Here is a 107,599-nt window from a genome sequence, read left to right as displayed (position 1 = left end):
GGCAGCTGGGTGTCCAAGCAAAGTGGGGAGGGAGGAGAGCTTCCTTCAGCAAAGAGGTTGCTGGCTGACTGCGGGTGGGTGAGGAGAATGCTCCAGTTTTCGCCCATCAGTTTAACCCTTCGATCACTTTCTCCCTCAAGCTAAAGTGCAGCATATGTGATGAGGGCAGAGCAGCTTTCAATTATGATGGAAGCAGCATAAGAGCCCAGCTGGCAGAGGCTGCCTGGGCAAGTCACTGAAGCTGTACCTCCCCCAGCCACCCTGCTCTTAGGTTTTAAGGCCAGAAGGAACCGTTCTGATCACCTAGTCTGACATCCTACATAACACAGACCAGAGACCGTCACCCAGAAAGTCTTGCAGGGGAGAGAACTCCCTAGTGTGCCCCTGACACTGTCAGGCCCAGAGACTAGAAATAGACATCCAATCTCAGTTTAGACACTCCAGGTGGTGATAAATGTATCTTTTCTTTTGGTAATGTTACAAGGTTTCATCTTATTTCCAATTTGAATTTGAACTTGAATTTTTGTTCCACATCAGCCTTTCAATTAATATTTCCAGGATTCATGTCAGACTTACTGGCCTATAAACACTCATCCTATTTACCATTTCTAAATATTGGCAGAATGTTGGCTTTTGTCTAGTCATCTGCAATTTTCTCCATTTTTCAAGTTATTCAGAGTTAACATAAAAGATTCATAGATTCCAAAACCAGAAGGGACCATTATGATCATCTAGTCTGACCTCCTGTATAACACAGACCATAGAATTTCCCTAACCTAATTTCTAGAGCAGATCTTTTCTCAAACATCTAATATTGTTTTAAAAATTTCCATTGATGGAGAATCCACCATGACTCTTGGTAAATTGTTCCGATTATTAATTATCTTCACTCTTAAAAATTTATGCCATATTTCTGGTTTGAATTTGTCCAGCTTCAACTTCAAGCCATTGGATCATGTTATACCTTTCTCTACTAGACTGAAGAGATCATTATCAGATATTTTTTGCCCATATAGGTAATTATAGACTGTCATCAAGTCAACCCTTAACCTTTTTTTTGTTAAGCTAAATAAATTGATCTCCTTGAGTCCATCACTATAAGGCATGTTTCTAACCCTTTAAAAACATCAATTGACCAGAGAGTTTCTCAACCAACTCCTTTAGAACTCAGGTGCAATTACCTGTTTTTTTAAAAATCTTTAATTTTAGTAGTTGCTGTTTATCATCCTCCATAGTTACTGTTAAAATAGAGCGTGTATGAGTGTTCCCGGAAAGTGAATTTTAAATTTGCTTTTTGTGAATATTTCAGTGTGCCATAAATGCTGATTCTAGCAAAAACATAGCTGAAATAAACTCAATTAAAAATCTGAATGAATATTTGCCAAATATTTTTGCAATATTTCCGAGCTGTCATGTATGCATATGTGCTTGAGGGTATAATAGACAACTGCTTTAATATTCTTAGTATATAACCAGGGGTGAGAAAATTAATTCAGGCAAATTAAGAATTGGGCTTACTGTTTCCCCATTTCCTGAAACAGACTTAAATTTCCATTGAAAATGGAAGTTTCTCTAATTTGGCAGTCTCTCTTGATCCCCTGCAGCTCCTTTCATTGTTTGGTTCCCCGGGCCTTTGCTATTTAGGTAGATAAAGTCGTATTTTAAATTGTTTGGGGCTATCTTTTAGTTATATATGTGTTCAGTACCAAGCACAGTCGGGTCCTAGTCCCTGATTGGTGCCTTAGGTGCTACTACAACACACACAATAAATAAGAATACAAGTTAAAGACATGATCTTGCAAACACTTTGGCATGTACTTTACTTTACATATACGAGCAGTTCCACTGAAGTCATGTGAAGTTGGATGTGAAGTTACTGCATATGTGCTTGCAGGTGTGGGGCCTTAACCATGAACCAAAATGCACCACATACCCCTGAAGCCAAGGAAATATTCAAATTTTGTGTGGTGCTGCTGCTGCTGCATACAGAGGTTTTTCCCTATCCCACAGCGAAGTACTGAGTGCTCATTTGGAGCGCTACGTCAAGTTTTGGGCACCATGCGTTAGGAAAGATTGGACAAACTGAAGAGAGTCCAGAGGAGAGCAACAAAAATGATAGAATGTTTAGAAAACGTGATATATGCGAAAAGTTAAAAAACTCGACATGTTTAGCCTTGAGAAAAGAAGACTGTGAGGGGACCTGATAAAAGTCTTCAAATACGTTATGTGCTGTTATAAAGAGGATGGTGATCAATTGTTCTCATGTCCACTGAAGGTAGGACAAGAGTACTGGGCCTACTCTGCAGCAAGGGAGATTTAGATTAGATATTAGGAAAAGCTTTCTAGCTATAAGAGCAGTTAAGTTCTGGAATAGGATTCTGAAATGGTTGGAGAATCCTCATCACTGGAGGCTTTTAAGAACAGGCTGGACAGGGCTGGTCTAAGTTTACTTGGTCCTGCCTCAGAGCATTTCTATGATGATATGAAAGTATATATAATTTGCTGTCCATAATCATCCTTTGGTCTCTTTTTGCATTAACGCCTCCCAAACATCTCCCTCCTGTTGAATATCTGTGTTTTGAATTCTTTTTCTCCAGGCCCCACATTTTTCAAAGTGGCTACCTAAAGTTAGAATGGCCACATTTTCAAAGGTGCAGAAGACACTGAATTCAACGGGACTCGTGAAACTCAGGCCACTTTTATTTAGATTCCTTCACAGAGATTCAGAAGTCTAATTTTAGGCACGTGGATCTGACAATTTTGGCCAAATGTATCAATGCGTGTTTGCCTTTTGAATCCCCTTTTGTCCTTTCCCACCCATACTATTAACCTAAGTCAGCCTCTCAGGACTGCCACAAAAATTTACCAACTCAGATAAAATATGCATTAGCCCACCTTTCCTGCTCGGTCCTCCTCCATCACCATCTTCCTTTGCCCCAGTGTTGGGAAGAGAGGGATGCTATCTGGTAGTTCCCATTTTGCACCTGTCCCCTATCTTCTGTGTTTGTGTGCTGATGTGCCACTCGTAGTGGCAGGTTACTAATGGGTGCAAGACACTGCTTCCTTTAACACAGCAAGGGGACGCACCATTTGTTTCAGGACTCTGCCTAGTGCCCTGGTCCAAAGACAATTGCTGAAATCTCTGCTTTGTGTGCTTGCAAGCAAGCTGTAATTCCTGGTGATAAGTGACACAAACCTGGGCAGAAGACGATTCCCTTGGTTTATTATGACTGTCTGTATTATCTGTTCTTTACAAAAGGTTAAGTCCTTCCACTCACAGTGCCACCTTCTACTTCCAGAACAAGGGACTTCATAACCTCAGACTCAGACTTAGAAAAAACAAGAAATACTCCATTAAGGTCCCTGCCCTCACGCATAGCCCTGACCACTAATGTTCCAAGAAAAAACTAAGTGCAAACTTACACAAGGAAGACAGGAACTTAAGGATTGCCAGACTCTATCAGAGCTGAGGTTCATTTAGTCCAGTATCCTGGCTCTGACAGTGGTCGGCACCAGATGTTTCAGAGAAAGGTGTAAGAAGCCCCTGTTAGCAGATGTGGAATAATCTGCCCCTCCCCCACCACACATAGGTCTCATCTTAGTCTCTAATAGTTAAGAGATTGCCTTAAAACCGGAAGCACAAGCTTACATACCCCTTCCAAAAATTGTTGTTCTAATTAATTATGATAGCTCTGGATATTCTTGATATCCATATAAATGTCCAATGCTTTTTTGAATCTTGTTAAGTTCTTGGCCTCAGTGACTTCCTATGGCAATGAGTTCCACAGTTAATCACACATTGTGTGAAAAAGCATTTCCTTTTATCAGTTCTAAATTTCCCATGTATAATTTCATTGAATTTCTCCTTGTTCTTGTGTTATGAGACAGGGATAACAGATGCTCCTGATCTATGTTCTCTAGACAAGTAATTATTTTATAGACTTTCATCATATCCCCTTTTATTCATCTCCCTTCTATGGTAACAATCCCAATCTCTTCAGTTGCTCTTCATGTGAGAGTTGTTCCTGCTTCTTGATCATTCCTGTTGCTCTTCTCTGAATCACCTCTAGCTATAGTATATCCACTTTGACTTGGGGTGTCCAGTATTGCACACAGATGAGGCCACACCATTGATTTATATAAAAACTAGGAAACCAGGAAATCAGAAAAACCATTAAGGGGCTGTTTCACACATAGCACCAACCGTATAACCGTAACTCTCCCCACTGTGAGATGTCAGCTTCTTGTTCTTTTGGGAATCGGGAATATTTGCCTAAAATGCAGGAACCTAATAACAGGGAATCCTATAAACCATCAATAGCTTCTTTAATTGAGACTGTGCAGTTGGAAACAAGGAGGAAAGGGTAGCTCAGTATGTCCAGTGTTATCGATATCCCTAAGTCCTAGCTGCTGCTCAGGCCACTTTGAGGGTCCTGTTGGACTGGATGAATTATATAGGCATCCTGATGTGGAGTTGTGTTGGCACAGAGAAAATGGCATTGTTTGTGAGGGAGAGGTAAGGTACTGAGATGTTCCCACTTGCTATTGTCATCCCTATGGGAGCAGAGTTAAGGTTACATGGCTGTGCTGTACCGAATGCAAACAGCCCCTTAATTGTAATTTCCTGGTTTTTGTCAATTTATGCTTTGTTGTTCTTTCTCATACTAACTTTCTCTTCAGGGATATGGGGGGGAGGGGGAGAATTCTATGGGAATTGGGTGCCTAGATAACTTGGATCATCTGGCCTTTGTCACTACCCCACAATGGGTTTACTCATGGCTGGGACAGCAGGTCTTTGCAGACAGTGTTAGACATTGCTGTGAGTCTCAGGGAGCTTGGCTCATCCCTGATACCACTGCTCCAGAGAGAGCCACGCAGACACAACAGCTCCCCCAAGAGCCACCATCTTGTCAAAGGAAAGAGCTCATCACAGTGACTAGTGGATGAGAGTCGTTCATGTTCACGTCTTTCTCTGCTCTGCTTGAGGTGGCTTTGTGCACTTCCTCTCTCACCTTATGAGTAAAGTGAGGCAAAGGTGACAGTCGCCTGGCCTGGATTGTGAAGTACAAAGAAATAATGGAACAGCGAAGAATGGAAAAGGAAAGCCTGGAGCATGTGCTTTTTGGGCTCGCGACTCAGTGATCTTTCCTCTCAGGGCAGCGCTGCACTTAACATGTAGCAGCAGCGCAGATATAGCACTTCAGTGAAGGCCCTTCCTGTGCCGACGGGGGGGCTTCTGCTCTCAGCATTGGAACGCCGCCTCCCCGAGAGGCAGTAATTATGTCGAGGGAGAATTCTCCGATTGACCTAGCGCTGTCTGTCTACACTGGGGGTTAGGCCAGTTTTCTAACTGTGTCGCTGAGGGGGGTGGGTTTTAGCGATCTAATTTCCTGGTGTAGATCTGGCTTTAGTTAATGGCATTTTAGGCAAACTGTCTTGAAAGTGTGTGTGCAGTGCTAACCGTCACCTCCTAGATGGCAGCTACCCTGTAGCTCCAGAAGCAACGTCTAATCACACTTTATGTTTCAATCGTTAGACCTCTTTTGGTAACGTATTCTAGTTCTTAGCCAGGGCTTTTCGATGATGTAAATCTCATATGCCCCCTGCCTCCTATTTGTTCCCAGCCCCAACGGGCGTGTCTCACCCAAAGAGACTGCTTCCCAAAACCAGTAACTGCCCCATCACAATAAATTATCCCCTTGTGCCTGGGAATATCAGCCTCCTCTTCCAATCCAACATAGTGTCGTCTGCCACCATGGCAATTTGCGACCCAAACTCCATCCTTGAAAATTGGTTTGTCATCCAAAAATTTGGCCCTTTAGCCTAATGCACCAGATAACAAAACCTCTGCTTGTCTGTGCCCCTGGTGCTTGCCTCCCTGCAGGACAACAGGTATATGGGGCACAGGAACCATTCCTTCCCTCCAGCCCCCTTCCCTTCACAACAGTTGTTAACTGTAGGAAAGTAACTGGCTTTTACCATCTCCTCCCCAGCACCTGTGACAAGAATGGCCTAGCTACTCCAACACCCCTGTGACAGGAATGGCTCAGCCCCTACATCTCTGTGACAGGAATGGTCCCCCGCACACACCTGTGACAGGAATGGCTCAGCCCCCCCCCAACACACCCCATGATAGGAATGGCTGAACCCCTCCCCAAACTCTCCCATATCAGAAATGTCTGTCCCCTGCCTGTTCTGTCTCTGTGTCACTGATGCAGCTTCTCCTGGATTTGTGGGATTTTCCCCGTTAGCGGCTATGAATTGTAGAAAGTTTGGCTGGGAGGGTCCCACGTTAAGGCCAAGAGCTCGTGAGCACAGTCTCGGGGTTGTTCTTTCTTGGCCTTGTCTTGTCATCCTGGCATGCCAGAACGTATCCCGCAAACCAAATCAATCATCTTCATTGTCCTGGCAAGCTGTTCTTATTTATAATTTGTGTTACGGGGGCACCTCCAGGCCCTGCCGTGGTAAGCACTCTCCAGACGTGTCATGACACACAATCTCCGCCCTAAAGAATATACATTATAAATGGACACAATAGACAAAGGGGAGGAAGAGAAACAAAGGGAAAGTGACTTCTCATCAGGGCAGTGACAGAGCTGGGACTAGACCACAGCTGTTCTGCGTCTCCCAGCACTACCTGATCCACTAGACCCCACTACCTCGCAGCAAGGGGGAAGGACCCAGCACTGAGTTCATGTTAGGAGATAGTTCAGTGCCGCAATCCCCAGGAGATGTTTTCACAGCGGGGAAATGGCTTTGCGCCCCTCTGTTCATTCACCATGGGGCTGTGTCTACAGTATTAAGCTGTGTTTTTCCTTACCAGTCCCTTGCTCTAGCCCCGAGGGCTCCACGGGAGGTAGCAATGTTGGGAGCATGACCGTCCACAAGCTGCCAGTGTTTTAATCACCTGAGCGGCTAACCCTGCTCAGAACAGGTCTAGACACAAGGGTGCTTAGAACAGCGGTGGCTGAAGTTGGCTGGTCTAGGGGTCTCCCTGGTCCCTGAAGTCCAGGTATTTGTTTTCAGACTAGGGGTGGTCTGCTGTCCCTGCGTCTCTCTCCTTCCTTTCCCCTCATGTTATGCATGGTTTGAAGTAGCTTCCTTGGACACTGCACTAGGAAATATCTCTTAGTTTTGCTCTCTCACCCCCTGGACAGCGGTTTCTTGTGTGTCAGGCACATCTCTTACCTCTGCTGCACGAGGGCAGAGGCCCTTCCACCCTTTCCTCGACTCTTTGTTCAGAGCTGGTCAATTTCTGAGCACAAAGGGTCCTCCTGTTTGCCCTATTAATGCCATCATTAGAAGGCAGTTAGTCTCCTATGGAGAGCAAACTCCGCTCAGCCAGTGCCTCCCTACAATGGACATGGATGTTTACTAGAGAGCGGTGCAGGTGCCCCTTCCTGCCTGCTCCCTTCCCTCGAGACCCCCTCATTTGGCTCTCAAAGAAGAAGAGTACACAAGTGGGCTTCCTGCTCCATACATCTTGTGTACTGGGCTAATTGCTGAAAGGCATTCAGTAGCCCAGTTTCGCACCTTGTTAGCGCAGCAATTAGCTCTCTTTACCCTTCCTGATGGCTCATTTGCATATTGGACTTAATTCCATTTCTCCCCAGTGTTATAAATGTGGTGCTGGGGAGAAGTGGGGAGTTAGGCAGGGGGACTGGAAGAGAACAGCTATGCTGAGAATCCTGCTGCTGCTGCTCCTTGCCAGACTGCAAAACTGCAGTCCCAGACCCCCCAATGGCCTTCCAGAGGATTCAGAAGACACGAGAACGGAGGCGCTGAAGAGGCTTTTGGAAGTATTTGGCATGGAAGACCCTCCGCGTTCTCCCCACCATATCAAGCAGCCTCCCCAGTACATGGTGGACCTATACAACACGGTAGCAGGGGCTGATGGCATCACCAAAGACCCTGACATCCTGGAGGGAAACACCGTCCGCAGTTTCTTGGATAAAAGTAAGAACTCTGGGCAGCCTCAGTTGCTCTGCTGGTCAGGTCTGCTAGAGTTTGGGTGTAGTTTTCCAAGGCCCTTGGTGCTTCTTTGGCCCTAGAAGTTGAGGGGAGGCCCTGAGTAAGCAGGATCCCATCTCACGTGCAGCATCAGAGTAGCGTGTTTAGAATGTGCCAGGTGATGTTCCTTTCTCGTTTGACTGAAACTGGGGTCACCAAGCTTTCTAATCTGATCCTTTGGTGCAGTTCACAGCGATCAGATGCATTTCCTGTTCGTCCTATCGAGTGTGGCTAAGAATGAGAGGATCCTGACAGCAGAACTGCATCTCTTCAGACTGCGGAGTAAGGTGGCCGAGGGACCTTTCTACAAGAGGCATCACTTCTGCCAGGTAAGGAGAGATGAGAAATGCCCGTGTCTCTGCTTTGAAAGTGCCTGGGCCATACTCTGCTCTCCAGGACACTACTTTAAATCTGGAGTGATTCCTGTACATTGACTGAGAATAGGGTTTGGCCCCTGATTTCTGTGCTGACCTCACCAAAGTTGGATCCTTACTGACTTAAGCTAAATCAAAATAAACCACTTAAATCAGTGTCAGTGTCCACACAATAAGTTGCACCAATTTAACTAAATCACTTTCTAAAAAATTGGTGCAATTTTTATGTGTAGACTGGGCCTTAGACCCCAGAGGTTTGGAACTAGGCTAATTTGCCTTTCCCCCCATCTCTTCTCCTTTCAAATATATAAGTTCAATGAGATTTTTCTCTTCCAGTGGCGCCTGGTGCTAACTGCCTTGTACTCCCTACCCCCAGGTGAGTGTCTATCAAGTCCTGGACAAAAACAAACTGGATTCCAGTGAAGGGAAGAAGCTTCTGGCAGCCAGACTGATCGCTTTGCAGGGCTCTGGCTGGGAGGTGTTTGGCATCACACAAGCTGTAAGTGTCTTCAGTCTAAGTTCAGATGTGTACAAAACCTCCCCGTCCCTCCTGTCAGCAAACTGCAGTGTCCCCCGCACTTTTAAACCTCGGCCTCCAGCTGCTTCAGCCTAGAGGGGCAGCTGCTGAGGAGGGGGAGGGAATGTTTGTCAAAGGCTTTTCTGTGCAAACATTTGAAAAAGTGATCTGGGATCCCCGTCCGTTGGCTGAGTCTGTTGGCCCAGATCCTCCACTGCAGTTGAGCTAGGGGGACCTTTTTAAATCACAGCCCGGCAGCCTGTGTTCTTGAATTGGTAGAAGTGACCTGCAGGGATTTCCACCACGGTTGTGCTAGCCAGGCCAGCCGGGTTTACAACTAATTTACGGAACTGCTTCTGCACAGGATTGATACGGCTGCTCTAGCACAATGAAAGCATCAGCGCAGATTTGGCCTTGAGTAACACAGTTGTGAGTACAGACACCAGATGTCAGCAAGGCCTTGGCTGAAAGCGTCACAGCCTGAGAAAGGGACAGAGAAGTCAGAGAATATACAGTGTGTATATTTTTAATATGAACCCTGGTGAAAAATGTCCTAACTGTCACAAAACAGTTGTACAGATCCACGTTTATTATGAAAGAAGAAGATATTTTCCAGAAATATTAACTAGTAATGTAGGCACGAATTGGGAGAGAAAAGACATCAAGGAAATGTGGCAGTCTTATATTGGTCGTCCTCTGTAAGGATCTGACAGGCAATGTGTCTCTTTGCTTACAGAGCAGAGTTGAGCCACAGCTGATGGGCAGGGGCTAAAGATGGGCTGCAAGGACTGCAGTTAGGGCTGACATCTCTTTATTTCACATGGCTATCATCACTATGGTCACATTTTATATTAATGTTCCATTTGAAATAAAGAGTCAATGTATCATGTATGATGTATGTGTAAATCTGTTGCAGATGCAAATTGCATGTGATGTGGATGCTTTCAAGCACAGCAGTAGGTGTTAGTTTGCTATAAGCAACCATTTGGCTTGCTGGACTCTCTAACCAGATTAACCATTTATTAAAACATGTATTAAGCATGTAGAAAGCCTAAGTTATGTAAACTCTTTAGAAGTGGAACCTTAATGTAAACAGTTACCTGTTATTTGTTTGTGTTACAATAGCTGCTAAAGGCCACAGTTGGGATCAGGGCCCCATTGTGCTAGGGGCTACACAAACACACAAGAAGAGACAGTTCCTGCCCCACAGAGCTTTTCACAGGCCATATTTCCAAAGCAGATGCTCAGTCCAGAGCATTACACTGTGATAAGCACAATGAGAGGCCCGTGACTGCTCAGTGAAAACCAAGTGGGAGGGACGGGGAGGAGACCACTATCCGGCATGCCAGAGGGGGTCAGGCAGACCCCTGCTTTGCTGAGTGGCTAACATGCTTACGTACTGTGGTGAGAGGCACAGCGGACTAACTTTCCATGGTCGATTGCTTGGGTCCCGGGCCTGCCACTGCCAGGTGCAGCTCACCCCTGTGTCCAGGCAGAGGCCCACTGAAAGCCAGGGTTTCCTGCATGTGGCCAGTGGCAGGGCCAAGGCCTTAGTCTGTGAGTTCTTTGCGGCAAGGACATGTGTGTGTGTGTGTGTGTGCAGCACCTTGCACAATGGGGCCCTGAGCCCTGACTAGAGCTGCTGGGGCCACCACACGTGTGGCTCTTTCTTACAGAGGGATGGGATGATCCCAGCTCTGGGCCCATGGAGAGCGGCCCAGAAATAGCCCAGGGTGAGCCATGCCGCAGGACCGGTGTTCTGTGGGGTGCTTCTATGGGGAGCTCCAGCTGGAGATCAGACCAAAGTGGAGTTGTTCTCAGGGAAGCTCAGTTCATCTCCTCTCCTGACTGCAGGCCTCAGCACAGGCGAGGGCGGGGATACATGTGCTGCCTGCACCCCCTTGCTGCATGCAGGATTCAACCTCAGGACAGGGATCATGGGGTTGATAAGCCTCCCTCCCACGGCTGTTCTCTGTTAGCCATCACCAGACAGGGCTGGCGATGGCATTTGTTGGTTGCCCCTTCCACTGGAGAGGCTGGTGGAGATTGGATTGGTCTGATACAATTTGAGGACTGCCATGTCCTCAGCAGTTTGGAAGAAGCCTGGGTAACCCCAGTATCACCTGCCCCTACCTCACATCCCTTCCTGGGTGCTGGGTCTTGTCCCTTGACAAGTGCTGGTGCCGTGCTGACCATTGTTTGGTTTTGCAGGTCCGTGACTGGACGGACGAGGACAGCAGTAACCAAGGCCTGCTGGTGACTGTCCGTGGCTTGGGGGGTGCCCTGGTGGACCCCAGCATGGTGCGATTTGCGTCAGGAAGAGATCACCACGAAAGCAAGAAGCCTATGCTGGTTCTGTTCACTGATGACGGGAGACGAGGAGCTGTTCTGCCCGTCAGCAGCCTCCCAGGTCAGGCGAACCCGCCCACGCGCCGCGGGGAAGGGCACTGAGATGTTGTGCTGATGAGGGAATGAAGTGCAGCTCTTCTCTGCAAAGGTGCTGCACCATTCAGAGTCAGGGCTGCTTGGGCTCAGATCCGCAAAGGTATTCAAGCATCTAACTTTCATCCAGTGGAGCTAGGTGCCTAAATACCCTTGAGCTCTGGGCCCTGCTGACTTGACTAAGGGTCACTGCTTTGCACGCCTCTAACCTGTGCTGCAGGAGAGGGCGCTGCACCCTACCTGGCCTCATGCTTCACCAGCTAAGTTCCAGCTGTGCTAGTTTTTGCTCATCACCGGGGCAGATGCATGAGCTAGAGAGAACCCAGTGCGGCTCTGATCCAGGCCGAGATCATTTGATGTGTAATCTGAGGAGATTCAACGTGGAGTCAGAGGCAGACTCCCTACCCTCATCCCCCGAGCCATTTGGATAAAGTCACTTCTCAGAGCAGAACTGGATTGTAATTCTCTGTCCTGTGCAGCTTCCCCTTCTGTGAAGTGGGCATGACAATTACTCCCAGCCTGCCACTGAAAAGCACCGTGAGAGCCGCAGGCGAAAGTGGTTCGGTATCTACAAAGTATAATTATTAAAGTCCCTTGTTTGTATGCTGTCCTGTGATAGAGGAACAGGAGCGGGGGGAGAATCACAGTTAAATTAGTGGCTGCAAATTTAGAACAAATGAAAAGAAATTCTTATTCCTCCAGCTTGTGGCAGTGATCAAACAGTGCAGTTTCCTGCTGTAGGATAACAACACTTGTAATTATGCAGAGATGGGCTAATTAAGTGGCTCAGGGTATCAGCTGGTCTCCAAACAGCCCCTCCTCCTCACACAGCACTGTGGAATTAGCTGGGTGTATTACAGGGGTGGCTGCCTGTAGATATTGCCCACAGTTAGAGCCAGGATACTGGACTGGGTGGACCAGTGCTCTGACCTGGTAAAGCAAATCCTGTGCTCCCAGCGTCCCAGAGCTCTGTGGCAAACAGTGAAGCATGAAGGGTTTGCGGTTCCTTTCCACAGTGAAGGGAAGGTGCAGCAGAACAAACTCATTAGAGAACTCGGCCTGAACATGGGTGCAGACTCCTAGCTATGTATCTGCCTTTCTCTCATGCTATGTCAGCTCCATTCTGGAAGCAAACCCTTTGGACCCGAGTCTCTTCTCTACAAGTCTATTCCACTGTCACTCCATGGACGTCAGGGGTGTCACTCCTGATTTAAACCCCTGAGAGTGAGAGAAGAATCAGGCTCAAAAAGTTCAATGATTCAGAGTTGGCGAGGTTGGTAGTGGGAGGGCAAAGCCTGCATTGAAGCTTCAGGAAGGGGGTACACACTCGCTATCTTGCTTTCAGTCTCACTTCAGGTTTGTCTGATCAATAAGGACATTATTCTGACCTTATTACTCTCCCCTAGATTTAAGCCCTCAGACGCCAGACCTCCCGCCTGAACCAGCGACAGCAGAAGTGAACGGAGCACGGAACGCCCGCTCAGTGGATCAGTTCCTGCCATGCCAGAGACACCTCCTCTCCGTAGACTTTGAGGAAATCGGGTGGTCAGGATGGATCATCTCCCCGAGAAGCTACAATGCATATCACTGTAAAGGGTCCTGCCCCTTCCCCCTGGGTGAGAACATGAGACCTACAAATCACGCCACAGTGCAGTCCATCATCAATGCCCTCAAACTGAGCCAGGGCGTCAGCACCCCCTGCTGCGTCCCAGACAAGCTCTTCTCCATCAATCTCCTCTACTTCGATGATGATGAGAATGTTGTCCTCAAACAATACGATGACATGGTGGCTGGGAGTTGTGGCTGCCACTGAAGCCTGAGCCCTGTCGGAAGAGCAAGATGGGCCAGGGCAACAAGGAACCTCCTTCAACTGCAAACACATCTGCTTCCAGGAACAAACCCCCCAAGAGCCACTCACCAGCGTAATCCGGTGCTATGCTGCCCCACTCAGGTCGGCAGTGCGTTTTCACCACACTTCCAAGAATCTCCATCCTGCAAGAAATCCACATCTCCAGCTGCCACCCCTTGGCTCAGTGGGGCAATTACACCAAAACTGCACCATGACAGCAAGTACCTAACTTGCTTAGAACACCTGGGAAATGCTTTGAGTAAAGAAAAGCAACCTGTGCCTGAGATTCCTTGGCGTGCCCTGGGTCTTCCTTGGCGTGGCCTTTGTCACACGGTTAAAGCCTACGAACTATTGCAGAAGCCGTGGACAGGTGCATTTAAAATACAACGGAGTGAATTAAAGTTCCCATGCCCGCTCCCGGTTCCAGTAAAGCGGAAAGCCCAGTCCCACACGGCACTGTGGAGAGAGCCCTCGGGAAGCATTGTCCAGGGAAAGGTCTCATTGCAAGGCTGTACGATATGTATATAGCAGAAGTACTAATATATGATGGACCCCTCCTGTACAGTGTGCCTGTAAATGTCTGTACATTGCTGCAAGCTGTAAAATGAATTCAGAGCAACTATTAAACATAGGACAGAAGTTCTTGGAGTGGGGTTTCCTTTCGAAAGCGGCTGTTCATGGCACTCTAGGGATGGGATGCTGAGCCATTCTTCTCCATGCCACGTGGTCCAGGCCAGCTGCCCCGATGCTGTGGGGTGCTCTGTATGGAATGAGTTGGTGGGCTGAGCCCACCCCTCACCCCCGCCCACCTGCTGTTACTCCTCCTCCCAGCTGAAATGTTGTACTCCCTCAGGGTGCCCAGGAATGAGCAAGTTTCTGCTCCCAGCCAGTAAGGAGCAGCTTTCTCTACCTGCTTCCCCCTCCCCCCTGCTGGCTTCTCGCCTGCCTTGGTCTCTGAGTGCCGCACAAGATATTAATGTGACGAGCAAGTGGCCATAATTTGTACCTCCCAAAATCCCCAAGCTCTGGGCTTCCCAAAGGAGCGAGCGGCCCCAGAAGAGGGGAAGGTGTGGCTGCCTTCCTCAGCGCCCGAGACAGCTGCAGCTGCTAAGGGTTGTTGGGTGTGGGATCAGGCTACTGATCCGACGTTGGCGCTTGCAGCCGGAGGGGGATTGAGGCTAATCTGAGCTGCAGGTTAAATCCTTGGGGTCAGTCTCTGACTCCGGTTTCCTGAGAGAGTTTCACAGTCAAAGGATCTTGGCATCTTTGTTTCCTTAAGCTGCATGCTGAGCTTGCAGAGGTGACTTTTCAGCCTGACCCCAGGCAGCGGGGTACAGTGGAGGGACCTATGAAAAGGAGGGGAGGCAAATACTGCTGTTATGGCTGAGCCCCCCCACTGAGGAAAGCCCAGTGGTTTATAACGTGCCCTACCCACACTATGTGTCAGGAGCTGCACAATCCCATGCAGCTGGGGCCCAATCACACCCAGAGGTTAATGGGAGTGATGACAATGGTTCCCATGGCAACAGGACTAGGCCCCAAACTAGGGCTTTTAAAATACACTAAGAGATGTTCTCTGTGGACGTTTTTCAAGGGCAGAGTTTTCTTGCTGACAAACAGTCTTTATTCAAAATTGAATACATTTTCCAAGTACTTAAACCCTTCACGGAGCTTTCCATTCAATGTTTTTAGCAAAAAGGCTCTGGACATGGTTATGGAATCGTGGCCTTTACCAGCAACCCACCCTTTTTGATTAAATGGGAATTTTCTATCATGGTTTCCACACACAAAAAATTCAACATAAAAAAATGGGTGGAAAAAAAAAATGGCAAAAAACAACCCCTGCGAAAGGGAAACAGCCCCAAGCGTCCCTGTGAAAGCTGGGTGTGGATTATAATCCTGATTTTACCTCCCACTGGGCCCCATTCAGTTCTGCCTCCTCCCGGACAGCTCTGCTGAGCTGCTCTTGTTCTAAGCAAAGGGAGGCAGCAGCTACCCAGAGACAACATGAGCAGGGGCCAGGGCTGGCTGCTGAATGCCTTCCACAGGGATCGGGGGAGAAGCCACAGGCTGGGCATGGATATCTCCTGGGAATTAAGAGCTTGGCCAGTCCTCAGGCTGGATGGCGGCTGGGGTGGATGCTCAGTGGGAGGAAGAAATTGGGCTGGGTGCAGTCCCTAATTAACCTATCTCTGGGCTGTAGGTGACCAGGGGGTCACAGCACCGCTCAGGTTTGGCCCAGCCCCCCCTCCATCATGACAGGGGAGCAGCCGGGCCAAATTTGAGTGAGTGGCATTGCAGCCTGGCATGCAGGGTCATGGTGTCACTCAGATTTGGGCCCCCCACAAATCCGGGCCCTAGGCACAAACCTACTTTGCATATGCATTAATCCGGCCCTGTCTGGTGCAGATACCTGTGGGAGGGCGTGCTGGGTGCTCTAGCTTGATAAATCACTAGGTGGGACTCACTGGGCTCCTTCACCTCCTTCTGGCTCTTAATGTTGTGAAAAAAGTCCGTCGGTCGCACTCTGGGCCCAGCATGTGTATGAGCCTGACACTTGGTCTCCTGGCACGGTGGGTCAGCAAAGCTAAGCCAGTTCCAATCCTCTTTCAAACACCCGTTCAAAAATAGCAGCTGCTTAACTAGGGACACAGACTCCCCCCTCACCTTCTAATCCCTGAATGCCTACCGAGAATCAGGTCTGATGACAAAACAACACAGGGTAAATCTGCACTGACCAGGAGTGTAAACTGGGTGCTGGGCCATGTCCATTTAATCAGCTGCCTGCTCTGCCCACGCAGGGACACCGGGCGCTAACCCAGCGTCGGGGCAGTTTCAGGAATGATTATAACCCTCATGCAAAATACACTCCAAGAGCAGGACCATGAAAAATACTTGGGCGTTTAAATTCATGGCCACAACCAGTGAAGATGATTTACATCAATATTCCACCCCCCTCTCCAGCTCAGACCTTCCATTAATGTCGGCCCTGATGTGTATCAAGTCCCCATGCACATTCTAGGGCAGAGTGCAGGTAGCTTGTGGATTGTGTGCAGCCATTCGTCACACGGCCGGGTTGCCATTCATTGATAGTATGAGCTGTGTGAGGATGATGCAATATTTATGTAAATTTCCTTCACTGACTATTTCCTTGCTTGCTGTATATGTGGTAGGTGGGTTACATTGCTTGGGATTCCCCTACACTGTAAGCCAGTGGTTCTCAACCAGGGGTAAATGTACTCCTGAGGTCGTCCAAGGGATACATCAGCTGAGCTAGATATTTGCCTAGTTTTACAACAGGCTATATAAAACGCACTAGCGAAGCCATTACAAACTAAAATCTCATACAATGACATGTTTATACTGTTCCATAGACTATCTGCTGAAATGTAAGTACAAGCTTTATAGTCCAATCGATTTCCTTTATAATTCTATGGTAAAAATGAGACAGTCAGCAATTGTTCAGTGACAGCGTGCTGTGACGCGTCTTTTTATGTCTGATTTTTGTAAGCAAGTCGTTTTAACGTGAGGTGAAACTTGGGGTCTGCAAGACTAATCAGCCTCCAAAAAAAGGGATACAGTCGTCTGGAAAGCGGGGGAGAAGCACTGCTGTAAGCTACCCAATGTATTGCACCACACCCATCTGTGGGGGGGTGGTGGTTGCGGGGGAACTGATGTATTTATTGCAGCTGCTTGGGCTGTGGCAAACCACACCACTAAGAGACACTAGGTGAGGCATGGCTTGGAGGCAGGCATGGGAAGTGCTTCAAGCACTAACCTTGGTGGGTCCCCATAATGACTCGGACACGTGGCTAAATGAAGAGGTTTTTTTACTAGGGTTGACGGAGAGGGGAACATAAGAAAGGCCACACTGGGTCAGACTAATGGTCCTACTAGCCCAGTGTCCTGTCTTCCAACAGTGGCCAATGCCAGGTGCTTCAGAGGGAATGAACAGAACAGGTAACCATCAAGTGATCCATTCTGTCGGCCATTCTCAGCCTCTGGCAAACAGCAATTCCTGTTATCCTGGCTAAATAGTTACTGATGGACCTACCCTCCATGAACTTATCTAGTTCTTTTTTTGAACCCCATTATAGTCTTGGCCTTCACAACATCCTCTGGCAATGAGTTCCACAGGTTGACTGTGTGTTGTGTGAAGAAATACTTCCTTTTGCTCGCTTTAAACCTGCTGCCTATTAATTTCATTTGGTGATCCCTAGTTTTTGTGTTATGAGAAGGAATAAATAACACTTCCTTATTTACTTTCTCCACACGAGTCATATTTTTATAGACCTCTATCACATTCCTCCTTAGTCATCTCATTTCCAAGCTGAAAAGTCCCAGTTTTATTAATCTCTCTTCATACGGAAGCTGTTCCATACCCCTGATCATTTTAGTTGCTCTTGGTCCCATCATTTTACATGTATAGTTGGGATTATGTTTTCCAATGTGCATTACTTTGCATTTATCAACACTGAATTTCAGCTGCCATTTTGTTGCCCAGTCACCCAGTTTTATGGGATCCCTTTCTAACGTTTCGCAATCTGCTTTGGACTTAACTATCTTGAATAGTTTTGTGTCAGCTGCAAATTTTGCCACCTCGCTGTTACCCCTTTTCCAGATCATTATGAATATGTTGAACAGCACTGGTCCCAGTACAGACCCCCTGGGGAACACCAATATTTACCTCTCTCCATTCTGAAAACTGACTATTTATTACTACCCTTTGTTTCCTATCTTTTAACCAGTTACTAATCCAGGAAAAGACCTTTCTTCTTATCCCATGACCACTTATTTTGCTTAAGAGTCTTTAGTGAGGGATCTTGTCAAAAGCTTTCTGAAAATCTAACTACATTCACTGGATCACGCTTGTTGACCCACTCTAAGAATTCTAATAGATTGGTGAGGCATGATTTCCCTTTACAAAATCTATGTTGACTCTTCCCCCAACAAATCGTATTCATCTATGGGTCTGATAATTATGTTATTTACTGTAGTTTCAGCCAATTTGCTGATGTTAGGCTTACCAGCCTGTAGTTGTTGGAATCACTTCTGGAGCCTTTTTTAAAAATTGGTGTCACATTAGCTATCCTCCAGTCATCTGGTACAGAAGCTGATTTAAATAATAGGTTATATACCACAGTTAGTAGTTCTTCAATTTCACATTTTAGTTCCTTCAGAACTCTTGGGTGGATACCATCTGGTCCTGGTGTAGCCTATAGGACTAGCCTGCTTGCTTGCATGTATATACCTTTCCCTATAGATTTAAGTATTATTGTTTTAATATAATAGAGTTATAGATTCATATTAAAGTAGTATAGTTGTAATGCAAGGTACCTTACAGGCCACATCCTGTATGAAAGCTAAGGCAGTTAGCATACATATGTTCGAGATCTTTGGCCCAGATAAGTAATGATGAGTTAAAGGATAAGACATATGTGGTTATAGCCTTTACCCTAGATAAGCCAGGAGGCATCAAGACAAGGGGGCCTGTCTCAGGTTATGCCCCAAGTAAACTTCACAGATACACCACAAAACCCACAAAAGGGCCAGAAATAACAAAGGTGAGATAAGCGAACTTCCTGGAACCATCTGGAAAGGATGTGAATATGTCATTAATATGCACGAACCTGCCAGCCTACAGAATAAGTGCACCCTAATAATTTGGGGGTTAAGGATCCAAGTTTGGACTTAGAAGGAGGACCCATATCGTTCAGGGTATAAGACGGGGCAAACCATGTTACTTGGGGCGATTGTCAGCTACTCCTTCTTGAAACTTCTTTTCATTAGTGTGTTAAGATCTTTTGTTCTTCGTTTATACTTAGTATTATTTGTAGTGTTAGTCTAAGTCTTGTAGCTCTCAGATCTCGAGCACTGCCTAACTCTCCACCCCCTACTCAAGAGCTGAGGAACTGGACATCTCTCTCTCAACCAGGTCATCAGGGAAGAGTGTGAGTATATTAATCCAAAGCATACCGTAGAAATATATATATATCACATGTGTCTTTAGAATAAGATTGTAATCCTATCCATTATCCATTTGAGTATTCATTTTCTTTTAATCAATCATTTGTCTATCATTTTCTGTTATTTTAATAAAAGCTTATAAAATTATACAGACTCGGTTATCAGTGTGAGCATTCCTGTCGTGCACCCCGGGGGTCCCCATAAAACTCTTCTGGAGCTTCTTGGAGGAAGAGACGTGATTTCTCAGTGGCGTCCACTGGGTTCTGCCTGGGGCACTAGAGAGAGAAAAACCTTTGATGTCCCATCAGCCCCTCGGTCCAGGGCAGAGCAGCCCCTGGCAGCATATCCTACTGGGCTTTGCCTCATCTAGTCGTGTCAGCAGCAATGGGGCTTCCACGCTTCCCTGCGGGGTGACCAGATCTCACCCGACACATCTGACTGCCAGGGAACATTCCTCCATTCTGCTTCCCTCCCCAGTGTCACACTAATTGCCCTGCTTCCTCTCAGAAAGGCTGCATGGCCTGGAGAGCATTCTCGTGCCCTTCCCAACTCCCTTAGTCCAGCTGGACAGTGTCAGCTCTGCCCCATTCCACCCCCCCACCCAGGTCCCTTGGTCCTTTTTGTTGTTCTTCTCTGAGCTCCTGCCCCACTGCCAGTATCTCTCTGGTACTGTGCTGGCCAGGACTTTCTAGGTCGCAGCAGAGGGTCGGTCGCCTCCCTGCTTCCTCCCCACAAGCAGGCCTGGACATTTTTGCAGCCGTATCTTGTTGCAAACTCCCGCCGGACTTGCTGCTCTAGCTCATTCGTCCCTACATCCCAGGATCTCCCTGACAGTGACTGTGCATGTTCTGCGGAGGTGAAGTGGCAGGTCAAGGAAGCAGGCAAACAATGCCAGGATGCCTACGTGGCCAGGGGAATAGCTGGATGGATGGCCTAACTGTTGGGTGGAGTAGCCACATCAGGCGGCCCAGCTGAGTGTGGATGTGTCTAGGTCAGAGGTGGGGTAGCCAGGCAGGGAGATCCGGTGACTGAGTTGATGGGTGTGTAGTCAGGTAGTCAGGTTGGGAGTTCTGTTAACCTGGTGGATGGGTGGCCAGGTTGGTGGCTATGGTATCCCGGGTGGGTGGGCTGGAATGGATGGTGGCCACGTTGGATGGCCCTGTTGGCAGGGGAGGTGTCTAGGTAGGGTAACCCAGGTGGGAGGTCAGGGGGCCCATTGGCTGGCCCAGTCAGTGGTGGGCGTGAGCGTCACCGCTGCAGCATTCAGTCAGCTTCTTCAGGGCTCTCTCCTTAAAGCGAATCTTCTTGGTGAGCTTGAGCGAGAGGCTGGTCTCGTTCTCGTGGGCTTTCAGCTTGGCGTAGTAATCGGAGAACTTGTTGTAGAGGATGGAGATGGGCATCCCGTTGAGGATGATGCCGAAGGAGATGCACCCGAACGCCACCATCCGGCCCAGCACCGTGTCAGGCACAGTGTCTCCGTAGCCCACTGTGGAAAGGCTGACCTGTAAGGGGGTTGAGAGAGGGAAATGATCAACTCCCCCAAGCTCACGTCTCAACAAGCTCGTCCGGGCCTGCTCAGCCACTGAGCCAGGCCCCTGCCCCTGAGAAACACGCCCTCTCCCCTCTTCCCCCCCCCACACAAGCAGGGCACCCCCTCCACGTGTCTCCCCTGGGCCCCAGCCTATGACCAGCTACAGTGTCTGTCCCCGCCTGGTGCCACAGACAGCCAGTACCTGCCAACAGCATGCTCAGTCCGCGTGAGCAGCTCCAGTGGTCCAGGCATCAGTCCACGTGTCACCTGCTCAGCCCTCAAAGCTGCTCCCCAATCCATGAGCTCCCCTTCTCTGACCCACATTCAGGGGAAGGGCTTCACTGCAGAGCTAGGTGGGGCCTTACCTGGAGATTGTCCCTAAACGCCCCCCTCCGCACATAAAACCGTCTCTCCCATGTTAGTGGTGCTCTCAACCCAGGCTAGGTAGCCGGGCTGGGACACCTGCCCACAGTGCCATGAGGACAAAGGCTACATCTCTCACGTGCTGATAGTGATAGAATCAGGGACCTCAGGGGCACCTAGTCCAGCTCCCTGAGCTGAGGCAGCATTGAGTAAAGCTAGACCACCCCTGACAGGTGTTGGCCCACCCTCTTCTTAAAAACCTCCATTGCCAGGGATTCCACATCCACCCCGGGTAACCTGGTCATGTGCTGAACTACTCAGAGTTAGCCAGTTTCTCCTGATTTCCAACCCAAATCTCCCTTTGCCCATTGTATTAACTGAATGGTTTATGTATTAAGATGGGTCGGGATTGGATGTAGCCACTCTAGGGGGGAGATATAACACATGTGAGACCTAAGAGTTCAACGCACAATACTGAAGATGTGCCAGACAAGACTGGATTTAGCTGTGTCCTACAGAGAGGGAGATTATTTGCTGTTACCTGTTCCCAGAGACTGGAGTTTTCTGAATCTGAGACAGTTCTGAAACTGGCACCCTGGGGAAACTCAGCTGTGGGTTTTGAAGCACTGACTCCCACCAGGGCCTGAGTTTGGAGATGTGCTTCAGAGAAAGGAATTTATGGGGGTCCTCAAGGCTACTGGTGAGGCCACGAAATTACTATAGCAACCAACCAAGATGGCATTAGAATGACAGGAAATGAACCAATGACAGGAAAGAAAGATAAATAGACTCACGGGCTTGGTTCGGATGGGGTGACATTGCCGCCACCTAGACATTTCTAGACATTGACATATCAGGGGCTCAGCTGCTGAAGCTTGGTTTGACCGGCTAGAGTGGACTTCCTGCTTCTGCCATCCATTCCCCTGGCAGCCAGCAATGGACCATCCTACCGCTGGGCCTCCTCTGTCCTAACCAAAACAGAGGTCCTGACTGGACCAGGCCAGTCAAGGCTAGAGAGTCAGATGCCACCATCACCTGTGTCAGGTGAGCTCCTGGGCTGTGGACCTGAGTTTCCTGATCACACCCATTCACTGGTGGGGAATTTTCCCACTCCCACATCTTTCCAGCTGTCTAATCTGGCCAAGGCCCCCACATGGTGGGGGGAAAGGTACAGTTTACAGTGGCCAGAGGCTGCGCCACCCCCAGCCGCGCCCTCCCCTTCCAACAAACACACAGTTGTGCAATTCCTTACACCTCCCACCCTTGATAATGTGGCCCGGACCCGAACTGCATCAAGGTCCTGTGCGACAGGCCCAGGCCAAACCTTCTGGACTGAAGCCCTATGCATGGCACTAGATGTTCCTTGGGCTGGGTGTAGCCACAGACAGGAGGCTCCAGGCAGGGACCCCATATGGGGTGGGGGAAAGGGTACAGTTTACCGGGGCCCAGAGGCCCTGGGTGGCCCGGCCCAGGCTGCACCCCCCATTACCATGAGGAAAAAATTTTCATGGCTCATGAGATTGTATGTATGGGTTTGTGTGTGGGAGGGGGCCTGTGTTACAAGTTTGTACTGGGCCCGAAAAAATTATGCTTGGGCCCTGAATTTGGCTTAGCTGGCCAGGAGAGCAGCACCTTTATAGCATGACTGTGAGCCCACGGGAAGGCCGGATCCACACATCCCTTTAGCCCAAACCTGGTTTGCCAGCTCTGAGGGAGCTAATCGGCGCATGCTCCCTCTGTAATTCTCCCCGCAGCTGAGCTGCAAGTAGCGGAGCTGAGATGTTGTCTCTGTTCTTTGTGTGTTCTTGTCTTCGAAAGAGACAAGCGTGGACTTTAGCAACAGAGAATCGTCTCTGACCAGCCTTACATCCCCACGGAAACTTCTGACACCAGCTAAAGAAAGCATGAAGCTGTGGGCTCTCCCGGAGAAAAGACCCATACTACTGGGGGGAAGGGAATGAGACAGATTACGGAGACGAAGGCCCTGCTTAACCCTTGAGTTGCCAAGGCTTTAGCTGATTCCCTTCCTTCTCTGCATGTTAATACAAAGTCAGCAGGCTTTTAATGGTGCTCGTTAGTGTGGGAGCTGCTGGCCATAACTTGGTGTGTCCCCCATGCCACACCAAGCAGCACACAAGGCTCCAGAAACACTCTATTGGGCCTGAGACAACCTCTATCAATACAGGAGTCCTTCCCGATGCCCCAGTCTGGGCCCCTCCTCCCCTACCCATGATCCAGCCAGAATGGTGCATCTCGACTCATCCCCCAGGAACCTCAGTCTGTGTCCCCCTCCCCCAGCACCAACCCCAGGCCAATCTGTTTCCCCTCCGAGACGCGTACATTTGGGTCCTGATCTGTGCATCTTCCCCTTGTGCTCCTTGAGCCCCGGGCTGAGCCATGAGTCTCCCTTTGCCTGCATGACCCCAGACAAATCCATGTGCCTCTCTCAGTCCCCAGGACCTAGGGCACGGATATGTGCATCCCCCTCATACCCAGCCCCAACCTGACTTGTGTCCCTCTCCTCATGAGCCCTGGTCCAAACCCCCTGCTCGGCTCCCTTCAAAGTTGATCTCCATGTCCTCCGTTCCCTGCCACCAGCTCTGACATTGGTCTGGGTGTTCCCTCCCTCCTGCCGGCCCCAGCTACAGCTCTCCTCTCCAGCCTGATCCCAGGCATCCATGTGTGTGTCCCTCTTGCCCCATCTCTCCCAGCGTGCGCCACACTGGAACTCCCTGCCCCTCTGCCCTAGGGAATGGGAGTCATGAGTCGCCGTCACAGCTGCTCACTGTCCCCGGATCCTGAGGGCTCAGCGCCCTGCACCAGTAACAACACCCGCTGCACGGATGGCCCCGCTCTGCCCCAGGGCCTGGGGCAGGAGTGTCCTGCACTCCCTGGAGCAAGGCTCTCTGTCCCTGGCTCACATGGGCCTGGCTGGAGGTTCAACCCTGCCAAGGGTTGAGTCTCAGCTGCAGCTCCTCACTGTCCTTGTGCTGGCTGAACTGCTGTGCCACAGAGCCAAGCCGGCCTCTCTGTCCCCACCTCAGCACCCCCTACTCTATGGCTAGCGCCCTATGCAGTCAGGACAAGCCCCCAAGCCCAGCATCTCATTCCCTGGTGCCGGGCCTGGTTCGGGACCCATTCGACTTTTAAGGGGTTCACTGCCCTGCACTGCCATACTCCAGGCACTGACTCCAGATTCCTAAGGGGACGGGGCTGACCCTGGATTCAGGCCTGAGCCCAGCGTTACTGCTTCCGTTGGGGGAGACTCAGGCGTGGTTCTGACTCCTGGCCAGAAGAGGTGGTCAAGGCGCTGCCTATCATCCTCTGGCATTGAACTCAGCCCCAGCAGAGACACCGTTGCCCCTGGGTACCCCACTCACACATTTCCCTTTCTGAGGGGTGTCTGCATCTTACCGCTGCCCACCACCAGGCATCAGGGATGCTGGTGAAGTTGGTGCCTGGGACGTCATGTTCCACAGAATGCATCAAAGCTGAGAAGGTGAAAACACCCAGGGCGATGAAGAGGAGGAGGCAGCACACCTGCTGGTAGCACTGGCGCATGGTGAAGCCGAAGGCCCGCAGGCCGGTGGAGTGGCGTGCCAACTTGAGGATGCGAAAAATCCGCATGAGTTTGATGAGTTTGAGAACTTTCCCCAGCTTGCTCACGCTCTCCATTTTGTGCAGCTCCTCATGGTAAAGTGCATCTCCTTCAGCCAGGTGCTCAAAGAGAATCTGGATGTAGAAGGGCAGGATGGTCACCAGGTCTATGGCACTGAACGCTGCCCGCAGGAACTTCTGGAAGGTGGCCGTGGATAGGAGCCGCATGAGGTACTCGGAGGTGAAGAAGATGGCACAGATGGTCTCCAGCTGCTCCATGCACGCCTTCGCCGACTTGTGCTGCATCTCCTCCACGGTGCTGAGCGTCATGCCCACGATGGAGATCAGCACAAAGAAGCTGGACATGACGGCGATGATCTTGGCAGGGATGGAGGAGAAGGGTTTTTCGATGAGGTTCCAGATGGCTTTCCGGAACTCCCCCAGAAACTTGCCCTCAAAGTGCTCTTCCTGCTCCAGGGGCTCCAGCTCCGCCTCCAGCTCCCGCTGTATTTTCAGGTACTCTTTGAGCTCGTCTTGCTTCTCCTCAAAGAGGATCCGGCAGCACTGCTGGGAGTATTTCAGGTGGATACCCCAGTACTCAATTTCCTCCACAAAGTTGGTGGGGCACAGCTCGTCCATGATCCACAGAACCCCGCTGCGGTAGAAGTGGAAGATGTAATGGAAGATCAAAGGGTCTCGGTCAAAGAAGTACTCGTTCCTCCGCACCGAATAGTCATCACAAAGTTTCAGCTTCTTCATGGGGTCCGTGGAGATGGCCAGCTTCCCGATTCTGGTGATGGGGTAACGGGCGGCCATTTTGTAAGCGATCTGGAAAGATTTCCCCCCAACGTTGATGTTGAGGAAGCATCTGCTCCGTCGGGGAGGAGCCTTGCTTTGCTCCTGGTTCCTCTCGGTCACATTGTTCAGGGAGCTCCACTGCTTCACCAGACTGTCTTGTGCAAAAGGGAAGAAGACCTCCTCTTCTTCTGGGGTCCGCCAGCACCTTTGGTGATCCCCGATTTTCAGATTGGCAGAGAGGCTTGCGCGCCTCTTCCTCCCTTGCCTCATGGTACCTGGCATTTCACACCAGAGAGCCCGAAAATGATGGCCTGAGGGTTGACAGCTTTGATTTCATGGGGAGGTTTCCATCAGGCATGTGCTGAGAAAAGCTTGCAAAGAGACTATCAAGAGCACCCCTCCCTCAGCCTCCGCGGGCACAGGCTGCATGGGCGCTCCATGCGCCGGATCCCCTGCTGGGCTCACAAAGCTGATTGCTTATCAGACTGAGCAACTGGGTTTATTCTCTGGAGGCTGGGGACAGCTCAGCTCTAGCTCCTTAAGACAATAATGAGATTGACGTTTTAACCCTTTATATAAGGAACTGTTTCCAGACACGCGTTTCTTTCATTCTTTTTCTCGCTACCTCCATTCCAGCTGGTTGTGTCTACCACCACTAGTCCACATTTAGATAGGGGCACAACCATTTATCATGTCTGTTTCTGAACCTACTGGAAGGCCACATGGCCTTACTTCATGGTCATTTAACTGCTGCTGGTGACTCAAGTGCCAAGGAGTCAACAGGAACAGAACTGGGAACTTCCATCAGCTTTAACCTCCTCGGGCACCCGCAGCTGAGATCCTGCTCTGAGATTTATTCATTCATTAAGCACCTGTGCATTAAAACAATCACCACCTCGCCATCCTGCCATCACTTTTCTGTGTCACTGAAACAAGAGACACAGTCACACACAGAATAGGGATGGAAAAGACCTATTGGCTCCTAGCCCATTCCCTGCAAGCCAGTCCAGGGCTCTCCCTATAGTATCTCTTGATGCTTTGTACAGTCCAGTCATATGAGAAGGATGGCTTTCACCACTTCCCAGAGAGCTGGTCCACAACTGAAGGCAGGATGGGATGGTCAGTGGCTAAGGCACTTTTCTGAGCCTCAGTTTCCTTATCTGTAAGATGGGAATACTGGTGCTGACCTACTTTGCAGAGAGGCTTAATTAATTAACATTTGTAGTGTTTTGAAATTCTCCGATGGAAGGGACTAGAGAAACACAACACTCTCCTCCAGTCTCTTACCCACTCCTGTGGCTCCCCTCTGAACACTCTGAAAATTGTCTATAACATTCTGGTAACTAAGTGTCCAGAGCTGCAGAGGGAGCTCCCTGCTCCATGACTTGATGCCCCTTTGCATGGAGCCCACTGCCTCTTGCTACAATAATGCATTGCGGAACCCTCAGCTAATGCACTGTGCCAAGACCACCATGCATTCTGGATTGAAGCAGCTGAGTCAAGAAGGGCGTGCGTTTGCCTGCTTAGACTTCCTCTAGACCAGTGGTCCCCAAACCTTTTTCATCATGCTCCCTCCTTACCCAGTCCACACCTTCCTGGAAACCAGAGTCAGGAGCCGGAAGCAAAGCTGCGGTCAGGACCAGGAGCCAGGGTTAGGGCTGGAGTTTGGGGACCACTGCTGTAAATGCACAGTGCCATACTCAGAGGTGGCATGTAAGTTACAGGCCCTTACATTGCACCTACTCCATCAAAGTCTAAGGGAGTCCAAATCTGATGTAACTTACAAGCCAAAGAGGCAGAAGATGTAAGGAAGTGGACCTTAAACTAGCCCTAACACTGCTTTAAATGACTCTTCCTTCTGGTAGCAGAGAATCTGTGTGTTCCTTGTGCAGTCATTCACACCAATGTATACCATTCTGATTTGGTGCATTTTATACCACCTGCACAGTGTAAATGCAAACACAGAGCAGAGCAATGGAGAACCAGAATGTAAGTTAGACCACATTAGACTTCTATACAAACATGTAGGTAGCTCCAAAGGAGTCTGAGTGAAAGGGAATTGGTATTAATACCTTACCTCTGAATTTGCCAAATATCAACTATAAAAATTTGAATGACTGTATTAACACTAAAATCCTAAAACGACAGACACCTTTTAAAATGCCTTAAATTAAATGTGAACAAATTATGGGTCTGAACAAAATTAATATACACTAGAGAGAAGCTATAATTTAAAATATCTAAGGGATTTTCAATGGGGCCTAATGGAGTTAGGGCCAGATTTTTCAAGGTATTTAAGTGTCTAAAGGGATTTTCAAAAGCACGAATCTGCATCTTCAGGTGCCAAAATACCTTAAAAACCCTCGTTTTTAGACATTCAAAATTCTATTGAATGTCAATGAGAGTCAGGCAACTAACGCTTGGAGGCTGCATGCATGATTAAAGGATAGGAAACCAGGCATTACAGTGAAAGGTTCAAGAAGAACAATGTTTATATTATCAAAGAGAAGTTTAAGGGGTGATTTGATCACAGTCTACAACTGCCTACATAGGGAACAGAAATTTGATAATAGAAGGCTCTTCAAACTAGCCAACAACGGTAGAACTAGATGGAGAGGCTGGAAATTGAAGCTAGACAAACTCAGGCACAAAGTTATTTACTTTTTAAACAGTGTTTTTTTAAACGTGTCCATCCAGATGGCCCAGTCTGGGCCCTCCCCCAAGCTCCAGCAAGAACGGTGCATCTCCACTCGTCTCCCATGAACCCAGTCTCAATCTGTGTCCCCGACCCCCAGCACAAACTCCAGGCCAATCTGTTTCCCCTCAGAGACGTGTACATTTGGGTTCTGCTCTGTGCATCTTCCCATTGTGCTCCCTGAGCCCAAGGGTTGTGATGGATTTTCCATCACTGTAAATCTTTAAATCAAAATTGGATGTTTTCCCAGAAGATCGGCTCTAGTTCAAACACAAACTCATGCAGGGAAGTCTTTTGGCCTGCATTACAAAGGAAGTCAGACTAGATGATCACAATGGTCCTTTCTGGATTTATAATCTATGACAATCCCATTGTAAATGCATACAGATGGACTGGACCATTATGGCTGACAATAAAAACTACCATAAGCAGTAAAGATGCAGCACAGGTAGATGCATCTATGATGGTAGAAAAATCTATATGATGCACCGTGTTACCTGAGATAGCACATGAGCGTAAACAACAGACGGCACGGGAACAATTCAGACTCACAAGGTGGCAAAGTTAAATTGTCCACTTCAACACTGGCATTTCCTCACTTTCGGATGTTTAACTGTGCAGTCTTATTCCACAGATCAGAGCTTTGTGCATTTAATGCATGGCGTTGAAGAAGGGGCTTGATTAATATCCCTGATGTACCCAGTCAGTTACCAACTCCGGTCTGCACTGTCTCCACATCCCTCTTTTCCTTTGCTACAGCTAACGCATTCCCACAGGCCTGTCACTGCCTCACTGACTGCACCTGCCTCTTCCCTACCATACCCAATCCACTCCTCACTCCCAACCAGCAGGCAGAGGCCCCTGCCTCGGTTACTGCCCAGCCCCCTCTCGCCTCATTCTTCAAGTCTGAGCTGCTCTTAATCCTTAGCACAGCCATGCACAACTGCGCCCCCTGCCCAAAGCTCCGGCTGCATCTCCGTTTTGTTCCTTTTGCTTCAGCCAAGCCTCTCTGCTCCCTGTATTTCTCTTGCTCATTCCTGGGTTTGTTTTTTCCCTGGGTGTGACTTGCATACAGAATTTACTCCTACCTTCCTATGCACAATAGAGCCTCCCTCTATCTAAATCCTTCCTTAACTCCCTTTGCCTGAGCAGCTATCTATGTTGCCCCTCCAAAATCAGTGACATTATCACATTCCCAACCAAAAAAAGCATTGTGCTGCATTTCAGACTCAGCCACCCTCTGCTCCTCTACTGCGACTGGTAGGAGGAGGTTTCTGTCCATACACACACGTCTTTCTGCGGTAGGGCTGAGCAGTGACTGAATCAATCATAATAATGGATATGACCCTCAAGACAAAATCTAGGAAGCCACCACAAGTTCTTTAAAAAGCTTTAATTTCTCCACTGTCATTTAGCACCCGCCCAATGCCAACTGTGGCTCTTTGTTGGTTGCACAGAAAGCAACATCCTGGGCCCTCAGGGATTTAGCCTCTTGCTAATGCTCTACTCCACTGCTGGGAAGAGCCGAGATTTTAAATATTTCACACCTCCTACAAAATTTCTCTCCTATATTACATACACGTGTACCCACTCTACAAACCCCAGGGAGTCCTGCCCTCTGAGGTTGCTGGCTGGAGTGTACGCCCTACAAGCAGAATTCTCACCTTTAAGGCACCACATTCTGCCAACGGGGCTGCAGGCTTTTACCATATAATGTGTGCGCATTGAGCAAGCACCTATGCAAAGAATGCCATGGGTCTTGGATGTCAACGCTGGATTAACGGGAAAAGACGGTGTTCTCCCTCTACCAGCGCCAGGTTTCTGCACTGGCACAGTAGTCCCTCTACAGTAGTAGTGTTTTACACTTAGTTAATAACAATCTAAGAAAAAATGTTGTACGGAGCAAGAGTTGAACTGGAGACACATTGGAACTAACAACTGAGCTTTGAGACCAAGCAACTCACAGCTAAAGTGAAGAAGAGCAAAGCTGGCTCCAGATGTGTGTCAAAACTTAAAACATCTGCTAAGAGACTCTTCCACTGCACTGAGGATGCAACACCCAGGGATTTCAGTGTCCAAGTGGAAACTCTGGGCCCAATCCTGCAAGGAGCTGAGCGCGCCTCCGGCACTGACTGCACTGGAAGTTGAGGGCACTCAGGTCCTGAATGCCCGATGCTGTGCATAGGGGCTGCTGAGCCAATACAAAGCCAAGCATACAGGAGGCTCTTCAGGTTTCCACCTCCTTGACAGGTCTCCTCCAGCCAACGATGTTTTAAAAACGTCTGGTATGTTACGTTTGAGCCAATGGTTACAGATATGAACAGTATCCTCAGGATACAAATTATATGCACTTGTCACTTTGGGCTGTGCCCCACGGAGGTGTGTAGAAGGGAACGGCCTGCCCTGGCACAGCAGCAAATGGCTATGCTTACAGGCAAGATTCAGCAGGGCAGGAAGAGGTAGCTTACAATCGACTCTTGGGTGGACATGGAAGGGAGAGCAGCCCAGCTCTACTGTGGAGGCTAGCGTGTCCACTGGGAGGGAGGTCACTAACTCCAGAGCTACTCCGGAGAGAGGCATCTTGCGGAATAACCTACGCAGGGTGAGGGCGGGGCGCCTATAGATGACCTACTGTGACATTCCAAGTGTTTCCATCACATTCTTGTATGGTTGATTTTAGAGCACCAGTGATGGTCATTTCCGATTCCCCACTGCCACTATAATCCCACAATCTAAGCTCCCTGTGACAAAAGAAGAGTCCTTGATTACTCCAGTGTGATTGTCACCCAATTAAACCTCAGAAAACTCGTCCCAGAAACTGCTCAGTTGGCATTTGGAGAGAGTGTGATGAGGAGGACTGAGTTGGGCCCCATCTCACCATATCGCAGCACTGCAACGTCCTGCAAGATGAAGAAGAATCAAGACATTTGGTTATTTAATATCTTCTGTGCCAAAGGCTTTTATTTAATTTTGTTTGGCAAAACTTGTGGGGAAGCCATCCACTGTAAAAAGCCCCCAAATGAGCTGTCTCAGTGTCTAGGAACACAGCGCTTCCCCTGGGTTCAACCACCCCAATTATCTCCCTATTGGAATGAGCCTCTCATTGAAAGAGATGCCCAGCAGTCTTCCCAGCACAGAGAAATGGGGGGAGGGGAGAGGTTTTGGGGGAGACCTCTTTCGCACACCTCACTGCAGAGTGGACAGCTGGGAATGATACCCACAAGCATAGCTGGGTGATAACCCCCCACCAGAGAGAGGAAATGGAAGGCCAAAAAGTGGGAAGGGGAGGAAAGCCACTTCACCGTCCCCTGTACAGAGGAGTTTGGCTTTATTGCAGAGTGGGAGACATACCCATCAAGGAGATGAGTCCAGAAGTCTCCTGTCTGGCACCAGCTGCTCTTTGGAAGTTTTCTCAAGGCTGAAACTGGAGCACTTGTTCTTTGCTCTGGATTGGCCCCATGTAACAGTGCATCCTGCAGCCACCAGCACACTCAGGAGCACTGGAAAGTGAAGAGCACACAGGCGGTAAGCTGCTATGATTCCTCCCCTGAACTAGACAGCAGCACTGAGGCTCAGCTGCTCCCCGCTAGTGCCCAAGAATTACAAAAGACAAACCAATAACTCTTAATGGTAAGAAGAGGGGCTGTGTCCCCTGGAGGGATGGGGAGGAGGGAAGGTAAGAGCCAAGTCCGGTGCAGTGGGACTCGGTTTTCAACAGTAGAAGGAAATGCTGAGTCTTTCCCCAAAGCTGGAAACGCTGAACCTTGGACTTTGCCACCTAAGCCCTTGAGACAAGTGGTCTAAAGAACACGGCTGCTGGCCTAAACCACGCTGCAGCGACATGGGCTATAGGAGCCCCAGGGGCAGCCATGACTGCATGAACCACAACCTATTCAATCGCATACAAGTGGAGTTCAGTTTTCATTAATGCTACTCAGCGAAAGCCAAGATCAGTTCTGCAGCTCCCTTTGGATTCTCACGTACCAAAAACAGCTGTCACCCACAAGGGGCCTCGGGTGTCAGACAACACAGGTTTCTCAGATTTGGGGATAGCTGGATTCCCTGAAATGAAAGCAGAGGGCACTCAATAATTGGACTTTCAACTGTTGCTGTCACATTCAGATTGAGTTAAACTTAAAAAGGAGTTCAAAGCATGTCCCGTTCTGCACCCCGCCTTCAGTCTGTCTGCCCATTTTTGGGGATTCATCACATTTTCCTATTTTAAAAAAAGTGTTCTCTCTGCCCTATTGCTGTATGAAAAGCCCACATGAACAACTTGTAGGAGAGTAAAGAGTTAAAAGCTGGACAAATGGACAGGCCTAAGCTAGAGGGAACAGGGTCATGGCATGGGCAAACCTTGTTTCTGTTAATTGGTGTGAATTCCAGTTAGAGTCTGTTATCTCTCTTCTTTTCCTCCCTTCCTGGCCATCTGCACTGGGGAGGAGGCTAGTAAAATCACTATCACCACTCCTGCTCAATGCCTTAGTGGGAAGAAAGCATCATCTTCCTTCCCCCTGTATGCCTTTACTTCAAAAAATGTTAGTGTAAAATTAATAGGTTTTAAGGTGATGTGCCTGACCTCTGTAAACAACAAACAGGGGCAGGTATAATTCTATTCATTATGTTGCTGTTAATATTCATTTTGTAGGTGTCAATGTAACCAATAAGGGTCTATGGGAAGTTGCTGGCAATGTATACATTTACAGTCTGTTATGGATAAAAGAATTGTAAAGTAACCCCCTTGTTACTCACTCACAGCATCGAGGTGGAATGAGCAGGCAATAAAGGGTTCCATCTCCCCAATCCGCCCCAGGGACAACCTGTTTGGTTATTTCTAACACAACTAAGGGAACCTTACTATTGGATGGGAAGGAGGGAAAGCAGAGAAACTGACTAAGACAGGGAGTGGTGTTGTAGCCGTATTGGTCCCAGGATATTAGAGAGACAAGGTGAGTGAGGTGATATATTGATTAACTCACCCACCTTGTCTCTTATGAAAGAGAGGACCAGAAAGGATGAGATTGTGGGGGTGAGGGCAGAGACTGTCACAAGCACAAAAGAAACTAACCAAGGAGAAACAAAATGGAGAAAAGTAAGGGTATGTCTACACTTAAACTGCTGTGTAGCGCTGCGTGATGGGAGGGAATCTCCTTTCAGGGTAGGTGATCCATCCAGTGTAGCATGGGCTACACTAGGGCTAAGGGCTGGCCTACACTACAGAGTTTCGTATACAAAAGTCAGCTTTTGTCAGCAAAACAGTGGTGGTGCACACCGACATGCTTCTCCCACCAATGTAAATTCTCTGCTATGCTGACGTAATAAAACCACCTCAACAAGAGATTTAGGACTTATGTCAGTGTAGTTAGGGCAACACAGTAGGCCACTGTAAAGACATGGTGTTCCTTACATCAGCTGTTCGCTGTCATTCTTGTCAATTTCAAGACTTCAGCGAAAGCTGGGCAGCTAGAGCCTAGCCGCCCCACCCTGCTGCCCTGGAGAACGGAGCAGCTGAACCCTGCTCCAGTCTGGGAGTGGGGAGGAGAGAAGTCCTGAGTGGCTTCTCCCCTGCCCCCCCAGTTCACAGCTCCCCACACTACCCCTCTTAGGTCACTGGACGAGCTCCTGGTGAGGACGCACACCACTGACCCAAGGAGGGTAGTGTGGACATGAACCACCACAGTAATTAATGTGGTAGCTGTAAGTCGACCTAACATAGGTGGACTCATCTTTGTAATGTAGATAAGGCCTTAGGTCGGCAAAGCTGTATCTCTTGGGGGTGAATGTCTTTCACAGCAGCTCTAATTTTCTCTCGGCTGTCCCAGTGGCAGGAATCCCTGCTGTCACTTGTAACAGGTGTAAGCTTTTCAGATGAAGGACGATTTCAATGTCCCAATCCTCTGCAGCGCACCCATCCCAGCCACCAGCCTGCCCACGCACCATGCCCCTGAGCTCCCAATCTGCAGGCACCCTCACCTGTCGCTGGCCTCTCCCGCCCCGTCCTGGCTGTGAGACATTCGGTCTCACCGCATCCCACACCTGTCCCGGCAGTGCTGGGTCCCAGGGAAGTCCCAGGTGAGTCTGGACTGCATCCCTGCTCATCCTGCCCGTCCTCACAGTCAGCGTGGGCATCGCAGACCCAGGCGGCCGGGAAGCAGGGCTCACCCTCCCCGCACTGGAACAGACAGGGGCAGGCAGGGGCCGGCGGGGCTCCCGGGTGCTGACAGGTCTCTTCCGCTTCATCGGCGCCGTCGGGGCAGTCCCAGCGGCCGTCACAGAAGCGCTCCGGAGGCAGGGCGCGGACCTGCTCTGGGGTCCAGCACTGCGCTGCGTGCGGGCTGCAGGGCAGGCCGGAGGCTGAAAGCGGAGGAGAAGCGGGTGAGTCCTGCCCAGCGCCGCCCCGCCCGGATTCCAGCACCAGCCCGGCTCCCCTGCGGGGACTTACAGCCCCCGACCAGCCTGGAGCCACAGACCGACCAGCCCGGGCACCGCCACGCCGCCACGAGCCGGGACCCACCGGGGCCGGACAGCGGGTGATGCCCCCGCGAGCGGCCAGGCCCAGGGCTCCCCGTGCAGGTGCGGTGCAGCAGCCCAGCCCCCTCGGGCAGGATCAGGCCTTGCATCGCCCGGGACAGAGCCAAAGGGGCGGGGTCTCCGCGCGGGCCGGCACGTGCCTCCCATGGGAGGGGGGCGGGGCCCAGCGACGCCCGCGGCGGCCAACAGGCAGGGGGCGGGGCATGAGTAGGCGGTTGGGTCGGGACCAATAGGCGCCCCGGGGGGCGGGGCCTCCGAGCGCCGGTGCTGCTGGAGAGGGAGGGGGCAGGGGATGATGAGCCCAGCAGTGCGGTCACCTCCCACCCTGTGCCCACCCCCCCCCCAGGCTCCGGGTCCTCACCATTCCCCAGCGCCGCAGGCGACTCCAGCGCCACGGCCGCCAGCCGCCCCAGGAGCAGCGCGAGGTGGAGCAGCCACATGCCGCCCGCAACGCCCGCTGGGGTCAAACGCAGCCACTCCATCCATGCGCGGGGAGCGGCGTGCGGAGCATGCGCACGACAGCAGAATAAAGCGGGGCGGGGGCAGGCAGGCCCCGGGGAAGACGCATGCGCGGGGCCAGGGGCGATTTTCCCCCAACGGAACGCATGCGCGGGAGGCGAGCTAACGGCGCGCGAGGGGTCGTCCGTTGTTGCCCTGCGGCGATGAGGGTGCGCGGTGCCCAAGCGGCAAGCCCCGCCCCCCCGCTGCGGACGTTGGGCCGCGGAGCGGGAGAAGGTCGAAGCTGCTCGCGACGCTCAGCGAATCTCCTCAGCGGCCCCTGAAGGCGCCGTGCCCAGCGCGCGCGTGTCGGGTGACAAGCGGGGGGAGGGGCGGCGCCGGGAGAACAAGGCCGAAGGGCACGGAGACGGTTTGCCTTTGCGCGGCGGCCGCCTTTGAAACGTCCGGTTCAGCTGCACCTGTTAGTGAAAGGCGGGGTTGGTTTTCTGTGCCCGCGGACACCCTAAACACCGCCCTGCTGCTCTCGGGTGTAGGCAGCCCGGGATGGGCTTACCTCAGATAGGCACGGCCCTGGCGTGCTCTGGAGGGTGGGATCAATCCACAGGGCAGCCTAGGTATAAATATCCGGGGGGGGGAGAATCTTCCTGACCGTGTGAAAGGTGCAGACAAATGTCCCGCAGACAATAGCCGCCAAATGCCTTAGATGAGCTGAGATCATCGGGTTTGATTTCTCCTTTCCAGAATTTTACACCAAGAATCCCATCCCCAGGTGAAAAACTCTAAGGATTTCAGAAGGCAAATTCAGCTTCTCGTCCTGTAATACGATCTAGATCTAATCGGCGTAGACTAGTAGGATGAGCCTAAAAGATACCATCATAAAAATACTTTCCCCTAGATTTGCAGTATTTGACCTACTACACAACTTGACCATCTTTTAATGTAACTGCATTTACTCTCTACCTTAATTTCCCCACCCTCCTCATCTCTAGAGCTTTTACTTTGCAAAAAGAACCACCACTTTGCCATGAAATGGTAACCACCTCTAACTTTCCCCACTTAAGCTGTCTTCACTGCTAAAAAAAGGTGTGTTTATTAAACAGTGATATATCTAGTGGAGACAAGGTATTGGTGGTTTTTATTTCAATGTAGCTAGACAAAGCCAACACTATTACCCCACTACCACCCAAATCTGTGGTTGACTTTGCTATGTTATGGTAAAAACGACAGATCCATGTCTCCATTAGGATTTTACAGCAAGATAACATGCATTAGCTATCTTGTGTAAAAGCACTTTCTTTTGGCAGTGAACAGCCTTAGACAAACTAGATTAGTTTGCTTGGAGGTTTTTAGGTCAACCTCCCCCACCAGTGTCCCTTTTTGCAAGGCAAGGGAGAGATCAAGTCTTTTGCTACTGAGGTTCACAATGCTCGTTGTTGAGTGATTCTACAAGTGCTGAGGGAGATCATTCTGAATATTGGTACCCTTTTCCAAAGTCTAGGGTAATCCAACCAGATATCTCACTCCTATGGATAACCTAGGATGCAAGTGTACATTTCCTGCATGTGTGTGGCTTCAGACCAGTTCCATATGCTGCTCGCCTTTGTGCCGCACTGGTCCCTGCAGAAATAATTGCTGGGTGGCATGGCAAAGTTTCCTACAGTGGTGGAAGAAACAAGGCCGCTCTACCAAGGAATCTTCAGGAGAGGATTTCAGAGTACCTTCAGGAAAGTTTCTTAGAGATCACTGTGGAGGATTCCCGGGAGAGCCCAGTACATTAACAAACTTTTCTGCCTGCCAGACCCCCACTACGTAAATACACATGCTCTGTTAATTTCTATCCTTTATCCCTTCTCTACCACATAAAGTGAACGAGAACTCGGTCTCCACACACCATCCAGTACCAAAGCAAAATGAGCACTTACCAGAGCTCCCCTCTCCCACATCATGTGCGCCAGAGCGCTGGGACTAGCTAGACGCCTCTGGAGTCACAAAGAGGTCCTGACTCGCCCTGCCACTGGATGACCCGCTCGTGTGCTCCACATCATCCTCCAGCTCCACTTCCTCATTCACTTAATCCTCAGGGGTGAGTCTGCTGGCCACTGCTTCCAGCCTCCCTGATGTATCCACAGGGCTCTTAGCAATGGGACAGCGTGCAGTTCTTTGTAGAAGCGGCATGTCTTCGGTGCCACACCAAAGTGACGGTTGACCTCCCTTGCCTTCTAGTACACCTGGTTCAGCTCCTTGATTTTAGCATGACACTGCTGTGTCCCCCTTTCGTGCCCCTTCTGCATACCACTAGCAATCAGCCAAGAGGTATCAAAAGTTCTTACACCTGGAGTGAAGCTGCAACTGCACAGCCTCCTCTCTCCATAGACCCATCAGATCCAACGGCTCTGGTGTACTCCATGCGGGAGCGCGTCTGTTGTGGAAAGTTAGTATGGTCCGCTGGAAAGAACTGCCCATGCTGAGCAAACAGGAAGAGGAATTGAAAGGGGGAGGGGCACATACCTGTGTACCTTCAGGGTAACAGAGTTCAAACTGCTGACCAGAGGGGTCAGGATGGGCATTCTGGACATCTTCTGGAGGCCAGTTAGGGCAATATAACCAAGTGCAGTGTCTACGCTGACGCTATGTCGCTCTATGTCACAAAAAGCCCTATGCCGTTCGTCGAGGTGGTTTTATTATGTCGACGTAGCAGGGGAGTTACATCGGCAAGAGCAGCATTTCAGTGCATACACCTCCATTTTGTTGACAAAAACTGACTTTTGTCAACAAAACTGTAGTGTAAACAAGGCCTAAATTTCCCAGACCCGAAGAAGAGCTCTGTGTAAGCTCCAAAGCTTGTCTCTCTCACCAAACAAAGTTGGTCCAATAAAAGATATTCCCTTACCCACCTTGTCTCTCTGATAGCCTGGGACTGATGTGTCTTCAACAACACCGCCTATAGCTCAGAGTTGTAAGTCTCATTCTGATTTTTCTCATGAAAGCTTATGCCTACTGAAATTAAAATTGTTGGTCTAAAGTGCTACAGAACTCTAGTTGTTTTTATTCTGACTATGGCAGACTTTTTGCAGAACTGCACCCTCTAGGCACCATCTTGAGCCACTGTTTTATAAATGATGCGGAGGGAAGTATCAGCAGCTCTAATCTGTATAGCACCTGTGTTTTGTGGATTCATCCCAGGATTTACCAGGATTAAGTCTGGTCATCTTGTGAGATTTGATGAGTTCACAGCTCAAGGTCGTCTATCTGTCATTTCCATAAAATACAAGTTTACTCCAAACCTTCATCTGAATGAAGAGAGCTCTGAAAAGAACAAACACTAGGTATACACTAGATAAATACGTTTAATCAGTCATGCCCCAGCAAAATGATCTCTGCCAGAGGATAAATTCTACAGTGTTACTGAAGTTAACCCCATCACTGGATCTCCAGCCGAGCTGCTTTTTTTTCCAATAATCCTATCAAGTCCAATCTCATTCAGCCTTCTCGTCATACTTGACCAGGTCACAGGTAAGGTTGATCTTTGGATAGTTCCCACTTCTCAAGTGGAACTCCTGGTGTCAGTGGCTTTTTCTCAATTGTTGCTACTGCAGATTCCGAGCTGAGGGGGAGACAAAGACTGGGCTTCAGAAACTGTTAGTTTATATAATCAATTCATATTTATCACCAGCACAGGGTTTATTAGTAATGGAGAACATTTTAGGGAAACCAGCCCCAGCCCTAACATCCCTTCTTACTCAAGAGAAGGTACATAGAAACTACACATTAATTCAGCATTCACGCACAAGCAGTGACACCTACTGAACAGTCAACACCATTTATTGCAGCAACTGTGTGTTATATGGTGGTGTATCAGCCAAATACTGACCAGACTTGACTCTGCTTAGCTTGCAAGATCACAATATCATAGCCAGAAGTTGTATGGCTGCAAATCAAACAGGACCTACCTGGCATCTTGAGTGCCTGATGCGAGAGATTTCTGCGGGGACATAACAACAACTGGTGGATAGGACTCCCTGCGTCCATCACGAGTACAGTAGTAGTTATTTGCCAACTTGTGATTGACACCCAGTGGAAGTTTAGGAGGTGGTTGAGTTCTAAACAGCAAACAATCCAAAGAAACCATCAATACACATATCATGCTAAATGAGAACCAGATTCTCAGTGTTACTCTTGAGTGGAGTAGGCACTATGGTGTTATGGACAGGACACACTAGCATTTGGTTTTGCATAGCATAGAGGTCTCAAACATAGATTAGAATGCTTTTAGTCCCTAACTGAAAAATTGTTGGTTGGCGCACAGTCTTAAAAATTCAGTGTTTCTCTAGTATTTTAGTTAGCTGTAGTAATTTATTTAAAAAAACATAGGTGTAAACGGTTTGAATAAAAATCACTTCCCCTCATGATCAAGTTTTGTTTGCATGGCGCTGGATATCATTATCCTATTAGATCCAGACTTTCTTCCCCTCGCCCCTCCAAATAGAAAGACAAGACATCCATTTCTAATATAAAATAAGCAGAAAGAAACATGGAGCAGGGAGAAGCTTTCAAGTCTTTATGTACTGAACTAAGAAAATGGCACTAACCCATATTTCTACCTTTGAATGTCTTTAACTTTTACAGTTCCTGAAATTTGTATTTAAATGCTAGCAACAAGAATTACTAATAAACATTATGAAAATCTTGTCTAAAGTTGTTTGATCTCCTGCTGTTACATTTACCGTTGCTATACATGAAAAAGTAGCGAGGCCAGTTGTTTTCTCTCTTTTTACACCAAGTTGCATGTGTGTGTTTGACAGCAGCTTAGGTCCAGTTACCCTTCAGCCTTTAGCGTTAGAGAGTTTCAGCTGCAGCTGGGTGAGGGAGTTTCACACACACCCGTCCCTGGCACAGACAGAAGGACAAATGCTTGCCCAGGAGCAGCCCAGCTCTGTCCCTTCCCCGGCTCTGGCCGCTTCTCCGCGTTTACCTCTTGGCGATCTCCGTGTACCGAAGCTGTAGCTTGCCTTGAAGGTCCCGCTGTAAAAGAAGGCGAGAGGGTCTCAAGGAGGGGCCAGCGCGGGGGCGGGGAGTTAGGGCCCGGGCAGGAAGCACAGGACAGCAGGGAGACCCAAGTCCCGGGGGAGGGGACCGCCGCAAGCCCCGCTACCCTGGTCCGAGCCCGAGGAAGTAGGTAGGCCCCGGGGCCGGGAGGGACCGCGCCCCAGGGATTCAGCCAGGCCCGCGCGAGCCCCCCGGCTCCCTTACCCCCGCCGCCCAGTTCCGGAGCAGCTGGATGAGGCGGGTGGCGGACGCCATCTTGGTCGCTGTGTTGTTTCTGATTGGGGTGAAGGGCGACACCGTCACCGCGGTGCATGCTGGGACTGGGAAAGGGGAGGAGTGAGCTCTACGCGCGGTGCACACTGGGAGGCGGACGGAGGGGGCGCGGTGCACGCTGGGTCTCGCGATAACTAGGGCTATATAAGCGCGCCGGGGGCTGCTTGACCCCCCCTTTTCGCTCATCAGCCACCGCTTGTGACGCCGCTATGGACACGAGCCGCGTGCAGCCCATCAAGCTGGCCCGGGTGCGGAGCGGGGTGGGAAGGGAAGGACGGGGGGGCCTGGGTCTGGGCCTGGGCCTGACTCTGACTGACCGACCGACCCATGTCTCTCTCCGCAGGTCACCAAGGTGCTGGGCCGGACTGGCTCGCAGGGCCAGTGCACCCAGGTGAGCGGGCGGGGGCGGGGGCGGTGCTATTCGGCGGGGCACCCGGGGCACGGGCCGAGCCGAGGAGCGGGGACGCGGGGCTGCGATCCTAGCCGGGGCGGTTCCAGAGCTGCCGCGCGCGCGCTGCGATCTCCCTAGCCTCGTTCCCGGGAGCCGTGCCAGGGGCCTGGCCGTTGGGACTCGCCGGCTCCAGCGGCGGGGCGTTCCGCCGGTCGGTCCCACACACTGGAGAAGGGTTTCCTGTTCGGGGTTTGATTTACCGGCCCTTTAATTCCATTGAATGTCCTCTTGTTCCCACGCCCGAGTGTGGAACCAGCTGTCCTCCCTTTGCTTTAATCCGTTATTTTATGCACTCTTCTCACCTTCCCTCCTGCTCATGGCCTGTGACTTGGAGAGGGCACTGACACTCAGCAGGCCCGGTGAGTTGTGGTGTGAGAGCAGAGGCTCAGGGCCCAGAAACTGAGCAGGCATCTCGGAGGGCAAGGGGTACAGGAAAATGTGTGTTTCCAGCATTCCTGTTGATTCCCTGCTGTCGCTGTCAGGTGCGTGTTGAGTTCATGGATGACACCAGTAGATCCATCATCCGGAATGTCAAGGGCCCTGTCCGTGAGGGGGATGTCCTGACGCTGCTGGAATCTGAGCGTGAAGCAAGACGATTACGCTGATCTGCATGCTGCAACTCGGTAACTCACTTCATTTGGAGGCAGTAATCAAGCCCTTATTTTATCTGAGATGTGGATCTTCACTTTGAATAAATTAAACACCCAGCTGTGATTTTTTTTTTTTTTGAAAGTGAGCTTCTGATCAAGAAGCCAGAAAATTTAGTCTAGGCCTGGAGCATATGTGGGGGTTCTGAGATACCTCTGCAGAGGGTTCAGGGTGTTTGCTTTGAAGCCATAACAACCTTAACACTGAATATTTGAGTCTTGTGCTTTGTCTTGAAAAGACAATAAGGTTAAACATAAGGCTTGCCCTCTAGGCTGTGGTACTCATGGCTTTACTGCATGTTTCTTTCCAGACATTGTGGTGTTGCTGCAGCAAAAAATAAGCCTTAGATATAACTGACCTTCTCCGTGTGCTGGTCTGCACTACAGTGATGTTTGAATGCAGCTGTGAAAAATTGAGTTTGCAGTCATAAGAGCTGATTGGTTTGTCTTGGTCTACACCAGTGTTTCTCAATTGGGGTTCCACGGGAACACTGTTGGGGTTCCGAGAAGGTGTTCTCTGCGCCGCCGAAAAAGGGAAGATGTCCCGGATTTTTCGGCGGAGGGTATCTAGTATGAGTGTAATTTCCCCACAGAGCCTAAAGGGTTCCGCGGTGAAATTAAATTGAGAAACGCTGGTCTACACTAACTGCAAAGTCATAGTTCCAGAGGGGTAGCTGTGTTAGTCTGTATACAGCAAAGACCATGAGAGTTCTGTGGCACTTTAAAGACTAACAAATTTAGTATTTGCAGACATAAGCTTTCGAGAGACTTAGCTCTCTTCAGATGCAGTGAAAATAGGTAACACAGAGGTATCTTAAGATTTTCTGTATTACTGCATCTGAAGAAGAGAGCTAAGTCTCTTGAAAGCTTGTCTGCAAATACTAAATTTGTTAGTCTTTAAAGTGCCACAGAACTCTCATTGTCTTAGCAAAGTCATAGTTGCTTCTTGTCATCTAACTCAATTCTTCATACAACTGTTTTTAATTGTACAAATAACTTTTTGTAATGTAGATTATACCAAGTGTGATGCTTGCCCTTCTCTGCAGGCATGGGGAGAACAGGGCTTGGTTGCTTTACTGAAGCTTTTGCCCAGAGTTGCTCTGCAGCCTTTTCATGCTGTCATAGAGCAAGTTATTGGTTTGGAAAACGAGAGAGAGAACAACAGGATTCTGGTTCATGACTGGGACTCCTAGGTGTGATGATACAAATAAAAAAACCTAATAATAATTTGAAGTCGAATTGTCCAGGTGCAATGTTCAATCCAGGCTGAACTTTAGGCTTTAGCCCCATTAATTGTTATGGCGTGAGTGTGCTGTTTCTGCCAGCTGTGGCTTTTTCTTGTGTGTAAAATGGAGAGAACATCCTGTTTCTGTACAGTGTTCTACTCTGGCATCTGTCTGGGCAATTAACAGACAAACTCATTTTGAAAGTGACCCAGGATATTTCCACTTACATAATGGGAAGTCCATGGGAAGTCCTAGCTGGTCCTTAAGTTTGGTTGGCTTCTGATGGGACCAAAAATATAAAGAAATATGGTGGGTGAGGGTGGGCAGGTGAAATCCTGAACTCCACTTACTTCAGTGACATAAGCAGATGCCCCATTAGCCATCTTAGGGCTCTTAGGTTCCTGAACTAAGTAGGAGCAAAGTGAAACTGATTTTTTTGGCTGTATCTGTCCCTCTTTGTCTCTTTCCCACCCCCTGCCCTGCAAGTGATTTCATGATGATGATCATGCAATAATGTGAGACTAAGATCTGCATTACACTTTCTTTACAGATGGCAAGCCTGATGTGAACTACCATTTCTGATTTCCTCTAATGCAGAGGTGACAATTCATGCCCACTCCACTTGATTTAATGAAGAGAAATGTTTCAGAGACTAAAATAAAGCCATTTTTTCCAGTAACATCTTTCCTGACTTTGTTATTTAAGAAATAAATGTTTGCTGGTGATGTAGGCAGAACAAAGCTCTGTAGGGAGAAAATATTGAAGCCTACCTCCAGAGGTTACCTCTTCTGAGCTAACTTGTCCCTGACTTTAATTAAACACTCATTTCAACTACTGTAGCTGAATAACCATACAAAAGATCCCGTCTGATGATGGCTGAAACCTCACGATGGAAGCCAGTGCATTTCTGTACCTCAGACCTCAGCAGTATGAAAAAAAGACAACATTAATTAACAAAATGCTTTGAGACCCTGGGATGTAAGGAATGAGTTAATTGCTTTTCAGCTAGAATACCCTTTTTGTGAAAAGATTATAGCTGTTTTATGGATAATATGGTAGCAGCCAGAAGCTTCAGCATAGATCAGAGACCCACCGTGCTTGGGTCTGCATGTGTACATAGTGAATATAGTGCATAGGGTACAGAGTACAAGTCCCTGCCTTGAAGAGCATACAGTCTGCCTGTCTAAGCTAAGAGCTTGTCTATATGTGAAACTTGCACCAGTTGAACCTCAGGTGTGAGTTTAAACTGACTTAGTTAAACTACTGCAACTTTCTCATTTGGACAAAACAAGGGACTTGTTTAAGGTCACTCAGGTCAGCATCTGAGGTGGGACTAGAACCCAGGTGTCCTGACTTCCATTTCACTTGCTCATTCTTTACCCCAGAAGTGAGTCAGGAATAGAAAGCCTAACCACTAGGCCATTTTTCCTCCATTGTGGGTACAAATACCTGCATCTTGATTGGCTCATCAACAGTTTTTTCCGGACCCGCCTCTTTCAGCAAAAATACTGATGCAGGCCCTTATCTCTCACCATGGTTATTATAGCTTGTCTGCCAGGTGACCTGACAGACAGACATTTCCCCCTCCAGTCTATACAATGCAGCTGTCACTCACTTTCCTGCTCCTAAAAGTCCCACCTGTCTAATCTCTTACAGAGATGTCTCCAGCCTGCTCCGTTAATGATGCTCCATTTGTTTATTTTCACAGCCATCTGTGCATGCTTTCTCTGTGCCATCTATGCAGAGCATGTCTCCCCTGAGGTGGCATAAAGGCCACTACCTCTTCAAGTTCCTTTTCTACCACAACATCCATAAAAATGAGTTAGTCAAGGCTCTTTTGTCAGTGTATTTGTAATATAAAAGCAAACCTCACCTGTGTTGTGCTCTCTTCCTTTGCCAGATCTTGCTGCATCCACCCCTCTGTTTTGTTCCCTCTCTCTTATGGGTCACTTATAAGATCATTAGAGAAGGGGCTATATCTTCTGTTCCTTATGGTACCTATCCTGCTTTAGGGCACTTAGATGTCTAGTCCTGGTTCTGGTTCCACTGTGATCCACAAAGCTCCCATGTCATGCCTTAGCCACCTAACCTCACTTGGCATGCTTGAGTTTTCAGAGTAAAAAGTTCCCTGTCTGGCCATTCCGAGGGGGCTGAGCAGGTCTGATAGGAGCAAGGAGGCTGAGTGCACAAATACCAAAGAGCTGATGCTAGCGCTTGAGCCCCCCCACTCCCTTGCCCAATAATGTGGATGACTAAAAGTAGGTCTTGGCCTAATCAGAGCCTCAGGACAGAGCAAAGGAGCCACAACTGCAGCTGAAGAGTGAATTCATAGATTTTAAGGCCCAAAGAGCCCATTTTAATGGGTTGACCTGCATAATGCAGCAGAATATTTCACCCACTGATTCCTGCATCCAGCTCACAACTTCTGGAAAGCTGAACTGGGGAAGGCTGGCAGAACTGCTTCAACCAGCACCTAGACTTGGAAGAAATCAAGTGAAACACCACAGAAGGCAACCAGGACAGGATGGGTATCTTATGCCCAGGCAGTGACCTTGTTCTGCAAAGGTCAGGTTCTGGCCACCTGAATTGGAGGCAGCCAGTAAATGGTTAAAGGGCAGCTGCTGGCACTTCTACTTGATTTTAAAATATATTTAACTTTACATTTTATTTATATTTTAAAAAATAAACATCAATATTAAAATATTGGCAAACAGTAAAACCAAAGCAATCTAATACGTAATATGTAGAAAACAAGTGTAAGCAAATGGGTTTCAGTATTAGAAAGCTGCTGTGAGCATCCTACACTGCCTTTGCCATGTAACAGAAAGGGGCCCTGGCCTGTGGCCTTAAAGGGATCTAGGCACCTAACTTCCATTGAAATGCCCAAATATCTTTCGTCTGTTGCTTATCAGCAGAGCAATTCTCAGATTCTATAAACTTGGCTCAGACAAACTCTGTTTGGTACAAAAAATAACCATCATTCTGGGAGAGGTGGGTGAGAACTGCTGGCTCTGTACTGATCACATGGAAGCAACCAGTGGTCACAGATCTGTAAGTTCTCAAATGTCCCAGGAACTACAGCATGGGTGTCTACTAACCCAAGAGCTTGTATGTGTGTCCTAGCCCAGACTTTGAGCTAACACACCTGCCTCATGATGGGAAGGGGGTAAAGAAGGAGGTTCCTGTTTTTCACAGATGGCTGCCGGGCATGGTTGCTGTCCACTTAAATTTTTCAAGATCAAATATTCTGATTTTTATAGAAGGCAGGAGGCCCCCTTAGGAAGTCAGTGACACCGCGCAGGGCAGTTGCCACACACACACCCTGTAAGCTGAGCGTGTTCAGCCATGTTTTGCATTTAACACTAATTGACAGGTTTTGAGTCCCTCAAGAGGGGCTGAGTGAAAAGCTGGCCTAAAATGGGGATGAGGACCAGATCCTCAAAGGAACTTAGGTGCCTAACTCCCATTTGAGCCTAAGTGAACAGGCTCTCTTGGAATCGGGGATACCAGCCCATCCCATGGTCTAGGGGCGCCAGCAGGTCATGGACTATGATTTCCTGGATTGTGGGTGGAAAGATGCAGTGCTGGGGTGAGCCACCGGCACCATGTGGCTGCCCCTGTGAAGATCCCAGGAAGGGAGTGAGTTTCTCCACCCTGCCTTCCAGGCTGCTTCTGGAGGACATAACAAAAGCTCCAGGCTAGAGCTTTCAAAGGGTTTTCAACTGATGGGTTCAGCTCCTTCCGCAGTGAAGGAAATGGGGGATAAAGTGAGGTGGCTGGGTTCTCTGGGTGCACTCGCCTTTTTCTCTCCCTGCCTCTTGCTATTGGAAATTGCTGGCTCACTTGCACTTTAGCAGAGCAAATTTGCTGTTACGTTCAATTTTTGTTGTCCCCTCCACTGCCACATTCATCCCCATGGACCCTCCCCTCCCCACACAAGCTTGGTGGTCCTTTCAGCTGCTACTTCCACTTTTTGCTCTCTTATATAATCTGCCCAGTTTCCTCTGCCCTCACCTCTAACATTGTCTCTGGCAGGGCTGGATGGAAGGGTGGGTAAGGGGCAAGAGATGCTTCAGTTGCCTTCACAGTTAATAGGTGTCAGCGTCTTTAAAACAGATGGTGAAGAGGGGGAAAAAATGAAAAAGGTAATTTCCCAGTCCCGCTTACCCCATTGGGAGGAGGGGTCCGGCCCCAAGTGGGATGAGGTGGTACCAGCTGGGCAACTCCAGAAAAGCCCCAGCTGACAGTCTGAGTGAATTCATGGGTATAGGGCTATCCTGCCCTGGACCAGTCTGGTGCTCTAGCCACCCCCCAAAACAGAGCACTACAGCAAACGTCAGGGTAACGCCTGCCGTGCTGAGTAAATCAGGCATTCATTTTCCAGTGTGACTGGTTTTGAATGAAACATTTTTTTTCCATGAAAAGTGCAGGTTTTCCCACAGAGAAGTCAGAATTTTTTTGTTGATTTGGAAATACTGCCATGGTGCCTCATAGGTGTAGTTCAGGGGCTTCATGCTCCATTATCCTCTATGGGCCTGGTCACCAGCTGGACTACAGTATCCATAATGCACGCCGGCCAGGGCCTTCCCCAAGAGAAGAGAGTGGTGCATCATGGGATATGTGGTACAGTGAAGGAGTCCAGCCTATGTGCTGAGTATGCTAATGAACTAATGCATATGCATGTGTGGCAAGGTGGGCCTGTTTTGCCCCATGGGTCTGCACTCCTTACAGCTATGCCAGTGGTGAGGCTGGGTGGGAGCGGGGGGCCGGTCCCTCCCTCTACCCTAGGCCCCGACCCAGGGACCCTGCGAGGAGTAGCCTCAAACAGCTTAGTCCAAGGGGCTACTACCTTCCCTGGGTCGCTCTTCTGCAGCCCCCCCGGCTTGTGGCTCGCCTTCAGGCTCTCCTCCGGTCTCCACACCTTGCAGCCCCTCCTCTACTGACTGCACACCTTGTAGCAGCTCTACTCAACTCCCTCTCAGCTGCCCCCATCTGCCTGACTGGGAGGCTTTTAACTGCTGGGGCAAGTTCCTTGATTGGCCCCAGCTGGCCTGACTGGCCTTATTGGCCTAATTGTCCTGGAGTGGCCGCAGCTGGATCACCCAGGGAACAAAGATTTGCTAAGCCTGGGGCTGATATATATGCCTTCCAGCACCCTCCTGTAGCCATCAGGGCTGGCCCCGTCACACATGACAAAGGCACAACCCAAGAAGCGGTAGAGTCAGCCATCGTGCAGGAATTCAGAGCCAGGTGCAGCCAGAACACAGGGCAGTGATCAGCAACACCTCCACCACCCACAGTTATGTTGCAAATGTTAAATACAAATCCTTTCTAGAAAACAGCATGTGCTTCATAAAGTAGGAGAACAGCACGTGGAACCAGAAGAGGTTGGATGGGAGAGTGCTGTCTGGAGACCATTTAAAGGCAGCATATAAAGGAGAGAGGGATTGTTCCAAGCAGAGGCCAAATTAGAGAAGACCCCCTCCCCCCCTTGTTCCATAAACCCACCTCCTCTGCAAAACAGACAAAAAATATGGATAGTGTAGAGCCAGCACTGGAACTCAGGTTAATGGGGACCATGGAGGAATCCTGGATGAGATTTAAACAGTGTTTGTTCTATACAGGATGGCAATAGATGCAGACTCCTTGAGTGGAAGCCCAGAAAGTAGAGTCACTGCTAACTGTAGCTGGTGGGGATGCCCTAGATTTTTTTTTAACAGCTTCTAGTGCGCCCCTGGGGATAGTGGAGATTTTTGATAAGGTCTTAGCACGAAAAGCACTCTGGAGCTTTGTGCTTGTGTCTTGATCCCAAGGAATTAAACGCTAACATAAGAAGAGAACATTATCACATTCTGCCCAGACATGAACTCTTGGGAGAGATGGGTGCCAAATTTTTCACCAGTCTAGATTAATCTAGTGGATTTTGGCAAATTCCCTTGACTGTTTAGAGCTCACGGCTGTGTACTGTTAACACTCCTTTTGGCAGACGCTGCTTCAAACATCTACTTTTTGGCATTTGCTCTGCAACTGAAGTATTCTATAGAACCAGGCATGTTTCTTGGCTGGCACTAACGGTGTACAGTGTACATAACGCTATTTTTACCTGAGGCACGCCAGAACAGGAAAACAACGCAAGGCTGGTGAACATTCGGCAGATTGCCAGGGCTAAGGGATTGAAGTTGAACAAAGAAAAGTGACAGTTCTTGAAGACAGGACTTCTCTATTTGGGCGAAAGCTTGTCGGAAAGTGGTGTCAGGCCTGATCTAGCAAAAGTGCAAGCCATCCTTAGGACGCTGCCAAACGCAAACAAAAGACTTACAAAGATTTATAGGTATGGTGACTTAACTGAGCAAATTCATAGATAACCTGGCTGATAAAACAAAAAAACCCCCAAAGAATCACTATTAAATATGGATGTCAGCTGGTGTTTGGGGTAGGTATTTTTACCCTACAGGACAGAGACTATTTGGCTATATTGGCTGCATACTCAAACTATCCAGCAGTAGAAATGCTCATGAATGGCACATCCTACAAGGCCATCTTGGAACTCAAAGCTATTTTTTGCCAGATTTGGGATTTCACAAGCAGTGGACCTTAGCTGGTGAGTAGAGACTTGAAGACTGGTGCAGATGACTGTGGATTTGAGTATATTACTTCTAGGGAACCGCCGGATAATGGGCTTGCAGAATGTGGCATGAAAATTAAGAGTGTTTAGAATGTAGTAAGTCACATGTGGAGCTTCTGCTAGGGTGTCAGGTATGAACGCACTAAACTTCCTCACCTTAAGATTAAACTGGGTGCAGCTAAAGAAGAAATGCACAAACAGGTGCAGAAGGGAAGGGAAAGACAACATCACAAAAATGTCTCATTACGACAAAACCGCAGTGCGCCTGAGGGAACTATGTCCTGGAAAGGTCTGTTAAAATTTGGAATAGTGGTTCTTTGGGAGCTAAGGCTGAGGTGAGTTGGCTGGGTCCTCCAAGATCACATGAGATCAAAACAAGGATTTTTGTTGAGAAAGAACCATAAGCCTCTCTTACTGGTACTAGTGATAAACGGCCTCCACATATAGTAACTAGGGCCCTCCCGGTAATAATACCGACACATACCAAACTGCTACAGCCTGCTGAGACTACAGGGGAATGTAGATCTATCAGACACAAGATCACTGGATACGTGGGTTGATTATCCAGGAAACACACTGCCACAACCACAGGAAACTGATGCTGTTCCAAGACTCCCAATAGGGGAGATGGTCCCAATGGACTTGAGAGCTCATTGTGTCAGAATGGTCAGAGACTCATGGAAAGCTACTGAGCATTGTATGAACCATTAGGGTATTGTTTTGTTCCACTGATTTCCATTGTTTTGTTCCATTTGATTGTTTAAAAAATAAAATAAAAATGGAAAGACGTATGGAGTATGCTAATGAAGTAATGCATATGCATGACAAGGGCACAAACCTCCCAGGAAGTGGTAGTCAGACATCTTGCAGGAACTGGGAGCAAGGGAAAGCCAGGACACCGGGCAGTGATCTGCCGCAGAGCCACCAGGTGTTCCATTTCAAATGTTAACTAAGAATTCTTTGTAAGACACAGTGGGCCTGCCATAAAGTAGCAGAACAACACAGCCCCTAGAGGCGACTGGGAACTGACAACCTGAACTACAGCTCCCATGAGGTAGTGTGGCTGCATTTCCAATTCAAAATATTTTAATTTTTGGCCTTTTGTTTGGTTTTCAGCTTCAGTTTTTTGGTATTCAAATTTCCACTGAAAAATTGAATTTTTCTGTGGAAAATTTAGAGGCAGATGATTTCTCCCCTCCCCCCCGTTTTTGCTGAAATTTTCCATGGCAAAACCCAATTTTTCTACCAGCTCTAGTTAGGAGGTTATAAACTGTGCTCATAGCTGCCCCCTGTTGGGGAACTTGCCCCGTGCTGCCTAGAAGAGAACCAAGGTGGGGAGGAGAGGAAATGCTGGAAGTGACCACTCTTTGCTTCAGTGTAAGCAGTTTCACTCTACAAGCAGCTCCCAGGACACAGACTCGTGCAAGCTGCTTCCCTTCAGGGGGGATGGGAGTGGTTAGGCAGAGAACAGACACCTGTCACACTTGGCAGGAATATAAACACACACTGGATCTTGGGGGATGATACAACTTATGGACTTAAAGTACTGGGCTCCAGGTCTTGGATGTGGTGAGGTTATGGGGGGTGTCCGATTTCAGGACGCCGAGGAATGAGTGACCGGAGAATCTAGCTGCCGGTGATGTGAAGGCTGCTCTAATGCTTCTTCATTAGATTGCTAGAGCTCTTCACGGCCATCGGCGGGGTCCCCTGCTGCAGAGAGAGAGAGCAAGCAAATCATTCACTAAACTTTTCTAGGATGCAGAAACAACAGTCTCGGCTTCAGCCCTCCCGCCCCCAGTATTCCTGTGTGGGACCAAAGGGGACGATCCTCTCTTGATCCAGCCCCAGGATGGGCTGTTCAGCTATGGGCAGTGGGAGGACAGGCCCTAGCAGTTCAGTCTGGGGAGTATGCTCAGCCACCGCAGAGCTCTGCTCGGTGGTGAACGGTGACCAAATCCTTGTTGAAGCCTTATGAGAATTTGTCATCTATATTCTGAGTCACTCCTTCTCTTGGCTGTGATCCAGTTGGACATCTCTGGGAGAGCCCTTGAGAAGATCTCCAATTGCTGCAGAACAGCGTGGATGGATTTTTTAAAACAAATCTCTTCCAATTTAATCAATTCAGCGGCGCGACTCCTTACCTCTGGCTTGGGGCCAGCCACAGTTAAAAGTTTGATGCTGCTTTGGAGTCAACCAAGTGCAAAAAAAAAAAAAAAAAAAAAAAAAAAAAGCATCTGGCAATGTATTTCTGCTAGACTTCCAAACTCAGAACTCCAAAACGGCTGAACCTGTCTGCTTCAAACGTTCCCCCCTAAATACACATCCCAGCTAAGAACAACACTGAGAAACGCCAGCCTAGCGCTTAGCCTTCCTCTAGTGCATCAATGCCACAGCGTGCGGGCAGATACTGAAAATTCTGGCAGTTAGTCCAACTTCGTAATGCAACTGATGCCAAACGCTATAAAATCCTGTATTGTTCAATAATTATTTCAAATATAACAACAATATACTTTACTTATTAGAATCTGCTTTCCTACCATGTATTCTAATTACATGCATTTGTATGTGTATGTCACTGGGGCAGTTGGTAAAGCTGCTGTTCTGACTGAGAACAATAATTATTGCGTCTAGAGGCAAGATGGAAAAATAACAACTGCCATTTCAGAAGAGCTGAGCCTAGAGAGGAACTTCTGGGATGTCCCTTTGCACTCCACCCCCTAGCCTCTACCCCAGGTGGTTGATTGACAGCACACAAAGCGAATGAAACACCAAGTGGGAACCTAGTGCAAATGCTCATTGGGCTGGGCGGGACATTGTTCTGAGGCCATTCTGAAAGATGCTCTTCCAAATTCACCCTTTCCTGGGGGCCAGGAGCCAGTTTCACATACATTGCAGAGCAAATCACTTGATTGCCCTGTTCTGTTCATTCCCTTTGAAGCATCTGGCATTGGTCATTGTTGGAAGATAGGAGACTGGGCTAGACAGACCATTGATCTGGCCCAGTGTGGCCGTTCTTATGTTCTTACATTTGGTCTTATGAATACCTTTAGCACACATGGGAAATCCCAGCTTTTGTTTTGCCCCTTTAACAATTCCTAATGTGTTCAATACAGATAATTCTCTCCCTCAGCCTGGGCAGACCGGTCCCCACACAACCTTCCCAGGAGCTCCGTCTTGCTCCAAGGTTAAATATCTCCAAGACTGGTGCTTTCACCCCTTCCTTGGGAGACCTCACCATTGGCGAACCCTGATGGGAAATGTTGGTTCACAACCATCTTCACCTCGCCTTTAGGCAGCTCCATTTGGTGACTCCTTGTTATTCACCCCCGAGCTCCACTCTAAAAGATGCCTCCCTTTCATAAACTGGCAGCATGACGGCCAACTCCTGAGAGATCCAGGCTGGTTTTATTGGTAGTCAGTTCACGGGGCTGTTTTGCTGGGTTTTCATAAGCCTCCCAGCTTGGAGAGGGCCGATGCTGGAGCCTTTGCTAACTCCCCTGGCCTAGCACCCAATGAGAGTTTAGCAGCCAATTGCACTTCAAAGCCAGCTTTGGAACTGTCTGCACTGCGCTTTCAGCAGATCCCAGCGAAGCAGGTGACCTGTTTCCTGCATAGCACTTCGGCAGATCTGGACAGAACTAAATCTGTCATGGCTTCCATTGGGGGGGATTCGGTTACTCACCGGGGACTGTGGCTTCGAGTTGTTGAGGTGGGCATATATTAATACTGCAATGTTGCTGTGACCGGCGTCCAAAGCGATGGCCACAGCATTGTTACCATCCTAGCGGAGGAAAGGAAAAGCGTTCAGGAGAGAGCTCGTCGCAGGAGACGTAGGGTGACTGTTTTAGTGACACAATAATCTGAGCCTTTAAAGCCTAGGAACCGGCAGCAAACAGCAGCGTCAACAGCCAGGGCCTGATAAGGCAGGCAAGCTACTGAACTCCTCTCCCCCGTGAAAGTCTGGGGCTGCCATAAAGGATGGTTTGATGAAATAGAAGAGACAAGCTCTGAATGGGAACCGGCCTGCTTTTAAAAAGCAAGTCCTCCCAGCCCCACCTCCCCTCTGCTTTTGAACTGGCCATGGAGTGCAGGTGTGAATAACCCTGCCCAGCAACGCTTGCATGCTGCCTCCAAACAGCTGTCAGCTTCAGCCAGGTTGGTCCCCTTGCTGTGAACTGTTTGTTTGAATCCAGGGGAAGTTCTCTGGCCTGCGTTACACAGATCAGACTAAATGGTCACAGTGGTCCCTTCGGGTCTATGAATGTTTGGGGCACAGCTGTTCTTTACGATACTTGATTTCACATGCAAACAAGTGAATCTATGCACTCTGCAGTATTCCCTGTTTTAAAAGGTCCGGTTAGTCAATCTGGCAGCAGAAACACCACCAGGGGATGCTGGTGACCAATCAGACGCCATGTATAGTGATTAGTGCAAGGGGACGGTTTGTGAACGCCCAACAGGCTGAGGTTTGTTCACAAAAAGGGCTTAATCAAACAATCACTGAAAGCAAAATCTGTTTGCGGATAATTCTCGCAGGCCAAAAAAAGGGTGAAAATCCCCAGCTGAATGACTGGCCAGGAGCGATTCACCCAGGTCTGTCACACGGTGAACAGAGACTTGGCGAGGTGGCCATGCATTGGCGTATGCAGCAAGATACGGCAACAGAGAGAAACCAGGATTCTGGTACCTTGGGGTGAGTGAGGCATAGATGAGGGGGAACGTGAAGGAATGGGAAAGCATGCATTTGTGTGCGTGCGTGCGTCTCTCTCTCTCTCTCTCTCTCTCTCTCTCTCACACACACACACACACACACACACACACACACACACACACACACACACACACACACACACACACACACACACACACACACACACACACACACACACACACGAGTGTTTTCCTTTTACAATGGCTCTGTTGGACAGCGACGATCGTGCCCCAGAAGAGAGGAGTGCTGAAATGGGGAGCAGAAGAGTCACAGAGCCTCAGTGCAGGAATGGAGCTTACGTTATCCACAATGGAGAGGTCACAGGCTGGCTGGGCCAGGAGCAGCCTCACGGTCTCCACGCGCCCGTGCTCGCAGGCGCACATGAGCGCCGTGGAGCCCTCCTCGTCCTGCAGGTTTATGTCGGCTCCGCAGGCCAGCACGGCTTCGACCATCTCCTGCCTGCCATGGCTGACGGCGAGCATCAGCGCTGTCTGGCCAGCCTGCAACCGAGAGGAGAGGAGAGGTGAGGCGAGCCGAATGCAGGCGGGCACACGGGATGGGTCTGGTGCGGTCCCCTTCAGCGGGGAGGGCGGGTGTTAGTGACACCGTGGCTGCACAGAGAGGAGCCTCTCCTAGACCCCCCGATTCGTATGAGGCCAGAGGGGGTAAGGACTGCAGGGAGGTGTGGGGAGAGGACAGGGGTTACTCAGCCACCATGGCTAGTGTGCCCCACAGCGGGAGAAAGCCTCTCTCCACTTCTCCGAGGACTGCTTGGCTTTGCCCATCCCCCCCCAAGTCCTGGTTCCCTCTGGGACCCCATGCGCTGAAATGGGGCCGCACTCCCCAGCAGGTAACTTGAAATAAGGGGTGTGCTTGGTCCTGCCCGCGGTGGAGTGCTGGGAGCTCAGCGCTGAGCACACGCACGATCCGACCAGGGACTGGCCAACAGCGACAAGCGCTCTTCGGGCACCTTCCGGAGACCGCCGCGGGCGGGTTTGGCTCCTGTTCCCAGCCCCGTGTCGGGAGCCACCAGGCCCCAGGCCTGCAGCCAGTCTGTCCCACACAAAGCTCATCCGGGGGCGAAACCAAGTTTGTTTTGGTCCAAAGCTCAGGATAGCCACTCGGGAGCGGAACAAAGCCACGTCACTTCGGTGACCCGGCCCACCGGCTCACGAGCTGCTCTCTCCAGCAGTCGGGGTCAGGGGCATGGCCTGGGAGCTCAGCGGGTCTAAATGTGGGGGCTGAGAATAGGAGGGAGGTGAGTGGGCTGCACGGAGCAGACCTGCGGGTGCTGACCTGGCTCGCCTTGGCATTGACGTTCCCCATGCTGAAGAGCCTCCTGACAACATTCATGTCGTCTTCGTGCTCCACAGACGCCAGAGCCGCCAGCATGAGGGCCGTGTAGCCGGCTTTATTCTGATGGTCCACGTTGCAAACCCCTGCAGAGAGAGAATTGGGGACGTGCTGCAGACCCCGGCAGGCCAGAATGTTCAGCAGTGACACTTCCCTGGGTTCAGATCCCGAGGGCTGGTCTCACGGAGCTGCTGCTGCCCTGTGGCGCGCTGGGCAGCCTGGATTCAGGGTGGCAATGCGCATTGCGTGCTGCTGCTGGCACTGCCGGGCCACGGCACGGTCACCCGACTAAACCGCTCCCACCCTTCTGAGGGCTCAGATCCCCTCGCCGGGGGCGGCTGTGCCGTTCGGAAAGGCCTTGTGCGCTTGATGTTGCCATGCGACATGTGTCTGGTTGGAGCAAACCCAGCCGCCTCCTCCACAGCTGGGGTCCTGGGAGAGCCCCTTGGCAGGATTCCCGGGGCCGCAGAAGGAGGTTTGACAGGGTCTGCGCTGCAGGGAGCCCTGGGCGGCTCTATGCCGGGAGGGCAGGCAGGTAGGATGGGGGCGCCCTGCTGCTGCATGGCATCTCCTGCTCTCTGTTCTCCACCCGGCCAAGGGGTGGGCCCATCTCAAGGCCTGTGGAAGCTACTTCAGCTGCCTGGGCTCGTGACCAACGGTTGCACTGAACAGTGTTCTGCGCAGGGCCCCACGTCGCCAGGCCCCTGCAGTGCCCACTCCCTGGGCTGCCTCTCGCCCTCCGCTGAGGTGGCACCTTGGACTGCGGGTGGGACGTGAACCAGGGCAGCGAGATCAGGCCCCTTGTAGCTGCACCCGTCATGGAGCGCCCAGGGGCGACGCCTCCTGCATCAGCCCTGGGCGAACCGAGTCGGATCCTCCCCCTTGCAGGAATCGGCGGGCAGAGGAACTGGGGACCCTGGAACGGGTGCCATGGGCAGGGAGACGCTTGTGCAGCAGGTTCGTTTTCAGGCCTATCTCACCGGCCGTGTCGGCAACCGCAGGACGTGGGCCAGGGACGTGTTTTACACCTCGAGCACCGGCCCGTTCTCACAGCCTGGCCCCTAGGAGAGCGAGGCAGGCTGGCTTCCGGCTGCCAGGAGCCAACCTCATCCCAACCCACCTCCTCCCTGCAGGTACCCCACCCCCTCTGCCCTGCCTCCCTCTGGCCTGGCAGTAGCAGGGGGCTGCCCTGGGCCTGGCAAGATGGGAAGGGTGGGCGAGCGGCTGGGAGCGGGTCAGGGGAGGGGGGACCGGGTGGGAGTGTCTCATGGGAGGTCTGGTGAGCAGCAGCCAAGAGGAGCCCGGGGGAGCAGGGGCAGCTGCTGGAAAAGGAGCCAAATTCTCAGCTCTCGTCTCCTAGTGCAGAGCCCTCAGGTGAGTCGACCCCCTCCCGGGTGTTTAAGGGTTAAATATGACCCGGCGACCCAGGGATATGACCAAGGCCCTTTGGGCTGGTTTTGTGCTACTAACCCGTGTCCAGGAGCAGCCGCACGATCTGGAAGTTGGAGTGCGAGACGCTGTAGTGGAGAGCGGTGTTACCGTTCCCGTCCGAGAGATTGACCACATGGGCCAGCATCCCCGGAGACACCTCCGCGAAGGCCAGGAGGTGGTTGGCGACCGTCTCCGGGATGGAGGACTTCTGGCTGGACACGCGGAACCACTCCTGCAGGAGGATGCTGCTGCTGGCCAGCTGGGAAAGGAAGAGGGCAGGCCTCCCGCTGTGAAAAACGTCGCTCCCAGGGAACGTGCTCAGCGGACAAAGCCCTTGCTGCTCCCAGTGCGTCCTCTGCTAAATCTCACCCTAACACAGAGCCCTGGGAGCCAAAGGTCTCAAGAACATCCATGGCCAGAGGCTGCGCCACCCCCAGCCGCGCCCTCCCTTTCCAACACACACACGGTCGTGCGATTCCTTACACCTCCCACCCTCGATAACGTGGCCTGGAGCCGAGCTGCATCGAGGTCCTTCTGGACTGAAGCCTCATGCACGGGACTAGACGTTCCCTGGGCTGGGCGTGGCCACAGACAGGAAGCTCTAGGCAGGACCCCCACATGTGGGGGGCAAGGGGTACACTTTACCGGGGCCTGGAGGCCCTGGGGGGCCTGGCCCAGGCTGCAACCCCCCCATTACCATGAGGAAAAAATTTGTCCTGGCTCATGAGATTGTATGCCTGAGATGAGGGATTGTGGGGTGTGTGTGGGAGGGGGCCTTGTGGCTGGGCCTGAAAAAATTATGCTCGGGCCCCGGCTTTAGGAGGGCAGGCGCAGATGTCTGTGGATAACAGGCAGCACCTGGCTCTGCACCCGCCCTCGGGACTTTCCCAGCATGTTGAGGGGATTTTGTACCGGACAAGAGCAGCCCTGGGCACTGGCTGATAAATCCCCTTGGGTTCTGGGGCTGCAGGGAGCTGTGTTATCCTGCCCCTGTGCAACCAGGAAGCTACAAACCCCAGAGGGGGGGTGGAGGAGTTGCCGCAGGCTGTTCCGTCTCCAATCTCTTACAGTCGCTGTGCCTGGCATGCCGGGCTGAGCCAGCCTGGAGGAGGGGGTTAGTGACTCAGCCCACTGATCCCTGGCTGCAGCACAGAGAAAGACAGGGAGGCGCTGGGGGTGGGATTCATGGATTCCTAGGCCAGAAGGGCCCACAGGGATCATCCCGTCTGACCTCCTGCATGACACGGGCCAGAGAACTGCCCCAGAACAATTCTTCCTGAGCCCAACTTTCAAAAAATATAAATCAAGCCCCCACCCACAAAGGGAAGCGCGGGGGTGAGCAGGGCATCTGTGTGTGCGGCACTCAGAGGAATGACTCGTCTGCCTTTGGCCTGGGTCACAGCCCTTCTCCTTGTGGGCTCTCGCCGTGGGGCCAGGCAGGGGCTGCAGAGCAGTCTGGGAGCCAGGCTCTGCTGAGCTAACAGGAGACTCTTTGGGGAGAATCCCCCCCGACTGCGGGTCTCCATCCCAGGGAACCGCGGCACACACTGGCCAGGGCGATCCCAGCCGCGTCAGCTCTCGCACCCGCCACTCACCACCTCTTTGCTCTTCACGGTGCTGGGCTGGCTGAGGTGGTTCTTCACAATCAAGCAGGCCTCCCTCATCCTGGGGCTCAGTTCAAACCTGTGGGAAGCAGGGTTGGGAAGTTGCTGGCTCCCTGTCTGCAGTGCTCTCCCAGACACGGAGGTGGCCCGTGGAGCAGCAGGAGCAAGCCAAGAGAGGGCACAGCTGCTGGCTACCAACATGATCCCAGGGCTCCTAACAGGCATGTGATAAACATCATGTCACCTGCTAGCCCCGCCTAAGGGCAGGCAGGAGCAGCCGGGTCGGGAAGGAAGGGGCTGCGTTTATATTTCTGGCAGAACAGGCCAGGGGGGTTACCCAGCAGTTCATAGACTATAAGGTCAGAAGGGACCATTATGATTATCCAGTCTGATCTCCTGCACAACGCAGGCCATAAAACTTCACTCACCCACTCCTGTAACAGACCCCCAACCTAAGACTGAGTCACTGAAGTCCTCAAATAACGGTTTAAAGACTTCAAGGTACAGAGAATCCACCAGCAAGTGACTCATGCCCAATGCTACAGAGCAATGGTTCTCAACCAGGGGCACGTATACCCCTGGGGGTACACAGAGGCCTTCCAGGGGGTACATCAACTCATCTAGATATTTGCCGAGTTTTACAACAGACTACATAAAAAGCACTAGTGAAGTCAGTACAAACTAAAATTTCATACAGACAATGACTTTATACTGCGCTATACACTGTATGCTGAAATGTAAGTACAATATTTATAATCCAATTGATTTATTTTATAATTATACGCTAAAAATGAGCAATTTTTCAGTAGTGTGCTGTGACACGTTTGTATTTTTATGTCTGATTTTGTAAGCAATTAATTTTTAAGTGAGGTGAAACCTGAGGTACACAAGACAAATCAGACTCCTGAAAGGGATACATCTGGAAAGGTTGAGAACCATTGCTACAGAGGAAGGCAAAAACCCCCCAGGGCCTCTGCCAATCTGTCCTGAGGGAGAATTCCTTCCCGACCCAAATATGGCGATGAGCTAAACTGTGAGCGTGTGGGCAAGACTCACCAGCCAGACACCCAGAAAGAATTCTCCGTAGTAACTCAGAACTCACCTCATCTAACATCCCCTCACAGGCCATTGGCATATTTATCGCTAGTAATACAAGATCAGTCAATTGCCAGATTAAGCTATCCCATCAGAGCATCCCTTCCATAAACTTATCAAGCGCAGTCTTGAAGCCATCTAGGTTTCTTGCCTCCACTGCTCCCTTTGGGAGGCTGCTCCAGAACTTCACTCCCCTGATTGTTAGAAACCTTTGTCTAATTTCAAGTCTAAACTTCCTGATATCCATTTGTTTTTGTGTCCACATTGGCGCTGACCTTAAATAACTCCTCTCCCTCCCTGGTATTTATCCCTCTGATGTATTTATAGAGAGCAATCATATCTCCCCTCACCCTTCTTTTGGTTAGGCTAAACAAGCCAAGCTCTTTGAGTCTCTTCTCATGAGGCAGATTTTCCATTCCTCGGATCTTCCTAGTAGCCCTTCTCCGCACCTGTTTCAGTTTGAATTCATCTTTCTTAAACATAGGAGACCAGAACTGCACACAGTATTCCAGATGAGGTCTGACCAATGCCTTGTATAACGGTACTAACACCTCCCTATCTGTACTGGAAATACCTCGCCTGATGAATCCTAGGACCGAATTAGATTTTTTTCACGGCCACATCACATTGGTGGCTCATAGTCATCCTGTGATCAACCAATATGCCCGGGTCCATCTCTTCCTCTGTCACTTCCAATGGATGCATCCCCAGCTTATAGCAAAAGTTCTTGCTATTAGTCCCTAGGTGCATGACCTTGTGCTTTCCACTATTAAATTTCATCCTATTTCTATTACTCCACTTTACAAGGTCATCCAGATCTTGCTTTATGATATCCTGGTCTTTCTCTGTATTGGCAATACCTCCCAACTATATATCACCCACAAACTTTATTAGCACACTCCCACTTTTTGTGCCAAGGTCAATAATAAAAAGGTTAAATAAGATCAGTCCCAAGACTGATCCCTGAGGAACTCCACTAGTAACCTCTCTCCAGCCTGACAGTTCATCTTTCAGTTTGACTCGTTATAGTCTCCCCTTTAACCAGTTCCTTATCCATCTTCCAACTTTCATATTAATCCCCATCTTTTCCAATTTAACTAATAATTCCCCAAGGGGAACCGTATCAAATGCCTTACTGAAATCTAGGTAAATTAGATCCACTGCATTTCCTTTGTCTAAAAAGTCTGTTATCTTCTCATAAAAGGAGATCAGGTTGGTCTGGCACGATCTACCTTTTGTGAAGCCACGTTGTATGTAGGCTCAAAGCTTGATTCTGTTACATTGATTGTATGTGAAATACCCTAATTCTTTTGGTACGTGACAAACCACCACAGCAGTCTCTGTGAGGCTCAGCATTTTGGGTACAGAGGGTGACCTGTTCACTATTCATAAGTTTGTTTGAAACCACCATCTGTTTGTCCGAAACTAACATCTGGTCATTGATTATCCTGTTTGCAAAGTTACCAAAGATCATTCTGTGAAACTGTTGCTATTGTTGAAGTACGCATGTTTTAAGATCACTGCTAAAAGTAACTCAGCAAATGTTCTAAAACAAAAACATTCAATGTTAAATGAAAATGTTTTGTAATAATAGTGAATGTTTTAAATAAAAAAAATGTTATTGTTTCTAAAAAACACTGTCTTCCAGTTACAAGTTTTAAGTAAATGTTAAATATAACAAAAAAAGGCAACAGCCTCAAATATTCAAAAAAATAAAAATAACTTTTACGACCCAAACGGCTAAAAACTGCCCACCCTAATAACCCTAAAATCCACCTCAAAAACCAAAACCAAAATAAACTATAAAAAACAACAACAATGGTCATGCTTGCAAAACATAAGTAATTAATAATCACACCAAAATGCAAATACAGCATAATAAAAAAACCCCCATAAAGTAGCATAAGAGCTACCCCTATAAAAAGGGGACAAAAAATAAGGACTTTAGGTTTGGTTCTACAATCATCCTCCAGGAACTTCGGTGCGCACCAGCAGACCCCTGCTCCCTCCTTCGTGTCTTAGTCCACTGGCCAGTGGACTAACACAAGCAACAGAGCCTGGTAACTATTCTTCATCTTTGTAGAACCTTGTGTGTGTGTATGTAAAAGCGTGCAGGCAATTGCTTTTTAAAATCTTTGTACTCACAATAAAGGTGGCGTGTTGCCTTGTCCCCCTAAATAAAACCCTGCTGTTTATTTTATCAGTATAACATGTATTTTGTCCCAATTACCATTTACCTTCATGTCCTTAACTATCTTCTCTTTCAAAATTTTTTTGAATACCTTGCGTACTATTGAGGTCAAACTAACAGGCCTGTAATTTTTTTCCCTTTCTGGATCACTTTTTTTTCCCTTTCTTAAAAATAGGAACTATGTTAGCAATTCTCCAGTCATACGGTACAACCCCTGAGTTTACAGATTCATTAAAAATCCTTGCTAATGGGCTTGCAATTTCATGTGCCAGTTCCTTTAATATCCTTGGATAGAGATTATCCGGGCCCCCGATTTAGTCCCATTAAACAGTTTGTGTTTGGCTTCTACCTCGGATGTGGTAATTTCTACCTCCATATCCTCAAACCCATTAGCTCCTTGCCACTATCCCTAAACTCTTCATTAGCCTCATTAAAAACTGAGGCAAAGTATTTGTTTAGATATTGAGCCATGCCTAGATTATCCTTAACCTCCTCCCCATCCGCAGTGCTTAGCGGTCCCGCTTCTTCTTTCTTTGTTTTCTTCCTATTTATATGGCTGCAGAACCTTTTACTACTGGTTTTAATTCCCTTTGCAAGGTCCAACTCTACTTGGCTTTTGGCATTTCTCACTTTATCTCTACATATTCTGATCTCCAAGAGAGATCTTTCCTTGCTGATCCCTCCCATCTTCCACTCCTTGTAGGCTTTCTGCTTTCTCTTAATCGCCTGTCTGAGATGCTTACTTATCCAGCTTGGTCTACAACCCTTGCCTATGAAGTTTTTCCCCTTCCCTGGGATGCAGGCTTCAGATAGTTCCTGCAACTTTGACTTGAAGTAATTCCAAGCCTCCTCTGCCTTTAGATCCATGAGTTCTCAGTCCAGTCCACGTCTCCAACTAATTCCCTTAATTTTTTAAAGTTAGCCCTTTTGAAATCTCAGACCCTAGGCACAGATCGATTTTTGTTTATCCTTCCATTTAGTTTGAACTGAACTAGCTCATGGTCACTCGAAGCAGGGTTGTCCCCTACAACCAGTTCTTCTACGGTCCCATTTTTTTGGGCCCACTAAAGCCCAAAAGGGGTGGGGGGATTGCTCAGGAATAGACTTGGAGGATTGTTAGGAGAAAAGAAAATGATCCGACGTGCTGCTGCCCCGCATATGGGAGCACGAACCCTCCCTCCCAGTACATCCTGGCACTAACGACCAGACACATCTCAAACTCCTATTGCTAGCGGCTCTACGCACCTCACCAACATTCACAGATTCATCTGCTCCTCCCCATTTTGCAGATAGGAAGCTGAGGTATAGACAGGAGGGCCCACAACTCCCCCAGGCCAACCAGGAATCCTGGAATGGAGTGAGGTGTTGAACCAAAGTGTCTGTGTCCTGGGCAAGTGCCGGAACCATAAGATTATCCTTCCTCACTAGGGATGTTCTTAATACTCCGCTCCTGGCGATGGAATTCTGAAGCCTCAGACTCCGGTAATGGCCAGAGCTAGGATCTCTTTAGTAAGGCGCTGTGGCCTTCCTTGGAGCCTGGGCCCAAGGAAGGGTCGCGACACCCCAGCTGGACTATGCCACCAGCCTACAATCTCAGAGTAAAGGCACAACTATCTGACCTGGTTCAGACTAGCGGGGTCAAAGGGCCGATCTGGATTCCTGTGTTCCTGGGAGGTTTGCCCTGGGAAAAGCCCCTGTTACTCCCATCTTTCAGAACCCCATTTGTGTTCTGTGCAGGCCCAAAGGCTCCATGGACAGTAGCAACCAGGAAGTGTGTTGAGGCCGGAGCTCATTATGTTTTTCAGTCTCTGCTTCCCAGGAGCTCGCAGAGAAATGACTACAGGCCTTAGCAAGCAACTAGAACCCAGGAATGTAGGGGCTGCCCAGTTGGATTAGACCCAAGATCCATCTAGTCCAGTATCACATCTCCAACACGGGCCAGTTTCAGATGCAAAAACACCCAAAGCGGGCAATTATGGTATAAAATGGCCATAACAGACATTTCTTCCTAACCTCGTCATTTAGTGGTTGGCTGATGCCTCAAGCATGAGGGTTTATACCCATTCCAAACTTTGTGGATTTTTTAATCCTATCCATTGTAGATAGTCTCATAGAAATGTCTTATCTGTTTTTTTAATCCTGCTGAGCAATTGCCCCCAACTATATCCAGTGGCAATGAGTTCCAACGGCTAATCTTGTGTTGTGTAAAAAGGAAGTCTCCCTGTTTCAGTTTTAATGTTTCTGCCTTGGAGGTCTTTTGGTTCTTGTTTCAGTAGTGCCTGGCCCACCTTTTCTATACCTTTCATTATTCCCTATATCTCTATCATGTTCCCTTGTATTTGTTTCCTGTCTAAATGGTATGTATCTTGTACCTTGCTATTTATGAATGGTTTTCCAGCCATTCAGCGGAAGGGCTGTATTGGGGAGCATATGCGACCCCTTTTCAAAAGCACAGCAGTGCTCTCCCGGATGCACGCTCCCCTGATTGCCCCTAGAGGCGTTACAGGGCCGTGCACTTCTTCCCTCTGGCCCTAGGAGCTGTGACTGAGCCTTTAACAAGCTGGGTGCACCTACAGATCAAAGGAGGCTTTCTGCAGTACATGCTTTGGGCACAAATTTCAGATGGGCAGATTGCTAAACTGAAATCTGCTTTTTTTCCCCAAACAGAACTACGTCCCCAGAGTAGTTTGCATCCAGGCCCACTTTCAACCTTCCACTATTTCCATGCTCAAAACACCAAGCAGAGAGAAGATTTTCTTCCCCCATAACACAGATACTGCTGGCAGAATTCTGCTCACATTTCCTGAAAGATTCACCTTCCAGCAGAGCCCAAGAGGGAATGTTTTGCAGAGCTGGGAGCATGTGGAAATGGGGGTAGAACGCAAACTGTTTAGCAACCTTCGCGTCACTGGTTGCCACTAGTGATGGCTCTAACAGCCTCCGCCAGCAGTGCCCAGCCGGAAGATGCTGGTTTGCACGGGGTGTGGTGCTAGGAGGAGTCTGAATGTCCGATCCCTTTACTAGCCCATTCTGCTGAGATCAGAGCTGCTTGCATTTTTTTGAACTCGATTTTTATTTCCTGTCAAAAAAATACAATTCAAATGTTTCACCAAATGAGGCCAATGTTGACAACAAAGAGCCTGAAACGAAATACCCATCGTGGCTCTGTTTTGTATTTTTCAGGGCGTGGGGCGGAGGAATTTTCTATGACCAAATTAGAACAAAATCATTTCCCGGGACATTTTCACAGAAATAAAATTGAATTTTTTGGCCAACCGGAGCTGAGATTTCCTGGATGCTGTTGCAAGGGAGATGGCAGCTGGAGCCGCTCCTGGACTGGGATGTTTCTGTGGAAGGGGCTCTGGACAAATCCTCCCCACTGGTTCCATGCGTTTGGGGCTGGATCGCTCTCAGATAACTGGGCCTTTCTTACTAAGTTTGGCTGCTGGAGGGTGGCAGGCAGGAATTTCAGCCCCAGGGAGCCATCCCTGCACTTACTTCTCCTTCACCTCGGTGGGCTCCAGGGCCGGTGCGCTCTCTGTCCCATGCTCATGTTCCCCTTTTCTCTTCCTCGGCTCTGTGCCCGGCTCGGGATTCTCTAAGGTGCTCGCGGTCTCACCCACGTTTACACCGACCTCCTCGTCCGAGGTGTTCGCGTCACCCTCTGCGTCGCTGTCAGAGCTGGTGGGCGAAATCTTCTCGGAGGAACTGTCTCCACCGTCCTCCTCCTCCTCACTGGAGGTGCTCTCGTACCTGCCGGGAGAGACAGCAGGGTCAAAGCTCTACCAACAGGAAGGCAAGCGAGATCTGCCACCTTCTCCCCTGGCGTCTGTACTGTGCCGAGGAAGATCTGGGGGTCACGCTGCTCCCTGCCCCCCCACATGGCGTGCTGCACTAACAGCCGCGTCTTGCCCTGCCGCAGGACTGGGATGGGTCAAGGTTTACAGAGATCTCTGAGGGCTGGAGCTTGCACCCTGGCTAGAGATGCAATAAAGGGCACGTACTCCCCATTCAGCACTCCCACAAACTGCAGGCTCTTTCTCCCGCCCTCGGCCTCGCTCTTCGGAAGCCCGTCTCGCTTCTTCATGATCGACTTCAGGGTTCCTGAGGAAACAGAGAAGGGAAAGTCAGATGGCGGAAAGCCCTGCGTCCAGCACAGACACAGGGCCAGGGTCTCCCCTGCACCCATGATCCCTCCTCAAATCCCTGAAGGGGAGGCGCAGTTTGCTGGACGGGGGCTCTCCAGGGAGAGGCTGTGGTTGGGAGCAATGGTGGGTGAGAACAGGCTGGGTTTGGGCAAGGAGGCTTCCAGTCCAGGGCCTGCTAGGCCTGGCTCATAGCGTGCTGGACTGGGGAATTCTCTACTTGGAGCACCGTCTGCCACCCCACAGGCCGGGAATTTGCAGACATCTGGGATCCTGCCTTCAGCTCGCTCAGAGAGTAACAAACCACAGGGGAACCTGCTGCTGGGTCCATCTAGAGTGGACTGAGACTCCCCTCCCGCCGGCTGCAGAAATGACCTGCTGCCTTAATACCCACACAGAGCGCGTTGCCGATGCAGGCTCCTGGCTGCAGCCAAGGGGACGGGAGATCAGCGCTCCCCTCCGCCTGGCTGTAGCAGGGAGCATGGCAAAGCGCTGCGCCTGGGTCCATAGACGCTGGGGTCCCTGCTGGAGCCAGAGGGAGGGGAGCACGGATCTCCTGTCCCCTGGCTGCAGAAGGGAGCCACTGCCTAGGGACCCAGGTGGAGCGTACGGTTTCCCTGCTGCAGCCAGGGGGACTGGAGATCCTCCTCGCCGAGCTCCTTGAAGGGCCTGACTCTGTCACCGCCCGGTGGCAGAAAGCAGGCGCGAGCCTTGGCAGCATGCCACCGCCCCTCACACACGTCACTCACCAGCTCCGGGACTCAGAGGAGCATTGCTGTCCTTCTCCAGAGGCATGTCCTGGGTTGTGCGCTCACACTCGTGCACCCCCGTCCCGGCGTCCTGGGGAATCAGGCGTGAACCTTGTTCCACTTCCACTGTCCCTGTCTCTCCCCGGGCCACGACTGCCTTATTACCCCTGGCAGCTCCAGACGCGGCAGCATCCACCTGGCTTCCACCTTCCCCCGCACCGTTAGTGGTTTCTTTAGACTTGTCACCAGCCTCGCCTTGATCTGCTTCTTCCACTGCGGCGCCACTTGCTGCGTCGATTCCTGTCTCTAGGTCAGCCTGGGTGCCTTTCTCTTCGAACTTGACTGTTGAATCTGGACCCACGGCAACTTCTCTACCTTCCAAAGCACAGCTGACTCCAACGCACAACATCTGTGGCGAGCAATCCACACCCTTATCTACCATTTCCAAATGGCTCCCCACCCCCTGGCTCTGCTTCGGGACTGCAGCCTCCGCATGTGCTTCTACCATTTGAGGTTTGGCCATGATCTCCTTATCTATCAAACTCCTTGGCCTTCTGGAACAAACCTCTACTCTGAGCTCCTCCAACTCCTTCGTCGCGTCCTTCAAGTGCCCTTCCATCATGGCGATGACCTCTCTCTGGTGGCCAATCGTGTGCTGCAGCAACTCCATTTCCTTCTCTGCTTCCGTAGGAAGCCCTAGCAAGGACTCCATGACCCACACTGCCGCGTCCTTGGTCTCAGTGTCTTGGCCGACTGCTATCTCGTGGCATGGCTTCTGAGATCGGTAGTAGAACACAGCCTCGTTCATGTCCACCTCCTCGCCCACACCTACAGACTTACACACTTTCTTTGCGGGGCGAGCGGCCGCCCTGCTGGCTCGCGTGTTCCTCTCCGAAGCAGAGAGTTTCTCAGTGAGTCTCCTTAACTCTGTGATTTTACTCGCTCGAGCCTTCACCGACTCCATTTCCCTTTCCAGATCCACGGGAGCCTCCTGGATTGCCCCAGCAACCTCTGCGCTGAGAGACCTGGGCGGGAAGCTGAAAACAGACGCCTCGCTCGTTTCGGGCAGAAGTTGCTCCTGCAAACCTGCCATCAGCTTCTCCTTCTCCTGCTTCAGTTTGCAGATTTTCATTTCTAGGACGGGGATTGTCTTGACTTGTTCCTCCAGCTCCTTGAGTTGCTTGAGGGCAGCCGCCATCTGCTCGCGCACGTGCTGCAGATGCGCCGGGCTGACGTTGGTGGCCGGAGTGCTCCTACCGGAATTCAACGGGCTGATTCTCACAGAGCCCGTGAGAGATGGACTCGGTGTGGCCTGACTGTCCCCACTTCCCTTCAAAGGGACGGCAGAGGTGGAGTGGCTCTGGTGAAAAGAAGCGGCACTGGCGACAGAGACGCCTGTTTTAGAGGGACTACTGGGTGGCCCAGGCATCTGTGCATTCCCACTTATCAACAGATGGAGCTGTTCTTGCTCCAGCCGCCGACTTGTCTCTAGCAAGGTTTTCTCCACCCTGGGATTTCGCATGAGGGATTTGGGGGAAGGAGGTGGAAGGAGATTTATTACTGGAGTTGGAGACACGGGGTTGGAAGTCTGCTTGCTCAGGGGCGCTCTCGTTTCTGAGGACCCAGACTGCGTTCTGACACGCGGCGATAACAGCGGCATGTTTCGTCCCTCCTCGCTGGCCGTGGATGCCAGAGATTCAGTGGAGGTCCATCCGCTGGCATGGCTGCTGGGGCTTCTCAGGGAGCTGGGCTGCAGCTTGGGCCCTTTCGCTTTCCGATGCAACGGCACCTTCTTGAGAGTGTGGCCACTTTCAATGTCGTCGACGTATTTCAGAAAATCCAGGTCTAGCAGGAAGCCGTACGGGGTCTCCACAGAGTAGGTGCCCTTCTCCCCATCATCCTGATCTCTGTACAAGAAGGGACCACCCAAATCTGCCAGGAAAGCCAAAGAGAAACCATAGGTACAGTCAAGAAAGACCCGAGTTTGTCTAATCCAGCTCCTGTCCCTGCCTCCACGTTCTCAGCTTTTCCCACTGGCCACAGGGCGAGGGTTTGATGCCATGGCATGTTCACGTAGGTGGCCAGGCTGGAAGAAAAGCCCCAGGGCCTTCTCACCTGGCAGAAGATGGGAAGCAGGGGTCTGGAATAACCCCATGTGCCCTCTGCTCTGAGCACCACTTAGCACCTGTTGGGAAGTCTGAGCCCTTCTTCCTGATGCCATGCGAGTGTCACACCCAAATGTGAGGGTGAGGGTTAATTCAGGGTCTTTAAGAGGGAGGTGAAGCAGCATGGTCGTTACATGGACAGAGGAGGCTAATCTGGGATGTGTTTGCCAGGGACAGAGCTAGGACACAAAGTGATGCAACTTTGGAGCCTGATCCAACACCCATTGAGATTAGGGAAAGAATCCAATTGATGGCTTTGGATCAGGCAGAGAGAGAGGTTAGGAGTCTGTGCTTCATGAAAAGGCCTTCATTCTGGGGTTAAAGAACAGGGGAGCAGAGAGGTGGGGGTGCCTGGTGCAGTGAGATCTCCCCTTCATCTTTCAATCCACTACAATCACAGCCACCATTCAGTACAGGTGTATGGCTCAGCCCCGGAGCATTCTCGTTAGTCAGTGGGAAAAGCTTTTCAGTGGGAAAATCTTGATGTTATCAAAAATTTTCAATTTTCCATCAGTGAAAAATCAAAATAAAGCTTTCCATTTTGGCTGTGTTTGACCCAGATCAAAATATTTCATTTTGTTCAACTTACCCAAAACTTTTCATTATGAATCAGTTCAAGAAAACATTAAACTGCATTTTCCTATCAGCACAGTGCCTTATTGGAATTGTAGTTCAGTCCCCGCCACTGCACCCCACATTCAGGTCTATGAGTCAAGCTCCCTGGAGGACTACATCTCCCATCATGCAATGTAGATTTCCCTCTGCCCATGCTGTGTGGTGCATTTTAGGAGATGTAGTCCAGGTAGGGAGTCTAGTCCACAGGGAGAATGAAGGCATCAGAGTCCTTAACTCCCATGAGGCAACGCACCACAACAGGACCACGCAGTTTCATGCTGAAATGACTGGAAAGCAGCATTTCAAGTCATTTCAACAAAGCAACATCTCCTAATCGAAAGTTCTCGGAATTTCCGTTGGATGAAAAAGTTCAAAATTTCAATTTTTAATCCCAAATGTCGTGAAAACAAATGTTGAAATATCGGAATTTCCTGCCGGGTGGAAATGCAGGGTTTTGCTCGGCTCTAAGAACAGCTCACAGACAGACACAGTTGCAGCCTTGGCGGCGCACATGGCTCCGATTAGACTGCAGCTCCCACCATTTGTATTCACAGCAGGGATCAATCCCCCCTGCCCTCCATCTCCCTTCACGAGCGGGCAGGGGGTGCCCCATCTCTGCATTCAGCGGTGAGCACTGGGAGAACACATCACCCTGGTACCCCTCAGGTTGGAGCCGCCTGTGTCTCTTTACCTGGGAGATTTTGGTTCAGGTGTGCGGGTTGGGCCATCTTCTCCTAGGGGATCACAAAGCCATACACTGGTGGGCTGCGAATCTGAAAAGACATTACAAGCCGGGGTGAATTCCCTCCTGGTGGGTGGGATGTGACTGTGAGCAGCACAGACTGGAAGAAAGCCCGTCTATCCAACCCCAACTGCCCTCAAGGCTTCACATCCAATTCCGCTTTACATACCAACACATCACAGAAGAAACCACAGTCACAAGGGGAACTCGCTCCATCAGCATCATACACCACCACAAGGTGAAAGCCGCCTCCCTCGGAGAGCTCTGTCTGTGTCCAAAATTAGGCATTGCTCCTTTTGCAAAGAGACGGGCTCATGGCAGCAGAAGCCAGAAACCTGCATTTCCCACACAGATTAGATGGGGCCCCTTTGTCTCCCTTTCCCCGACTATATTCTGCAGCATTTGTGTTGGCTCCTGCCCTGGAAGCCGCTCCACCCTCTGGGCAGCGTGCCTCCAAGCACAGTGTGTGAGGATTAGGGGAAATTTCAGCTAGAATCTGCAATGCATTCTGGGGCAGACGGGAAGGAGGAGACCTGAAGTGAAATTTGGAAAAGAAAACGTAACTTGGAAGGTAAAGGAGGAGAAGACCCTGATCAGGACTCTCCAGCTTTCACAGGAACGAATTATACCAGAGAAATGGCAATCTGTAACAACGCCTCGCGTCTGCCCAGCACTTGGCAGCTGTAGATCTTAAAGTAGTAAGGCCTACTGGATAGAGCAGCACGGGACTGAGGCTCAGGAGACCTGGGTTTCTGTGCCTCGGTTTCCCTATATGTAAGATGGGGATCATGATACTGACCTTCTCTGTAAAGCACTTTGAGATCTACTGATGAAACGCGCCACATAAGAAGTATGGATTAATTTGAAAATGCTTTGTAATGAAGAACCCCCCCAGCTCCCCCAAATCTCTACTGCAAAATCTCCCCGTGAAGAAAACCTGCCTAGAGAGGAGATGAGTATACCAAGAGCCGCGCTGTTTGCTGAATAGTGGGAATGCCCAATGATGGGGAACCGGAGAGAGGAAATGACTCGCCCAAGGTCACAGAGTGGTTAGTGGCAGAGCCAGAGCCATGGTATGCCCCGCCCATAATACCATGTCCAGTTTTGGTCACCTCATTTAAAAAAGGATCGAGTGGAACTGGAAAAGGTTCAGAGAAGGGCAGCAAAGATGACCAAGCATCTGGAATGGCTTCCGTAGGAGGAGAGTGTAAACAGAGAAGTGTTATTTACCCTTTCCCACAATACGAAAACAACAGGGGTCTCCTGATGAAATTAATAGGCAGCAGATTTAATACAAACAAGAGGAAATACTTTTTCACACAATGCACAATTAATCTGTGGAACTCAACGCTGTGGGATGTTGTGAAGGCCAAAGGTGTAACTGGGTTCAAAAAAGAACTAGGTAAGTTCATGGAGGGTAGGTCCATCAAGATGATCAGGGATGCAACCCCATGTTCTGGGTGTCACAAAACCTCTGACTGCCAGAAGCCAGGAGGGGAAGACAAGGGTGGTTTTCTCCATAGATGTCCTGCTCCATGTACTCCCCCTAAACTCTAGCTCTGGCCACTGTCGGAGACAGGAAACTGGGCTAGATGGACCCTTGGTCTGACTCAGCCTGGCCGTTCTGTTGAACACTGGTCTCCCACAGCCCAGACCAGTACCCTGGCCACTAGATCACGCTGCCGTAGTTAAGGTCACAACAGACGTGGAGGGGCCTGTATGACAGCAGGGCCTGGGACTGTCTGGAGGGAAGGTGGTGAAGCGGGGGCATGACGTACACACTGAAATGCATGGAGGAGCCAGTCTCAGCTTCTTAGTTCCGGCTGCAGTCTGGCTTCCCGGGCGTGAGTGGGATTTTTAGAATCAAATTGTTTGCAGGGTCTAGGGTTGTAAGTACATTTCTGGAATGTTTTCTAAGCCTTTTCTGGAACGTTTGAAAGGCTTTTTGGCCCATCTCCAGTCTCAGAGGGAGGGTTGCGGACTCCAAGCGTTCAAAAAGTCAGGAGATTATTTATTAAAATCTCATTACATTTAAGCCATACAATACAGCTGGAGCCGTCTTATTCCCCTTCTGCTTTCTGCGCCTTTAGGACTCCCCGATTCCTAGCTTTTCTCAGGAACCCCCAGGGCTACAAACATATTTCTTCAAGAAAACAAAACGGCAGGTGAGATTCTCCCCTGAGCACACGGCATAAAACAGGCTTTCCATAAAACACCAGGTATTGTGAAACTTGTCACACAATCTCGGGGAGGCTGGACCACAGAGCAAGGGGAGGGAGAACCGAGTGCAGCCTGGGTGTGTACCGTTAGCATCTGAGATCCCAGGTTCACTCTCCACTGCCGATGAGCCCTCTGGGTGGGGCTATACCAGCTCTCCCCCAGCCAGCTGCCTGGATTGTCTCCACGCCCAGGCCTCTCCGTCACCCCTCCTCTGAAGCGTGGCAGCAGGACTCCAGGGGTCTCATAGGCATCAAGGGTCAGTTTTCATTGTTGGGCTGTGGGGTGCTGTGTAGCGGGACTGTGCCCTGCTTTAAGGCCGTGTGCAGCAGGCTGTCCCCCTCTGTGGGTTCGGCCCTCCTGCAGGAAGGACTGGCGGCTGGAGTATTTCATACTGCTCTGGCCATGGGACGGGCGTCGTTCCAAAGGACCCCAAGGGACGGTTTTATTTCCAGGTAACAGGCCCAGGGTTATTTGCTTCTTTCTGCTTTGGTGATGACACAACGTTGCTCTTTTGATGCTTCAGCAACCCGCTTATTTGAATGCTGTAAAGTCTCCGAGACGCAAACTGAAGCTTGGTGAGGCTGGCACAGACCCTGGCCAGGCTCCACCTGGTTTAAGGCTGCTTTGCACCCCCAGAGCACCATAAAGCAGTCTTCATGGATCTTGCACATTACGTAGCTTTGATGAACGATCTAGCGCCAGCCCAGAAATCCTGCCAGGCAAATGCAGACCTCCCACTTTCCACTTCCGGCCTGTTAGTCCCCCCACTTTGTTCCCAAGCTTTGCTGGATCTTCTACGGCATCTCCCATCTGCAGCGGACTGGGTCTTCATGCGGACAGCTGGCGCCTACCTACGGTGACGTGAACAGAGATGGAGATATCCTGGATGCCTGATATTCACAGAACATGGACCATAAATGGAAAAGTGGCCAGGGGGACGCTTTGGGGCTGAAGCAGAAGCCAGAGACTGCTCTCCTACAAGTGCCATGGCAGTGGTGGGTGGGCAGGGCTTTCCGCTTAGCTCGTCCAAGTCTCGACACACTCAGCAGTTGCTGGTTATCTCAGTTGCAAGAGGCTGTTCACGGAGCTGCTGCTCTGTGAATCATGCCTGCTAAAATTAGCTCCATGTACACGGAGCAATTCCATACTAGGTGCAGAGCGAGAGAGAGAGAGAGAGAGAGAGAGAGAGAACGCTGCCCCGGCTTCACTGATAACACAAGAGGTGCCAGAGAGGGGGCCTAATCTCAATCCTCTTTGCACGGCCGGCCAGTGAAGATGAGGAGGGAGGAGACGCAGAGGGAGAGGATGAGAGGAGATGAAGAAGAGGAAGAGAAAAGCAGACAGGTCATGCAGGGTGCAGAGCTGCACAATTTTGGTGCTTCCTTCAATCCGTGCACTTTGGCGTGCTGCAATCATAGTGGAGGCTCATTAGAGGACGTCCCAGTGTCACCTGCCAGATGCCTGTCGCCCTCCTTCAGAAAAAAGCCTCCCTCCTCCGCTAGCCACGGGACAATCAGGAGAACCTCCTCGTGCAGGCCAGAGCAGCTGAACTTGGAGACAGGTGCAGATTCCAAGAGTGCAGGCGCCGCGCCCTCGCTGCTAAGGGTGGTTGTTGGGACCAAGACGGCTGGGTCTGGGAGCCAGAGAGGGCGGCTGGAATGCAAATGACCGATTCCTGATGAGGCTGCTGCCCCATGGGACAATGTGGCGTCCAATGGACTGAATTTAGTCCCACTTGCCTGTATTCTCATGCCCATCTCACCAGATGACTGACCAGCTCCGAGAGCCCCTGCTCTAACACCCTGCGCTGGTAACCGTGGCTCAGGCGATGTCTGATCATCGTGCATTTCGCCTTTGGAAGCCCAGTTCAGACTCCTCCGGGCTGCCAGGGCTGGGCGGACCTGGGCTAGCCCCAGGAGGAGCAGCTGCCAGCACTGTGCACAGCTGGCAGGATCCTCAGGGGGTGCGGTCAGGCAGGTGCAGGGGGTGCAGTCTGGCTGGTGTGAGCTAAGTGAAGGGTGGGAGAGGCACAGAGCCAACTCCCCTGCTCTCTGTCCCTGCAGGCCTGCAGTCATTTCCTGCTGACCACACCCCGGCTGAGCAGAAGCATTTCCACAGGTACGCTGGCTTTCCAGGAGCAGCATGCAGTGGCTTGCTGCACTGAAGGTGACCTGCAGCCGGAACATCTCCTTTGGCAGTGCGTTCCTGGGCAGATCTGCGAGGAAGGGGATTTCTGGTGATACGAGGCTGACCTCTCTCGGGGAGCTGAGTGCAGGCTGAGGCCCAGCAAGATTCAGCCCTGCTCCCGCCCGGCAGGGAGTCTTGGGCCCGCTCAGGCACCGAAAGACAGATTTTGTAACCCCACGTTCCGCTGCAGGTGGCAGATGGGAGCGAGTAACACTGAGCACACGGCCAATAGCCAAGCAGGGTGGCAGAGAGAGAGCAGGGAAGGGGAGCATGCAGAAGAGAGATCAGTGCAGTGAAACGGAGCCGAGCTTCAGGAGCGAGTCGGAGAATTCTAGGAAATGCGGGGAGAAAAATAAATCTCTTTTTGGAAGAATTCCAAGCAGTGAGCTAATTAGCTGGGGAACAGGAGTAACAGGCAATTGTTCAGAGCTGACCTGCTGGAACATCTGTCTGCATCTGCTGGCCGACTGCACCCGCTGCAGAACAATGATGTTTGCTTTTGTGGGAAATAGCTTGAACAAACAACCCTGCAGTTTGGGAAGCGAAAGGGAGGGGAGTTTGTAATTCCCAGAACCAGCGCCAGATCAGAGCAGCCAGCGCCCCAGGCCCAACGGCTCATGGTAAACTCCAGCTCCAAAACAACCTTTCTTATCAGATCCAATAAATCATTTAAAGCCGCTCAGCCAATCCAAGAGATTTACTCTGTCCCACAGGCCTCTGATTAGAACGAGCCCATGCACAGAATGCAAAACAAAACCAATACAAAGTGAATGCGGCAGTGTCTCAAACACAGCACTGCACCCAGCTTTCCACTGGGGTCCTTCTTCTCCTGCAGCACCTGGAGATGAGCAGGATTCACAAGACTTGGATCCACCTCTGGATTTTGACTCCCCAAAAATTCACTGGAGCTGGACCCAGAGTTTGGACTCCTCAGAATCCTGATCTCTAGGGTTTGGTTTCAGCCGCTCGCTAGGAGTGAGATGTGACATAGCGACGTGGAACGTAACGCAGTTTCAGAGTTTCCCAGTACAACCACAGAGTCCCACAGCTACTCGGATTCCGTTATTCTCTTACCCCGAGGAATGGCGGATGTGCTGCCATCCACAGGAACTGCAGAATTGTTCCAAATAATGGACACGCCAGACGTGTCAGTGACATGAGAGACCAATGCATGTACACAGCTTTCACTTGATGTACACATACGGAAATCTGAGGTCTTCAGGGTCTTGCAAGCCCTGTCTCCTGCGGGGAGCATGGGGCTCTGGCATGCCGGTTAGGATAAGCCTGTGATTACAGCTGGGACGCAGGAGGTCCAGGTTTAATTCTCAGCTCAGCCACAGCCTCTATGTGTGACCTTAGGGAAGTCACTTCATCTCTTTGTGCCTCCCTTGGCTCCCCCATCTGTGAAATGGGAATAATAATCCTTCCCTACCCGGCCAGGGAGTGGTGAGGACAAATGACTGCGACATGCTCAGCAGCTGCAGTGACGTGGGGCACATGAGGATCCAACAGGCAAGCTGTGAGTTGCAAAGAAGGAGAGAAACGACCAAGAAGAGTGCAAGGGGATAAAGATAAGAAACGGAAAAATAAGGGTGACTACTAGGAAAAGATGCTGCCAGCCTCTAGGGCAAGGCAGGGGGTTGGGAAGCATCTCTCCAAGGACTGGCAGGAGGGCATGGATTGTCAGAGAGAGATCTCTACCTTTATCAGGGGAGACGTTTATTCTTTTAACACTCTGCAGCACGTCTACAAGAAAAACCCAGTGCTGGGGAGGGGGAAGGCAGGTTTTGTCGGCTGGCTGCAATATTGGCGGCTGGCAGCAGGGGGCACCAACCTCTGCTCCTGATCAGAAAGGAAGAAAATCAGAGGAGGGAAGCTGCTGAGAGCAGAGTCAGCATCAGCCTGTTGCCCAGGCTCTGCATCTGCCCCTGAAAACGGAGCACGCCATACCAGAGCTTGCCTCTCACTCAGGCATGGCCCAGATGGGGTCAGAGCCGGGTCCTGCTAGCCCAGGATCCTGTCTCCAGCAGCAGCCAGCATCAGGTGTTTCAGAGGAAGACGCAAGAGCTCCCCAGTGACTCCGCTCATAGGGAATGTTTGTTACTACTCCCTGTCAACTAGGGGTTGGTTTGTGTCCTGAAGCTGGAGGGTTTATGGCCCATCTGCCTAATGTGAAGATGGATGTGCCCATTATCCACAGAAATGCCAATTCTTGGTTTGAATCCTGCTCTGTGCTCTTGGCCACCGTGATATCTTGTGGCAGTGAGTTCCGCTGGCCAACTGTGCACTGGATGGGAAAGCGTTCCCTTTGATCAGTTTGTTGATCTTTCCATTTCTCTGAATAGCTACTTTCTCTTCTATTATATATTGTCATGACGGAGGAGCAGCCAGGCCAAACCTGAGCTGTGCTGCAACCCCGTGCACCAGGCCGTAACGCCCACAGCTAGCTTGCTCTTCAGCCCTCAGCCACCAGGTCCCTCCTCTCCACACTGGGCCAGTGACCCGCTGTTTGGGAAACGCTGCTTTATTAACGTCACGAACACAAAGAGATATCACAGTATCTGGGACTTTTTTTTACCACTGTGACAAACCTGCAGCTCCAATGGTAACTATATAATTTCTGCAGTGGTACCATGTAATGGATTCAACCAGAAGAGGCAGGATGGCCCAGTGGTTAGGGCACTAGCCTGGGACATACAAGACCTATTCACGGCACTGGGCCCAGCTCCTCGAAGATATTTCAGCTCCTGATTTCAATGTAAGTTAGGAGCCTGACATACCCTGGAGGATCTGGGTCTTAGCACCCTGATAGCCCCTTTGTAAAATGGGGATTTAATTTGAGACAAACGTGGCGATTTCCTGCACAAATCTCACTGACGTAAGTTTTGGTATCTTCCAAGTGTGCTGTATTAACAACGCAAATGTTGCTGTATTCTTGTCGGATTGTCTGTAACTTCTTTAAGTGGGAGCCAAAACTAACGTAAGCCCTGGGAAGTGTCGTGCGCTTCAAAGGACTCTTACCACAATGGGCCAGACAAGACTGAACTGTTAGCTGAGTGGGTTTCTCAGGAAATCCTTGGGAGGCAGGGAACGCAGATCACCCGCCTGTGGATCCATCCGTTTGAAGCTATGCCTGGAGGAGACACCGATTGTCTGGCTGATTACCTGTTCACGGGCTCTGCAGACCAAAGACACAGAGATAGATAAAGGAGCGTCTACAGAGTCATGGTTGGGCTTGTTCTAAGCTAGCAGCTGTTATGAACTAGTGACCATGGAAAAGCCCCTGGGGGAGCCGGGTTGGAAGGACCCCCGTTGGAGCCGGGAATAAGCTTATCAGCATAGGCGAAGGCTTTATTGTATTCAATATGTTTTCTCTGCAATGCTTTGACGTTAAGAATGAATGTATTTTGCGGAGGAAGAGCTGGGTGGTAACTTGCGCATGTGGATAATTACGCCATTCAGAGCCTTTGAAGAGCGAGCAAAGACTTGTTCAGGCAGTCGGCTTTGCGGGGGAATAACACAGCGGAGACAGGAGACTGTGCAGCATGGAAAAACCTTGGTCAGGAAGGAGACAGAGGCAGGTCTTCACCCAAGAGAGGGGTCAGCGGGGAAGGCAAGTGCCTAGAGTGGGTGTCCTGGCCGGACCATGGGGGGAAATACAGGTGCAATTGCTTTGTGCCAGGGCTGATAGCTCTGTCCTACCGCACAGGGGCGTTCCATGGAGAAATACATTAAAGATTGTGAGGTGCTTGGATACTACGGTGATGGGGCCAGGGAAGGATCATAGCTACAGTCCCTTAACCCATTGTGCTAGGTGCTGTATAAATGTGGCAGTTCCTGACCCAAGGAGCTTAAAGACAAGAGCCATCAGCTGGCTGAGACAAGCGGTGGGGGAGGAGAGGCCATGTGTGTACCAAGAATGCCAGAGAGGGTTAATCTAACTGTGTGAACCATCCATGGGTGCAATAAGCCAACCCGGAGCCTCAGCCAGGATCACTGTCAATGACCCCCTGCAGTTTTCTGCAAGCATCAGTGGACACAGTGAGTTTCTGGAAGTCAGAGCAGCCTCCAACCATCACAGCCACTAACCATCACAGTGTGAACACAGCAGGTGTCATGCATGCCCAAAGCTGGGCACGGCAGTACCCAGACCCCCAGCTTGTCAGCCGTTCAAAGCTGGGTGCAGTTGGTGCTGAGTCCTGGTTGCCTGCATCTCTTTGCACGCAGGGGCCGTGCCAGAGAAGTGATGTAATCGCTGCTGATCAGAAATATCACACCTCATCCCCGAAGGATTAGTCACGGGAGCCGACTGTCAGCAAACATTCCCTGATCGCCCAGATCTCAGCGCTCCCAGGGGGTGTACTCCGTACAGCTGCTGTGTAGGCGGCTAAGGGGAGGCTTTGCTCTCTGGAACAACAGCCAGTTCACAGAGCCGCATCTGCCATGGGATGCGCCAGCAGGGGTGCTTCCAACCAGCTCCCGCTGACAGCAGAGAATATTTTTTTCAGCCACGCTGGCAATTGATTCCCCTGGCTCTAAGCCCTGTAATTACACGGCTAATAACAGACATTAGAGAGTAGCGTGCCAGTTCCTCGAGGATTCAGTTGCATTCATGCAGAACATGCATTTGGAGCTTGTGGGTTTTCTTGTTTTCAGGACACACCTACCCCGGGAACGAATGATTGGTTGGAGCTTTATCGCTGCTCACGGGCAGCCACTCACCACTCACGCGCTCTGCTTGTTACAGCCGCACCAAGATTTCTTCCAGGCTACACCTGAGGTTCTCTTAAAGTCCTCCAGCCCAAGGGTTCTTCCCAAGAGCTCTGCCCCAGCTGCCGGTCCGAGCATTGTACAGTAACAGCTCTCTGATGTGTTTGCTGGGCTTTGCTCAAGTCCGGAAACCGGCAGCCTTGCCAGTTTTACAGATGCAACATAAAAAGGTCTTTAAAGAGCCTTAACTCTCTGCCTGTGGCCAGGGCCCTGCCTGATCTTCCCAGTCGCTCGGTGAGCAACGTCCCAAACACAGACCAGCATTCATGGAAATGGCAAAAGTCCCCAGCGCTCGGCCCGGGGGCAGATCCTTGGGATCTGTACACAGAGGGCTTCCTCGGGCCTGCCTGGACGGTGGGGTAGGCAGCCTCTCACACCAAGCCCTTCCCCCTAATTTGGGCCAGCAGAGAGCAGGATCCACACACAAGGGCAGGCTGGTGAGGAGTAGGTTAGAGGCCGGGCTGGGGGCACCGTCCCTCTGAACCACAGCTAGCAACGCTTGGCAAACAGACCCAAGTCACCGCGAGAAGCCCACGCTGCATCTAGCTAAAGAACGGCTTCGAGGACAGCGCCCTGCGGGGATCCAGCCTCCAGGGGCCAAGGGTGGATGCCCACAGCAAGCGCATGCCTGCAGGAGGAAAGGTCACAACCTGCTAGCCAAGAGCAGCTGAATTTGTGCCATGGGCCAATGGCGGTGCCCTGGCGGGTGCCCAGACACCAGCAGGTATCCAGGAAGTTAGACTCCCCCGGCCGATGGGGCTGGAGCAACCTTTGCCAAACCAAGATCTGATGGAGACGGCCTGGCGTCACAGCAATGGGGCAGCCCCGAAGTTCTCCTTCCCCCTGAATCTGTGTCTGGGTTTGTTCTGCCCCCTTCCCAGAGTCCATCAGCCCTATTTGTCCAGGGTGAATCCCAGTCAGCTAGTAGCCGCTCCATTTTCTGATCCAGATCCCACTGGGAACAACACGAGTCTTTCCACTGACTTCTGTGGGAGTCAGTTCAGACCCTCTCCCGGTCTGACATCTCGTTGGAGCCCTCTCCTGCCAGTTCAGGCTGGGCTGGCCGTGGCTCCGTGACGCTCTGATGCTCTCTCATGGGGTTAGGGCAGAATTTTAAGTCTCATCAGCCTCGAAGCCTGTCTCAAAGCCCTGGTGCACCAGCCAAGCAGGGCTCTGCCAGGAGTGGTTTGGTGCAGACAGACTCTGCTGTGTGCAGTTCTGGGCCACAGCTTTTTCCTCCTCCCAGATGCCAGGCAGCGAGTTCACAAGTTAAAGCTGAAAAGTCACAGCCTTATTCTTCAGAGCCAATTTTGTGCAATAGCCTGTTCCGGGCCGACGGGGCCTGGCGGGAGCAGCCAGCGTGGAAAGTCAGCAGTCACGCTGCAAGGGAACACCACCACCGCCAGAACAACACTGCTTCCCTCTGCATCGCCCACCGCTCCACGGACTCTGTCCAGCCAGTCCTGCCCTCCAGGTCAGGCTGTATGACGCATCAGCCCTACAGAGCCCCAGCGCCTTCCATGGCCGACCCCAATCAGTCAGCAAGTCCATCAGTCTTCGCAAGCTTTTGGTCCTCCTGAGAGACTCAGGATCCCAAACACATTAGATCAGTTTCTGCTGCCAGTTACATCCCCACTGAAATCAAATGGGCCAGTCTAGATGTACATGGGTGTCACAGACAGCACTGTCCAAGGCCACAGCTCCCAGATGTCCCAGATCTTGCAGGACATTCCACAATACGGCTCAATCAGGTTCCCTGTTCTGCATTTGACAGACAGACCAACCTACCATTCAGATGCTCTGTAGCTTAGGGGAAAGTGCACTGAACTGGGAGCTAGGAGACCCTGCGCTCAAGCATCCCAGCTATTGAGCGGTCAGTGTTTCTATTCCTTCCTTTGATAAACATGCTAATGGCGAGGTCACACAAGGTCATTTCTAGCAGAGTGCAGAACAGAACCAGGTTTCTGCCACTCAGCCACCCTGCCTTTCAGGCCAAATGTGTCACATCTGTGTGCGTGCAGGGCCCAACCATAATGTTTTCCAGCCCAGCACAAGTGTGTAACACGGGCCCCCTCCCACACACACACCACAATCCCTCATCCCAGACGTACAATCTCATGAGCCATGAAAAAGGTCTGAATTCTGAAGTTACTGACACATATTCTACATTTCTGAAAAATGCCCCCCTTTGCTATTTTTGTTTCTATAAATATCCTCAGGCATGATCTACAATTTAGCCTCAATTTTTGACTCATGGTAATGGGGCTGCAGCCTGGGCTGGGCCCCCCAGGGCCTCCAGGCCCCGGTAAAGTGTACCCTTTTCCCCCCCATGTGGGGGCCCTGTGTGCATGATTAGCCTGTCTCTAGCCACTAGACATCCCTACCCTCCCAAAGCCAGGAAGAGAAGCCCAGGTTCCTGATCACATGCATTCTGCTGCTGTCTGGCAAATAATTGTGTAACCCCCCGGTAAAGGGTATGTCACACCCTTCTAGTGGTAAGTCCACAGAGAATATGAATTGCCCCTTTACCTCATATGGTAGAGGTCTGGGGATCCAAAAATCCTGTGTTCCAAGCCTACGGATGGGCCATACGGGAAGAGCTTACAGCTGCTCAAGATAAAAACCTGGTTTTCCAGTTTCCTCTTTAGGAAAAAAACCAATTACTGCACTGACCCAGTGAGAAAACATTCAAACAACAGCTTTTATAGCAAGTAACCATCATGACCTGGCAATTGTCAGAGAATCAGAGAAGATGAGGGTTGGAAGGGATCTCAGGAGGTATCTAGTCCAACCCCCTGCTCAAAGCAGGACCAACCCCAACAAAATCATCCCAGCCAGGGCTTTGTCAAACCAGGCCTTAAAGACCTCTAAGGGTGGAGATTCCACCTTATTATTACTATTATTATTATTATGTGGTGGGACATACAACAAAGCCCAGGTGCTTCACATTCTGAGCCTCTGTCATAGGTTTATCCATCTATCTAAGGTACTTATCTGGCCCTCATTACCATAATATCATTACCCGAGCACCTCACAATCTGTAACACATTATCCTCCGAACCCCCTGTGAGGCCGGCAGGGCTATTCTCCCCATTGTACAGATGGGAACTGGGAGACGGAGTGACCTGCCCAAGGCCACACAGGAAGTCCGGTAGAGCAGGACTTGCACCCAAGTCTCCAGGGGCGGAGGGTAGGGCGCTAACCACTGGGTTAGCCTTCCTCTCGGGGGAAAGAAGCCCTGGGTTTGATCGCTTGTGCCACGTGTTGGCAGGTTTGAAGGCTGGGATGTGACCACCCAGAGCATCAAACTCTGCTGCAGCGGGAAGGCAGCTAAACAAATCTGGAGAAGGTGGGGTCTTCTGGCGCCCCCATGCAGAAGTGGTGCTCTTGCCCCACCCGGGGAGCGGAGGGGGACTGTGCACGTCCAACGTGGGCGGAGTAATGCCCTGGGTGAAATTCTCCTCCCCTGCACAGGGCCTCTGCCCTTCATTGGGTTCCATTCGGACGGGTCAAGCAGGACATGCAAGGGGTACGGGACTCAGGCTGGCCCCAGGCACAGGGGTGAGCCCCACCCTGTGTGCACCTAGTGCATGGGAAAGGAGGGGAGATGGACATTCTCCAGCAGCAAAGAGACCGTACCAAAGGCCAGAACTGCCTTGACAGAGCCTTCCTCCCAGCTCCCAGCTCAAGGGCAGCCATCGGCTCATTGCACGCTCGCACGAGGCAAGACTAGCCCGCTCTCTCTGCTCACTTAGACAGAAAAGCCTGGTGCCGTTTTCAGCCACAGCCCCCGGCAGGCTCTGGGATGCACCGCGGTGGAATCAGAGACACCCCGGGATTTTCCTCCTTTGAGTCACAGTCAATCCAGGCTTTAAGAGAGCAGAGGTGCCGTGCAAGAGCCGCACGCCCTGTGCGCAAAGACAGTGGCATCACCGTGCAGCCGGAAGTCTTTAGAAAACATCCCAGGCGCGGAAGCTGCTCAGAGTGGGCGGATCTCTGTCCTGGAGAAGTTCAACCTGAGTCAGGCAGAGCAGGAAGGCTGAGGAGCTTCATCGACACCCAGCGCCACAGCTTCTACTTAGAGGCAGAGCATTCAGGGTGGATGGAAGCATGCAGCTTCTCCCCTCTGTCCGTCTCCGGCCCTCAGGAAGCAGCCCCCGTGACTTATTCTTCCATGAAATGCTGCACTTCTCTGAATAGTGACCAGGCTGCCCCCTCGTACGTCCGAGCCACATCTACCGACCTGAGCGACCAAAATAAGCGTGTGCTGCTTCTTACTCCTGTGAGCTCTGCCGAGCTAACCCCGCCTAGAGGGTGCGAACTGGACTCTGTTCCTGCTTGGGCGGGATCACGGCCTGCCTCGGGACTCTTACAAATCCAAGCCAATAACAAACCAGTCCACGTGGGGGTGGCTTATTAAGTGCCACTCGGTGACACCTGTGCAAATCCAGCCACGCCAAAAGGATCGCACAGGTCTCACCAGGGGCCTAGCGTGGCTGCAGAATCTCTATTACTGGTGATGACATGAAGACTCTCAGAAGCCAGGCAGACACAGAGCTGACATAGCCAGCTCTTAAGTGTCCCTCCCTGCAGCCCCTGGTGCAGAAGGAATCTTGGGGGCAGGGAGGAGGAGAGCCTGGCGCACATCACAGTCCAGCTGTGCTCAGCTTGGTCGATGGTTCCTTAGGGACCACTACCAGCCAGCGCACATTAGAGCTGCCCCAAGGCTGCTCTAACTTGTGCTGGGGCCAAGCAGAGAAACAGGGAGCAGAAACCATCTGCCTAAGGGCTGCCCCATCCCCTGCGGCTCCAAGCACAACATGACCCTGTATGTTTTACTGTTTGTCTTCATCTGGTGTTCCCATGCTCCCTGCCCTCCAAAAGGCATGTCTGTCTGCCTGTCCAGATAAGCAAGTGCTTTAGTTACAGTAATATGACACTCATGGGCCTTTAGAGAAAGACCTGCTTCAAACCTCTTTGGGGTGATTTTCTAAAGCATCTAAGGGATTCAGGGGCATAAATGCCATTGAAGGCCAAAGGGACTTAGGAGCACAGTTTCCTTAGGTGCTTTTGGAAGTTTCCCTCTTTCTTCATCTAGGAGAGTGGGAGCATGCTGGGAAACCACTAACATCTTTATACACGGATCTTAACACTCCTTCCTCCAGCAGACTCCAGGACAGGATAAGGCTCCCTCCCGGTGGTTTTCGCACATGGAGAATAAATCAAACCAGAGGAAAAGGGACAGTGACAGACTGAGAGCTACATGGCCATCTCTTCCATCACAATTAATTACCCTGTTTCCTGAGAGAAGGGAAACAGAGGAGCAGCTCCCATCCGCCGGGAAACCTGGCTTTATCCTGTGTGGGGAGCATGCCAGGAAAAACCTTCCACGCTCCATCCCAGACTTCCTGAGGAGCTTCAGCCTTCAAACAAACTGGCTAGGAGACAATCCAGGGCTCGGCCACTCTGTCTTTGAAAATATCCCCCCACTGCCTTGTCCTTCCGCCTGTCCAGCCAGAACCTGCATCCATGTCAGCTGCCGGCCATGGAGAGTGGCTTTCTCCTAGAGTCCAGTCCCAACACACAGCAGACGGCAGTCACAGGCTAGGAGCATTGGCGCATCACAGGTGGTGCTGCACGAGAAGCTGCCAGGAGGAATCCTAGCAGAGTTTGTTCTTCCTGGGGCTAGGCTCCCCCTGCATCCCTCTGCTGTGATCCAGCCCCTCCTTACCCCCGCTGCATGGCAGCATTCCCAAAGGAGACTCTGGCCAGCCCCTGTGCAGAGGTGCAAGGGGGAGATGGATCCCTGGTTTCCTCGCCTAGCTTCCTAGGTAGCTGCTAGCAGAAATCGGGCGCTAGACTGGCAGAACTGCTGCAGTCTGAAGGTGCCGCAGCCACGGTGAGAGCAGCCGCTGTGTATTTATTTCAGTTTAAAAAGAGCTGGTTTAAACTGTTAAGTGTGGACAGACCCACCAACAGCAATTCTGGGCCCCAGAGCAGAGAAAACTCAGCCTGCCTGTGGCCCCGCCCACAGTCCACCCCCGCTCTACCCCAGGCCCCGCCCCCTCACCCCTAGCCCCGCCCCCCTCACCCCTAGCCTCCAGGGGACAAGCGACAGCTGTGGAGGGGGGGACTGGGCGGGAGGGGGAGAGACGTGGCCGGGGGGCAAGTGGGGGAGCAGAGGAGGGATGCAAGCGGCAAGCAACAGTGGGCCCTTCAGTCCTTGGTTCTTACACGGGGGGATGTTGCTTAGCTCCCCTGAGGAGAAGTGGGGGATCCATCTCCCCGATGGTTGCCAGGTGTCAATGTCCTGGTAATTGGGGGCTTTTTTCCCATGACCCATTTAGGCTCAGACAGCCGGGCGACATTCATACCTATGTCTCTTAGCCTGCCCTGAGAGCAAGCAGTTCCTTTTCCACCCACTGGGAAACAATGCTGCATATAGGGGAAACTGAGGCACACACAGGATTCGTGAAAATTATTACAGAAAATTCCCACTTTGTCACAGCCAGGAACACTCTTCTGACTTTTTTTTCTTTCTGAAAAATCAGTACCACATTTGCTTTTTCCAGACTCCTGAAAGCTCCCTGGTTTTCCATGACTTGTCAGTTGTCAGTGATACAGTACCATATTTGTTAGAGGATTCCCTCGTTGTTCTGGGATACACGTCCACTGGACCAGACAGTCAAGACTGATTTGTATAAGTTATAATTCTCTGGGCACCTCTGTGCTTTCTCTCCATCAATCACGCCGCTACTAGGTCTTCGTTATTTACCTAGTTGACCAAACTTCTTTTCTATATTTCTTTTGTTGAAGACACGTTTTTAAAGAGCAGTTCAGCATCTCAGCCATTTTCATAAATGACAAAGCGAGAAGTGACCGTTGTAAACATCTGCTGACCTCCTGCAGAACACAGGCCAGAGAACTGCCCCAAGATAACTCCTGTTTGAACTAGACCGGATCTTTTAGGCCTCACACACCCCATCCCTCTCCTCACGAGTTACTATTCTTGGTTAGATGACTAAGGCCTTGTCTATAGTAGAAAAGTGGCAAAGGTTTGAGTATGTATTTTAAAACTGATCTAGTTATACCTGTACAAACTTCTAAAGTAGATCCACTTAAACAGGTTTCACCCTTTCTTGAATTGGTTTGGCTTGCATGGGTAAATCATCAAATGAAGCTAAACCAAGATAACTGAGCGTTTAAGCAGGTTTCCATTAGGGGTTTTCACCAGTTTATTAGATCCCTTTCAAATGGATGGTTAGAATGGTCTTAGTGGCTGCTAACGTGCTAGAAAGCTGGGTGCACTGTAATAATACTACCTTGCTCTTTTCATTAGAGAATCTCAAAGCAATTTACAAACAAGTCAGTTTCTCCATCTGTTACAGACTGAGGCACAAAGAGGTGAGTCACTTACTCTACATCACTCAGCAGGCCAGTAAGTAGCAAAGCTGTGAATAGACTTTCAGGTCTCTTAAGTCTCAATCCACTGCTCTACCCACTAGGCAATACCATCTCCCTCGAGTTAGAGGCCATACAATGGGGCAATCTACAATAGCTGCATTGCACTGTAGGAGCAGTAGTATTAACCCAGGGCCCCCCTCTCCTTAGTTTGCTCCTTTCTTTGACTGGACAGTACATTCAGAAACAATCCAAAGTAAGAGTGCACAGATCCAAAACCAAAAGGGGACAGAGTCACTGAGACAAAATCCTACCCTGCCTGCTGGTCATTTCAGCAGGTGGGCCTGGCACCGGGGGCAGAGACCCCGTCCTGTCCTGTCCTGAATCCAATCAAGCCTGTCTGCAAAGAGCAATTCCTGCCCACGGGGAGGGCACAGTGATTCGGGAGTCCGAGCAGAGATCACGCGGCATTGGCTGCCCAGTGCTTAATTTGTAATGAAAGAGGTGCAATTCTTTTACATTCATAGCAATTCTTCTACACACATAACTGATGCAACAAGCCCAGAGGTGCCAGGGCTATGAACTGCCAAGCCCAGAGATGCCAGGGCTCAGCCCTGGCACAAATTAAGTGCTGCTAAGAAAATGGAAGCAGGACAGCTGTGCACATGGCAGCAGCTCTCACTAGGTCCCTCTCCACCACGCAGCTGCCTTTTCAGAGGAGAGGTCACCACACCCAGCCCTGCACCTCCTCTTTTTTTCATCCGCTCTATTACAGTAGCAGCCACAGGCCCAGATCGGTGCCCCACTGCATGAGACAATCCCTGCCCTGATGAGCGCAGTCTAGCCTAGACAGCAGAGTGGGCAGCAGAGCCAGTGAGTGTGGCAGGGTCATGACCAAGGTGACCCAGTAGGTCAGTGGCAGAGCCAGAATTAGAACTCGGGTCTCCTGAAGGCCAGCCCAGTGACTCTCTCTTTGTGTAACTCAAGAGGCTCAGCCCCCGACTGCCCCCTCGCTCGCACTGGCAAACACAACTGACTTCAGGGAGTTACTCCCCATTTAGCCCAGCAGGAGCAAGAGGAGAATCAGTGACGCTGCTAAGAGGTCTCCCTTTGTCACCCGCTAGCACAGAGGTCACCGCGCGCTCACCAGTGCAACACACACACACACACACACACACACACACACACTCTTCCCGCTGCCCCGACTGTGTCTGGGCAAACACCGCTGCTTTGGAAGAGTTTCCTGGCCTTTGCTCTCAGCACGTCTCCTCTCGGGCCCCCTGGAAGCCACCACTAATGATGGGCAGGTCTGTTCTCCGTTTCCTGCTGCTCGGGGGTTTCTCACACCACATCATCAGGTCACCTCTGAGCCTTTCTTTGGCACTTCCTATGGCCCTGCTGGAGAGGAAGCCATGGTTTTATTTTTAAATTCAGTGCAGGACAGGGCTGGAAACGGAGCCCCCTTCCCAGCTTGCCCCCGGCTCCCCAGACACAAGCACACGCTTGGCTCAGCTCTTTCTCCTTGGCTCAGATGTTTAGATGGGGATACGACAGGGCTCATCCACTACCCAGGCGGCCCTGTTTTGTTGTTACTCACTCTGGGGCTGCACAGCCTCTCTCTGGATTTTGGGGGGGACAGTTCATCGGGCTCGCCCTGGTTTTCCAGTCCCGCTCCCAGTAGTTCAAAAGGTTGGGCTGTTCTTGAGCAGTCAGCCTCGGCCCCTCTGCTTGACTAGAAAAGTGAAAAAAACTCTGCAAGCATCTGCGCACAGCTCAAAGAGCAAGGCCAGCGCCACACAGCAACATCTCCCGGGCCAGGCAGCTTCGAATTCAACCCAGCCCCGCTTCAGCAAACGCTTCCAGCGTGAGTCACATTCCCAAACTATGCACAATGTCAGGAAGCGTCCAGGGAGCCAGGCCTGTGGAATGTGCAAGTGGAAGAAGAGGCCGGAGGCACTCGCGTGATGAAGTGCAGCACTGTTAAGAAGCAGGCATGTGGAGGAATCGGGGGATTCCTGGGGCCTGATTCCAAGTCCCTCCACTGAAGTCAATTGTGTCCCTGGCACAAACGGCTGGAAATAGGTCAGGCCCTGGTCTTTGCGTTTATTTCTCTGACTATTCCTTGCCATGTTTTTAATGGCCACAAGCGAGACCCCATATGCTTTGCAGCACGCTACACCTAAGTTAAACATGGGTCCTGCTGCCTATATGGCAAACCCTCTGGATTGGTACAGCCCTGCAGGAGCCTTCACCAACTGGGCTAGGAACAGAGAACTCTGCTCTCCGGCACATGGTAGGTCTGCAGCTGGAGAGGTTCTGTGGCCAGCTGGGGGGACAGGGGAGCAGCCCTTACCCATGGCACAGAGATAAATGGGGAGCCCTGCTCTAGGAGACTTTGCAGACCCTCTGCCCAGGAGCAGACCTTCTAAGGGAGAAGCAGGGAGTGTCCCAGGAGAAGAGCATCGGGCAGAGAAGAGGGAGTCGGAGGAGGCAAAAGCATCTGTGTGAATTGACTGGACAGCTGCAGACTCAGGCTACATGTGGAAGGCACTGACCTCAACGAGACCTCCTCCACCCCAGCTCCCCCCACATCTGCCTCACCAGGCCTCAAGCCCTTTGCCCCGACACAGTCTCATCCTCAAGGATCCCAAAGCGCTTAGAACTTCACCCAGCTGCCTGGTACCGTATATGAAGCACATCACAGAGCCCGAGCCCCCCCCCCCCCCCCCCCGAAACGCAGCCATGTTGCTAACCGAGATGGGGTTGGCTCCCAGTTGCACTGTCCCGGGGGAGGTAGTGAAGGAAAGAACTGCATTACTCAGAATGACATGGGATGAGATGTCTCGGTCCCATCCAGGGGCTGGCTGTAAAAGCGTTAACTCCTGGAGCAGAACGGAGACATAAGCCGGGAACGTTCAGTAGAAACTGTGAGCTGACACCTGGCCTGCCTCCTGCCCCACTGGTTTGTCTTGGTTTCTTGCCAGGTCCAAACCTTGGCTGCACAAAACCCCCCATTGTCCTTTTTGGACTAAGATCAGGTAGCCGCCAGGCTGAAGGAAGCCGTTCTTGGAGTCTCTGTTTAAATCCCTGACTGAGAAGATTTATTGTCGTCAGTTGAGGGTCAAGGCGCTGGGATATTGGCCCCGTTGGACCCACCACACCTTCTGTGGAAGAACCGGACTGCAGTGCTGCCAACTCTCGCAATTTTATCATGCGTCCCGTGTTATTTGGGGTTTTATTTAAAGCCCCAGCTCCTGGAGCCTGGTGAATATAGGCAAATCTCAGCTTGTATTTATGAAAAACCATTTCTAGCCCTCCTGGCTGTGGAGAAAAGCTGGGGCCTGTGACCCCGGAAAGTGCAACCTAAACTCAGAAAACTAAAAAGAAAAAGTTAGTCTTTAAAAATCTCGTGATCTGTAAGCCAATCTCCTGATCTGAGGGCCTGACTCATGGTTCTTAAACATTTGGAGTCAGCCCCACAGGGACTGGTTACATTCGACTCTGCTGTTTAGTTTCTACTTAGATTGTAAATGCTGCGGGAAGGAGCGCTCTCTCTCAGTGTGCAGGTACAGGGCTTAGCCCACCGAGCCCCTAGCTTAGAAATAAATAATACTGACAGTGCCCGTGGCTAGGCGGCTGGATCCTTAGCTGATGGCTTTTTGCCTTCTTTCCGCCTCCTGTCCGTCTCCTTATGCCTGCTTGCAGGTGTTCATCTCTTCTCACTCTAGGTTTCCAAGCATCCCTCTCCCATCTTAAGTTCGTCAGACTAGCATCGCTCTGTGGCTGGCTGGGTGCCCGTATACACCAGGGCTGCACCCATTCAGACTCGGGAGTGAAGTGCGGGGCTTTCTGCTCTCCATCACATGAGCATCTTCAGGAATATCACAGGATAATCTTCACTAGCACCAACAACTCACTGTGCATTAAAAACACGTAGACAGGAGACACCAGCTGAGAGCAGCGTTAGAGCTTGGATCCTCTTGGCCAGCTAACCAGCAGGGGGTGGCAATCACTGGTGCATGTCCAAGCCCAGCAGGGCTCAGTGGCGTGTGTGGGTGCACACCCACCCACACCAGTTTCACTCTTGCTACAATTACCGATCATAACGCTAATCGGAAAGTGCCCACATCACCCAGCTCAGGATCCAAACAAACGACAACACAGCTGCATTAAAGAGACAATAGCTCAGATAAACAGTGGAGCGGAACACCAAACAAAAGGTTCATGAGCCAGCACCAAGGGTTTGAAGGGAGACCTCGCACCAGCTGCACGATGAAACTGAAATCACTTCTGCACAGGAGGGCCAGGGGTGTGGTACGGAGAGCAGAAGCATCTCTTGCAGCAGAGTCCTACCGAACCCAGGCTCAGTCACCTGCCATCCTACAGCTCAGTGGCAAAATCTGTAAAAGGCAGGACAGCTCAGAGCACGTGGGCTCACCGGGAAGAGGCTGCCAAGGCATGGGGACAGCCCTGACTTCGTACAGAACGCCCAGTGGGACAGAGCTTGGCACAGGGCTGGGAACGTGGGACGCAGGTACCAGCTTGGCACAGGACCAGGTGAGATGCAGATCTGCTAGGGCTGGGTGAGTGGGATGGAAAGATGAAGGCACCAGCTCAGGGTTAGAATCCCCATCCAAGGATGGGTTTAAAACTGAGCTGCACTCAGTCCTGCTCCACAGGATCAGCTGGCGTCTCTGGCAGGGCTGCCCCACGCAAACGGGACAGGAGTCACGTAGGGACTCGGTTTGTGGGGGGGAGTGACAGGTGGGAGAAGAGGCGGCGGTCTCATGCTTCAGCACATTGCGATGGCTTGAACACTGGATTGAAACGTGACTCGGAATTTTCTGGCTTTCCAGAAGCGGGGAGGCAGGTATTTTTTGTGGGGGGGAGTCTGGAGAGTTGTCGGTGGGGAGGTTGGGCTACGTGGCTTTTTAAATAGCTGCAAATTCTTTTAAGCCACTTGGCAAAGAGGTCAGCCCAACGTCTGATCACCTTCAGCTCCAGCTCCGTCGGCTCCTGGGAATCCACGGGCGCTTCTCTGGTCGATTCTGAAGTGCTGAAGCTGGAGTGAGATAAGTGACCGACTGATCCTCTCTCTGGGCCAAATGACTGAGATCATCAAGAATGCAAGGGGGACAGTGTGCAGAGCAGCACCAGGCGGATTTATCTTGGAAAAGCACATTTCCCCTAAGCTGTGTCAAGGAGATAAGTTCTGAAGACCCAGCGCTGAGGCTGTTCCAGAGTTAAAGGGAAACAACTGATCAAGCAGGCTGCATCCTCTCCAGTGAGCAGGCAGGAATCCTAAACTTGGCTGGGAATGCCAGGTCCCTGCCATGAGAGAACAGCAGGAGTAGCTCAGAGCAGGGTAGATGGGCCAGCTGCGTGACTAGCTCGGGCCAGCTTTTCCAAAGGGCTGGCCACTGTAATGCTGGCTGACGTCCAGGGGAGCTGCGGGTGCCTCTGCCATGTGGGACACTCAGTGTCTAAGATTCCTCTCATGTCGCCTTACCTCCGATACTCAAGGCAGCCCATTCTGTATGATCCCCGGCTAATCTCGTTGTGCATCCACCCAAGATGATCTCCCTTGCGTTCTTCCGCCAACAACTTTCCCTGCCATCGTCTGTAAACGTACATCGCCTGCTGGACCTGAAAGTGTGCCTTGCAAACCAAGCCGCTCGCCAGAAGCTCTCTGATGAGCATTTGCAGAGTTCCACAATTAGGCATCCCAAAGCCGGGGCCGCTCTTGGAAACGCTGGGCCCAAGCGTGTAAAGGTCATTTACGCCTGCAACGAGTTGGGGGCTTAAACATGAGCTCCCCGGACCTGGAGACTGGTTTGAGGCCCGTGATGTCACCTGGAAACATCTTGTGGGTCTCTCACCATAGAATTCACTGTGCTTCCACTGGAGAGCAGTCACCACGCTGGGCAGTACCATTCTGCCCCTCCCGATGGGCATGGGGCAGAGAGATCCTTTCGTCATGCCCAGGCCTCCAACCCGAATGCCTCCCCAAGCAATTGCCTTGTTAGTGGCTGTAGCATTGGACCTGGTGCTGAAGTTACAGGCTCACTGGTCCATCGTTTCTTGTTCCATTTTAGAGGCTGGTACCACACACGGCCTTCTCCATGCATTTGACTTCTCATCTCTTCTCCAGGGGCCACCAGTGAGCCTGACACTCCGTTTATTAGTCTGCAGGTGTGTGCTCCCCCGTGTGTCTGACTGACAGCAGGCATGTCAGAATGCGCTGGGATGCCCACATGTCGTCTCCAAGACAACCCAGGGACACACATTCCAGGCATCTTTGGGAAGTGTCTCAATTATTCCAAAGTTCACTTGGGAGCCAGAAGCCACAATGAGAGGGGTGTAGTTTGGTCTGACTCACTGAGGTCAGGGCTGGAGGGAAGGAGGCAAGTTTGAATAGCCTCTTAGCCTAATTCCAGAGCGGAGTAATGATTTACGGAGTTATCATCATCACAATCTAGCCCTGCCTACATTACGCAAAAAGGCTTTTGTAACAACATGAGCTTGCGATGCCTGGGCCAGATCTTCAGCTGATGCAAGCAGCATGCTGATTTACACCAGCCTGGATCTGGCCCCACATGTCTAGTTATTTAGTTTGATTTATGCTCATGCTCCAGTAAATTGGGACATCCACCCACCCCTCACTCTGCAGGCCCCTATCAATTCCTTGAGTCTACACATAATGAAATAGACAATGGCTGGAATCTGAATCAGTCCATCAGCAGCACCAACCAGCAAAACCACACTGACCATCTTCCACCAATGGAAGACACACGAGCTGGCAGGCAGCATGTGTCCCAGGCTACTTGAGACCAAGGCGGGAGTCAGGAATAAGACGTCCAGGGATGAAAGAGTTACATTTGACAAAGAGTAAACACCCACTTTCAGCCAGGATGATTCCTGATTTACATTACACGTCAGAATGTGTGCACACAATCTGTGCAAAGCTGCATTTGTACGTAGGTATGGGCAGTTGTATTCATCTGAGCAGTGCAGCAGGCCACGTGTGTAAAGGTGTGCTTGCTGTTACCGCTACGTGTGCACACACCCATTTACATGTACACACACTTCCTTGGAACGCGTGCAGGTATGTTTACGTACACAGGGTGGGTTGACACGCATGCATGTTTGTGCCTACAGGCACGTGTATACACTATAATAAGACTCTCTAAACTACCAGCAATGTTTCCATTTTCCTCTCTTGCTTTCCACTGGGGATGAAGGTTCTTCAGACTTTACAAACTACGTTTAATACCCACGTAATTTAACTCTACTCCCAGGGACAACTGTGCAAGTTCAGACAGGTTCCAAGCCGCCGCTTTCCAGCAAGCAGCTTTTCATCCAACACTAGAAAGAGTGCGGCTGACCCCACGGCCACGCATTTGCAGCAGCACTGAATGTCACTGCTGGACTTTGTAAGCAGGGCCCTGCTGCTACCTTATGCTCCATGCAACCAGGCCTGGGTCTGAACTCACTAACACTGAGGAAAATCAGGAGCAGCCCCATTGAGAACGACGGAGTTCAACCTGGGTCAAACTGGGGTTAGGGAGTTCAGATTCAGGCCCAGTGGTTACGAACTGAAACCATGGCTGGCCTAGGATTCTTATGAAGGGGTGGGGCAAATTAACGGCTGTTTCACAGACTGAGAGAACTTGTTTGTGCTTCGGCAATAAAGCTAGTCCAAGCAACAATAAAAGCCCTTGTTCTCTATTCCTATTACTGAGCACGGTTCCAAAGCTCCGGGAGAACCTTAGCTAACCTCTCCTGCCTTTGTGAGCGAATCTCTCCTCTGCTCTGTTGTGCTCCGTCCCCACCCGTCCCCTTATCAGGCATGAAGGGCACATCCCAACGATCTGCACAGTCACCGACACGGGCCCCACCACTGCAATATCTGTGGCCTTGTGTACAGCGTCGAGGGAGGGATCCTCACAGGTACCTGTCATGTAACTGTCCGTGCAATGCTTTGCACACCTCCAGCGCTGCCTGTGTTCTGACTAACAAGGGTGTCGATGGCAGGTGTAAGCGTTTCTGGCAGCTGGCATGTCTCCAGCTAGAGCAATTATCCTGAGAAATCTAATCTGAGGCCCAGATGGTTTGGTGGGATGTAGAGACCCGTCATGATCTATATGGGAGGATGAGGCAATGGAGGCCTGCGCACCCTGCAGGATTCAGGCTCAGCCGCCACAGCTGAGGCCATTAAGCCCATAACAAATCTCTCCTTTATAGAGGATAAAAATCAATAAAGAAACTCAGAGCAATTTTGCTGCAAGCCAGATACCTTGGGTGAGCTACAGGGGCTCATTTCCAAAGTGGGTCTGACCTGTTCCACTCCTCTGCCTCTTGGAACCCATATACACGTCTTCCCTTAAACGCAGCAGCCAGATTTATGGTGCAAATCTGCCCAGCTCCATTAGCTTCAATAAAGCACCAGCGAGTTACACCAGCGGAGGATATGGCCCAACAAGTCTAACCTAACATGCCTTGTATTTGGGTTCAGTATGGAAAGATCCCTCCTTTCCTACCCCAGAAAAGCTGGGGTGGGCGTTGACAGCAGACGTCCCATTATACGAGGGGCGTGTCATTTAGTCTTTTTAAAGGGTCTTCTAGAAAATGGAAATTGAACATATTCTTAACCTAACGGTCTTTCCACATTGTTCCCTTTTCCATGGCCTTTGTTGTTAATGACAGCGGACACAAAATCATCAGCCTCTGCAAATAATCCATGTGCTCGCTGGTATCATTGGCATTAGACAGACAGACGGAAGAGCAGGGCTGCAGGAGGCTTTGACTATAGCTGCAAGGACCTGGGCAGTAACGGGAAGCTGGAAATCATATCGCTCCCTGTCAAATTCCTGCACTTATAGATTCATAGACTCTAAGGCCAGAAGAGACCACTGGGATCAATCCCCTAGCCTGTCCGGGTATATGCCACAGGCCATAGAACTTTCCCCAAATAATTCCTAATGCAGATCTTTTAGAATAACAGTCAATCTTGATTTAAAAGTTGTCACTGATGGAGAATCCGCCATGAGCCCTGGGAAACTGTTCCAAGGGTTAATTACTCTCACCATTAAAAACGTACACTTTGTTTCCAGTTTGAATTTGCCTAGTTTCAGTTTGCAGCCACGGGATCACCTTCTACCGCTCTGTGCTAAACCACCCAGCGCTGCCACGCTGCAGAGCGAGCTGCAAATGACAGAGCGCCTTCTCGCAAGAATCCCCTGGTTTCGAACAGAGCAGGTGGCCCAGGGCAGGGATGGCATTTCTCCATGAAAGGCAGATATGGTGCCTGAGGAAGTATTTAATGGACACCCAGGCTTCATGTAGGGCACGGCTAATTTGGGGACAGCGAGGCCCCAAAACCTGGACAGAGCCTGTGCCTGTCTGTCCCCCGCGCTGCATTTCGAAGGTGCCCCTCACTGTGGCATCGAGGCGCCACTGACACCCATGGGCTGCCCCATTGAATTGGGTGCGAGAGAGGATCTCATCTCTCCCCCACTGCACACAGCCCTGGCCAGGGACCGAGGCTACCCATGTGCTGCTGTTTGCGGCCCCGGCTAGCATTACCGAGCGATTAAAAGCCAAGGCAAGGACGGGGGAGCCTCCAGCCCCGTGGGCCTCTCACCGGCGCGGGGCCCGGGGATGGAGCCTGGGCTCTGCGCCGGGCACAGCCCCCGGCCGAGGGACACGACCCCCACCGCGGAGCTCAGCGAGCAGCCCCCGGGAGAGCCCCCTTCGCGCTCCCAAGCGACTCACTCCGGACCGGGCAGCCCGGAGCCCCGGCCAGCCGCGCCGGGGAGGGTGTGTGAGCGCGCAGCCCAGGGGCCAGGCTCCCAGCCCCGCGGGGCACCCCCACGCCCCAGGCACGGACCCGCGTGGGGCACCGCGGCGCGGCGCAGGCTGCCAGGGCAGCAGAGCCCGGGCCCCGCCGGGCGCGCGCGTGTGTGTGTGTGGGGGGGTGGCTCCGCTCAGCCCCGGGGTCTTTCCCCGAAGTCAGGCACCGGCGGGTCCCCGGCACCTGCGCAGGCGGGGCTGGGCTGGGCTCGGCGCGGGACCCCGCAAACCCCGCGCCGGGAGAGCGCCGCCAGCGGCCCCGCGGGAAACGCCCGCCGCTTACCTGCCGGCGAGCCGCCCGCGCGTCCTCATCGCCCCGCGCTCCCCCGGCTGCGATCGCCGCGAAGTGGCGGCTCCCGGCGGCCGGCCCGGCCCGGCCCAGCCGCTCCCGGTGCGCTCACATCTGGCCAATTGCGCGCCAGGGGCTGGGACCCCGCCCGCCCAGGGGGCGCTGCCTGCCAGAAATGTGCAAAGGCGGCGGAGCCTGCCCGCCGCGTTCCCGTCCCCGCCGCCTGCTTCGCCCGCTCGGCATCCAGTCTTTCTTTGCATCCCAGCCCCACCTGGCCAGGGGTGAGCGCCCCACGGTGCTCGGCGCTGTACAAAGCAGAACCCGAAGCCTGTCCTTGCTCCAGACAGTTTACAGCATAGCCTTAGATTGTAAGCTCTTGGGGCAGGGGCCTGCCAAGTTTAAACATTATTGCCCTTTATTATTTGTAGAGCCCTGCGCCCCTACCAAATTTGTATCCGCATCTGATCCGCCATCCGGCTATCCCAGGGTTTGCAGAGCTCTAGGTAGAAAATCTGGATCCACATCCATCCACGATCAGGGCCCCCTGGGGCAAGGCGCTGCACAGCCCCGGCACACTGCAGGACGCTGTGTAAAGGAAATAAAATAACTGCAATGGTTCCTATGTAGGCCTGGCTTACATTTAGAAGTGTTGCCAGCATAGCTGGGGGGGGGGGGAGGGGGAAGGGAGGGAGGGTGGATTCTCCCCTCCCCCCCAACATAATTGTGCTGGCAACAGCAGGAGTGTAGATATGAAAGTAAGAACGGCCACACTTGGTCAGCCCAATGGTCCATCCAGCCCAGCGTCCTGTCCCAGGCGCAGGGGCAGTGCACGTAATAGGGCAGTTGGAACGATCCATTTCTATCTTACCTTCCCAGCTTCTGCCAGTCTGGAGTTTAGGGTCCTTCTGAGCATGGGCTTGTCCCTGACCATCTTGGCTAGTAGCTATTGATGGCCCTAGCCTCCAAGAACTTACCTAGACCTTTGTTGAACCCAGTTATACTTTTGGCCCCTTTCCTCCCCCTTCTCCTCCCTATTTAAAGATGCGCTTTTAATGGAAAGTGCCCGTTCTCACCCGGGCCAAGATTCTCACTCTCGAGTCTTGTGCTCCCAGAGTGACAGATGGTGGCAGGATTTGATGAAAGCACAGACACCGGTAGCCCATGCCTATGACTCTGGCTCCTGGAGACACACAATGAGACCCGAATCTCAGCTTTATGTTTCTAATCCTCCTCGTGGATACAAAGAAAAGCCTAAACTGAGGGTAACGGATTCCTGCCTGAGTCTGCAGACAGCCAGGAAGAGTAGCTGCAAGGGCCCAGTTCATCTTAATGCTGCAACCTGCTGCTACCCTAAGGTGGTGTGTGGTGACAGTGCAGGGACAGAACCACAGCATGAGGGTGAAGTATGGGGTACCCCACATCCCCAGTCAGGGGGTATGTTGAGGACCAGGAGGGGTGGCCGCTGCAGGGTGGGACTCTTGTAGCTCAAAGATTTTTTGACCCGTGGAGTGAATTGTCATTGTTAGTATGAGGAAGCATGAAAACGGCCTTCTAGAAATGCTCAACCTTTTCTGTCCTGTCCTGGTGTGAGCACCTCACTAACCTTCAGATGATGAAGAGCCAGGTCCAAACCAAGGTGTAATGTTCTGGCACTGTGTACTGACTATCTGAGGTAGTGCTAGCTGGTGACGCCCAAGAGTATTACACGGGCAAAAGTTACCAGTTTTGCATCTACTCTTAAATTGCTCATTTCAAAGAAGTGAGGAAATGAGACTGGCCAGGAAGAGAAGCCATCTCTCTATAGTCTTTATTTCTCCGTTCTATTTCTATTGAATTTTCCTTAAGCACAAATCTATATAGGCACAGAGAGAACAGCTACAAAGGCTGATTAACAGTTTGTGACAGAGTTAAACAGCATGCACATTACAGAGGCACGCAGCAGCTCGTGTGAGCATTAATTAACAACATTATTTCCCATATGCCAAATGAAAAGAAAAGACTCATCCTATTATCCGAGGCACACGTGCTTCTGAACAGATACATTATAAACCGAGGCCAGAGATCTGTGTATAATTAGAAGGGCTCCCACAAGGCAAGAGCTGTAACCCACTGGATACGGCACTGCTTTGGCACTCAGGAGAGCTGGTTTCTATTCCTGGCTCTGCCATTCACCGGCTGGTGACCTTGGGCAAAAGTCTTCACCACCCTCTGCCTCAGTTTCCCCACCTGTGAAATGAAGGTATTGATACTTCCTTTGTAAAATGCTTCCCCATCAATGGATGTAAAGCACCGTGCTAGATTACGCTCTTGTTTCAGGGGCATTTGGATTGCTGCTGTCTTGCTTGTGTGACAGCCGCCATCTTGGCCTACACACCTGGGATTGAACTGGGAACCTCCACAGCTAAAAACGTGAGCTGCTGACGTTCCCCAGGTAGGGCGGTAACCCCCCCCCCCCTCCTCTCTAGGTGGGCACAGAGGAGCCCTTGTAACAACTCACCAGGGGGCTACATTAGCTCTGCCTTTTCTCATGCCATTGGTAATGGGATCCTGCATGTACACCTAGTTGTGGGTTAATAAAGGTAGATTCAGCATTAACATTGTTTGCGGTACTTTGGGAATGAGGGAGAGGGAACTGGATACACCAGTGTGTTAAAGTACAGGAGCCTAAGGAGCCGCGCCCCTGGGATCCGAACAGGCCTTTCGGAGTAAGAGGAAGGATGTTTGCACTGGAGGCTGGTCTGGGAGGGACAGCAGACATTCCTCTGTCGACCTGCGGGGGAGGCTCACGCTTTTAGCTGCCCTTTCCTTTGCTCCTGACCTGCAGCACAAACCTCCTTATTTGGAGAGCTGAGGAGACACTCTTGGCTGGCTGTGCTTGGCAGGATCCTATGGTCAGAGACCTCCCGGATTCTGAGGACTCTATAGAGATGTACCTGAGACTTGCAGGGCGGGTCAGAACATTCCTCCCTTTCAGAATGGCTGGATGGGAGAAGGGTCCCAAAACTGCCTTGTGTTGTAACATGGGGTCACGGTTTGCACAACTCCCCCTTCCACCCATGCCAGAGACTTGGAGCTTGCAATATCATTTCTAAGTGCAGGTACTTGGGTTATTTTAAAAGTAGCATTTTGGTCTAAATCTGCAGGTCAGTTACTGCTCATGGCGGCTGTCGGCCTGCCCAGGTTGGCTTTCAGATGTTGAACTGTTTTGAAATTTGTCCTAGGGCAAAAGACATCTTGAGAGTGACCCTGTAAAGGTGGCATCATTGCTTCCATGTTTATTGACTTTCCATAATTTGCATATAAATGCACCAGCCAGCTTTGCCCTCAGTCTGGGATCTGAGAGTCAAGCTGGGTTCCTTCCTCCTGTAGAATAAATGTTCTATGGCCAGGTTCCACCCCCACTGACACATAAAGAACATTGCTGCCTTCACTGTGTTTGCACAGATGTAATTGGCTGGGACTTAATAGACAATTTTCTGTTGATGCCCAACTGGGAATAGATTCCCCTTTTTGGGTGTTGGATCTGTAAGTGAATGGACAGGGTTTGTGGTCTAGTGGGCAGAGCAGGGCCTGGGAATCAGGACTCATGCATTCAGTTTGCATCACTGCCACTGGTTCACACTATCCATGTCACCTCAACATGCCTCAGTTTCCCCCAGCTGTATGATGGAAATAACAAAATGATCCTCACTAAGGCATATGAGAATGAATGTTTCCAAAGCACTTTGACATTGTGGAAGAAAAAGCAGCTAAAACTAATACTGCTGCATGTATGAATGTGTGTGTGAGAGCCTGTATCGGGGGATATCTGCAGCATGAACAAGTGGTGCAGTCTGTGTGTGAGGAAATGGGTATCTGTCCCCAGTTTTTAACAGGGAGTTAATGAGATGTCAAAATTCTGCATTTGGATGCTTAAACTGGCACTGATATTTGCAATTCATTTAACCTGTCAAAGTACCAGTGTGAGAACCTACATTTCCTCTGCCTTCCACCTCTCAACAAATATACCTGCACAAAGTGAACCCAAAGGCTGAATCCAGCGCTGTGAGCGAGTGGAGATCTCTGATTTCCTAGTGGTTTGCATTCACTTTACACAGGGCAGGGGAGAATCAGGCCTGAAGAATTTGTGGAGGAGATTCTCAGCTGTTGTCAATCAGTGGCATTACAGTGATTTACACCAGTTGAGGAATTAGCCCTGGATGTTTTATTTAAGGTGGCTGTTTGTGAAATTGAGTCTATAGATGGTATCTCTGTGCCTTTCTGTGTACGCGTGCCTATGCCTGTGTTTTTCAGTGTGCATCTGTAAGCCTGAGTGTGCTCCAGCTCCTCTATGTGTGAGTCTGAGAGTGTGCATGTGTATACATCCATACAAATGACAATATACCTAACTGAGTCAGTTTATTCATTCAGGAATCTGCTTGTGTCTGTGTGGGTGTGTCAGTGGACCTGATCCTGATCTCACGTTATATCTGTGTGACCACACTGATGTCACTGGTTATTCCTGGGTAGGATCTTAAAAAGTGCCTAAGTGACTTAGGAGCATAACTCCTGTTGAGTTTCAACAGGATTTCTGCTTCTGAAGCATTTGGTGCTATTGAAAATCCCACCTATTATGACTCTGAGACTGTGACCCCAAATCTCAGTCCCCTTTGAGGTCCCCATATTCTCAGGGCCTCCTGACAGGCCTCCAGCATGTTAGAGCAGTCTTGGGGTTGCTCTAAGTTATACATGAGTTGCCTGTGTCCTCCTAGCAGCTGGAGGCCAGCCAAGAATAGCCAGAGCAGCATGTGTTGCAGCCATGTCCCCTCCTTTGCCCTTCCAATCTCTGACACGCTCCCTGCCCCGGGGGCTTGGAGTGGGGGGGCCAGCACAGAGCTGTTCTGCCAGTTCTACCCCCCATAGAACCCCACAACACTGGTGTCTTGTGCACACGCTGCTGATGAGTGTTAGAGGACCCCAGGAGAAGCAGGGAGCTGTCTCAGTTCTCTGATAGCCCATCTCATTGTCCTGTGCAGAGCAGCTCTCAGCCAGAGAGAACCGGGCACAGCATTGTGTTTGTTCAAGGCGCACCTGGAAAGAGGTCTGATATCTTGTCTGAGTCGTTGCCTGGCAGTCAGAGATAATCAGGGATTGTTTGGGCCACGTTGCACCCGCCAGGTCCTCCAGCCTGTCAGCTCTCTGGGGCCTGGCTCCCCACTGCCCGGCACCTCGGGTCCTCACTGAGACCTGTGCAAAGAGCGTGGAAAACGCTGCCATTCGGACGTGGTTACATTTCACACTCACTGCACACAGGCGTGCAAGGCCACACACGTGTGGCAGGGGCTAGTCAGGCCCCGTGTTCTGTGTCTGCCCCAGTCCCCTGCTAGGAAAGTGTTGCGTATATCTGTGCGGCTAGATAAATAAACCAATCTGAGCAGATTTCCCTTGCCGGCGTGTTTGCTGGTCCCCTGCTGTGCTGCACGAGGGATAAGCCGTAGGCAGGGCAGCTTCGTGCACGCTTGTGTGTCCGCAGGCTTGGGGTGGGAGACGGGAGGCTTGTTTCCAGAGCTGCAGCATCCCTCTTTGAATCCCTCATCTCAGGGGATTCTAACACCAGCAGCCAAGCAATGCAAATGATCCGGCAGTGTTCTTGAACAAGCTCTATGCTCAGCCCCCCAGGTCCCACACACTGCCCATGCATCAGCCCCCCAACTACCCAGCCCCCACACAGTGCCCCACGCACCAGCCCAAACCCTGAACCTCCCTAAACAGAAGTTTGGCTTTGCCCCTAAATGACACATAAAGACCAGCGCCGCTGTGCTGGCTAAGGACACGCCCAGTAACCGTGATAGGGACCCTCTCCCCTGGATCCCGCTCCATCCAGCCGCCCACCAGAACCCCCATTTCAGGGGTCAGTGTAAAGGCTCTGTCTGTTCAGGCAGGACTCTGAGATCATTTTAACTGCAGTGAGCTGGGGTCTTGTGTCTGGGTTTTTGGTAATAGCTCTTTTCTCTGGGGTAGGAGTCCAGGTGCTGAGGCAATGGGACCATTATCAACGGCCCCTCCCGCAGCACCGGCAAGATCCCCATTCCTCCTCTCCCACTATAGGGGAACATCCCCGAAAATGCTGGCACCAGTCACAACAAGTTCAGTGTGGCCGAGTTAGTCTCACTATGGGAACTACCTGATGTCTGTGCCTTTACGTGCTCAACCTAAACACGGCATTACCGCAGCGTTTGCAGGAATACAGGGCAGCCAGAGACTGTGGGACTGCTCCTGCATACTGGTGTTGGTGCCAGGACCGGAGGGGGAGTCTAAACGCCCTCTCATTTCCCTAGCAGTATTTTGGACAAACCTTCTGCAAAAAGACCGCGTCCCGCAGCCTTCGAAAGGCTCCCACCATGAAATTCACCACTGCCCTAGCACAGCTGCTGTGGGCCCCGTACCACTTTGCTACCTTCCCTCCAGTTCCCACTGATGCTGATCAGGGGCAGGTGGCATTTGCTGCGGGCACAGTGGATTGCGTGCAGCTTTTTATCGTAGTCAATGTTTAGCCCACTTGGCGAGTTACCCAGTTGGCATCTCACAAACGGGAGAGGTTGGAGGCTTCTCATTTGTTTGGGCAACGTTTCGTTTCAGCCTTATCAAGAGAATGGAGGGAGCGGATCTGAGAAAAATGCCATCTGTGCTTTTCAAGTCCAGGGGTTTACTTTGGCCAGTCTCCAGCCCCAACGCCAGCGCTGCTCCAGCGGGGAGACTTCCTGTCGCTGATCTGCCATAAGCACTGCGAAGCCTTGGGAGAACAGCCGGCATGTCAAACGTCCCAGGGAAACACTGCCTCATGCAGGGTCCAACGCACTATGCCATAGAGTCCAAAGGCAACAGACCAATAGTTCAGTTCCTGCTGCACCAGCTCCCGCGTCTTGGTGGGCAGTGTCTAGACACTCCCTCACTGCTCGTGCATGCACAGGAAAGACTCCACACTATAAACCACTTCCCAAGCTCCGTGTGGATTTACACACACACAGCCATCCCACCTCCCTTTCTCCTTCAGTCTGAACTTTCTCAGGAGGGGGCCCAGAATCCCACTGAAGTGGGCCATAAAAGACTTCTCAGAGCCTGTTTCATCTTCCAGAGGCTGAGGCACAGCTATCCCCGACATGACATTTCTGAGTGTTGTGTCCAGTTTTGTTTTAAAAGACCCCAGTGTTGGCATCTGCATCCTTTCCCTTGGGAGGGATTCCCCTGTCTGACATGTCTCCCTTGCCGGAGCGACTTCCTTATCTTCACCCTGAAGGTTCCCTTTCTGAAGGTCTCCTGATGAATGAGTCTCCAGGCTTTAAAGGCTGGTTTTTGATAAGCCTCAGCACATTCTTTCAGATTGCTGTTGGCTGTCTATTTACTTGCTTAACTGTCTCTGAACTGCCCATCCTTGTGGAAGAGACAAGATGGGCGAGGGAATGTCTTTTATCCACCATCTTCTGCTGGTGAAAGACAAGCTTTCAAGTTCCAGGTCACTTAAGGTCCTGAAGAAGAGCTCCATGCAGCTCGAAAGCTTGTCTCTTTCACCAACAAAAGTTGGTCCAATAAAAGATATTTCCTTACACACGTTCTCTCTCTCATATCCTGGGACCACCACGCCTACAACACTGCAAACAGTCCTTGTGGTACATTTTGCCTGGGGAGAGGGGACACAGGGCGAGCTATGATTTCTAGTATTCCAACCCCAAGTATGCAAAAATCATGAGTAACCTGCCCCGCCCGCAAAAACCCACGAGGGTGGCTTTAAAAAAATAACAACAACTGTTGGGTGCTTTTTCTTTGCCTTCTGTTTCTTTGGGACTTTTCAGACTCAAGTAATATTTTCAAGCTCTTGTCCTTGATCACAAGATCTAGAAATATTTTTTTTATTCCAATGAAATCTTTGATTTTCCCATAATCACATGACTCCAGAAGCTGCAGTTTTAAGAAAAACTCCAAATATTGTGCGAGTTGGCAGCACTGGATTGTTGTTTCCCATCTTTCACTTCTACTTCAGCCTCTTGTCCTGCCCTGGCAAAACAAACCCCCCTCCTGTCTCCCCCTCCAGCCTCCTTGTGCTGCATACCTAGCTAACACTCCAAGACATCCTTTGATGATGGAGATTGCATATACTCAGGTTGGGACACCCTTGGATTATTTGGCAGATAGTCTCTATTTCATATGATGGCGCTGCACCTGTTCGAACTTGCTAATGGGCAGGATCTCTGCTGCCTTCCTGTCCCCGAACTGCCCTGGTTGTTTTCCATGCAGGAAATTCTCTTCTGATAACGTTAGGGTCATTACAACAGCGTCCCACCACAGGCGGAGAAAATCCTGAATCCCCAGCTCTAATTTGCCCTGTGCTCCGCCTCTGTTTCACAGCAGTTTGTGAGTTTGGAACGGGGCTGGCGCGAACTGAGCAGAGCTGGCCACTGAGAGAGATCGATTTCTGTTAAACCAATGTGAGGAGCTGGTGCAGCGTTCATCAGGAGCACCCGCCCTGCATTATTAACAGAGCAACACAAAGAACAAAGGCATTTAAGAAAGACAGCTGCAGCTGGGAAGGTGTGGTCACAGCTACCACTCCAGAGTTCACGTCTGACAACTTGGTGTTATGACTGTATCTGTTACGTCAGGGTGGCTGCCAGTGGAAGGAGTGGGGGGATAAAACCTGATTAGCAGAGCAGCTGCACGATAGAGAAAAGGAAAGACCCACCAGCTAATTACACCATTCCCCCATCTCAGTAACTCCAATAGTCCCATTGTGGGCCCCAGGCAGCACCTGCAGTCTCAGGAGTTTGGTGAACTTTTCACCCACTTGGGGGGTGGCTGAGTGGGTGGAACAAGCCAGCACGAGTTGGGGTGACGGTGTTCCAGGGCGAGAGTATGTGCAGAGGCTCAGGCACTGGGATTTCTGTTGTGCCAGGTAAGAGGAGACTTGGCAGCTGTAGACCAACAAGGTTGCCAGCGCCAAGAGTTCATAGCAAGGCCATAGGCCGTGCCTGGTGTTGTCCTTTGGAAGCAGGGGATATCGGGTAGTGGCCCTGTTCTGTGTTTCATATTGTTAAATGTGGCTACGAAAGTTGTAAACAACCATGGTAGAATTAAGGACAAAGCCATGGAATCTGCATATGTAACACACTTGTAAAGGCTGTGTCATGTCCCTGCATGCTGGTGATCATTGATATCCTAGCTAGTGTGTTGTGCAGGGCCCATCAAAAAGGTCAGGTTTTGGTTTTTCAATGAAAAGTTTAAATTTTCTATGGGAAAAAAAACCCATTTTCCAACCAGTGTGTAAATAGCAACAGAGGGAGATGTTTTCTGATACTAAAGGGTTCTTAAACCTAGCAGACAAAATCATCACAAGATCCAGTGGCTGAAAGCTGAAGCTAGATATATTCAAACTAGAAATAAGCACAATTAACCATTGGGGCAATTAACTAGTGGAACAACTTACCTGGCCATGATGAATTCTTCATCTCTTGGAGCCTTTAAATCAAGACAGGTAGCTCTTTCTAACCATCTACTCTAGTTCAGCCATGAGATGTTGGCCTTGCTGCCAGAATGAATAGGTGAGGTTCTCTGGACGTATTATGCAGGACTTCAGACTAGATGATCATTATGGTCCCTTCTAGCACTAAACTATATGAAATCCCCTGTTTGAGATGGAGCTGGGTGAATAATGGATTTTTCAGTTCACTGGCAATTCCAGAAAAAAAAAAAATGTTTTGTGTTGAACTGAAAACAGATTTTTTTTTAAATTTTCAGTGCATCAGAAGTTGAAACAAAGAAATCTTTTCAGAATGAACAAAATGTTTTGTTTCAATTCCAAGCATTTTAAAACAGCTTTGAGAGAATTAAGGGAATTATAAATTAAGGGAAATTTCTAAATGAAAAGTCGTTTTGAATGGAAAAAACGAAGTGTTTCAATTGAAACGTTTCCATTAAAAAAAAAATGAAACAAATCATTGGGTGAAACCGACATGAATTCACAAAATGTTTCGGCATCACCAAATCTACATTTTCCACCAAAAAGAGTTTTCTCAGAAAAGTTTCACCCAGCCCTATTTGGAAGATTCCATAAACACAGGAGCATTTGGTGTTTTAGTTTCAAAACGTGCTCGAAAATGAAAAGCAGCTTTTGCAGGCATCAGAAAACTCCTTTTACCTGGAACACGATGGATTCCCAGCTGCCGCAAATGCAAGCAGGGTCTTACTCCTACCCAAGAGAATTCCACTTTGGCCGCCTTGCCCCACGTGTTGGATGGCAGAGGAGGCCATCCGATGCCATGCTAGAGCGTGCATGTGAAAACCTCTGCTTTTGCTCCCCGCTCTTCTTGGCAGTTGGGCTTTTGGCGCCAACTGAGCTCCCGAGAGCGATAAATGCACATTCTAGTGCCCCGCAGGTAAAAAGTACCTACATCAAAGTGAAATGATGTTTGAATAAAAGGGCTGGTGGGGAATTATCTGCTCCTGCTTCTATCTCGATTACTTGCCCAAACTGACTCATGCTCTTTCAAGCTGCAAAGCTCACTCAGCACTCAAAGGAGAGGTTAATTAAACAAGATTTTCCTTCATCCTTCCCAGACCGCCAGCCAGAAATCAAACAGGAGCCCTTTGGTATGGGCCAATTACTTACACAACAAAGCCCAGCTTATGGGATGGCACAGGAGCAGCA

General features: G+C 50.8%; 6 protein-coding genes across 8 annotated transcripts; 2 read left to right on the top strand and 4 right to left on the bottom strand.

Moving 5' to 3' along the window:
• The first annotated feature begins 7,676 nt into the window (after positions 1 to 7,676).
• On the top strand, positions 7,677 to 13,820 carry LOC137162303 (bone morphogenetic protein 2-like). The gene is made up of 5 exons (XM_067561990.1): positions 7,677 to 7,956; positions 8,197 to 8,339; positions 8,761 to 8,883; positions 11,113 to 11,311; positions 12,750 to 13,820. The coding sequence occupies exons 1-5, from the start codon at positions 7,677 to 7,679 to the stop codon at positions 13,154 to 13,156; spliced, it is 1,152 nt and encodes a 383-aa protein (XP_067418091.1). The 3' UTR covers positions 13,157 to 13,820.
• Positions 13,821 to 19,245: 5,425 nt separating this feature from the next.
• Positions 19,246 to 25,718, bottom strand: LOC137162297 (potassium voltage-gated channel subfamily V member 2-like). The gene is made up of 2 exons (XM_067561976.1): positions 24,468 to 25,718; positions 19,246 to 20,661 (listed from the first exon to the last, which is right to left on the bottom strand). The coding sequence occupies exons 1-2, from the start codon at positions 25,716 to 25,718 to the stop codon at positions 20,389 to 20,391; spliced, it is 1,524 nt and encodes a 507-aa protein (XP_067418077.1). The 3' UTR covers positions 19,246 to 20,388.
• A 3,803-nt stretch (positions 25,719 to 29,521) lies between these two features.
• Positions 29,522 to 35,639, bottom strand: LOC137159016 (SCO-spondin-like). The gene is made up of 5 exons (XM_067557152.1): positions 35,036 to 35,639; positions 34,117 to 34,497; positions 32,128 to 32,205; positions 31,495 to 31,643; positions 29,522 to 31,043 (listed from the first exon to the last, which is right to left on the bottom strand). Exons 1-4 carry the CDS (start codon positions 35,154 to 35,156, stop codon positions 31,498 to 31,500), a joined length of 726 nt encoding a protein of 241 aa, XP_067413253.1. The 5' UTR covers positions 35,157 to 35,639; the 3' UTR covers positions 29,522 to 31,043; positions 31,495 to 31,497.
• A 2,823-nt stretch (positions 35,640 to 38,462) lies between these two features.
• On the bottom strand, positions 38,463 to 40,504 carry NDUFA7 (NADH:ubiquinone oxidoreductase subunit A7). Its single transcript, XM_067554138.1, has 4 exons — positions 40,384 to 40,504; positions 40,106 to 40,155; positions 39,084 to 39,233; positions 38,463 to 38,737 (listed from the first exon to the last, which is right to left on the bottom strand). Exons 1-4 carry the CDS (start codon positions 40,432 to 40,434, stop codon positions 38,641 to 38,643), a joined length of 348 nt encoding a protein of 115 aa, XP_067410239.1. The 5' UTR covers positions 40,435 to 40,504; the 3' UTR covers positions 38,463 to 38,640.
• An 88-nt stretch (positions 40,505 to 40,592) lies between these two features.
• Positions 40,593 to 43,455, top strand: RPS28 (ribosomal protein S28). The gene is made up of 4 exons (XM_067554126.1): positions 40,593 to 40,700; positions 40,796 to 40,843; positions 41,386 to 41,526; positions 43,327 to 43,455. The coding sequence occupies exons 1-3, from the start codon at positions 40,662 to 40,664 to the stop codon at positions 41,506 to 41,508; spliced, it is 210 nt and encodes a 69-aa protein (XP_067410227.1). The 5' UTR covers positions 40,593 to 40,661; the 3' UTR covers positions 41,509 to 41,526; positions 43,327 to 43,455.
• A 4,537-nt stretch (positions 43,456 to 47,992) lies between these two features.
• On the bottom strand, positions 47,993 to 97,052 carry KANK3 (KN motif and ankyrin repeat domains 3). Of its 3 annotated transcripts, none has more exons than XM_067557120.1 (11): positions 96,916 to 97,052; positions 70,152 to 70,233; positions 66,681 to 68,612; positions 65,791 to 65,890; positions 65,285 to 65,539; positions 58,492 to 58,579; positions 56,936 to 57,155; positions 55,409 to 55,551; positions 54,412 to 54,612; positions 53,084 to 53,182; positions 47,993 to 51,111 (listed from the first exon to the last, which is right to left on the bottom strand). In XM_067557120.1, the coding sequence occupies exons 2-11, from the start codon at positions 70,186 to 70,188 to the stop codon at positions 51,055 to 51,057; spliced, it is 3,132 nt and encodes a 1,043-aa protein (XP_067413221.1). In that variant the 5' UTR covers positions 70,189 to 70,233; positions 96,916 to 97,052; the 3' UTR covers positions 47,993 to 51,054. The 3 variants fall into 3 exon arrangements, with proteins under 3 accessions (XP_067413221.1, XP_067413232.1, XP_067413240.1); XM_067557131.1 differs by having other exon boundaries at positions 47,993 to 51,108; XM_067557139.1 differs by lacking the exon at positions 53,084 to 53,182 and having other exon boundaries at positions 47,993 to 51,108.
• Positions 97,053 to 107,599: the final 10,547 nt, after the last annotated feature.

Source organism: Emydura macquarii, unplaced genomic scaffold (assembly GCF_026122565.2).
Source record: "Emydura macquarii macquarii isolate MOO-44397 ecotype Brisbane River unplaced genomic scaffold, CSIRO-AGI_Emac_v2 contig_306, whole genome shotgun sequence".
In the NCBI taxonomy this organism is placed as follows: Eukaryota; Metazoa; Chordata; order Testudines; family Chelidae; genus Emydura; species Emydura macquarii.
Note: the sequence above shows the minus strand (reverse complement) of the source record. Positions and strands in the feature narration are given on the sequence as shown.

What these genes read in the sequence shown, in the direction of transcription:
- LOC137159016 (XM_067557152.1), bottom strand. Translation starts at nt 35,156, where the DNA reads ATGGAGTGGCTGCGTTTGACCCCAGCGGGCGTTGCGGGCGGCATGTGG. An exon ending in GCCTGCGGCGCTGGGGAATG is followed by an intron (nt 34,498 to 35,035) that starts GTGAGGACCCGG and finishes CTCCGCTTTCAG; the next exon opens with CCTCCGGCCTGCCCTGCAGC. An exon ending in GTGGGTGACAGCTGTTTTTG is followed by an intron (nt 31,644 to 32,127) that starts GTACGTGAGAAT and finishes TTCACTTTCCAG; the next exon opens with TGCTCCTGAGTGTGCTGGTG.
- LOC137162303 (XM_067561990.1), top strand. Translation starts at nt 7,677, where the DNA reads ATGCTGAGAATCCTGCTGCTGCTGCTCCTTGCCAGACTGCAAAACTGC. An exon ending in CCGCAGTTTCTTGGATAAAA is followed by an intron (nt 7,957 to 8,196) that starts GTAAGAACTCTG and finishes CCTTTGGTGCAG; the next exon opens with TTCACAGCGATCAGATGCAT. An exon ending in TGTTTGGCATCACACAAGCT is followed by an intron (nt 8,884 to 11,112) that starts GTAAGTGTCTTC and finishes TTGGTTTTGCAG; the next exon opens with GTCCGTGACTGGACGGACGA.
- KANK3 (XM_067557120.1), bottom strand. Translation starts at nt 70,188, where the DNA reads ATGGCCCAACCCGCACACCTGAACCAAAATCTCCCAG. An exon ending in GTGGGAGTGCTGAATGGGGA is followed by an intron (nt 65,540 to 65,790) that starts GTACGTGCCCTT and finishes CTCTCCCGGCAG; the next exon opens with GTACGAGAGCACCTCCAGTG. An exon ending in CCGTGAAGAGCAAAGAGGTG is followed by an intron (nt 57,156 to 58,491) that starts GTGAGTGGCGGG and finishes TTCCTTTCCCAG; the next exon opens with CTGGCCAGCAGCAGCATCCT.
- RPS28 (XM_067554126.1), top strand. Translation starts at nt 40,662, where the DNA reads ATGGACACGAGCCGCGTGCAGCCCATCAAGCTGGCCCGG. An exon ending in AGCCCATCAAGCTGGCCCGG is followed by an intron (nt 40,701 to 40,795) that starts GTGCGGAGCGGG and finishes CTCTCTCCGCAG; the next exon opens with GTCACCAAGGTGCTGGGCCG. An exon ending in CGCAGGGCCAGTGCACCCAG is followed by an intron (nt 40,844 to 41,385) that starts GTGAGCGGGCGG and finishes TGTCGCTGTCAG; the next exon opens with GTGCGTGTTGAGTTCATGGA.
- NDUFA7 (XM_067554138.1), bottom strand. Translation starts at nt 40,434, where the DNA reads ATGGCGTCCGCCACCCGCCTCATCCAGCTGCTCCGGAACTGGGCGGCG. An exon ending in TCCGGAACTGGGCGGCGGGG is followed by an intron (nt 40,156 to 40,383) that starts GTAAGGGAGCCG and finishes CTTCTTTTACAG; the next exon opens with CGGGACCTTCAAGGCAAGCT. An exon ending in TCAGGCACTCAAGATGCCAG is followed by an intron (nt 38,738 to 39,083) that starts GTAGGTCCTGTT and finishes TCTCCCCCTCAG; the next exon opens with CTCGGAATCTGCAGTAGCAA.
- LOC137162297 (XM_067561976.1), bottom strand. Translation starts at nt 25,718, where the DNA reads ATGAGGCAAGGGAGGAAGAGGCGCGCAAGCCTCTCTGCCAATCTGAAA. An exon ending in ATGCCTGGTGGTGGGCAGCG is followed by an intron (nt 20,662 to 24,467) that starts GTAAGATGCAGA and finishes ACCCCCTTACAG; the next exon opens with GTCAGCCTTTCCACAGTGGG.